General features: G+C 38.6%; 1 protein-coding gene across 1 annotated transcript; it reads left to right on the top strand.

The window, feature by feature from the left end:
* The first annotated feature begins 27199 nt into the window (after window positions 1-27199).
* Window positions 27200-76552, top strand: Slco4c1 (solute carrier organic anion transporter family member 4C1). The gene is made up of 13 exons (XM_051190859.1): window positions 27200-27567; window positions 30504-30767; window positions 50153-50335; window positions 51497-51593; window positions 53128-53249; window positions 54648-54766; window positions 55985-56129; window positions 56503-56698; window positions 61745-61898; window positions 64501-64691; window positions 69868-69932; window positions 71164-71301; window positions 73505-76552. The coding sequence occupies exons 1-13, from the start codon at window positions 27225-27227 to the stop codon at window positions 73663-73665; spliced, it is 2178 nt and encodes a 725-aa protein (XP_051046816.1). The 5' UTR covers window positions 27200-27224; the 3' UTR covers window positions 73666-76552.
* Window positions 76553-101405: the final 24853 nt, after the last annotated feature.

The following is a 101405-nucleotide window of genomic DNA, read 5'->3' as shown; positions in this document are numbered from 1 at the left end:
CTCTCTGCTTTTTGGTGAATTTGGATAAGAATTTGTCTATGTTGTTGACTTTCTCAAAAAACCAACTCTTCATTGCATTGATTTTTTATATTGTTTTCCTGATTTCTATTTTGTTGATTTCAGCCCTCAAGTTGATTATTTCCTGGCGTCTACTCCTACGGGGTGAGTTCGCTTCTCTCTTTTCTAAGGTTTTCAGTTGTGCTGTTAATTCTCTTATGTGACTATCCTCTGTTTTCTTCATATGGGCACTTAGTGCAATGAACTTCCCTCATAGCACTGCTTTCAAGGTGTCCCATAAGTTCGGGTATGTTGTGTCCTCATTCTCGTTGAATATTAGAAAGTCCTTAATTTCTTTATTTCTTCTTTGACCCATGTGTGGTGCAATTGCACATTGTTCAGTTTCCATGAGTTTGCAGGTTTTTTGCTATTTGTGTTGTTGTTGAATTACAATTTTAAAGCATGGTGGTCTGATAAGGTACAGGGGACTATTCCTATTCTCTTGTATCTGTTGAGGTTTGTTATGCCACCTAGTATGTGTTCAATTTTAGAGAAGGTTCCATGTGGAGCAGAGAAGAAGGTATATTCTTTTGTGTTTGCATGGAATGTTCTATAGATGTCTGTTAACCCCAGTTGAGACATAACTTCTGTTAGTTCTTTGCCCTACTATTTTCAGACGACAAAGAGACAGAGAAAGAAATCAGAGAAACATCACCCTTCACAATAGCCACAAGCAACATAAAGTATCTTGGTGTACTGCTTACCAAACAAGTAAAAGACCTATATAATAAGAACTTTGTGGCTCTAAAGAAAAAAATTAAAGAAGATACCAGAAAATTGAAAGATCTCCCATGCTCTTGGATAGGTAGGATAAACATAGTAAAAATGGCAGTCTTGCCAAAAGCAATCTACTGATTCAGTGCAATCCCCATTAAAATCCCACCACAATTCTTCACTGACCTTGAAAGGATAATAATCAATTTTACATGGAAAAACAAAAGACCCAGGATAGCCAAAACAACCCTATACAAAATAAAAGAACTTCAGGAGGCATCACCATTCCTGACTTTAAGCTCTAGTTCAGAGTTATAGTTCTGAAAACAGCTTGGTATTGGCACAAAAATAGACAGGTAGATCAATGGAATTGAATTGAAAATGCTGATATTAACCCACACACCTATGAACACCTGATCTTCGACAAAACAGCTAAAATTATACAATGGGGCGAGGACAGCATCTTCAACAAATGGTGCTGGCACAATTGGATGAGGGTGTGTAGAAGACTGCATATAGACCCATGTCTGTCGCCATGCACAAAACTCAAATTCAAATGGATCAAAGACCTCAACATCAATCCAATCACATTGAACCTCTTAGAAGAGAAAGTAGGAGGTACTCTTGAACAAATTGGTATAGGAGACCGCTTCCTGAACATAACTCCAGGGGCACAGACATTGAGAGCAACAATTAATAAATGGGACCTCTTCAAACTTAGGCAAAGGACACAGTGGACAAGACCAAACGGCAGCCCACAGACTGGGAAAAGATTTTCACCAATCCGACAAAGGGCTGATCTCCAAAATATACAAAGAACTCAAGAAACTAGTCAACAAAACACCAAATAACCCTATTAAAAAATGGGGCACAGAACTGAAGAAAGAATTCTCAATAGAGGAAATCAAAAAGGCTGAAAGACACTTAAGAAAGTGCTCAACATCCTTAGCTATCAGGGAAATGCAAATCAAAACAACTTTGAGATACCATCTTACTCCTGCCAGAATGGCTAAAATTAGAAACACCAATGAGGACTCATGCTGGAGAGGATGTGGAGAAAGGGGAACACTCCTCCACTGCTGGTGGGAGTGCAAACTCGTACAGCCATTTTGGAGACCAGTATGGAGGTTCCTCAGGGAAATGGGAATTAGTTTACCACAGGACCTGGCAATCCCCCTCTTAGGCATATACCCAAATGATCCACTTCCATGAAACAAAGGCATCTGTTCAACTATGTTCATAGCAGCACTATTTGTAATAGCAAGAACCTGGAAGCAACCTAGATGCCCCTCAATTGAAGAATGGATAATGAAGATGTGGCACATTTACACAATGGAATACTACTCTGCAGAAAAAAATAATGGTATCTTGAAATTCGCAGGCAAGTGGATGGCACTTGAAGAAACCATCCTGAATGAGGTAACCCAGTCACAAAAAGAGGAACATAGTATGTACTCACTCATATATGGATTTTAGACCTAGATCAAAGGATCACCAGCCTATAATTCACACCACCAGAGGAACTAGGATACAAGGTGTATTCTAAGAGATTCATATAAAGTCCCTCACAGAACCGGGAAGGGACAAGTACCCCAGATCACAGGGGCAGTGGGGGGGGGCAGCGAATGGAGAGAGAAGTAGGAGAAAATGAGGGGGAGGAAAGGAAAACACATGCGAGTAGGAAGATTGAGCCTGTTTAGGAATAGAAGACAGGAGAGAGAGAGAACATAAAATAGGGAGCCAATATTGGTTTGAAGATAAAATAGAACACAAAGAAAGGTCTAGAGAACTACAAGACTGCTGCCAACTAACAATTTGAGCATCCGTGGAAAGGCTACCATAAATGCCCTTCCCGGATAGTGAAATCGACAACTAACTTATCCATGGAGCCCTCATCTAATATCTGTTGGAAACAGGAGCAAACACCCATACCTAAACACTGAGTCGAACTAGAACCCAGATGCAGATGGAGAGGACAAGTCCAGGCTGCAGAAACAAATGGAGACAGCTGACCTGAGCAAGGAGCAGCTAACGGGCCACCAGACTGATAGCTGCGAAGCCAGCATGGGACTGACTCAGGCCCCCCTGAATATGGGTCTCAGCCAGAAGGACCGAGCAGCCTAAGGGACCTCAGACAGTGGAGCCAGGATGTATCCCTGGTGCACAAAAGGACCTTGCAAACACATCCCCCATGGAGGGATAACTGCCTTAACCTAGAGACAGGAGAGAAGCCCTAGTCCCTATTTCACATGACCTGTCAGATCTACATGACCCCAACTGGATGGCATTCCCCTACATATGGAATTGGGGTGGGGGGATGGGAGGGGAGGGTGGTTAGAGTGCATGTGAGAGGGCAGAGAGGGTAAAAGGGAGGAAGGGAGGGAGGGAGAGGGAACTGGGATCGACATGTAAAACAATAAAGTAAATAATAAAAAAAAACACTTGAAAGAAGAGAATGAGATACAAATGTGAAAATATACACAGTTTAACCCTGCAAGGTCCTGAGTTATTTGACATAAACCATATGGGATTAACTAAGTTTCTTAGGGTCTCTTTAGAGAGTCCTACTTTATTCTTGAGTATTTTATGCATGTACACAATAAACTACCCTTCATTCTCCCCATTCCTCTCCTAATGTACCATCCTCAACTTTATGTCATGTCATATATGTGTGTGTATGTAAGTATGCATGGGGCCACATACGTGAGCATTTAAAAATATTTAAATTTTACTTAGTTACCCATGTGTATGTGTATGTGTGGGTACAAGCCTGAATGTACATTCATGTGCCATGATGAGTGTGTAGTACAGATGACAATTTTAAGACTTTTTTCTCTCCTTCTACCATGTAGGAACCAGGGCTTAAACCCAGAGTATCAGTTTTGGTGGCTATAACCTTTACCTGCTGAGTCATCTCTCCATCCCCTAATATACTTTTTGTTACTTTTTTATTTGGCATATTGGTAATTGTTTCAGTAATTCTATAAATTAAATTAGATATTTCACTAATGATCATTTCACCATAATTTAAATGAAAATCACATTGAACTTTCAAAGCAGATCATCTTAACATTTAAGAATAAAAATTATAGTAATTGATAGTTTGGCATAAAGCAATTACTCCAGAAATATGCAGTATACATTTTCTGCACCTTTTTATTTTAGAAGACCTGAAATTTAATATCATCACATACCTCTGTTTTACCATCACCTGAATTTTATTAACAGTGCCTGGTAACTTGAATCAATTGCCAGTTTTCTCAAGTTAAAATAATGTTAATTACATTAAAAACATTAATTAATTACTTTTTCCAAATAGTAGATTAAAATGACTTTTTTATAGCAAGGACACAAGCCAGTTTTCTCTGCTGTTTCTCTAGTAGAAGTTATAAACTTAATGTGACTCCACATGGAAGGGTGGCTCCATCCATGACCATGGCAGGCAGAGGAGAGTGTGGAACAGGAAAGAAGCATTGTACTCACACTCCTTAAATTGAACATGCAGTATGAAAAAAATCTATAACCTAGTTTTGGGTGAAAATTGACTGACTTTTTTTGGTTTAAACCCACAGGAATGGACAACCTGTGAGTGTCTGAGTTCTAAGAACAGCGGTCTATCCTTTGAAGATTTCTTAAGATTTGTAGCCAGGCTACAATTCAGAAAAGAAAATATAGCTGAAAAGTATCGATGTGGATCTTCACTTTCACAATAAATAATATTCCTATGAAACATTTCTGATTGTATTTTATGCATTAAGAATCTTTTTCTTAGTTTTATTGTGGGGACAGCATGTGCTCCTGCCATAGTTCACGAGTAGTTAGTTCTAAGGAGTAAGGAAAGCAAACCATTTCAGGTCCTTTGCATATATATCATGGCTTCCAGTTTTTTAGTTTCAATGGGTTGTTTGATTCCATGTTTTATGGTTTTAGTCCATATCAAAGGGAAAGAAAGTGTGGGGAGATGGCTCAGTCTGTAAAGAGCTTGCCTCTCAATTGTAGGGACTTGAGTTTCATCCCCAGATTTAAAAATATCAACAGGGAAGACGTATTTGTATGGAAATGTAGAGTTTGTCTTTCTCAGTAGGCAATATCGGTTGAAATTTATTCTCCCCTCATACAATACATCCCAATGGCAGTCCCCCACTTCCTCCACTCCTCCCAGTTCTCCCCTAAACACCTCCTCCTCTAAACCAGATCCTTCTCTGTTTCTCTGCAGAAAAGAGCAGGCTCCCCAGTGATATCAGCTGAGCACAGCATAGCAAGACACAGTAAGAGGGGGCCCTAACCCTCATGTCAAGGCTAAAGGAGATAATCTAGTAGGAGGAAATGGGTCCCAAGAACAGGCAAGAGAGTCAGAGATGCCCCTCTCCCTGTTAGGAGTCCCACAAACTACAGCATGTACATAGAGGACCTAGCATAGATCCATGCAGGTTCCCCAACTGCTGTGTCAATCTCTTAGCCCTGCCTGTGAGTCCTGCTTAGTTGATTCTGTGTTCCATGTTCTGGTGTCATTGAACCCTCTGGTTCCTAAAACCTTTCCTCCCCATCTTCAGCAAGTGCACATGAGATATGCCTAATTTTGGGCATTGGTCTCTGTATCTGCTCTATCAGCTGCAGGGTGAAGCCTCTCTAATGATTAGGCAAGTCAGTGATCTATGAGTATAGAAGAAAGAAGAATATTGTTAGGAATCATTTCGTTGAGGGTTTTTTTTCTTTTTCTTTTTCTTTTTTTCTTTTCTTTTTTTTTTTTTTTTTTTTGTAGTCATGTTTGGTTCTACCCCAGGTCTTTGAGCTTCTGATTCTTGGACATCAAGGCAATGTCAGGCATGGGCTTCTCTTTGTAGCCTGGGCCTCAAGATAGACTTGGGCCTTACTTTAAGATAGACCAATCGTTTAGCCACTTTCACAAGCCACCACTTCCTAGTACATCTTGCAGACAGAACAGGTGTGGGTTGAATGGTAAATGTGTTCCTTCAGACAACCCCTTCACCAGGTCAAAGGTTCTGGTGTATGGAGACTGACTTGCTAAAATTTCCTTTTGTGTAACAAGAACATCTAAAAATATTTATTAGCCACCTGTATTTCTTTTGAAATTTCCACGTTCAGTTTTACAGTCCACTTTTATTAGATTTTTTTTTCTCATTGCTTAGGCCATTTTGTATACTGTGGGCACACCAGGCTTCCTGACCAAAGCTCTATATTACAACCACTGCCTTCCAGCAAATATTTGTCCCTTGGCCACAGGAGCTTAGAGGTGCACCCATGGTTGCTTATGTGGTTTTCTTCCGTTGATGGACTCAGATAAGAGGAAACAGCCACTGTGGGTTAAGGAAACAGGATCTCAAGTGTTCTGGAGTTGTTGGCACACTCCTTTATTTCACAGATTCCTTGGTCATTGGAGTGGAGATAAGTTGAACCACAGTTGGGGGAGGGGAGCTTGTAAAGCACAAACTGAAGAGAGGGGTACTCTCTGCCTGAGTGTGAAGCAGTATTGAATGTATTAATTAAAATTTCAGAGCTGCCAAATTTTACTAAGCAAAAGTCAAAGCCTAAAACAAAGGGGAAAAATACAAACAAATACCCTATAAAAATATGAAAAGTTGTCCACTTAATTAAAAATAGTGAAGTCATACAAATTCAACAATACTGTTCAATTAGACTTGTGTTTTAGTTTGGGTCATTATTTCTGTGATGAAACACCATGGCCAAAAGCAAGTTGGGAGAAAAATGATTTATTTTATTTTCTTGTTCTTCCACTCATTGAAGGAAGTTAGGACAGGGACTGAACAGGGCAGGAAACCAGTGTCAGGAGCTGATGCAGAGGCCATGGAAGGGAGATTCTTACCAGCCTGTTCTTTGTGGTTTACTCAGCTTTCTTTCCTAAAGAACATTTTTTTTTCTGAACAACCAGAAGAATTGTAAAATTTGAGCAAATCACCTGTGGAGGATTGGTAGGACTGGAAGTTTTAGGTTGCTGGCCAGTGTTTCATGTGGTAGCAGTATTTGGGAAATCAATTATTTGTGATCTCTAAGTTGAAAGTGTGTATTCTGTTACCACTACCATCTTAGTCTCAGGAAGACATATCATAGAAAACTCTGATTCATTTCCAAAAATGGGCATGTTCAAAATTTAAGTATATGTTTCACCTCAGATTATAAGACAAGCAGTGAAGATAGAATACATATGCTCTACTTTTACAATGGAAGCTATATTACAAAGGTGAATGAAATTGAGGCATGATTTCAAGTATACAGATAAAATTTTGCTAAGAATGCTAAACTGGTCAGGCATTGGTGGCACATGCCTTGAATCCCAGCACTCAGGAGGCAGAGGCAGAGGCAAAGAAATCTCTGTGAGTTTGAGCCCAGCCTGGTTTACAGAGCTAGTTCCAGGACAGACTCCAAATCAATAGAGAGAAACCCTGTCTTGAAAAACAAACAAATAAAAATGCCAAAGTGTAGAATATATAAAAATATAAACATGTGTATAATAATTTTGTTCTGGTCAATAAAAGATATATTACTATTGTAAATATCAGACCTGAAATTCTATAATAGCTATGTATAAATATTATGTAGATGACAGGATTATAAAGAAGTTTAAGGAAATGAAACATTTGTAGCAGCAGAAGTCTTAGTATCATTGATTTTAATGTAGTTGAAGAAAAATAGCATTTTAATCCAGAAAAGAGTGAAAAATGACAGATTTCTCTCAGCCATCTTGATTTATTGGAGCTCTTAAGTAAATCAATGGTAAGTAATTTACCATTGCTATACACAGATAATCTGAAGTTGGAGTCTGATTGCTTTAAGCACCATAGGCAAATGATGAGTGACACAGATTTAGGATAAAGTTGACTTATTTCAGGGTTAGGGTGCAGTGATGTAGTAGGCAAGAATACAGCAGTAATAGCAGTGTGAACAGAAGATTGTGAGAGCATGGGATATAGCTTAATGGTGGAGCACTTGCATTAAAAAGGCTGTGGATTTGATCCTGAACCCCAGCATGGCAAAAGCAAACAAAAGTGATAGAATACACGTACGAGAGATGACAAGACAGAGATTGGAAGTATTAGGCTAGGCATTTATGGGGCTGGCTTAGATGCTTTGATACATAGAGTGCTATGAGAAATTGTGGTATAAAATACAGGAAGAAGAGAGGTGTAAAATAGTTTTCAGTTTTGTGCATGTTAAATTTACTGTACCAATAAGCCATCCATTTGAAAATACAGACCTGAAACGAAAAGGAAATTTCAATTAGAGTCATAGTTGGGCATTATTAATATAGAAATGAGTGCTTTTTCCTTGGAAGAAAAAAATATTTGATCAATAAGAGAAATTAGATTGTTAGTGGGTTTAGGGGAACATATAAAGCAGAATAAAAATCAGGGAAATAAGAAAGCAAAGACTGGAGATAATATAATAAACCACGGTAAAGTAATATAAAAACTTCATGGGAATAGACACAATTGTCACATCATTGATACATAAGGGGAAGTAACTAATCTAAGAGCAGGATGGACTTCAGATAATTTCAGAACAGAGCAGAAGCCAGATGGTACTAGATTAACTATGTACTGGAGATATCAAACCTAAACATTTGTAACTGGCTGCACAGAAACAGACGAAGGACAGAGGTTGTCTAGAGAACTGAAACCCAGGGAAAGAGGGTGAAAGATGTGGTAATTGATGGCATTATTGTGAGCATGAGCATGGTCACCGACTAGTAGGCTGTCTAGGAGAGATAACGCCATTAATACAATCACATTGCACGGAAAGCAGAGGAAATCCATGACACTGGAAGAAAACGAGCTGTAGTGAAGAAAAATACTTCTTCCGTGTGATAGAAAGGATGATTCATTCTGTCTCCATCTTATAACATGAAATATCTAACTGCTTCCTGGGCTTTTCTCATCCCAACTCACAGTTCTATCCCCGTGGGAGAAAACACCATGAAACATCTAAGGAGAACTTGGTGCTCTTTCAAAGGAGATGCAGTGGGGATCCTGGGGCAAGCTGGAGTGGATAAGTGAGTGGTAGATATTGGTGTAGAATGTTAGCTTAAAATGCATCACATTTGTTTATGTGTGGAATGTTTGCTCAATGATACAAAGATTTGTAGTATTCTTTTCTTTGGTGTTCGTTTAACTCTGTGTCAGAAACACCTGATTGGTCTAATAAAGACCTGAGCAGCCAATAGCAAGGCAGGAGAGATAAATAGGTGGGGATGGTGGGGCGAGAAGAAAAGGAAGAGGGGGAGTGAGAAAAGGAGGAGATAGGACACGAGAAGTCAGCCACCCAGCCGCAGGGCAAGCCATGGAATTGAAGTAAAGAAAGGTGCATAGAATACAAAAACACCAAAGCCCAGAGGCAAAAGGAAGATGGGATAATTTAAGAAAAATTGGCTAGAAACAAGCCAAACTAAGGCCTGGCATTTACAAGTAAGAATAAAGCTCCATGTATTTTATTTGGGAGCTAGGTGGCAAGCCCCCAAAGAGAAAAGAGGGAAAAAAAAACTAACAATAACAAATAATCAAGAATCTCCATGGGTGCAATTTTAGAATTGTGCTACTATTGTTTTCTTTTCTTTTTTTTTAAGTAATGCTCAAATGAATGAGTGAATATCTAGTGACTTTGTCCTAAATGCCAAATGCCACCGAAACCAAATATTTTGATTTCTATTGAGTCTCAGGTGTTAACTTGTTGGGTAATTGTGCAAGACATCTTGTTTTAGAAGACATTCAATGGAGATTTATTTTTTGGACGAGCTTTTGCTATGCAGCTCATGTCAGCTTCACGTTCCTCAGCTTCCTGCGTACTAGGATTACAAGTGTGAACCAACAAGCCAGGCCACAATTGGAGATCTTAACATTTTTTTTTTTTTTTTTTGCTTATGCTCTTTTAACTGCAATGCATCTGGCTGTAAAGAGTTCTACAATGTTTGCCCAACTGTAGGGCATCTCCTTGCAAGCTGTGTTTAATTCCTAACTGCTAGTAGCTGTGGAAATCACCTCACTTACAATCCTTGAAGATGCAACCAAGTGATGTTGCTGCTGCATTAGGATAAATCCGAATTGGCATGCTTTCAAGGAAAGAGCAGGAAGGTTGGAATAGGAGAGACAATGTTTCACCTAAAGGGAATCTGGAAACCTAACCTAGGGATCATCACATGAAGAAGGAGGCAGACACCAGTGTTTCAAACCAAGCAACAAACACCTAGACCTATCTACAACCTCCAGAAGGTAGGGAGATGAAAGAAAGTATTCTCTTTGGAAGACATCAGTAGAACATTGTCAATACCTTGAATTTTACTTTCAGGCACCAAAAACTCTCCAGCGAGTAAATGTATACTATTTGGTGGTATTTTGTTCCTGTAACCCAAGGAAATTGAAGCACAATGTTTGTGCGCTTTGTTGGCTTAGACTAATTTCAAGAATGTTATGAAGCTTACAAGCAGATACAGCTCAATTCTTTAAAGCTTTTCATTTCTCCTTGAACGGGAATGTACGTTCTTATACAACACTGCCCTAACCTTAGTTGTCCTCTTCAGAACCAAATTACATGTTTGATATTTATTCTCAACTTCCTTTATTTTTAAAACTTCTCTTCCTTATGTCAATATTGTTGTTAAATGAAGAAGAAATATTCTAAATGACATTAATCTGATTAAATATGAACAACACTAGGAGATAATACCTACAGAGGTATTAGGACAGGATTGGCACTAGTTCAGGATTTTACATGAGAAATTTCACAGGGTGAAATCTCCTGACTAGAACACACACGCACACTTAGGGAAAGTTTTATGAAATTTATGTAAAATGGTTTATTCATAGAAGAAATATGTAATGTTTTTCACCTTGTAATGAAAATCTTTTTTAGGTGCATCTGCAAATGTCCATTATAGCCTTTAATATATATACTGACAGACTATGGTTATACTTTTTTATATGATCAAAGTTTGTTTTTCTTTTCTTTTTTTTTTTATAAATTATTTAACAGTTTTTTTTTAATTTTACATACCAGCCAGTTTCCCCTCCCATCCCTTCTCCCACCCACTGCCAGACTCCCATCTACTCCCCTCTCCATCCACTCCTCCATCACCATTCAGAAAGGGGCAGCCCCCCCCATGGGCCTGAACAAAGCATGAGATATCAAATTGAGATAGGATCAAACTCCTTCCCCTGCACCAAGGTAAGGCAAGGTAATCCAGCATGGGAAATGGGTTGCCTAAAGCCAGCTAAGTGTCAAGTACAGTTCTTGATCTTACTGCTAGGATCCCTTAGAGCAGACCCGGCTACAAAACTGTCATACATACGCAGAGGGTCTAGGTTAGTCCCATGCAGGCTGCCTAACTGTTGGTCCTGAGTCCATGTGCTCCCATGAGCTCAGGTCAGCTGTCTCTGTGGGTTCCTCAATCATGACCTGGTTCCCCACCCTGGCTCATACAATCCCTCCTCCCTTTCTTCAGGATAGCTTCTGTGGATCTCCATCTGATGATAATTAAGGTAGGCACCAATCCGATGCAAAGGAAGGCCAGTTCAGGCCCCCTCTCCACTATTTCTAGAAGTCTTAGCTGGGGTCATTATGGATTCCTGGGAGTTTCCCTACAACCAGATTTCTCCCTAATTCTGAAATGGGTCCCTCTGTCAAGATGTCTCTTTTGCTACTCTTCCCTGCCCTCTGCAAATGCTACCTAGCATTGTGTACTAATTGATTATGATTCTTCCGATTTCACTAGCAAGGTCATTTAAATTTTTTCTCTTCCTCTCCTCATTCTGATAGATATTTTTTGTTCCTAACATAGGCTGCATTATTAAAGAAAATACCATGCTGCTGTGTTTGGAATAAATATGGTGTGCTATCACTCTGCAGATGACTTTAGTAGCTCCACTTCTACTACCGAAGATCCTACACGGAGACTTATAGGCATAAACCAATACTTTTCTCTCCACTGTGTAACCATATTGTCTCACACACATAAGAAGGACCTGTTCAACTAACAAGAAACTGACACTAGAGCAGGGACTATGGAAAAAGTTTCTTTGGAATTCACGGCAGTGAGTAAGCTGGGAGACATGTTTTCTGGAATATTAATTTATAGATATTAATTTTCTCTCAGAAACAATGTTTACTTAGTAACTAGATGTGATTTGAATCCTATTGCCCTACACTTGAAGATATTAGGAGTTAGGTTGAAGACCACTAAGATAAAGAGAATATTTCCATAAAATACACATTTTTTTGATATTCTAGTTCATCTAAAATTACATTTACATCAGAATGTAGCCTGTGAGTGTGAAATAACACTATGCTGTCAAATAACTATTCTCCTAGATAAAACTCCACGTTAATTTGTCAGTTTGAAATGGACATATTTTTCTAATACTCAGCTTTTCCAGTGCTTAATAACTCTTGATGGCTTGGCTACTTTCGATAAGTCACAAACCCATACTCCTCATGTGTTTGTGTTCTCAGTATCATGATTCCAATTTCGCTAGCTATAGTTATTCTTAACTTCACAAAGGATATCTATTGTATCTTGGGGTACATAATTTGGGATCAAGAGCCATCGTTTGAATGATATTAACATGTCCTGTCCATTGACAGAAATAATATTTTAATTTTATATATTCTTACATCACATTATTTCCTTATAAATCTAGACATAAATTAGGTAATTTTAAATGATTTCTTAATAAATTGAGAAAAATTTTTGCAGATAGGAAGAAAGTATTGTGGACCATTAAGATGTCTCAGTGAGTAAGGGCATTTACCACCAAGCCTGATGACCTGAGTTTGGTGCTTAGAACCCACATGGTAGATGGTGGTAATAAACTCTATTCTCTACCTGAATTCCATGACAAATACACATCCACACACTTACATGAACACACATTCAAAAATAGGTGTAAGAATCTATTTAAAAAGAACAAAATGAAATACTGCTTGATATATTACAGTTTAGAATGGAAGTGTACTTTTGTATTTTGTATTTTGATTCATTATAAATAACAGAATTTTCTCCTTTAGAATTATCTTCTCTGCAGAAATAAAGTGAGCCCTCAAATATATCTGGAGTTCCATAGAAACCAGATAGACTAGATCAATAGCAGGAAATATATTAAGTACATTCTCATAAGATTAAAGATTTAGAAGTCTCATGATATATCATCTCTGGTTCCAAGATGGTTCTGAAAGCCTAGATCTGCATAACATAGCAAAATAAATAAATAGCACACTACCTAGAAAGCAAAATAGATAGCATGCATTCTACTTAGTATAACATGAAAGTATTTCCAGGATACTTAAACTAGAGATCACTGACAATACTCACTTCTGCTATAGACAACAATAGCACCTAGATAACTCATAGTGATATATTTACACAAGTAGGACATGTAAAGCTTACAGGCAAATGATAAGAAGCAGATATTTACAAAACTTAAGAATAAAATATTATCCCATTTGAGTTTGAAATTAAAAGAACAGAAGAAATCTTAATAATTTTAGGCATTTGAGTATAGAAAAAAAAAAAAGAACTAGCTTGGCCCTTAATATGCTTTAATTCATTTACCCAGATGTTTGTGAGTGACTAATAAGCTTGTCTTTTAGGTAAGGCACTGTTCTAGGCATCTGGGAAACAGTAACAATGAAAACGGACATTGTCTTTCGCTTCTTATATAATTCTGCCATGCGTAGCACATGTCTACAGGCATGTGAGTAAATGTTAACATGCCAAATAGTTCTCTGGTACCTCGACTCAAAACAACAGAAAGTGAAACTGATATGCAGTCTTAGTTCCTAAGCAAGTGTAGTGTAGTTCTCAGTAAGAGGAGCCAATGCAAACACCCAGTGTCAGGAGAGCCCTGAGCAACAGCAAGGGCTCTTGAGCATCAGCACTGAGCTTCTCTGACCTTTCCACTCATTGGTGTTATGAGAAGAAACAAAGAGATGGTGACCAACAAAATCACTTAAGCATGGTAAGTGCTCCTCAGGGTTTTGATCTGTTACCCCAATGGATGCAAAACCAGGTAGGCCATGCTTACACTTGTGTCTACGTTTCTTCTGTTGATTTATTTCTGATGTTGAGACTGGGGCTCACTGTGTGTATCCCTGGCTTGCACAAAGCCTGTTCTGAAGGTCAGGCTAGCCTCAAGCTCATCTTCTATCCTCTTTATCTTCTGATCTCCTGGTTTTTCAATCAAGACCCTGCCGCTGAAGAATGACCAGCTGATCCAGGTTTAAAAAATAAAAAAAAAAAAAGTAGCCCATTAGACAAATTAAAATCAAAGTAAGTACTGAGGAGGTGGAAATGGGACCTTTCTGGGTATCTGCAAGACTCACTAGAGCTCTAGTAAGCCACTATTCTTGTCTTAACAAAGGCCTCATGAATACCCAAGGTGAAATATAGCACAGGCATGAATTGTCTGAACTTCAAACATACCCTGAATTCATGCACAGATCTGTCTGCGAAATGCTCCTTCTGAGGACAGTACCTTCAGAGACTTACTTCACAGTCAGGACATTTAAAGATTCAGTGTCAGTTTCCTACCTGACACAGTGGTGACAGTTGCTTTCAACACAACTTTCCTTTGGTGGAAGATTGCAAACTAAATCCAAATCAGAGCAGAAATGTACTAGAAAATGAGATTAATACAAAAGCTGCCCCCTACAAACTTTATAGGGGAACTTTGATATGTGATTTAGTCAATCAAAACATGAAAATCATAGATAAGGGCATGGTAAAATAATCAACATTAGCTAACAGTAGAGGTCAGAAATGGTATAAAACACACACACACACACACACACACACACAAGAACCACGTAAGTTTTTGAAGTTTGAAAGCAGTATAACTGATTGGGAGAATTGACTTAAAGGTTGAACAGTCTGTGTATTTAGACTAACAGAGATGTTAACATATTATTAAATCTGAAGAACACACGGCAAAAGAACAAATAGAAACCAAGACAAGCACTAAGTAAGTGATGCTAGGAAGATGAGTAGTTAGTTCCACATCATCCCTACCACATCGTCAGTTTCTGGTCAGCCTGTGCTACGAGACTGTTACAAAAATAAACCTTAACCACCACTCTCGCAACCGTGTGTGTGTGTGTGTGTGTGTGTGTGTGTGTGTGTGTGTGTGTTTGTGTGTGTGTGTGTGCGCGCGCGCACGCGTGCGCGCGGTATTGTTTTGGGTTTTGTTTTTATATTTTATTTAATTTTTTTTTGGGGGGGTGGTGTTGTGTGTGTCAGGATTTCTCTATGTATCCCTGTTTGTCCTGGAATGTGCTCCATAGACCAGGCTGGCCTCTTACATACTCACCTGTCTCTGCCTCCCAAGGGCTGGGATTAAAGATTTGCCGCACCGTCCTTTTGTCCCTTCTCTTAAACAACAAGTTTTGCTTTACTTAATTCATTTGAAATTCCTTGCTGCACCCTGACCTCTTCTGAGTGGAGGCTGCAGCTCTGAGGGGGAGTTCTCAGTAAACACAGCTGCCGAAGTTGAACCATGCTCCCTCTTCCAAACACAGTTTGAGTATGCTGCCACCAGAGGGTCCTGTTTAAAAAGCCTGGCCCGAGTATGGTGAAACACGAAGGGATTTTTGAGTCTAGGAGTGGTGCTCTACTGGGAGGTCTTTAGGTAACTGAAAGCGGTTCTCTCACAAGGTATTGTTTTTCAAGAGTGGGTCCCCCTTGAGGATATACTGTCACCAAAGCTATACTTATTTCCCCCTAATAGTTTTTCCATTAATAGCAATAGTACTTACAAGGAAAAAATGTCCCAAAGAAAACAATTACAGGAAAACTTTCTAAAACCCAGTGTATATTGTCTAGAAACTGACAGTAAAATTGCCTGCAGCGATATATTGCTGAAATCATTTTTCTCCTTCCTTGTCTCTAAAAAAAAAAATGAGAAATCCATTGAGTTGTAATTATCATTCCCACGAACTAACAACAAGGCTGTAATTCTTACAGTGTTTAAAATATGAAATTTGTATCGAAGTCATTGTACAACTTTATTAGCAAGTATGCAGATTCTTACAAATGTTTCCATATTTTACTGTGTCAGGCAGGAAAGTGAGTGGGATTCCTGTCTGGATTTCTGGAATCTATGAGTATGGTATGTGACAAGGCAAAGGAGAATTAAGATGAGAGGTGGATTTCCTTGACCCTGAACATAGAGAGGTTATCCATGTCGAATGCAGTCTTGGGAGTGACATACAGTGAGGGAGGTGGATGAACCAAAGACTGAATGAGGAAGTCAGAGACTGTATTAGACATTCTGGTACTGAAGACAGAGGGAGCCACGGTCAAGAGTACCAGAGGACTGACAAGAGTTTTGGGATCCCCATCATGGATTTTAGACTTCCAGTACTATGTGAACATTCATGCATGATTTTAAGTCACTATTCTGCGGTCATATATAAAATGACCAATAAGAAACAAAGATATATTAGTTCTCAGAAACTTGCTGCTCATCGTGTTACCTGTCTTTAATTTGAGTACTCCATAGAGGCTGAAGCAGGCAGTCCCTCTAATTCAATGCCAGCCTTATCTATGTAATGAGTACTAGATTAATGAAGGCTAGTGAGGCATGCTCTTAAAATAAAACCAACCAAACTGAATACACACACATGCCCCTAAAAATAACTTGAGCCAGAAAGATGGCCAGGCAGGTAAAGGTGCTTACTGTCAAGTCTCAGGACCTGAGTTCAGTATGTGAGACCCACATGGCAGAAGGCAAGAATTAAGCACCCCATGGTTGTTCTCTGACTTCCATGAGTATGTGTCTCCCACATATCCCAGGGCAAATAATAGAATTTTAACCCTCCCCTAATGAAGAGGAAGAATTGCCATTCTGTTCTTCCCCACTAAAATTTGGTGATTCCTTTCATGGTTACTAACTCTGACTAATGAGGAGATGTGTCACCCTTCAGGTTTACCTTCCTTGCCCCCACAGCACAACTGCAGAGTGCCAAGTGTTCTGATGATCCAGGCTTCAAATGACTGTGTGTTGTAGTAAACATACATTGTGCCATCCGTAGACGAGCAGCACAGCTGGGATTTTTTTTTTTTCTAAATTACACTAACATGTCAGAGTTTAAAAGGAGGAAGTTGTTATTGCTCTGTGACAACCAAAGATGCCAAAGCATAGCTTAGCACAGATATTTATAGCAAGACCAAACTTCCTCTAACCCCTTTTCAAAGCCTTCTTGGTTGCAATTCTCCTTTGAATGCCTTTGGAATACAGGTTTGCCATTCTAGCTTGTGTTTCCTCCTTGATGCCTGAAGGGAAACTGTGTATTTCATTTGGGAGTCATGTTTTTCGGCAGACCAGCCACGTTTTCAGCCTGCAGTAGATTAATATGCAAATATATAAACAAAAACCCTGCTTACTTTTACCAAGAGAAAAACTCACTTCCTCCTGGAAGTCTGAGGGTAGCAAACACCTCAATCCCTGGCAGCTGGTCAATCTTCTCAAAGAGTTTTGATATTCTCAATAGCTTAAACAAATACTTCTTTGACGTTTTGTTATTTGCCTGCCAAAGAACATACAGTTGTGATTTTATCTGGGCCTAGAGGTTCTAAAGGTAAATCGTTGCTCTTTGACCACTGATTTATTTTGTAATTCTCATTTAGCATTAATGTGCAGGATCTGGGCAGGCATATGTGAAGTCAGGGGACAACTTTGAGGCGTGGGTACTCCTGTTCTACCTTTGTGTGGGTTCCAGGATTGAAGGCATGTGGTCAGTCTTGCCTATCAATGACTTCCTTGATGAGATGCTCTGCTGGTCCCTGGCCAGTGAACTGTATTACTGTCATGTGACTCGTTATACAAACGAACCAAAGATGACCCCCATCCCAAGTTATTTCTTTCCTTTTCTCCTGTATTTTCTTTCCCTCTGTTTTCTCTTTATCTGACCCCTCTTTTTTGTTTGCTTATTTGTTTTGTTTTCCAAAGACAGGCTGTCATATACTCTTGCTGTCCTGGTCATACAACAGTGGTTCTCAACCTTTCACAGGGGTCGCATATCAGATATTTACATTACAATTCATAACAGTAGCAAAATTGTAGTTATGAAGTAGTAATGAAAATAACTTTATGGATGGGGCTCACTACCACATGAGGAACTGTATTAAAGGGCCACAGCTTTAGGAAGGTTCAGAACCACTTTCCTACGATGTACTGTGAAACCAGGAGGGAGTCAACATACCAGGTTTCATGTGGTATTGGGGGTCAGATCTTGGGCTTTTTTCAGGCTAAACAAATCATTTTTTTTTTCATTTTGTCTACATCTTCATCTCTAAGTTGTTCCTCTCCAGTTGTTTCTCTGCAGTTTATGAGCTCAAAAGTCTACTGGCGTTGCTGTAGAAAGTTTACATACCAGTTGTTTGGAACATTGCTTCAGTAAGCATATTTTTGGCCATTTACAGCCTTTGTAATTTGCATATCAGGGAAACTGTATCCATAAGATGCTAGCCATAGATGAAGTGAATGCTACATTTATAAAGACCCCCAAATTGCTACCAGCTTTTGTAGCTATCCCATTTAGATTCTGGCTGTGCAGCTAAGGGCCATCAAATCATAGGAAGCATCCTTCTATGACCCTTTGCACTTTGTATGTGGTGCAGGTGCCTTTCTTCCTTCTTGGATGGCGCCACTACCCCTTACTCATCTCATTAAGAACTGTAGCCATTGACAATGCCCTGTGTGGAGGGTTTCTATTACAATAAATCCATTAAGATGTTTTCCAGACAAAACATCCTTTATATCTTTTTTATTGATCATTTCTGAAATCTCTCAAACTCACCGCAGAATCTAAAGAAAATAACATTTTCTATATCACTAGTCAAGCTGAATATCCATTCAAAAAAGCACCCCCACATAACAGAAAATTTCCTAATTAAACAAAATGACTTCATGCTATCCACTGGGACTTGGGTAACAAGTATACCCCTTAACAACATTATTTTAGGAGCTTGAAAGATGGCTTAGTGTTAAGAGAGTTTTTTGCCCTTGGAGAGGGCAATTCCCAGCACCCACATTAGTCGGCCTGTGGCCAATGCACCTGTGGCTGCAGCTTCAGCAGATCCAGTCGACTCTTCCGGTCTTTGCAGGAACCCAAATGCATGTGAACATATGTATATGCAGACATAACCCAAAAGAAAATAAAACAAATTTTAAAAAATTATTGTGATAGGGTTAGATTTAACAAGCATGTTTTTATTCAATTTGTCAGTTTCAATGCTCTATAAAAAGTGATCTTGGTTTAGAACAGTTCCATGAGCAGACATGCAATTACCACTAAGAACACACTATCATGCAATGACCAAGGCTTTGTCAGATTTAAATTTCAGTTTTTTTTTATTTAATCATGTGATATTGGACAACTGGTTTTAACATGTTGAAGTAAATTTTTTTTTAAAAAAAGGAAAGCAGAAATAATTGTATAGAACATTGTAGCATTACTTTGAAGGCTTTGAGATTATTTGGGAAAGGAGAAGTCTGTGTAGGATAGGGGAAGAAGGCCAAAGGGTCACACCCAGCCTGGTTGCAGACTGACTGTGTATTGTCCATCCAGATTGGTGTTCTAGTAGGACATGCAGCTGCTGACAGTGAAGAACCTGCCCTGCCCTGTCTTTCTAGCTCTGATGGCCTGAAATCCTGCAGCAAAAAGGAACTGACACATATTTATTGATTCCTTAGATGATGAGTTAGACTATATACATATATATGAATGACAAGAGTCCTATATATATATTACACTGAACACTTCTCAGTGTATTGGATCATAAGTGTCACTTAGATGACTTCATGACTTCTACAATGTTTCTCCAGTATCGTTACTGTTTTTATTTTGTAATGAATACATACTTTGCTGGAGAATAGTCTGAATGTATGTAATATCCTTTCCTCGACTTTTTACCAATCAATTATTTCTGTATTAGTGGTTGTTATTTTACCATAAGACCTTTGTCTTTCCTTTCTTTTATTGTTTGTTTAAGTGGGTATAAATCAAGGGCTATTATTTTATTAAATAAATTATAATTCATAATGTTTGTATTGCTACTTAAACGTTTTCATGTTTTAAAAGAATAATTTTTGGTACAGCAAAATGGCTTGCTTAGTGGGTAAAAGCACTTACCAGACAAGCCAAGTGATTTCAGCTCAATACTGCCATCCATGGTGGAAAGAGAAACTTAATTCCTCATTTCTGTCCTGGACTTCCATATGCATGCTGTGGCATATTACATATACATACACATGAACACACATACACATGTATGCATGCACACACAACTTCAAATATATACATTTTAAAATAGTAATTTTGGTTTCTATGTCAAAAAATAAATTGTAGATATCTATTGGAAGAATGGAACATCATAGACAGCTGTGTTAGTTCTTTATCTGTCAGTGCAGCAGAATAATAGAGACAGTTTACTATAGGAAATATTTGTTTCACAGTTTTAGAGATTTCTGTCCATAGTTGGATGGCTTCATTGATTATGAACTTGTGTTGAGACAGGTACTCACAGGGGAGAATGCAAAATAAGCTGGATGTGAGAAAGAGAAACAGAGATAGTATCCCGATTACTTACGATCTCCATTAGCCCCCAACTCTTACAGCTTTTATCATACCTCTCTAGTAACAATTTGAGGATCAAGATCTTTTTTGTTGTGGTTTAATATTTTTTGTTTGATTTCAATATATCCCAACTGCCATTTCTCCTTTCCCATCCCTCTCATTCACCCCTCCCCCCAACCCATCTCCCCTCTCCTCCAGATGTACCTCTCCTCAATTTCCTTTCAGAAAAGAACAGACTTACTAGGCATATTCACCAAGCATGAATAACAAGATACAGTAAGACCAGGCACAACCCCTCATATCAAGGCTGGATGAGGCAACCTTAGGAGAAAATGGAGATGACCTAGGTTTTAGCACCTATACCGCTGTCAGACTTTATAGACCTAAGCTGTACCAGGAGCTATTACAGTCATTTAGAGAGTGACTGGTGACTTTTTGTTCTGCCTTGTAAACAGAACAAAATAGGTGGAAATATTTTGGAACCAGAATACAACATTCTTGTTGATGAATAAATATGACATATTAGTCTGCTGAGAGAAGCAACCAAATGGTCGTGGGGAGGCAGAGTATGTAAGTCAAATATGATCTAACAAATGACCTCCCTCATGAGCAAGGCTGGCAAGTCCCAAACTGTCATTGTGGGGCTGGCAGAGAGTCAGAAAAACTGGTGGCCCATTTAAATAGGAAGGCAGTCTCCCAGAGAACCCCTTTGCTCAGAGGAGGTCATGTTTTAATTGCACTCAAGCCTCCGACTGACTGATTAATGTGCACCTACATTGGAAAGAACAACCTGCTTCACTGATTTAAATGTTAACATTGTGCAGAAATATCCAGGCACAGCAGAACCCTACTCATCTGGAGCTATCCCCGTGGTGCAGTCAAAGTGACTCATAAAATCAACTATCACCTCTGAGATAGAAGAGATGAAGAGATGGCTTACGGACTTGAGTGCCATTCACAAGGGCAGAAGCTCCTTTTCCTTGAGCAGTTAATGAGAAAGAAATATCATTTTAGAGAAAACAAAATCCTAGTGAATACTAACAATGTCTTCTCAGTTCTTTAGACCTTCGTTAACGTGACTAAATAACATACCCTAACTGTTTCACTTTAAGAGCTTTAGTGCATGAGCCAATGTCATTTGCATATTCTCTCTCTCCGCCTCCCTCTTTGTATGTGTGTCTTTCTCTCTCTAATTTTTCTGAGGCAATACCTTGTGCAACCCAAGACACCTCAAAGTTGCCTTCTATCAGAGGATGATCTTGAGTTCCTGGAGCCCTCTGTCTCCACCTCTCAGTGCTGGGTTGCCACCACCACCATTGTTGGCATGTTTGGGTGTGCCCTACTTAGTACTTCATACTGTGGAAGTTTAAGGAACAAGTAGGAAGGGACAATATTCCAAGTAGCTCATCGCCCTTGAGGAAGTCTTTGTTCTTATTCCCTCTGTAATAATGATATTTTCAATGATAAAAAGCTTCAGAGAGACTTTGTACTTTGCTATGAGTAATTTCATAAACAGTTTGAGTTAAGATCTACTGGCTTAGGATCAGTAACATGAAAAATAAAGAAGACCCAGAGACAGATATAGGTGTTCAACCTGAAGATCAGAAAAGCAAAGCAGCCAGGCACTAGCTCTCACCTCATGCTCATGCTGAAAGGGCCGATCCATGCACTAACTCTTCACCAAGCCACAAAGTGCTGCCTCTCATTGTGGCTGGAGAGTCCTGAGACCTCAATGTCTTTCTATCCTCCTCGATATCGAACCTTCCTCTCTTCAGTGTGGCTGCAGAATCAATGTCTCCTACTGAATGCCTTGTTTGTTGGTGTTTGTATTTATGTTTTGTGTTTATGAAGATATATATTTGATACATTTTTATGAGAATCACGTAATAGGAAACACAAGTTTTATATGTTCAATATGTTGTCTTCAAAGGTATCTAAAAGGGCCAGGTCATGGTGGTGCACGCCTTTAATCCTAACGCTTGGGAGGCAGATATAGGCAGAGGTCTGTGAGTTTGAGTCCAGCCTGATCTACAGAGTAAGTTCCAGGACAGCCTCTAAAACTGCAGAGAAACTCTGTCTGGAAATAAATAAATAAAAACAAAAACAAAAAACAAAAACACCCAGTATCCAAAAGGATATTATGTTCTTGATTTTACTGAAATGAGGGGGGGGGAGAGATGATTCTGAAGCTATTGTAAAAGAAAAAAAGAATTATAACAAATAGAAGTTCCCTTGGAACCTCCAGCTTGCCCCTGCATGATGGAAAAGCCCATTACTCTCCTCAAACCCCACCCACTCGGAGAATCTCAAACAAAAGAAAGGCTCCAAAAACCCCCAGTTTTATATTCTTGGCAGCTACTGCAGTGTCTTCCCTTGGAATTGCCAATTGCCAACTGTCCAAGTCCCCTCCTAAAGTGCTGAGCACACACCCAGCTTGTGGAGGACATGCCATCACCCCTCACCTGCAACTAATAAAGTCTCCCTGCCTTTGTGGGCCCACATTCTCTAACCTCATCTCTGGGATGAGAGAAGCCACCTAGAAGTTGTTTTGCTCAAAAAAAGCCAGTTGTTGTATTTTGCCAACTCAGCTTGGTCTGAGTTAATTTTACCACCATATTTCCTTCATAAAGTATAATAGTTTGTTTAGTCAGATTCATGTAGTAAGTTGCAACAATTCTTTTTGTTTTAATATTGTCTCTCTAGTCAATGGAGTCATTCTTAATATTTTTGTTGCTCAGAATGGTATAGAGTAGGGAAGACGCTTAATGTAACCCTGGTCACAAGCCCATGGCTTGGTAGAGCTTGCAATTGTTAAAGCTTGTTGCTCTGTTAAACAGACATGATGTCCAATTACCTCTTAAACCCTTATGTTCATACCCACAGATCTCACCTGTTCTCACCCTTCCAAAGAGCTTCGGCAGTGGGCAACAGTCAATGGAGTGATGCATGACTGGTCAATGTGCTGAGAACAAGACTCTGGACACATAGCCTTAAACAGGACACCAACTTTAATTCCTCCCCACAAGCGTGCATCACAGATCAGGAAATATCACAGCCCAAGAGGCAGAAAAAATAGGGACGTGTGCTGTGAAATTTTCTCATGGGCATGATGTGGCTTTCACCCTCATGAACCTACAAGAGCTCCACAAAATCAAGCCAGCCTCGTGTAATTTCTGAGTAGCAATTGGCAGTTGATGACTGTTTTTGGAGTGAGTAAACATTCTCATTTGAGGATAAGGTCAAAGGTTCTATGGTGGGTAGCATTAAAGGACTTAGTGAGTTAGAGAGAAAAATAAAGACAGGCTTGGGACAAAAGTTATTATGGAGGGCATATGGTGATTTGGAGGGGGGAAGAGTAGATATGATCATATTTCATTCTCCTATGTGTATGAAATCTTCAAAGATAAAGAAAAATTTATAATTATTTATTTTTGAGATCAATATAATTACATCATTTCTCCTTTCCCTCTCTTCCCTCCAAACACTCCCATGAAACCCTCTTTCCTTCTTTCAAATTCATGACCTCTTTTTCTTCAATCGCTTACACACGCACACACACACACACACACACACACTTCAACAAGAAAACTTTTTAAAATTACAGTTTTTTTTTAAATATAACTATGTCTCTGTGCTATTGCAGTATTAAGTCTACAAAAGAACCCTTGTACCTGAGGCTCAGGGAACAATGGAAAAGGAGTTGGAGAGATTGTAAGAGAGGATCGGGGAGTTTGCGGCAAGACTGCTAGTAATGTCAGAAGCTAGGCCTATAAAGTCTCACCAACAATACTGTCTAAACATGAGCTGAACAAGGACAACAATAGACATGCCAAAGTGGACGGAGGCACACCCACAAGGCCTCAATTCTGCACAAAGAACTACAGGCAACTAAGGAATGCTGAGAGCAGAAGAAACAGTCTTTCTTTCACAGAAGAGAATACACCAAATGCAGAAGAAACAGTCTTTCACAGAAGAGAATACATCAAATGTTTAGCCCTGAAGACAAGCAAACATTTAAAAAATATATAACTGAATTCTTCTTAATATAAACATATCTCTGCAATTATAGTATTAAAATTATGTAGATAAACACCAATATCTTTGTTTCACTGTCTTCAATTATACATTGTATGAAATACTTAAATGGAAGAGATAAATGAAGGATACTGTGAGCACTTAGGCTACTTCCTTGTCTTTGTTTAGTTAGTATAAGACTCCATGGTGCTGGGAGAGTACACATGACTCTGTAATCCCAGAAACTCTGGAGGCCAAGGCAGAATGATTCCAAATTCAAAGCTAACCTGGAAAATGTGGGGAGATACTGTATGATATGAAAATTTTAGGACGTTGTACTAGAATTCACAAAATATTAAGTTTAGTGCCTGATGCTAGACACATAGAGATGAACACATACACACAGAGAAACACATACAGACCCAGACACACATGCACACAATTCTGTTGTAATAATTTGGGTGGAGAGGCTGGAGAGTTGGCCCAGACTGAGATCACTTGCTGTTCTTGCAAAGGACCTGGTTTTGCTTTCAAGTGTCCACATATTAGCTTAAAACTGTGCTTAACTCCAGTTCTCCAGTTACAGAGACTCTCATACTCACTGGGAGTGTCAGTAACACATGTAATACACATACATACATACATACATACATACATACATACATACATACATACAGGCAAAATACTCCTATATTGTCTTAGTTACTCTTCTTTTGCTGTGAGGGCACCCCATAACCAAGATGCTTGCTTATAATAGAAAGCATTTTTCATCTTTACAGCACACTTCAATCTCCTTCCCCCCAACCTTGCAACACAAAGAATATAATGTAACAGGAAAATGATGTTGGTAACACTTTTAGAAACACCAATGTGTATTCAAGATGAAGAAACAACACTTTTGCTAGTCTTTGAGCAAACTTCCCCTGATAAACACTGTGAGAATGAGGAGTCCTTAGTTTAAGTCTAAACCTGTACTGTTGCTACTACTCTGACTGGAGTAGGATACTTTGAATCTTTTCATTCAAATTTAACCATTGCTGTAGTTAACCAAACCTCCTCAATCCAGCTTTTCTGGGTAGGTGAATTACTTCACATTCTGATTTCTATTTATACTGAGATCCATTTTAAATTCAATTCATTTAGGCTCAGGGGATTACATAGCATAGGTAACTCCCCCAGAATCTGAACATCCACAGCTTCTTATGTTTGAAATCTCTTATCAGAGAAGCATGTGGTTTTTGTTTGTTTTTGAGACAGGCTCTCTCTCTATGTAGCTCCAGCAGTCCCAAAACTGACTATGTAGATCACGATACCCTTGAACTCAAGACATCTGCCTGCCTCTGTACCCCAAGTATTAGGACTAAGAGTGTATGGCACTACACTGGGCTAAGTGTTGCTTTTGATCTTTGGGAATGGCTAATGCAATAATCTAACCATCACAAGTAGGCTGAGGTAGCTAAAGGACAGATAATGTGAAGTCCAAAGTGGGAGAACTGAGTTCAGGTCCCCTCCGATATTAGGCCTGTTGTCAGCATGCTGCCTTGGGAGGGCTTTTGAGTCTCCCTAGGGCACAGATTCTTCAATGTGTGACCGTAGTAATTACACTTATTTAAGGACCAGTAACGGGACACAACAGTTCTTATCTCTGCTCTCCTCCAGGGCTAATGACAATGTGGACTTTTTTTTTTTTTTTTTTTGAATGTTCAAAGTAATATATCAAGCTTACATCTCAGTGTCTCAGCCCACTCAGTACAGCATGTACAATCAAAACTAAGACTTCACAAGAGCTCATTTATCGTAGTATTGTGTAGGGCTCGGTGTACGTATTACTAGGGATTGCTTCCTATTGGAATATGAGCACCACAACTTTTGTGGTATTTGCCATTTTGTCTTGGCTGGTGTGCTCCTACTGAATGCAACAGTCTTTAGTACACAGGAAATAAATTTTTCTGATGATCAATGAAATAATGAATAAATAGTTTGGAATTACTGTCAATCATGCAACAATATTCATGTCTTCCAACCGGTTTTTTGTTTGTTTGTTTGCTTGCTTCACATACATGCATTATTTGCATGATGATCATTTTTCCATTTTAGATTTGCAATACGCTGTCCAGAGAATGCCAGTGTGACTTAATTTTAAGTTTTATTATTCCTTCAGTTTGGAGAAACTAAAATCAAAAAGGCGGCCATAGCTTTGCCTATGTGGGCAGTAATACAGAAGGATTTGTTTGCAGGAAGGCTGGCAGATGAAAGTCCCATTACAGTGTTGATGGAATTCAAACTATTATACCTGAGGGCGGCCCTGATTCTTGGAGGACAGGATTCTTGTTTCGATAAGCAACAAAAGAGAAAGTAGAAGCAGGTTTTCCTGAAAGGTCTCCTGACGCAACTGTGTTTGCAGCTTTCATATACACGCCCAGGGGGAGCGATGGTCCGCAAACTCCTTCAGTCTCTATTTAAATAGTCACTGGCCCCTGGGCTCCGGGAAAAGAGCACTGCATCGAGATCCACGATAGTGCCACCCTCGCAGCCACGATACTGCCGCCTTCTCTCCTCACCTGGCGGAGGCTGTGGCGCACGCCCACGCAGATCCTTAAGGTTGTCACTTGCTGCGACGGGTGTGGCGGAGAGCAGCGCCGGCACCTCCAGATGAGGAGGACCAGGAGCACCAGGAGTGTACGGGCGGCCGCGGTGGCCACGATGTGCCAGAGGGGGAGGGCCGGGAGGCGGAGACTGATCTGGCCCTAGGGCGCTGTCACCTGCCCAGAGGCGGAGCCAGGAAAGGAACCAGCCTTTTGCTTTTTTTGACACCGGAGTCCAGAGAACCCCTCTTGACCATGCACGGCGCAAAAGGAATCGAGAACCCCGCTTTTGTCCCTTCCAGTCCGGACACCCCACGCCGCGCGTCTGCTTCGCCGTCCCAGGTGGAGGTCTCTGCTGCGACCTCCAGGAACCAGAATGAGGATTCTCAGCCTCGGGAATCTGAGGAGCCCCAGAAGTCAATGGAGCCACCTCTGCCTTTTTCAACTCCTCCAGCTCCTGATGAACCGCCAGGATCACAGCTGTGCGAGCTAGAGGAGGGACCATGCGGGTGGAGGGACTTCCACCCCGGGTGTCTCCAGCTTTGCAACACACCACAAGGCTTTCTGCTTCATTACTGCCTCTTGGCCCTCACTCAAGGTAAAGTCCGGCGCCAGCTTCTGTGGGCTTTGGCTGAGCTGGTGGTTGGGTGGGGTCGAACTGGAGAAGAGGAGGAGGCAGGTGCAGGGGAACCCTCCAGATTGACCCTGTAGTTAAGGTGACACTAGGTAACCCCCCAACCCCCACCCCTGGGGCTTGGAACTTAAAGAAGTCCTTTCTGGCTCGTGTCCACTACTTCCAGCTTCCCTTTTAGATAGCATCATTTAAGACCCGGCATGCTAGGTTGCTATTTTGTCTTCTGCCTCAATTTATCAGAGTAGATTCCCCTAGGGAAGATTATGAGAACCGTCCTTTGGGAAGACTGGTCTGCATTTTAAAACTCTTCTGCCCACTGGGAGCTAGGAGGGGGTTTGTTTATTTGGTTTTTTTATGGAGGAAGGATTAAGAGTTTTGCAAATGTGAGTGCACTGATTTTATGTAACATAGATTACATGTAGATACTTTTATTTTCTGTATAATTGAGAATGTGGGCACAAGTGCAGCCCAGTGACTAAATGAGAAAAAGCCTCCAGCCCAGAAAGGTGAACCTTTATTAGCTCTTCGGCCACAGGAGTTACCGAGTGTCTGTTTGTTCTAGGATCTCTTTGCAGTCCTCTTGGGACTAAGAGATTAAACCTAGATTTATTCCCCCAGGAGTTTGCAATTTGAACCGAGTCTCGCTGAGTGAGAGGCGTGGTAGAAGGGGGAAGCAGAAAGGAAGAAGTTGAATGAAGCTGGTTTGCCTCCAAGGGAAGGAATGGAATGAATGGGAAGTTAGTCTAAAGAGATAAACTGAGGAGGGGTGGGCAGAAGGTGGGGTAGTTTGAAAGTTAAGCTGAATTTCCTATGTAGACATTTTGGCACTAATTGAGTCATAACTATTTTGTAACAGTCAAGGACTGGTTGGAAGGAATGCAACCTGAGAGATAGTGAAGAGTTACTGGAAATTGTTCTTTGCTTAATTAATAAAAAACTAGGCTGAAGTCTCCTGTCTTCTGTTCTTATTTTCTTTCTATTTCAAGGAACTTAGTGATCCTTTCTTTTCACCCTCTGGGTGCTGAGTAAATATTTGCTGATCCTGAGTAGATTTCAGCTCCTTTCCGGGGATTTGTGCTGTGGTTATTTTCCTTCCCACCTTTCTTATCCCTCCAGTTCTCTTTCTAATTATGTCTTGGGTGTAGTTATCTGAAGCTAGTGCATCATTGCTATAGCAGCGTAGAACTAAACAGTAAAATCTATCTTGTGTTTTACCTTAAATTCTGCTCTGCGATTTCTCTGTTACCCTGACAACTTTATATCCAATATACAATACTGTTAAAGTTATTATCAGATAGAATTGGTGCTCTCAGAGAAAAATGTCTCTGGTTTAAGAAAAATAGAAGAAAATAGCCCAGTATATTGATTTATAGCAAGGTTTTTATTTCAGTGGCCAAAAGCGTACTGCTGTGCACCTCACTACCCTTGGGAAGTCCATATATATATTAATAGACATTTGATTAGGAAGGAAAAACAGATTGAGGAAGGAGTTTAACAGACATTTCTCAAAGGCAGTGGGTATCTTGCCTAGCCTCCTCTCCTTGCACATTACAAAGGTGAGGCATAGTCCACATTCTTTCTGAGCTGATAAAAATTCAGTGCTCTTGGAATGTGTAGGGCCTAGAATTTGGGATTCATAGGGTTAAAGACTATCTTCCACATATTTGAAAAATGAAGGCTTACTGTAAAAGCAATGATTGCTAGTGACTAATTTTTATTTTGTTTTGGAGACCAGGCAGGGTCTCCAGGAACTCACAGAGATCCACCTGCCTCCGTCTCCTAAATTCTGGGATTAAAGGTGTGCACCACCACACCCTAGCCCAACCATGTTTGCATGGGAAGAATTTCATGTTATCAGGTAACTACTTCCTTGTAAATGTCATTTCTAGGTGCTTTACACATGTCATTTTACAATCTCCAAATTACCAATTAGTTTATAGTGTTAAAGAGAAGCAAAAGTCACAAACAACCACAATTTTAGGACATTGAAAGCTGTTGTTATACCAATTATGTTAAAATATACTTTCATTTTCTGTGTTGATAAAACAACAAGACTGACTATAGTTATTATAAAATGTTTATATTCAACTTAATAATGAAAATAATAATACACTTAACTAAAACTGTCATCATGTTTAGGTTTTAGCTTATTGCCACATTTCTGTCCTGTGGATCTGACCTATACATGGACAGGCATCTGTGCATCTAACCTATATCTAGACAGGCATCTTAAAATTGGTCAACACTGGACATGCATCCTTCTTTCCCTACTAATCCTTTATTAAGTTTTTTACAAACTGGCAGGTAGACTGTATGCAGCCTTGCCTTCTATATTTTACATGTTTTAGAATGTTAGTGATCAAAATGATACTTAGTTTTTGTTTATTTTTAATGTTTGTGAAAGTGTTGGGGGGGAAAAACAGATTTGAGAGTTCTACTTCCTCTTCTTGAAACTAGCTCCGAGTGAGCTGTAGTTACAGACAGGTGGTATGTCAGAAACTAAGGAGGTCCTCAGTGACCACTTGTTCTTGTTGTCCTCTTCCCAGAGAGTTTTGTAGAGCGTGCTGAACTTAAGAGTTCTCTAGCAAACCGGTTGTATAGGACGTTACCAGTCTGGCTTTCATTTGTAAATTAAACAATTCAGTGAGTTCAGATAAATTATGGTCATTCAACATTGCTTTTGTAGAACACATGAAAGCATGCAATTTTACATTAGAAAAATCGAGATGAGTTTGGAGGAAACATGCTTGGACTGCCTGACTTTGAGATTTGAGACTTTTTTTTTTTTTTAAATTGGCACATTTAAAAATAGCAAAAGAACAATAGAACACCCCCCCTGTGCTTTCCATCGCTAATTGTATGAATGCTGAAGCTAAAACAATGCATTTGCTCTTTTCTAGGTATTGTAGTAAATGGCCTAGTAAATATTAGCATTTCCACCATTGAGAAGCGCTATGAAATGAAGAGCTCACTGACTGGCTTGATATCATCCAGCTATGACATCTCCTTTTGCGTGCTATCTTTATTTGTATCGTTCTTTGGCGAGAGGGGCCACAAACCCCGCTGGCTTGCCTTTGCATCCTTTATGATAGGATTGGGGGCACTGGTGTTTGCCTTGCCACACTTTTTTAGTGGAAGATATGAATTGGGATCCCTCTTTGAAGGTAAGCCTTTGTTGTGTTTTGTTTGCCTTAGTCTCCACAATCACATGAAAACAGGTTCATTGACATGGGTACAGTAAAGTAAGGTCTAGAGTCTCCTCTGCTGCTTTGGCTGAATTGCATCGTGTAGGAGACTGCAGAGACCCACCGGCTGCATGCCATTTGTCACACCAGCGGCCCTCCGGGTTTGTGACTCACTGAGTCTTACCTCCCCAAATACAGACTCTTGCAGGTGTTGAGCTCGCTAGATTCCGGCCTTGCCGATTTTCTTTTGTACCCGTGTTATTTGCAGTGAGTGATTCCAGCTCTGTGTGCAGGGCATTCCTGGTTTGAGACAGGACAGGTGAATTAGTCTCTGAACTGAAGCCTAGTTTTTTTTCTTTGGCTCTAGTTTGGTCACACAACGTCACAGTGACCTGTAGACCATGTTGCCCCGAGGAAACAAAGTCCATTATTCAAAACCTTAGAAGGAAGTTTAACGAGGCCTTTTTCCCCCAATCATTTTTAATGATAAAACAATTGCACTAGAGCCAGAGGAATGTGCTTGTGACCTGTGGAAGTTCACCTTAACAGTTTTATGTCCTTTCTGGGACTGGCAGTAACTAACACTGAGAGGCCTCTAGGGATTAGGAAAATGTGGGAAAGACCTGGAGAGAGAATAGAGAAAGCGAGATGTGGTACTATACACATTTTTTTTTCGTTTTAAGTTTTAAAAATTGATTTGTTTTTATTTTATGGGCATTGGTGTTTTGCCTGCTTGCGTGTCCCATTGAATTTCCCTGGAGCTAGAGTTATAAACTAGAGTTGTAAACTGCCTTTGTGGGTGTTTGCAGTTGAATCTGGTTCGTCTGGAAGACTGGCCATTGCTTTGAACCACGGAGCCATCTCTCTATTGCTTAGGCATTCTTCCTTTAAAGTTGCGATTTCAATATTTTTGTGTTAACATTAAAAATACTATTAAAGCAGGCTGGAGTTGTCACAGTGTTTAAGAACATTTGTTACTCTTGCAGAGGACCTGGGTTTGGTTCCAAGCACACCTACGTGGTATCTCATCACCATCTGTAACTTAAATTTCAGTGGATTTGATGACCAGTCCTAGAGTGGTGTGTGTGTGTGTGTGTGTGTGTGTTAAAAATATAAAAATTTTAATGTTTCCCAAGACTGATTTCCTAATTTTAAGATAATAATAAGATGGCATTCTCAATGAAAAGTTTGTGTTATGCTCTTGGTTTTAGGAGTACACTTATTATATAAGAATACTTCACTTAGACATAAAAATGGGAAATGTACACATATGGATGAAGAGAAGATGCATTTAAAATATGAAAACTTTAAGACAAATAAGATAGGAGAAGATACCGTCAGTGCAATGAGTACTTACTATGGATCCTAGGAGAGTATCTGACATTGGGCAACATTGCATAAGGCCAGCTGCATAATTTCACTAGGGGTAGATTCAGGAACAAGACGCACATTGCAGCATAGGTTGTCCTGTCACACCTTGAAATCTAAATAGCACAGAACATTCAAGCTAATCTGCCTCAGAAGAACATAGACTCCTGATTCCATGTTAGGATAAATGTACTTATGTTTGTAGTGTTTGGACCTTACTGCTGCAGGTAGTTTAACTGCATGCATTTCTTGTTTTTTTTTTGGGGGGGGTCTGTATGCATATATACTTTTGTTTGATTTTAATATTTTTTTGATATTATAATAATTAAAGCATTTCTCCTTTCCTTTTCCTCCATCCAAAACTTTCTATATACTCTTTTTATTCTCTCCTAAATTTATGGCCTCTTTTTTAATTAACTATTATACACACACACACACACACACAAATATATAGTTACCTTTAGGAATTGTCTCAATCAGTATACTGTTACTTGTATGCATGTTTTCAAAGCAGACCATTTAGTTTTGGATAAGCAATTGAGAGGACTATTTTCCTACTCTTAACTTTGTTTAGTTTCCTGTGATTCTTTGTGTAGGAATGTTCTTGTTCATTTATTTGTTGGTTGGTTTGTGTTTTTAGACAGGGTTTCTCTGTGTAGCCCTGGATGTCCTAGAACTCCATCTATGTACCAGGCTGTCCTCAAACTTAGAGAGTCACCTGCTTCTGCCTCTCGAGAGCTGAGACTAAGAGCGTGTGACCGGCTAACTTTCTTGTTCTTAAAGGAGCTTCATTGCCAAGCCTCAAGTGTTACAAAGTAAAAAGTAAATACCTCTTCTACGAAGCCTGAGCTCTGTCTTGGTGCTTTTCATGGAGTATCTCAGGTGGAGCACACCTTGAAAGCTACAGCCAAACTGAACTCTTGATATACCAAAGGGGAGCATCTTCAAATAAAGGCATTTGTGGGGTATGGAAAGAAATGGCTCAGAGCTGAGGCTGAGATGATTACTGACACAGAGAAGTTCGGTGATAATCGTGTAGAATGCAAGCTTCTTGTTGCTCTTGTGGATATTTTCCAGCAGTTTAGTAGACCAGACTCAGTAGACCATGGGAAGAGGAAACGTTAGCTTGCTTTTTTGTTTTGCTGCCATGTCTGTAATAAATATTGTTTACATGGAGTACACATAGTACTAAGTAACAGCAGTGGAGAATCTGGACCAGGTGCCACATGTCTATAATCACAGAAGTTGGAAAAACAACAGGGAAACGTTTTATTTCATTTGTTATTTGGGGAAGGATACATAACTAGCAACTAAACAAAGACAGCTGAAGGGTAAACAGAAGAGGCTATAGTGATGGTAGATGGAAAATGTTGCAACAACCATCAAAGATGTTTTTCAGGCTAGAGGGAAAAGATGAGGGTTTCAGAAATGGTCAGTTGTGGCCAACACAGTCACCACCAGGGTGAAATGTGCTGAGAGGTGAACATGCAGAGTGGAGGCCAGGTAGGCTGACCCCTTTGTGTTTGACTTGACCACCTGGGACTGTGTCCTAGAGTGAATAAGACTAATTAAAACTGAGTCGGCAGTGGAAATTAAGAATTTTTAACTGCAGGAGGAAATACTTACATTCAGTGTTCAGTGTATATACTTAAGCATGCTAGCCTAAAAAAGCACAAGCCGGTCCTTGGAGTACAAACACTACCAGAAAGGTTTCCTTATGCTAAATTTTGTAGTACCACTTTGGCTTTTGGCAGGGATTGTGTTGGTTACCCTTCACACTGTTAATATAGATAAACATGCTTACCTGCTACGTAGCTACTGTTTTGAATTTTGTGAAACTTTTTTGTTTTGCTCGGCAAGCATATCATTATGGCATGTGCACAGCAGAGGCAGAGAGCTAGAGAGAGAAAAAGCTTTCAATTAACATAGGATACAGGAGTAAAATTGGATTTAGTGTCTGAGAAAAGCTATGCATTTGAACCCAGAATGGATGTTGGACTCATAAATACCTTTTCTGTTACTGTCATGAATTTTATAGCAAATGATGCCATAACTTCATGATGATTTTATTAATGGTGAACAGCTACTAAAATTAACCTACCTGTAATGATCTATTTTCTTTAAAGATTTTTATGTTTGTTGTTTCTAGTGTATTAGATATTGGATTATTTAAATTTTCCTTTCCTGGATTTAAACAATTTCTTTCTTCAAGACAGATTATCATGTAGCTCTGATTGGCCTTAAACTGTGTAGAGCCAAGGATGACCTGGAAATTCTGATTCACTTGCACTCACCTGGAGTTTTGGAATTACAGACATGTGCTACCACTTGGGACTCTGGTATGGAGAATTAGGGCCTTGTGTGTGATTAGCTAGCACTCTGCCAACCTAACTGTGTCTCCATCCTGTCTTCCATAATTCAAAGAGCCAAGTATCATATTAAAAAAAAAATCACAATCTCTGTGTTCAAATAAGTCAACTCACTTCCACAAACATGGACACCTGGAAAAATCTGGATCATTTGCCTAACTCTGAGAAATGTAGAAAGAAAACTGGAGATTTAAGTGGCAAAAGGAAAACAGATTATGTTGGAAGTTAGAAGCCCAAAGACAGTTTGTTCATAAGTGATGTAATGTGTAAGAAACGGAGCTGGATGGAACTCTTTTCTACCACTGTAGCGGCCCAAAGTCAGTTCCCAGCAGAGAATAAACTGGGCATGGTGCCACACACTGCACTCTGAGCTCTGGGAGGAAGAGGCCAGAGGATCAGAAGTTCAAGTTTGTCTTCAGGCTCCATAGCAATTCATGCAGCAGCCTGGAATACATGAGAGACCCTGTTTTAAAACAAAAATAAACACTAAAATCCCATAATGTAGCTGGGCAGTGGTGGCACAAGCCTTTATTTCCAGCACTCAGAGAAACCCAGTCTCCAAAAAAAAAGAACAAAAATTCTAAAATATATCCGCAACAACAAAAAGACCTTAGTATAAAGTAACATGAAAAGCATGAGAACTTATTTTATTAACCAAAATCACCCTGTAGTTTCATTTGAAGTGAATACTGAGGAAATAGTTGTGATTTTTAACTTGAGGGAAATCACTTCAGATGAGTTAATCTCTCTGAGGAGATGAAAGTAATGCAATATAGTCAGTAAGTAGATGAAAACAAAATATGAAAGATAGAGTAGCATGTAAAATTTCTACAGGTGTGAGAATAACAGGAGTGTGAGAGTCAGCAAAGGTAGAAGGCAGGGATCAGATCAGCATGGCTTCCTACTGTCCTGTACTGCAAAGGAGGTCCGGGAGGAAGATAATCTTTCTCACCTGGAGATTTTTATAGGGCCATAAAGGTTGGAGGTGATTAACTTTGAATGGAGATGAGTTTTGGCTATTGTTATTGGATTAAAAAAATAAAGTTTTAAAGAGAAATAAATACTCCTGGGGATTACATTTTGAACTTATTGATCTGAAGATGGCCAAGTGTCATAAACAATTTCCAAATAACTAATATATGACCCTGTTTACAACTTATCTTTTCACTTCAAGTATAGGCATTCACTTTTGATGTTGGATTTTGTGGCAAAGTCAAACCTGGCTTTGAACTCTATGTAACTGAGGATGACCTTGAACTCGAGTCTTTCTACCTTTCTAATTATAGACGTGGACCACCACACAGCTAGACACTTATTTCTGATGAAGCCCGGACTTTCCTGGAACTCTTTTGTAGATCAGGCTGGCCCAAGACTCAGAGATCCATCTGCTTTTGCCTCTGGAATGCTGGGATTAAAGATATGCACCATGCCTTTTGTTCATTTGTGGGTTTTGTTTGTTTGTTTTGACACAAGGTTTCTCTGGGTAGCCCTGGCTGTCCTGGAACTCATTCTGTAGACCAGGTTGGCCTCTAACTCACAGAGATCTGTCTACCTCTGCCTCCCGAGTGCTGTGATTAAAGCTTGAGCCATGCCTGGCTTTTTGAGTTATGTTGGGTAAACTGTTATCTTAGCTAATGAGTAACAAAGCTATTATTTAAAAAGCAACCAACATTTTGTAAAATGAAAAACTAAAAGACCCAGAGTCAGATATTGGGGTTCAAGCTGAATATCAGAAAAGCAAAGCAGTCAGTCACTACTTCTCACCCCCTCTCACTCAGGCTGAAAGGGCTGATCCACACACGTACTCCTCACCAACCTGCTGCCTCTGCTCACTGTGGCTGGAGAATGAATTCCTCTCTGAGATCTTGCTTCTGTCTTACATACTTCCCTAATGTTGGGATTAAAGGTGTGAGCTATAATTCTCTGTTAGACTGATTCACTCTTGTGTAGATCTGGGTGGCCTTGCACTCACAGAGATCTGTCCACTCTTAATCCTGAGTCCTAGGATTAAGGTGTGTACCACCACCTCCTAGCTCCTGGTTGCTGGGATTAAAGGTGTGCGCCTGGCTTCTCTGGCCTGTGGCTGACTATGCTTCCTGAATCCTCAGGCAAGCTTTAGTAAGTCATAAACACTATCTCACCATAAAGCGCTATGATTTTGTTTGATCGTGAAGGTTCCTTCTTTGATGATGGGACTCATTATGATTTTTCTTATATCTAGTAGGAGTGAGACTGCATGTAATGAAATGCATTACATGATGTAATGAAACAAATGCTTTCAGTTTAAATGTAATAACGTAATAAAAGGGCTAACTCTAACTTTTCAGGGTTAGTAAATGCTTCAGGTGAAACAAAAACTTGGGGTATCTAGTAATAACTACTCTAGGTAATTATTTTCATTTAATGCTTCCTTTTATATTGCCAAGTTCTTATCCACCATGGAGGAACAGGCCTTCTTAGAGGTATCTATAGGAAGCATCTATTCACTGTGTATTTGATAACTCAGTGGTCATTTTGTTCAGCAAATATTCTACCTCCCATGCTGTTGATTATTTAGACCTTTGACAGCATCGAACAAATTTCCTCTTACTAAAATAGTAACCTGGGAGAGGAAAATACAAAGAAGTGAAATCAATAAAAAAAAGAGAGAGAGAGAGAGAGAGAGAGAGAGAGAGAGAGAGAGAGAGACAAGCATGAAAATGGAGTTCCCTGGTCTGTAAGTTCAGACTGATGCTGGGATTCTCAGATCATACTAGCCAAAGCTTGTGTGTGTGTGTGGAACTAAAATTTTCTCTCGTAATTTGAGCAAAACTTTTTGTTCATGAATGACTTTATTAGTAATGTTTTAGATCTCAAACTTTACAGTGTGAAAAAGGATGCTACAAAGAGAAGCAAATTCAGAATACTATGAAAATGCTTTAAACCGGTTTTGGCATTTGCCATAAATATGGGATAAAATACTGACTTCACTGAGGGGTGCTATAATGAAGCATTATTATTATTTTTTTTATTTAGGTGATGTCTGATGTGACCTTCAAGTGATGTGTAGCCTAATAGCTGTGTCTGAGCATAAAGAATGCTTGAGAGTTAAAGATAGGTCTTTTGTTTTTTTTAGCTTCCTCAGAAAGATTGGTAAAAGTGTGGTTTGTGGCAAGGAAAAAAAAAAAAAAAAAAAAAAAAAAGAGGAAACTCTACTTTCATAGTCTGGCCCCTTAAAAGTGCACAAACTGGTCAACATTACTGTTAATGTGCTTTTCTGTTTTATTTTTAATACTATTACACTTTAAATGAATCACACTGATCATGTTCAAGCAGAAGTTCTGTTTGTGCACTGTGTGACAGGTCTGTGACCCCACCTTGATCCGTTCAACCAAAAGTTTTTGTGATAATAACCTCATGGTTAAGACTGTGCCTGATGGGGAGTAGAGATGCAAAGCCGCATACAGACTTGTACAGTATACGTTCACAGATTCATTTTCTTAGGATAATCAAATGGGGAAGATTACAATCCTCTATTCATCATATTTGCATACAAACAATGTGCATGGCAGTTTAGATAAGAGTGTGGCATTTGGAGCTAGACTTTTTAAAATTCAAATTCCAGCACAATACTTATATGTTATTCAGATTTTAATAAATGACACAACTTGCACTTCAATTATTGCATCTGAAATGTTGAGATCATACACATACATTTTACACTACATCATTTTACATATAAGTATCAATATACATCTTAGAAGATTTTGGAAAACCTATATAGAGTCTAAAAGTATTGAAATTGATGCTGGGGAATAGGACAGATTCACTGAATCTTAGTAATTCCATTAAGTTACTGCAGTAAATCATAAGTACATGTAATTAAGACTCATTATTTGAAGTTTTTAGCTTTCATTTCAAACCAAATCTCAAAGATAAATATGTTTTCTTTGTGATGTTCTCCTCAAAAAAAGTAGGATCAAAGAATTATGAGGCATGATAATTAAAATAGCTGCCAGGTGTTTGTTTGTTATTAGCAATGGTAGTTATAATACAACATAAAAACTTTCCCATAGATTGTATTTGCTTTTCATAGAAGCAACTTGGTCTTCACACCTCCCCAAAGTATGGCCAAACATTTTGAAACCACCACATTAGTAAAGATTAGATAGGTCTCTTAGGTTTCCTGTTAAGACATAAGAGAAGAATTACCTAGTGTAGCTCAGATAATTGGGTCTACCTACAACACAATCGAATACTGAGTTTTTGGTAGACAATCTTCATGCTCTGCTTTTAGACATTGTAATGGGGTTTTCTAAGATTTTCAGAAAAATGATAAACTAATAAAAATAGAATCAAAAGGAAGTATATCTTAAGATAGCATTATGTAGGTTATCCACTATTAACTTAAAATTATTTAGTCTTTTTAAAGGTTCATGTGTTTGAAAATAATTACAGCACAGTGTATAGTCATTACTGATGCCCTTGAACCCTCAGACACTCTTCACTAACTTATTCATTATTACACCACATTCATATACATACTGCCCATATGTACTTAAAATCCACTTTGAATAAAAACAAGTGGCTAGTCCTATGAATACAAACATGTTTTACTTTTAATATATGTTGGTTATCTTTGCTAATAATAGAGACAGGCCTATGGAATATTTATTTTTATGTTACTTAACTTTATAGTCAATTTATTTAATCAAACTTTGTTTACTATGTTCTTACTACACTTTGTGATTCTGGTTATAAATGTTCTAGTTAATGCTTGTTTGTGACTGAATAAAACTCTACTATGGGCTGGTGAAATAGTTCAGCAGATAAAGGTGATGACCCGAGTTCCACCCCTAAAATCCACATGGCCAGTAGAAAGAATTGACTCCACAACTTACATCATGCCATGCCTGTACCCATACACACACACACACACACACACACACACACACACACACACACACACACATACACACACAAGTAATTGTAACAAAAATTAGAACGTATGTCTCCACTGTGCATGCATACCATATTTTATCCATCTTCTGTTGACAAATGCTTGGGCTGACTCTGTAACTTGTTCTTAAAAACAATACTGTAATATCTGTGGCTGGGTATATATTACTGTGGTGAATTGTTCCAGAATATTTAGAGTATATGTCCAGGAGTGGCATAGCTGGGTCATGTTGTAGTACTACTTTTATTTTTGTGAGGAACTTCCAATGACTTATCTACATTCTCCCAAGCAGTATGTAAGAGTTCCCTTTCTTCACCCTTACCACCATTTGTTATTTCTTATCTTAATGGCTAGACATTGTGTCCAGGGAAAGATGGATTCTCAGTGAAACTTTAATTTGCATTTCCTTGGCAAACAAGGTTGTTGAACAGGTTTTAAAGTGTGTTCTGTCTTGTGAGCCACAGCTGTTTCATTAGCTCATATATTGACTGGATTGTTTGGAGTCTTGAATTTACTTTTTTGCGTTTGTTATCTAGTCTAGAAGGTCACCACCTGTCAGATGTGAAGTTGACAGGAATTTTCACCCATTCTGTAGGCTGTTCCATGATTCATTGATTGTGTCCTTTGCTGTGCAGAATTTCCTGAATTCCCATGTGTCAACTCTGAGTTCTTTACAGAGAACCCACATTTATACCTATACCTTAAAGTGTTTCCTCTAGTTTCTTCTGACAATTTCAAATTTTGAATGCATCCTTTGTGCACACCAAGAAATTAGGGTCTAGTTTCATTCATTTGCACATGGTTATTCAATTTTCCCAGCACATTTTATTGAAAAGTATTGTCCATTGTATGTTTTTGGCAATGTGGCTAAAACCCAAGTGGCTGTGACTGTATGGATTTATTTCTGGGTCCTTTGTTCCATTTATGTGTCTATTTTTTTTTTTTGCACCAGTATAGTGCTGTTTTCATTTTCATAATTCCTGTCTCATAATTTAATCAACTATATCTCTGACTTTGTTATTTTTCTCAGTTTTACTTTGACAATGCAGAGTCTTTTGTGTTTCTATAATAAATCTTGGAATTGATTTCTCTGTTTTGATGAAAATTGTGATAGGAATTTGAGGAGAAATGGATTGAATCTGTAGATTGGTTTTTGGAAATATAGCCATTTTTGCAATATCATTTCTGCTGATTTGTGACCATGGGAGGATTTTCTATCTTCTAGTGTATTCTTAAGTTTCTTTATTTGATATTTCATGTTTTCATTGTTGAGGTCTTGTACCTTCTTGGTTAAGTTCATACTAATTATTACACACATGTTTTGCTCTATCGTGAATGGGGGAGGGGGCTCTTCAATTGAGAAGATGCCTCAGTCAGACTTGTAGGCAAGTCTGTGGAGCCATTTTCTTGGTTAATGACTGAAGTGGGAAGCATGCTAGTATTCAGGCATCTGTACTTGCCTGTACTGGGGTTCTGACAGGATATGGCCTCAGCTGCAGCCACTAAGAGCACCACCTGTGTATATTCACTATGTTCTCTTTTAAAAGGGCCCTGCCCACCTGCCATCATTCTCTCTCTCCTCTTCCTCTCTCTCTCCTCCCACCTCTCCTTTCTTATCTCTCTCTCTTCTCTCTCTTCTCTCTCTCACTCTCACTCTGCTTCTCTCTTCTGCTGCTCCTGTCCCCATAGGCTGCTCTTCCCTCTCTCCTCCCCACTTTATCGTTTTCTTTTCCCCAATTTAAAAAAAAAAAAAGAAAAGAAACCCTCCACCCAAGCTCTGTGGCACGGCATCTTTCCTTTGCCTGCTGCTTTTTCAAATTATATCACAGCCCACTGTATGTAGTTAGCAACTTGTCATGGGGATGGGGACATGAGAAAGTAACAGAGCAAGCCATAAAAAGCAACATGGTAAGCATTACTCCTTCCTGGCCTCTGCTTCAGTTCCTGCCTCTACGGTCTTGTCTTGAGTTCCTTCCCAGATTTCCCTTCATGGTGAATTACAAACTGTAAAGTGAAGTAAACCCATTTTCTCCCTCACTTTGTTTTGGGGTGTGGCTTCTTTATCACTGCAATAAAGAACAAACTAATGAAATCTTTTAAATAGTTTTCTGTCAGTGTCTTAGCTGCAGCATGAACGCAATGAGCATGCTTTGTTAGACTCATACAAAACTATTTCTTTTGTCTTTTGAAGGGATTACTTAGGTAGTATTGTACTTTAAATTTTAGTGGCTATGTTGGTTTTAATGGCTAGAATCATAATACATTTTATATTTGATTTTGTACCTTGTGAACTTATTGACCTTATTTTTTTACTTATTGAACTTATTGTTTCAGACCTTTGGGTGGTTGCCAGGTAGATGATTGTGTCTTTGGTAAATACTGAGAGTTTTGTGTCTTTTTAAAGTATTCTTTTGTCGTTAACTTTCATTTTTGGCTTGACTTAACTGCTTAGAATGTCTTGATTAATTTGAATAAGGGTAGTGATTAATTTGAATAAGTTGTAGCTAGGTTAGTGATTTATGGCTATATTGTCATCATCCCAAAGAGGTAGGCAGGAGGATTGCCTCAAATTTGATGCAATGAGTATTAGGCTACCTAAGGCTATGTAGCAAGATCCTGTTTAAAATAAATGGTGAAAATTAATTTTCTTACTTTATTTTCAAATATTGAGCCAACCTTGCATCCCAGGGCAAATTTTACTTTTTAATTATATATAATTTCTACAATATGTATGTATGTATGTATGTATATATGTATGCATGTATAATCAGTTTTTAGACACAGGTTTCCTCTGGCTGTCTTGAAGCTAGCTTTGTAGACCAGGTTGGTCTTGAACTCATGGAGATCTGCCTACCTCTGCCCCCTGAGTCTCCTGAGTACTGGGATTAAAGGTGTGTGCCCATCAGCACCAACCTTCTCTACTAATACTTTATCACTAACTTTTCTATTTCTATCCATAAGAGATGTAATAGATGTTTATTTACTTATTTATTGGTATTGCTTTTACTTTTTAAAGTTTTGGTCTTTGGGAGGGCTCACCACCCAAATCCCAAATAAATTTCTAGATTTGAATTTTTAAATATGTGTGTTATAGTTCACTAAGTAAAACCATATTATCACTCAGATTTTCTATTGAAAAATTTTTAATATTTTTGTCCTGTCCTCCCAAATGTTAATATCTTTAGCAGTTACAGGGATATTCAAATGCCCCTTTCATTTTGTTCCATTTGTGGGACCAATTGATTTTACCTATAATTTCAGATTTATGTATAATACCAAATTCTTTTTTAATTTTCCATTCTTTTGTTGTCTATAGGCTCTTATAACCTAACCCATTTACAGCAATCCACACTGCCACATTGCATTTCCTCTCTTCCATCTTGTAGCTCCTGTTTTCTTTCCATGTCCCATTGGCTACTTTGACTTCCTTCTTCCCACCATTCTCTCTATGCCTGGAAGTCCCGCCTATACCTCTTGCCTAGCTATTGGCCATTGAGCTCTTTATTAAACCAATCACAACAAAACATCTTCACATGGTGTACAATTATCCCACAACAATTATTATTTTTGTTTTTTGAGACAGGGTTTCTCTGTGTAGCCTTGGCTGTCTAAGTGCCTTTTTTTTATATACAACAATGTTTATTGTATTTGAGGGGAAATAGGTGAAGGCATGTATATAGCATCTTCACAGGAGAAATCCTCTATATCTTTGTATCCCTAGCTTTTTTTCTAACATATTGGTAAAATTTAACTCTTAAAATGTATTTATGGAGTCACTGCATTACACCATAACCTACATTCTACACACATTGACTTATATATTAGCAATAACCCCAAGATAGCTGTGGTTTCTCTAATCATGCCTATTTCAAATTTATTCTGTGTGCTTTTCATTAGTGAACAACAGCTGAAGCCTAGCTTCCTTTATCTGATGGTTGATACTGGTGAGGAATGTTTTATACATTGTGTAAACTGTAGAAAAAGGAAATGACCAGCCAGTCTTAGCCTCTCAATCCAGTTGTCCTGAAGTGACTTAGTTCATCTCCACATTTTACTGTGCAAACCACTGATATGCTAAATATGCTAGTCCTAATGTCAATGGGGGGGCGATGGGAGGTGAAATTTATATCCCTAGGGTTACAGGAAATAATTTTTGGATAACAAACAACACAGCCAAGTCAACCACATAGAGAAATACTAAGTTTGAGTAATGTAATACTTTAGATCCCTTTTCAAAATCAGCACACAACAAGATGGGGCTTGGACTGGTAATTGCTGAGGTTGATTTTTTGCTCCATGGGGATTAATCTTACTCCTGTCCATTGTGTTTGTTTTAATCTTTCTATAATCAAGAGCAAAACATAGTTATTTTCATAATACATGCCCTGCAGAATAAGACAAAGAGACACAGTGCTTGCACAACCATGTTGGAGCGTAAGAGGTCAGCAAATGTTTTCTATAAACTGAAAGGTAGTAAATATTTCCAGCCTTGGGTCTATTCAATCTGTTACAGTTGCTTAACACTGCTGTTGTCTCAAGAAAGTGAACCTAGCAACACATTAAAAAAGTGGGCATGTTGGGTTTCAATTAGCTGCTACTTATAAAAACAATCCAGGGGCTGGAATAAGTTATAGTTTACATTCTGTGGCCTTTGTGGCTGCTGGTGTTTGGACTTCAGCAGTACTGAATTGCTTTTGGAACAAAGCTCTGTAGTATTCCATTTGCTAAAGGCTAACCTGGAATTTGGTAGATGAGTTCTCTGGATCCGAGAATAAACTTTTTTTTTTTTTTAAATTGTTATATTTGCCATTATTGGGATAGTTTATAATTGCATTTTTATCTCTCTGATCATATTATGACATTTTAACTTTTTTGTCTTTCTATAGTATTGTTACAATATTTAGTTAATACAAATTTATTGGTTATTAGGTTTTAATTTGTATCATTTCCATTATTTCTGGATTAGTCTTGCAGCAGTGCAAGAGTCATAATGGCTTATCTTGCTCAGGGATTGAAGTTTATATGGCTCTATAAATGTTTAATAAGTAGAACTAACACAGAAGGCCTTTGGTATAAAGTCTCATTTAAAATGTATTCTTAGAGTAAAACTTACTTTTCAAAAATACATTCACAAAAGGTCTACTGAATGTTCCTTGTCCTAAATGCTGATCTTCAGTATTGATAGCATTATGCTAACTGGATTTGAAGTACTGAAAACAAATAGTAACATGTATGCATGTCAGAAGATAAAGAACAAACCAAAAATCACTTAAATTGTACTATAGCAGTTAAATTTCTAGGACTTAGTATCTGGACCCCATCATAATATCCATTATTTGCATTACACACTATGTTAGAAGCACACCACTTAGTATTTCTTAGAGTCCGATAACACTTTCTGAATACATAGACATCATTTAGACTTTGTATATGGCTATCAGGTTTTAGTGGGATGGAAAATGCCTAAAAGTTCTGTACTAGAAGATGGCTGTATTTGTTGAGTAGCACAGGTGGATGTAGGCTGCTTCTGACAGGTTTTCAGGGGGAAATAAGTGAAAGTAGTTTTGTCTGTCTTAGTGACACATAAACCATCCATTTCTTTTTGCAATACAGGCTGCACTTGCCTGGACCTCAGGGTCTTGTAATTAAAATAGAACGTATGTAAGTGTGCCGGTCACTTCAAAAAATTTGGGATGGAAATTCAAGCCATTACTATCAGAGATTCTTTCAAGATAAAATTACCAAACATTTTTTTTTCAATGCTGAAAACTGAACCAAGGACCTTGGGGGTGCTAGGCAACATTCCAAGTCCTGACGATGAGTTTTGGATAATAACATCTCTTGGACTAGCCATTGAAGAAAATTGATTAGCAAAGATTAATCAAGGTATCTGGACAGTTGGCTCAGGAAGCAAGAACACTTCCTCCACAAGCATAGGGACCCAAGTTTATATACCATCACTCTTGTTAAAAGCAAGATGTGGTCATCCATTTGTCTTTAACCCTAGTGCCATGGAAGTTGGAGACAGAACAGTTTTTCGGACTTTCTGACTGCCAATCTAGTTCCAAGTTCAGTGAGAGAGCCTGTTTCAAGGAAATTAGGTGGAGAGTGATAAGTCAGGTCACCTGATGTCCTCTTTCATCCTTCATATGCACCCCCATTTTCCATGATACCCATGTGTACATATATTACACATACACACACACATTCACATGCTACTATAATAATAAAAAGAAAAACAGTCTGGTGTTGTGAATTTAATGGGTTTAAATCAATACATGCAGACAATAATTTAAAGTATTGTATAGTTCTGTATACAATCATATGCCGAGAATTAAATGCACCTATAGACAAGCTCAATTGAAAGAATTATCTTGGACTGTGTCATATACATATAGGGTCATACTTTTTCCTAGTATTTTTTTCAAAAGTGGTATCCAATGAGCTATTGAGTATTAGTGGAGACAAAAAAGAGATAATGTAGCATAAAGCTTCACCAGGTTCCATTCTTATCTCATTGTTTACTATCTAAGAATGGAGGCACAAAATTCTCCGCAAACTTTATCCACCACTGTCTTTCAAAATTGCATGGTTCTTAGGACTCATGACATGCAGAGTGCAGGACACTGCAAAATTGCAGTAGTCCAAAGATGTGTGCATATCAGAGTTAATCATGGCTGTGGTTTAGTGATACATCTGTCCTAAACACCTGCTCTAAAAAGAAATGAAAACTATTTATTGAAATTCCTATTTGTCCACTTGAGTGTCATTTTGTTAAACCGTGTCTTTGTGTGTTTTGTCTCTCTGTTGCAGGTCACCATCTACTTTGGTTACATAAAGTTCTCTTCCTGTGTTGTTGTTGCTGTTGCCTTCTTCTTCTTTTCCTCCTCCTCCTTCTTCCCTTCCTCCTCCTCCTCCTTCTCCTGACTCTGTGATCTATTTCCACGTGATTCTCATTTCAGTCACACGTCCCTTCCTGTTTGCCATGCTCCCCTGCTTTCCAGACTTGCCTCTGTGCCACTTTCCATTGAGTCTTCATTTACCGGTTGGGCCAGCACGTGTAGCTCTCCTTTCCCATCCCTTCTGATGCCTTGTTTCTTCCTCACTGTCCTTCACATTCGATGTTTGCTCTAATCGAGTCACTTCATGGTAAAATGCCTCCCATTTTTTTCATCTGCTCCATGAATCGTGACGAAGACCCCAGAGTTAATCTTATGAAACTGTTCTTTGGTGTTTTCTCTCTTAAAATAATAATAACCTTCTGCACATGCAGTGGCATCTCTTTTGGCATTTCCCTTGGTGGACCAGGCTAGGGTCAAGTTCTTTGAGGAAATGCTGGCCAGGCTGCCATCTCAGGCAGGTGGGCTGTACAGGCAGAGGCTCTCAGATTTTAGTTCCTGCCAAGGCAGATGGCTGAGGCATCTGTGGGATTCTCTGTGTAACCTCTTCCCACACCTCCTTCCATATTTTAGAAGTGATGCAGTGTAGGAATGTTCTGTGGGCACCGTGCATGTCTTCTATTACAGACAGAGCCTGTCCACGGGGACTTTAGAAAGAGAGCATTGTTCCTGCATCTTTTGTAGTACATCTGCCACCAGCTATCCCTGAGCCTCTGTCTTTATCCAGGTGCTTAAAGGGACCCACATGCCCAAGATCAGAGATTATTTATGTTTAGCACATTTTATAAAAGGTGTTTGAAACACTGGTAACAGGATAAGGGATTGCAGGAGAGGGATATAGACCTGAGCTCAGTTCCCCAGGCCAGAAGATCCCATGGCAGTGACTCGGGGATGGTCAGATGTAAGTAAATACAGCAGTATTTCTCCTTACAGCTCTGGTTAGGAAGTGGGAAGCTGAGCCAGAGGAAGAAAACACATTCACACAAACCTGCACACTGATAAGAAGTCCAAGCAAGCAAATGAACAAAATCAAAGACTGAGAAGAGGAGCTGCTTTGGTTTAGTCACCTTGATATACTGTAATTAAGGAGTCTGATTTCTTTAGAAAACTGTCCTCTTCAGTGTTCTCCAGAGCTCCCCGCCCTGCCCCTCACCCCCTGCTTTGGAAACTAAGACTGGGAGAGTTCAGTCTGAGTTCCTGCCCAGTGGCCATCCCTTCCACTCCTCCTATAGGGTGAGCACAGGGAAAGCAGTCCCCAGCCTCCAAGTTGTTAGGGCCTGGAACCAGGGGTCTGTGCAGTGGTAGGGCTGTGGAGAGTTTTTTGGGGGGGGGTTAGTGGTAACGGTCGGCCTGAGCGCACGTGTGGATCCTCTTTTGTGTTTACACTGAGGGCTTCGGCACTATTAACAGGTAGAACTGGCCAGCGGGAGTTGGCCCACTACAGGAAAGATTCATCTTTAGTTTGCCTCTACTGGGTTTTTTGTGAATTTATAAATGATATAGGTGCTCCCTCTTGTGGTTATTGTTAAGTTGCATGTTGTTTTCTCTTTCAAATGTACTTTTTTTTTTTTCCTGTTTAGTGTAATGTTACAAATTACTTGTTAAAATACAATATGTAGTATACATAATCAGCATTTTCATCTTTTTAAGCATCTATCATTTATCTTTGATATCTTTTATCATTATGGGATATCCTGTTTGCTGGTTCTTAGTCTTGCTGATAAAAAAAAAAAATTGAAAATGGACTAAGGAACTCAAGGAAAATTTAGGAGAATATGTATGAGAAGAGCAACCTTGGAGGTAAGCTGCCAGGAGGAAGGAGATAGAAAAGGCAAAGAGCAAGCCTTGGCTCTGGTAGAGGCCAGGAAAGCAGGCAGGTTCAGCTACGGAAGTTTGTGCAGGGTAGTCTTCAAGGAGAAGGAGGACTTTCAGTGTCAAGTCCAGCAGGCTTCAGATTTTGGCCAGTATCTGATGAAGGGAATGTGAAACATTATGCTCCCTTTGAGAACTCACAGAAAGAAATGGGCAGGTTAGCAGTGAGGTCTCTAAGTAACTACGCAGACCTAGGGCTTTGGGGTCTATACCTACAGCACTTACTAAGGGAATGGTTGCTCCTTCAATCTTCTTATCATTGATTTACGAGTATCACCTTTCCCCAAGGATGCTCTGGCCAGGTGATGCATGGGCTCATATGGATTAACCCTTACAGAAGGGGATGATGGTCTTGTGATATTTGAAGCAGCTTGGAATGTTATGTCTGTATCCAGACAGAGTCAGAGATACAAATTAGGTCTTCCCCCTCCCTCTCCCTGTCCTTCTCTACTCAGCCATCTCCAAATCATGTAACAGAGTAGACTAAAGACAATTGAAGGAAAATAAAACTATATGCTGAGTGTGGTGCATACCTTTAATCCCTGTACTCACAAGGCAGAGCCAGGCAGATCCCTGAATTCAGTCAAGCCTGGTCAAAGATGAAGTTCCAAAACAGACAGGACTATACAGAGAAACCTTGTGGCAAAATAAATAAAGAAAGAAACCAAACACAAAATGAATAAAACTGTATAAAATAACCTTGGCTTTCCATTAATGATCCTCAACAATTTCACCCCCTCATATGGTGTTTTAAATGTTGTGGGTTTTTTTTTTTTTCAAGATAATGCTCATTCTATTTTGAAATACTAAAATACGTTTATACCTGAATATTATTAGAGGAAGAAAATGTGTAAATCACGCCATCTCTCATTGATTACATTTTGTTATTTCGTACTGCACCTATGTATCTGGGTAACACAATTACTCACCTCCTCCCCTTTCTGCATAAGTGATGTTTTCTGTCTGTTCATTTGTAAACTCATTAACTTTCTACAAGGGTCTTTCATGGTGGAAAGTCCTGCATCTGACTCTCTGTGATGCTTGCTGTATACTCTTGAATGTATGGACCTCTCTTCAATTAGTTTAATATAAATATATATGTGTATATATGTATATATGTGTGTCTGTGTGTATAGATGTATATATAATTCTGATTCTAGTTGATTATGCATCTGTTTGATTGCTTTTGGTTGACTTTCCTATTTTTAACTTGCATTCTTTTGAAAAATTTAAAGTTTGTTTTGTTGTTTTCTGTGCATGAGTGTTTTGCTTGACTATTTGTGCGTGTACCACACACATGCCTGGAGCCTATGGAGGTTAAAAGAGGCCCCTGTGAGCTGCCACATTCTTGTTGCAAGTTGGACTTGGATCCTTTGCATGAGTAACAAGTGCCAGTTCACTACCAACCCTCCAGCCCTCACCCAAGTCTTCGGGTTAAGTTTTTCTCATTTATCCTTATATATCAACTGTATTTTTTTCCTTGCAAGCCTTCCAGTCTTTACTCCCCTTTACCTGTTCCCTTTCCAGTAGTTTGTTCTTTTATTTCTACTTTGTGCTTTTTCCCCCCACAACATCTTCATGAGCTCATTAGCATACATCATGAGTTCTTGACTGAAGAGGTAACTGCATTTTTTACTTTTATTTTTAATTTTTGGCCCCTTATCATCACTGGTATACTTAAATTGGTTACCTTCAAACGTCTTAGATTCAAAACTTAAGTAATATTTCTTTATCTGATGTGAGAGTAATTTCTAAATTTGCTCAAATAACTTATAAACCTCTTTATGTGTACCTTCATCTGTTTTAAATGCAATGAACATGAAGTGATTGGAAGAGATCTCTCATGTAAATGTGATTTGTGAGTACATATTTAAGTTGATGGCTGAATGGGAAATTCACCTTTCCCCTCCTTTAAAGATACTTGCCTGACAACAAGGAATAGCACCAGCTGCGTGTCTTCATCCTCTTTGCTTTCTAACTACTTGTATGTCTTTGTCCTGGGACAACTGTTACTTGGGACTGGAGGAACTCCACTCTACACCCTGGGAACGGCCTTTATTGATGACTCTGTGCCCACACACAAGTCTTCTCTATATATAGGTGAGTGAACTCTTTGTATAATTTCGATTTGTTGTTTGTTCGCTGTGTAGGGAGAGTTGGAAGAGCCTTTGCCTTGTATGCTTTCCATTCCTATCACTAAGGGAGAAAAAACAACAAAAACAAACAAAACCAATTGCGAAGCCATGGGCATTTTATTTAGGTAATTGTGATTGTACTTTGTTTAAATGTTTACTCTAATACCCAGTTTGTTGTTAGGATGGACAGTGGTTATATTGTGGTCCATCCTGAGCATGCTGACATTCATGAATAGGTAGAACCAGGGGATTTTACTCAGAGTATAGTGTATGTGTGTGGGGGGAGGGGGCCTGCACTCGAGAGCATGCAGGAGCACACCCTCAAGTAAGAAAATAAAAATGTTTACAAGGTGTAAATACAGTATATTTCCTTTGCAAATGCTTTGTTATATATGGCAACAATATAAATATCTAATAGCCAGCAGTAAGCTGTTCATCTCTACTGCTACTAAAAGTGAGAGAACTCACCAGGAATCATGACTAAGGATGAATGGCTTGCTTTTAAGAAATAGACTTATCTCTAGTCAGTGGTGGTACATGCCTTTAATCCCAGCATTCAGGAGGCAGAGGTAGGTGGATCTCTGTGATTTTTGAGGCCAGCCTGGACTACTGAGGGAGTTCCAGGATAGCCACAGGTTATACAGGGAAACCTTGTCTCTAAAAACAACAAACAAAGAAAAAGAAATCAACCCATCAGCATATGTAGGTGTTAGATTCTGCTGCACAGTAAAATAAAGATTTCTAAGTGGATGCCTGGTAGGGAGACTTCTTGCTTTGCCTTATTTTCTCCTACAAGATTGTAAACTATAATTACTGCAGAAGGAAAACAGTGTATGTACAATCCCCACCACCAGTTACATAAGATAGACAGATTTGTAATTACTGGGTTTAACTGTTATTATTTTAATCAAGTGGGCTTTTATAGTGAGTCATTAATTTTTGATTCCTCTACATAACTCTTAACCAAATGATACCTTTCATGTAATAATTTTTTAAATCTCTGCAATTTTGATGTAGGTCTAATCATTAGGAATTTTCTTTAGTAACATATATTCCTTCACTGCTGTTAGAATATTGAGCAAAGCTGTTTATATGACTATTCCAAATGTCTTTAATCTTTTCCTAGGAATCGGCTACTCCATGTCAATCCTAGGCCCTGCCATTGGCTATGTGTTGGGTGGACAACTGTTGAGAATGTACATTGATGTTGCAATGGGACAAAGGCAAGACAATATCTGCTTTTCTTTTAGTTTTTTCCTTCTATTTCGGTAAAGGGGACCTCGTTTCTCATTCAGAATGTCATGGGGGATCAGGAAATAAAACAATGGACACTATTTTTACGTGATACCCACTGTGTCTGCAGCACTTTCTGGATCTCTTAGCATAATGTTCGTAAATAAGGACGTCTCATAGAATCACTAGTGATTTTTTAAAATATACTTCATATTTCCTTTGTGTCACTCAAGAATAATAATTCAATTAAAATGAGGTTCTCTATAGATTTAGTTGCAGGTAGATAAGATAGTCTATAAGTATCCAAATGAGAATAGGCTCTCTGTTAGCTCCAATAATGTATAAAAAACAGAACAAAAACCATGTTGCTTTCATAACCAAGGCATGACAAGATACTGATAATTAACAATATTTATCCATTACTTAATATCTACACAGCACAATAAACCAACAGAAAATGTGCTGTGTAGATTATAAGTAATGGATTACATGTTATCCTATTCAATTCCCCCAATATTTTTATTCAACAGTAGCACACAGTTAGTAAGTGGGAAACACGTGAATTGCAATAGATCTTTTGGGTTTTACCTCTCTCTTTGCCTTGGATCATCTTTTCTTTGTATTAGAGAAGTTTCTGCTCTGTGGTGAGGAACCATCTTCCCCCTTTCGCACTCACTGAAGGTTTAACGGTGCAATTCTCCACATGACAGCAAGCAGTGAATAAATGACCTGGGGCTCTGACTGGTTCTCTGTGATGTGAATTCTGGGTTTTCCTTACAGACACAGTATAAAATGTGCTCAGTACAGTCACTGGGATAGGACCGTTAGCTTGTAAAATCAGGTATTGACATCAGAAAGAGACTGACAAGAGTAATGTGTCTGGGGGGAAGGTCTTATTGATATTAAAATAGGAGAACCGCTGTACAAATTTTCAGTAAATCATTCCAGAATGATTTCATGAAAGTGTTAAATGGAGCATACTTTATGAGACATTTTAACATGGGTCAGTGATCTACTGTGAGATAGATGTATTTAGTTTACTACAATGAATGAAAACAAAAACTTAAATAATGCATAGAAATTCTGTGTATGTTTTTAAATATTTGTCATGTTTATATGTACTATTGAACATTTTAAACCTTTATTCCATATTTGTATTTTCTGTGCATGAATCTTTTGTCAGCACATGTGCCTGTGCTGACACGACCATATGCATGTGCCTGTCCACCATATGCATGTGCCGTGCTAGAAGAGGCCATCAGACCCTGGGGACTTGAGTTACGGTGGTTATGGGCCTTCATGTTGCTGCTGAGAATTGAACCTTGGTCCTTTGCTCTTAAGCCCTAAGTCATCTCTTTAGCCCCCACGTTTGCCATTCTATGATGCTTTCCAAAGAATTATACTCCATGTCACTTATCTGTTATCTGACGCATTGTGACAGTTTCATCTTACAGACGTTTAATTGTTATGACCGAGTTCTAATAAGACTGAATGAATTTTGCCTTTTCTTTTTTGTACTTATAGTTCTGATGTCACTGAGGATGATCCCCGGTGGTTGGGTGCTTGGTGGATTGGATTTCTTTTAGCTTGGCTCTTCGCTTGGTCTTTGATAATACCTTTCTCCTGTTTTCCAAAGTATTTACCAGGTAAATGCATCTCTTCTAGTTCAAAAAGTTGTACTGTAATTTTAGTTGTTTTTAAGGTGATTAATAACAGCAGAATTATCCTTTTTATTTATAGACCTTCATGGTCTGCTAATGCATATGTTTGAAATCTAACGTCTTAGAAAATATTCATAGAGACCCTAATATTTATGGATTATTTCATTCCCATTTATGCTTATTGAGTTATAAATTCTTTTCAATAAAATTGCCTTTGTGATTTAATTTTTGCCTATGTACATGCAAGATACAATTGTAAACTATTATCTCATGTTTCTTTAGTTATTAATTTTAAGGACCAATTTGTGTTAAATCCTTCAAGCTGACTATTGATAGTTGTACAAGTACTTACTTTTTTTTCAATTGTCCTCAAGCACATTCTGTCATGTATTAATTTGTAAGCCATCATTTCAATACTAGTCCTTGAAAAACTTCTTAGTAGAAATGAATGTCAGTTCTTTTATGAGTTCTTGTTTCTGAAGCATTTTTTTTTTCTCAAACTTGAAGGCATATATTTATTTCCATTGTCATTTGCAATAGAGCTTTTGGAGGTGTGTGGAGGTGTGTAAGCATATGTGTAGAAGTATGTGGAAGTGTTTTTGGGGTGGGTGGATTTGAGCTTGGAGGTCTGTGGAGGTGTGTGGAAGTGTGTGTGGAAGTATGTTGGGGAGGTGTGAATGTGGGTGGAGGTGTGGGGGGATGGGTAAAGGAAAACTCATACACTGGAAGCAGGTGAACACATGGGTGTCTCTACTGTCCTGGCCCATTCCATTATAGCAGCACTTGATGATACTTTCTCAAACTTATCCACAGAACTATGGTTTCAAACAAAGGGCAAACATTACTTCACCTTCCAGCATGTGTCTATCACCTCCTTTAGGTGAACAAAGGAAAACAGCCACACATGTATTTTAATCTATAAAAACTGCCCCCTCCCAACATTTCAAATGAACAAAGACAGTTATCAGACTTCAACTGAAGAATAATATTTATTGGGAGCAAAACTGTGTCATTAAATTAAAATTCATTGACTAAACATTAATGTTTACACAGATTGGAATTCCATTTATTAGTTGATATTTTCAGGGTTTTTGTTTTTAATTTTTAAACAAGGTCTCACACTACAGCCCACAGATTCATGCTAATCCTTTTGGTATAACTTGAGTTGTGAGTGCTGAGCCATCACACCTGGCTTCATGAGTTTAATGAATTATCAGCCCGTAGCTCAGCCCAGTGACAGACATAGATATTTAAACAACATTAGTAACAGGAGAAAACTGAACCTAGTGGAGTTTACATACTCATAGAGTAAGCACACTTAAAAATGATTAGTGAAATGATAAATAGTAAAACTAGCACATTTGTTCTACAACCCCCCTCCAGGAACAGCAAAAATTCAAGCTGGCAAAACTTCCCAGACTCATCAGAATAGTAGTAATTCCTTCCAACATACAGATGAAAATTTTGGGAAAAGTATTAAAGATTTTCCAAGTGCTATAAAGGTAAAATAGAAGTTTGCTTTCTCTCCCACCCACCTCTCTTTCTCTCTCTGTGTTTGTGCGTGCGTATTTTCCCCACAATCTCAAAGTAACTCAGTGCTTACACATGTGAACATGCAACACACATGCACTCTCCCATCATTTTTTTTTTTAAATTGAGACAGGGTTTCTCTGTGTAGCTTTGGAGCCTGACCAGGAAGGTCACCTGTCTCTGCCTCCTGAGTGCTGGGATTAAAGATGTTCGCCGCCACCACCCGGCACCTTCACATCATTCTATAAGCTAGTCTCTGATCTATTACTAGTTAAGCTTTTATATGTAACATTTTAGATTGAATTTCATTGCCCTTTGAGCTCCACAATAGAATAATTGAGAGAGAGTGGTTCCTCTTTATATGCAGTCCATCACTCCAAGCCATTTCCCTTAGGCTGTGCATTGATCAATTGTCTTTGGACTCTGCTGTCCTTTAGCCTCCTTCCCTTTGGATCATGCCTCCTTATTCTCAATTGTGTCTGGTTTTTACTTCCTCCTTTCTATTGAAAGGTGAGAAGCCCTGTTTCAGTTCTCCTCCCCTGCCTAGCTTTGGGAATGTTTTCGTCTATTCTTAGCAGGCAGCTTACCAAGCACGACACCAACAATGTTCTCATGTGTCCTTCGTGTCTTGCAATTTGGTGTGTTGGGCTGATGAACTAATATTATGAAAGAATTGGCAGTAGAGGTACCTATGCAGTTTAACTTCATGTCTATCTAAGTCTCTTAGTTACTGAGTCCTATAATTACAATATTCATTCATGCTCAATTTCAAGTTCTCCATTTAGTGGATACAGGAATTTAAATCTATTTGAAGTAACATAACAAGGGGTGGATTTATAGCATAGATATTTACTCTAATCTCAGAAAAGGGAACCTTCCCAAATGGCCTTGTGCCATCTCCCCTGGTCTCTTGAGGGCAATCAAGGCATAATAACCCAAATAGTGAGTCACGAGTCACTTATCAATTCCCTAGGTGCTCTACATATAAATGTCCTCTCTCTCTCTCTCTCTCTCTCTCTCTCTCTCTCTCTCTCTCTCTCTCTCTCTCTCTATCTCTCTCTGTGTGTGTTATTATACTTTCCTGCTGGAAGAAAGTCCAAGTTGAAATGTTTGCATTTATCATGCTTCTCTGTCAATGTCATAGTTTGCAATATAATCAGCTATTCACTGAAACTGTATTTTTTCCTTAGAATTTGATGAGGAATACTGTCTTTATATGTTTAGTTCTATCAACTACTTCTGAAGCATTAGTTACTACGGGATTTGCCACGTTTTTACCTAAATTTATAGAAAATCAATTTGGAATGACATCCAGCTTTGCAGCTACCCTTGGAGGTAAAAACCTTTCTTTGTTATCACTTGGTGGACTGGTCTACCTAAGCACGTTGCTTTTATTGAGAGAGTAGGTCATTTCTGAATAGTGCATACTACCCAAAGTTTTGGGTAGAAGTTTCTGATTCTCTGAAGTCAATGTTCTATGTCAAGCTAACACCGACAAAAGTGGGCTAAGAAGAATGTATTAATTCTGTTAATATTTAATTTTATTTACCTTCTACCTCCTGTATCTATGACATGTTTTTGTGCATGTGTTTTTGTGTCAGGCTTCTGACTGTGGAAGCCATGGTGGTGCTGGTTGTGATATTTTCCAGGTGTCCATATGAGTAACTGAGCATAATTGTGTGTTTTTCATTATCTTACTTCTCATTAGGGGCTGCTTTAATCCCTGGAGCTGCTCTTGGTCAAATCTTAGGTGGTGTTCTTGTTTCAAAATTCAAAATGAAGTGTAAAAATACAATGAAGTTTGCATTGTTTACGTCTGGAATAGCACTTATGCTGAGTTTTGTATTTATTTATGCAAAATGTGAAAATGAGCCATTTGCTGGTGTTTCTGAATCATATAATGGGTAAATATATTTCAATGCTTTTTACATTAATTATGTATTCATTTGCAAGTATTTCCTTTCTCAAAACAGATGATTAGGAATTGCCTTTTGAAAACAATGTAGATGCCTTTTGTTTGTTTCAGTGCAAGATTTTATGGAAATTTGTCTTTTTTGTTTTATTTTGTTTTAATTTGAATATTTAGTGTTCTCTCTAAAGCTGTAGGTGTTAATTAAGTCGGCAGTTTAAGGGCAAGGTGTTTGGCTGGAGGATTCAAAAAGGAAAAAAAAAATATGCAGAGAGTTTTTGTCTTGTAGAGATTCATATATAATAGGGAAGAAGTCCCAAAACTAGCAGGTCTTCTCCAAACTGTCCTGTGATAGCCCCTTCCAGCTGGTTTTCTGCAAACTGTCCTGTGATAGCCCCTTCCAGCTGGTTTTCTGCAAACTGTCCTGTGATAGCCCCTTCCAGCTGGTCCTCTGCAAACTGTCCTGTGATAGCCTCTTCCAGCTGGTCCTCTGCAAACTGTCCTGTGATAGCCTCTTCCAGCTGGTCCTCTGCAAACTGTCCTGTGATAGCCCCTTCCAGCTGGTCTTCTGCAAACTGTCCTGTGATAGCCTCTTCCAGCTGGTCTTCTGCAAACTGTCCTGTGATAGCCTCTTCCAGCTGGTCCTCTGCAAACTGTGATAGCCTCTTCTACCATCAGAGGCCAGGGAGATCCTGCTTTCTTTTGCTTGACCTCCCCTCCTCTAGCACTTTTCTCCATCCTCTAGCAAACCCATAGTCTTTGTAAGTTATTTACTTTGATTATTTTGTTATAGCTACAAAAAAAAAAAAAAAAAAAAAAAAAAAAAAAAGGACTATGGCAACATCCTAAAGAGAATTTAACATTTTAATTTCCTACCAACTTCAATATTTTAAAATTGAAGCTATTCTTTTGATTTTCCAAGACAGGATTTCTCCGTGTAGCCCTGGGTTTCTTTGTGTAGCCCTGGCTGTCCTGGAACTGGCTGTGTAGAACAGGCTGTCTTCAAACTCACAGATCCACCTATCTTTGCCTCCTGAATGCTGTGATCAAAGCTGTCTCCCCATCGCTGGCAGACGTTATTCTTTATGTTAAAATTATCTTATTTGGGTTGAAGATACACTAAAAACATACTAAAATAAAACTAAACCTGCATAATACTTACTGTCCTATTTACTGTGAAATTCACATTAATTTTAGAGAAATAAGTGTCTTCTTGTACTATCCTCCAGACAAGTTCCTCCCTTTAGTGAGTTTTCTGGGCCAGGTTTGTTTTGCTACCAAATACTAAGCCACTAGCATAGATCAGGCAGGTGAGAGGTCATAGCAGTACATCTGAGAGCCTCATTGTGTTGTTTTAATTATTTCATGACCTTTGTATATGACTCTTGAGGGAGGTGTCACTCCAGGTATGGGATTTCATAACTTTGTGTAATACCATATTCACATGGCGTTAAATCCATTTAGGATAGTTTGCCAATAACAATAATCTTGATTTGTAATTATTCACGTGTTTGTAATTCTTTCAAGTTAATATGATGCTCAGTGTTCTATATAAATGTTTGGTTAAGCTCCATTACATTTAGTCAACACTTCTTCATGCTTCCTCTTATAGACAGTAAATTCTTACTCTCAAACAGAGAGAGGAAAACAAAATGGTGAATGAACAATGGGTTGGGTGACTGGAACTCTAGAAAGTTCTGTAGCATTCTCAAAGAGAGGTCTTATAATTTTATTTAACTATACTTAAGAAAGGCTTCATGACTTAAAGGAAAATGGGGCTTACAAGTTTCAAGGAGCTGAGAAAAAGGAAAGGGAGAAAGTACATATGGCCAAGTATATAAATGTTATTAAAAGTAAAGGCTACTTTTCAGCCACCAGTTTGAGTGGAATTGGGGTTACATGTCTGAAAATAAAAAAAAAAAAGGAAAGAAAGAAAGAAAGAAAGAAAAAATAAAACTATGGAAATGTTGGAAATATACTTTGGAAGCCAGATGTGGCAGTATATGCTTTTAATCCCAGCATTTGGGGGTCCGAGGAGGTGGATTTCTGTAAGTCTGAGGCCAGCCTGATCTACAAAGCAAGTCTCAGGATAGTCAGGACTACAGAAAGAAACTCTATTTGGGGGGGGGCAGGGAATAAAGAAGAAAGTAAATATACCTCAAAAGCATTTACTAGTCTACTAACACTTTTCTATTTTTTCATCACTTGTAAATTTTTATAAAATACAGAGACATTGACTGGAGCTTGATAATGAGGAATATGTGTTTCTTTCTTCATTTCTGCTGTGCTTTGCATAAAGTCTTCCTACACTATTAAAACTATCGTGAAACTGTATTACTAACTTAAGTTGCAAGGGCGATTTTTGTCTAGTCTCCTTTCTGTTGGCCATGGTAAGCTTTTTGTGGGCAGAGACTATCATCCTTTTGTAATAAAAGTGCGTTTGACAAAGATGCAGATGGCAGCGTTTTACAGGGCACAGCTGCATAAGAAGGTACTCCAGTCAGAAAGAGAGAGTGCTTCCAACATTGTATGTATTAATTCATTTGGGTGTGTGTGTGTATGTGGAGGTCAGAGGATGACTTGTGGGATTTGCTTCTCTCTAACATGTGGGTTCCAGACTCTGAGTTCAGTTCATCAGGTTTGGTGGCATAGGCCCCTACCACCTCAGCCATCTTTCCAGCCCCTTACAAACTAGCTTTTGATTTTCATTTCCACCCAATTTGTTTCCCCCCTTTCTATCTACATTGATCCTCTTTCTTCACAAACTTCTCCTCCTACTACTCACATACCAACATTTCCAGTTTGTTAGATTATTTTTTTAGAGACTATGATGTTTCATTGGTTTACATATTTCTTTTACAATTGCAGAATGATGCCTTTTCTATCTCATCTCTGGCTCTGGTTCTCTCTTTTAAGTTATGTTTCTACCATTCTGCATAAAGTAGCACATCTGAGATTTGCTATGTGAACATGAAGTGAACAGACTTCCCCAAACCTCGGCTTAGCTTTCTAGAATTGGTGAATTTTTAAGAGTGTAACATTGTACATTACAATGTGTATCACAGTATCATAAAGTTAGATATGTCTACACTCTGTATGGAAGATCTTATCACTATCATGATTTCTGTTAAATACACATGTAAGTGGACATGAAGATTTCTAACTTTGGGTCAGTTCTCCAACAACTTGAGAGTCTTAATATATGTAAAACCATAGTGATTATCTCTTCCTCAGAACTGTGATCTCCTCTGCTGAATAGTAGGTATGCCTTCAAATTCCTTGAATCAGCCCTTCATCATCTACCAATTGTCAAATCTTACTGATTATATGGTAAAAAGTTTTCTCCAATTTTTCTTATAGTCAAGTTGTATTTCAGTTTCCCTTTATATTTTGATCACTTGTTTTGTGTGTTATGACTGTTTTCCTTCCCTCAAGTTCATACTCTGTGCAACCTTATAGGAAAAATGCTTACTAAGAAAGTGTGAGAACTGAGGTCAGAATCCATGTAAATGTTGGATGAACACGCCCACCTACCTCTAATTCCATCACTCCAAAGACAGACTATGGGTCCCCAGAGTTGTTAGGCCAGCCTGTATCAGAGATCTCTGGGATTAGTGAGAGACACTGTCTCAATTAATAAAGTAATCAAGGAAGCTGTTCAATGTTAACCTCAGGCACATGGACATGTATTCACCTACACAGATGCAAACATGCACACACATCCATATATAGCATGCACATATCAAAACATTTTTTGGTGAACTTTTGACAATATCACTGGGTATATATTTATAATAATTAACAGTCATTGCTCTTGAACAAGGCCCTTGAAGCAGCCATTAATCTTGACCCTGACATCTTACAGGAACATTCCTCTATTTCATTCTCTGTTCCAGACACTATTTCTACTTCTTCTCTGCCCCATTTCTCCCCTTACAATCACCCACTGTGTGGCTATATTTTGTTCGCCTTTAGGCTTACCTAGGAGGTAGCTCCTCAGGTGTCCTTTCTCCAAATGTTTTCTCTTGTTAGTTGTCCTGCCTTGGAATTTCTAAAATGCATCTTTATGTATCAGGAAACTACAGTCATCAGATTAGCATACAATTAACCCACCTCTATGCCTCCACTGAAATCTTTCAGGAATGATGCTATCTTATTCAGCATACTCCCATTACTCAACATAAGGCCTACTTATCACCTGATTCAGACACATTGCTGAATGTATGAATAGGTAAGACACTAGGGACGCATTTTTGATCAGAGTACATTTATATTGGGACTTCTGTGCCCTCTATATCAGGACATCTGTGACTTCTCCCATACAGGAAGAGAGAGTATAACCAAAACATCATGAAGTCTGAAGTCAGGAGGTTTACTTTTTGCAAAGACAGATTCTGTGGTGATATGAAAGTGTTATACCATATCACTCTTTTTGGTTTAGAAATGTTGCTCACACTTTCTGGACAAAGCTACTTGTAACTTGTGCGTAGCAGTGGGGAATGCTACTAGTCAATCCACAGATCATCCACAGAACCAATAACTGTCACTGGGAAACTCTGACATTTACTGAGACACTCCCTCCATTTTATTTCTCTCTCTCTCTCTCTCTCTCTCTCTCTCTCTCTCTCTCTCTCTCTCTCTCTGTGTGTGTGTGTGTGTGTGCACGTGCTCATGTGACAGTTATTAATAGCATTTACTTGACTGCTTTCCTCCTTAGGGTTTACTCTAATCAAAATGCTTCCCCACCTACTCATTCATTCTGCAGTGTGTCTGAGGAGGTGATAAGTAGGCCTTGCATTGAGTAATGAGAACTCAAAGTTGAATAAGACAGCATCATTCCTCAAAGATTTCAGTCTAGGCATAGAGGTAGGTTAATTGTATGCTAAGCCTCACTGAAAAGCAGAAACTTTGCTTTATTCATTTAGTGCTTACGTGGTGAGTGACTGACTGAATGGGAGTATAGTAAGATACACTGTGTCTGAATTGTCCCTTAGGAGTAGCATCACAATTCTCACCTTCTCCATTTTTTTCTTGTTTACAGGACAGGAGAACTGGGGAATTTGACTGCTCCCTGTAATGCCAATTGCAACTGTCTGCGGTCCTATTATTACCCCCTCTGTGGGAGTGATGGGATCCAGTACTTTTCCCCCTGCTTTGCAGGTTGTATAAACTCGGTTTCAAGCAGGAACCCAAAGGTAGTTGTTTTTCTACTTTGCCTCTGTGAATCAGTGTGTGTTGTGTATTGTGATGGCATCTTGACACTCACAGTGGGCTACTCAACCTTCCTTCTGTTTGTTCCACCTCCCCAGTTAAGCAACCCTGGCCTCTTCCTCCACACAAGACTCCTTCCTTCATGTGTCAGGCAACCATTGCTGAACTCAGCAAGGCAATTACATTACCATTTTGTATTGCTTTTTTTTTTCTCAATTATAAGATTCTTGAGCATGGCTACTAATCAGTAATATAACAAAACTTGTTTTCAAATTTCCCATACCGCAGATACATTGTAAATCATCCAAATCATTAATTCAGCCTCAAATATAAATTTAATCTTTCAGTGATTTACCCAGACATTATTTCTTCTTAATATAATTGAATAATTTCAGACCATCCAAACATCTATTTTAGTAGGCAGAGTGCATGTCTTTCATGTGTAAGACACTGGACTTCCCCCCCCCATGGTGTACATTGCATGTGCTGGCATCAGTTTACCCACTTCCCAGCACTCAGGAAGCAAGTACAGGTAAATAGATCTCTGTGAGTTGGAAGCCAGCATGATCGACATAGTAAGACCCTGTCTAAAACAGGAAAGAAAAAAAAAATCAAAGCAAGAGAGCTTTAGATGTTAGCCTACAAATGGAGGGCCACCCACATTAAGTTGGAAGGGAGCACTGCTTTATCTTCAAGCACTCTAACACAATTTAGAAGTGTTGTCAATTGTCAGGAATCAAAATCCCACAGATGAGGTTGGCAGCAATGAAGAGCCAAAACTGCTGGTGAGGTGGGTGAGTCACTAGTATCTTCCTGTAGTTAGAAAGTGCACCATGAGTTGTAATTTAGGAAAAGTGGTGTGTGAGAGAAAGACACCATGCACAGGGTTCAAGCAGAGGGGTTTTTGTTTGTGTTTGTTTGTTTGTTTTTTAATTAGGGAAAGAGATTATAAAAAGGGGAAAGGGGAGGGGAGAGACTGGTCTCTGGGGACATGAGCAGCAGGAGAGAGGAAAGGGGGGAGGGAAGAAAGGAGGGAAGGGGATGGAGGAACAGACATGGAGAGAAAGAGAGGGAGAGAGGATGGGAGGTGGGCATCCCTTTTAAAAGGGAAAGTAGTGAATGTGCATAGGTGGCTGCAGCTGAGGGCGCATCCTGTCAGAACCCCAAGGGCAGGCCAGTACAGATGCCTGAATACTATCATCATGTGTGTGCCCAAGGAAGTCAGAGGAGGGTATTAGATGCTCTGGTAATGGGGTTACAGAAGGTTGGGAACCCTTGCGTGGTTATAGAAATTGAACTCAGCTGCTCTGCAAGAGCATCAGGTGGTCTTAATTACTGAGATAGCTCTCTGGCCCCAGAAACACTTTTCTTAGGAGCTATTTCATGTTGACAAAATTGCACATCTAATAAAATAATAAACACGCGTGTTGTTTTCGATCAATATTAATAAGTATTTCTCTGCCAATGACCCAACAGTTCTGCCCCATCCTTTGATGAGTTACACAATCAGTGGGACAGAGAAACCTGCGGTCAGCGTGCTCAGGCAGGGCCCCCAAAGTGGCTCAGTGAGTACAGCTGCTCGCTGTTCAGCATGAAAAGTTGAGCTTGAATACTAGAACCTACACGGCAGAGGTACAGGCTCCCACCACTTGTTATCTAACCTCCAAACATACTCTGTGACACACACTCACCTGCACACAATGAAGAAGTAAATGCCAGAGGAGTTTTAAAGTGTTAAGGCTGAGTGAGCTTGTTTTTATATGTACATCTGATTGATGCCTATGTAATAACAAATGCTGGAGGGTCATCTGTATAATTGCTCTTTCCAAATCGACACCACTGGTCCTATCTACCCCTGGGAAACATGAAAACACCACTTTCCTTGGTTTCCCCATTTCACTATGGTTCTGTTGTAAATGTTTATATTAAGGATAGCATTAGGATATACAATGCCTTTACAGTTTTTAAGTAGCTGATCTTTTTATTCTACAAAGGTAAAATGCTATTTTTTTTTGTTGTTGTTAGCTTCCACAATGTCCAGTTGTCATAGGTATCCATCCATGCCTACATGTAAGTTTATGAGAAATAACTAATAAGGTAGTTATATGTAAGCAGCCTTCAGTAAATATGGAGTAATTCCTATTTTTTGTTATCACGAATGCTATTAAGGGGAATGAAGTTGTATAGTATACTATGGCACTTATCAAGATTTTGGTGTTTTTTCTGTATATTAGTTCACATAAAAGATTGTAAGCATGGATGCCTCTGATGCTAGAAGAGTTAGTAGGAAGATATTATCTAGGCAGTTATGTTTTACTGAAAGTACTGTATGCAGAACATAAGAAAGTGTGCAACTGTTATAGTCGTGTCAAATTGTTTTATGTCATGGGCCAATAACAGGCTACAAGTTGGAGTAACAGCCATAACATCAAATATAGATGATTGGATCTCATACATGTGGCTAGTTTTTATGTGCTTAATTTCTCAAGGTTAATAACTCTCAGCACTACAGATGACAAAATGACATGAATATATTTTCAAAGTAAATAACAACTTGGGCATTTTTTCTTTTTAAATAAATTTCAGGTATATTACAATTGTTCCTGTATTGAAAAGAAAGCAGAAATCACATCGACTGTAGAAAGTACTGACTTTGAAGCTAAAGCTGGAAAATGTGAAACTCGGTGTGCAAACTTGCCCGTATTTCTTGGCATTTTCTTCATTATTGTTGTCTTTACCTTTATGGCAGGTACTCCAATAACTGTGTCTATATTAAGGTAAGTGTTGCACTCTGAAACTTGCATATCCTATAGAAGCATGTTGTGGACTCAGAGGTTCAATTGAGCGTTTTATTGAGTCAAGCAGTTTTGCCCTAATGCAGCATGAATTCTGGGACTGCATAGAAGCTCAGAGGTGTGAGATTTAAAGAAACTAATGTGTGAAAATGTCTTACTGTTGCCCATGTTACATTCATTGGGCATTTGTCTTTCTGTGGTTCACACATGGCCAGTGTCAGCTGGAGACTTGCTCAGTTGTGCGCAAGTATGGTGGCACCATCACAACAATCCTCATTCTAAATTACACAATAGGTGCTGATAAATCAACTCCCTATAAACTGCTAAGAAGGTAGCTTTCATGTGGGCATTGTTTATGCTTTTCATTTTGGGATTTTTTTCTTCCTTTAATGCTTTTAATGCTGTTTTTACAAGTGGCCTCTTGCCTAACAAACACCTGGCTTTTTTTTTTTTTTTCTTAGCAACTTGACTCTCAACATTTACTATCATTTATATGTTTTAATAAGTGGAAAGCATATGGATTCTAAATTATATTAAATACCTAATATTACCTGTGAGTTTGAGGTATTTAGTAAAAGGAATGATAGTTTGGAAAAATCATTTAAATTATATAAGACACGTTTTAACTACTTGCATATTTGTGTGTGTAGTCTTGTTTTGTATTTTTAGACAGTAATTCATTATGAACTCAGACTGGACTCAGACATGCATGGATTTTTCTTCTGGTTTAGGCTTCTAATTTCTGAGATTACAGGCTTGGGCTGTAATCTGCCTGGTTTACTTACTTGTTTAGAAAGAAAAATCTTTTTCGTCTCTCACATGACTCCCTTGTATGATATCACACATTATTGTAATTAAACAGTCATTAAAGAAAGAACTAATATTATTGAATTCAGAAATTGTTTTTCATTGCTTCAGTTTATATACTTATCCTATATGTGTGAGATTCCAGTCTTAACTTTAGAATAAGTTAGTATATTTGAAGCTTAGTTAATAGTGATACTTGAAGTACTAACTATAATAAGATAATGATAAAAATAATAGTAATAATAATAATAGGTCTGTGAAGAATTGGGCTGGGACGTTGATGGGGATCGCCTTTAATCTGTAGATTGTTTTTGGTAAGATTGCCATTTTTACTGTGTTGATCTTTCCTATCCAAGAGCTTGGGAGATCTTTCCATTTTCTTGTAGCTTCTTTGATTTCTTTCTTTAAAGATTCAAAGTTCTTGTCATACAGGTCTTTCACAAGTTTGGTTTGAGTCACCCCAAGGTATTTTATGTTGTTTGTGGATATTGTAAAGGGTGTTGTTCCTCTGATTTCTTTCTCAGCCCATTTATCATCTACATATAGTAGGGCTACTGATTTTTTTTTTAATCTTGTATCCAGAACAATTCTTCACAGATTTCAAAGGACAATACTCAACTTTATATGGAAAAACAAAAAACCCAGGATAGACAAAAACAACCCTGCACAGAGGCCCAGAGGCATGACCACCCCTGACTTCAAGCTCTACTATAGAACAATAGTAATGAAAACAGCTTGACACTGGCACAAAAACAGACAGGTAGACCAATAGAATCAAAACCCTGATATTAATCCACACACCTATGAACCTGATTTTTGACAAAGAAGCTAAACTGATACAATGGAAAAAAGAAAGCATCTCCAACAAATGGTGTTGGCACAACTGGATTCTGACATGTAGAAAATTGCAGATAGATCCATATCTATTGCCATGCACAAAACTTAAGTTCAAATGGATCAAAGACCTCAACATAAATCCAGCCACACTGAACATCTTAGAAGACAAAGTGGGAGGCATGGGTTGAATTGGTACAGTAGATCTCTTCCTGAACATAACTCCAGTAGCACAGACACTAAGATTGACAATCAATAAATGGGACCTTCTGAAGCTGAGAAACTTTTGTAAGGTAAAGGACATAGTCAACAAGACAAAACGGCAGCTCACAGAATGGGAAAAGATATTCACCAACCCCACATCTGACAAGAGAACTAATTTCCAAAATATACAAAGAACTCAATAAGCTAGCCACCAAAACACCAAATAATCCAATTCAAAGGTGTAAATGCAATTCAAAACAGCTCTGAGATACTATCTTACACCAGCCAGAATGGCTAAAATAAAAAACACCAATGACAGTTTATTCTGAAGAGGATATGGAGAAAGGGGTACACTTTCCAGTTCTGGTGGGAGTGCAAACTTGTGCAGACATTTTGGAAAGCAGTCCAAATGGTAATTTCTCAGAAAAAATGGGAATCAATTTACCTCAAGATCTTGCAATTCCACTCTTGGACATAAGCCTAAAGGATGCACATTCACATAACAAGGACACCTGTTCAACTGTGTTCATTGTAGTGTTTGTAATAGCTAGAACTTTGAAGCAACCTAGATGCCCCTCAACCCAAGAATGGATGGAGAAAATATGGTACATTTACACAATGGAATCTTGATATTCTCAGGCAAATGGATGGAACTGGAAGAAACCATCCTGAGTGAGGTAACCCAGTCACAGAAAGGCAAGCATGTTATATACTCACTCATATATGGATATTAGACATAGAAGAACAGATTACTAACCTACCATCCACAACTCTAGAGAAGCTAGGAAAAAAGAAGGACCCTAAGAGGGACATACATGGTTCCATGGAGAATAGGTAAAGGGACAAGAGCTCCTGAGAAAATTGGGAGCATGGGGGAAGAGAGTTAGGAAAAAGAGAAAGGGAGAAGATGAGGGGAGAGGACAACATGAGGGATCAGGAAGACTGAGTCAGGGAAGAAAGAGGAGAACAAGAAAAGAGATATCACAATAGAGGAAGCCATTATAGGTGTAAAGAGGAATCTGGTACTAGGGAAATGCCCAGAGATCCACAAGGAAGACCCCAACTAACAATCTAAGCAATAGTGGAGAGGCTGCCTTAAATGCCCTTCTCCTATAATGAGATCGATGACTACCCTATATGCCATCTTAGACCCTTCATTCAGTAGCTGATGGAAGCAGAAGCAGCTAAGCTAAGCACTGAGTTATACTCCTGAAATCCAGTTGTAGGGAGGAGTGATAAGCAAAGGGGTCGAGACCATACTGGAGAAATCCACAGAAACAGCAGATCTAACCAAGTGAGAGCACGCAGGCCCCAGTCATAAACCTGGGGGAGGGAACCAGCATAGGACTGGACCTAGCTCTCTGAATGTGGGTACCAGTTAGGAGGCCTGGACAGTCTATGGGACCTCTGACAGCAAAACCAGTGCTTATCCTTGGTGCACAAATGGGCTTTGGGAGCCCATTCCACAAGGAGGGGAGTCCTCCCTGAAATGATGTGAGAGATTTTGATGATCCCCCAAGGAAGGCCTCACCCTTTTAGGGGTTGGATCGGGGTGGGATGGGGAGGTCAAAATGTGGAGGATAGGAGGGAGAGGGAACTGGGATTGATATGTAAAATAATATTGTTTCTAAACTAAATAAAAAAGGAAATAATAATAATAATAATGATGATCTTAACCCAGGTGTGGTGGTATCTGCCTATAATCCTTGCCAAGAAAGAATTTCTTTGTTTTGGTTTGTTGTTGTTGTTGGTGGTGGTATAGACGCTAACTTAAATTGCTTTCCAGACTCATTGCAATGAGTAGTCAATCAAATTTGTATGTACTACTATTAAAAAATATATTGTAATGCACATCTGATATGAAATTATTACCATATGTTAATATCCACAGCCATTATCTTACAGTCACCATTTTTATACATATGCAGATAAATAAATAAATATATATATATACACACACACATAATACATGCATATATATACACATATATGTGTTTTATATATACTTTGATATAAGTGTTGAATTTATTTTTTTTGCATATGAATAGAGAATGTATAATTTTCTGAACGTGCCAAATATATGTTCTTGATGTCCTTGTCAAACAGAAGTTGCATATACATATGTGTGAGCGTGTATGTGTTTTGTTCCATTGATCTCTGTGTACATTTTTATGACAGAGCCATATTTTTTTATTATTATAGCTTTGTTATTGTAGCTTGAAATCTGGTAATAATATGCCTCCAATTTTGTTCTTATTGACCAAAATTGGGATAGCTATGCTGGGTCTTTTCCATGCGAATTTAAGATTGTGTTTTCTATTTTTTTGTGAACAATTTCATTAGCATTTTGATGGGGATTTTATTCTAATTGCTTTGGAGAGTATGGGATGTAAACAACATTATTTTGATTTGTGAACATTACAATGCCTCTCAACATCTTCTTATATTGTTTTGATGTCCAAGACTTTTTTTTTTCCATTTGTTTAATCCCAGGTATTTAGTTACTTTTTTATTTTATTGTAAGTGGGTTTTTTTTCCTTAGTTTTCTTTATGGATATTTTATAGTATGTAGAAATGTAACTGATTGGTAATGTTGGTTTGGTATCCTCGAATTTATTCATACAAATATTTCTTTTTATGGAGACTTTATTCCATCTAAAAATGGAGACAGTTTCTTCCTTCCCAATTTGTAGGTATTTTCTTTGATTTTGTTACCTACTTCATCTGTACAGAATTTGAACACTGTGAGAGTGGCCATGCTTTCCTACTTCTACTCTCAGAGCATTGACTATATTACCCATGATCTTTTTCATTTGTAACTTCTATCTTGCTGAAGAACACCCCCACCCTGTGCCTAATCTGTTCAGAGGTTTTATGAAAGATAGATTTTGTAATTGAATGCTTTTTCTGTCTTTTGATTTTTGAGACAGGGTTTGTGTATCTCTGGCTGTCCTAGAACTCACTCCATAGGCCAGGCTGGACTTGAACTCAGAGATATGCCTACTTCTGCTCCCCAAGTACTGTGATTAAAGGCATGCACCATCTCAACTGGCAAATTGGATTTCTTTTTCTTTTAACTTTGTTGAAACTCTGAGAGGCTAATGACTTTTGGTGTTAGTTTTAATTCTTTACTACTGATAAAATTGTTCTTGTGTAATCCTGGGATACTTTCTTTGTATAAGATTTTACAAGTATTTTAATATGAACAGCATTCACTTGAGTAGAAATGCTAAGCTGATTTCCGTGTGAAAGTGTGATTATGATTAATATATGCCCTGAGTTTTCTTCTTATTTGTTTGGAATATGTTTGCAGGTGTGTCAATCACAGTCAGCGGTCTCTAGCATTGGGAGTACAGTTCATGTTACTGCGGTTGATAGGTATGTTATGTAAAAACATTAGTATGTGCTGGTTTGGTTCATTAATGTTACTTAGACATTCAGATATGTTACACATAATGAAAGATAAAGGAAGTATAGTTGTCATTGATGGAAGCTGTTTTCCAACATTCATGACATAGCACTGTTTACATGACACGGGAATACAGCATCTCACCTGTCTGAATTGTTATCTGTTATTTCTAACACCATGGAAATATAACCCCATGGGAATATCCAATTCATTTGAAATATGAGTTATGGATCTCAGAATTTAATTTATTTCTCACCACCTTTTATTTAATAGCTGAGCATATTCTTTGGCATGAATTATTATATTAATATTTTCAGTCTCCATTTGTTTGAATTCACTACTATGGAATATATAGAGATGAAGATTGCTTGTATGTAGACACGCATTGCTTCTTGACATGTGTGTGTGTGTAAGAGATACTCCACTACATGCCTGTGTGCGAACATGTTTGCTCATACACACATTCATGTTACATTATACACACATACCCACATTTGTGTGTATATGAATAGGCATGAAATATACAAACAATGCATATAATAGTTTATCAGCTATTCTGCGCACTGAAAATATTTATCTTTATTTTCTAAATCTGACATAGCCAGTTGCAAAGACAGATTCCTTTGTTACCTTATGAAAGGAGTAAACTAAAATATTCACTAAAGTAATATTATAAAAAGCTAGGGAAATGGGCTTTTGTAAGCTGTTGCTACATATAATGTATTTGTGGATATAACTGTATTTGCATCAATTTAAAGATTTTGCAGATTCTCAAACATTACTTGGTTCCTTACTACTACTCATAGTTTTGTATCAGATAAAAAATCAAAATAAGATATTTTTCTGTGTTAACCCAATATAAGATTAAAATTGTCTTCAATGGTTTTAACATTTATTTAGTGTATTGTATGTGTGTGCATTGTGTGGGAGGACACATGAATCACGTGTAGAGGACAGGACAGCTTTCAGGAGTAAAGTGCCCTTATTTGATGACCCTCTCACTGGTCCCAGTGATAATGATTTCTATTAAAGCACTGTTATGAATTGTTTAGAAATATATTATTGCATATAATTATTTAAAATATTTGTCAATTTTTATATCCCTTTTATATATGAATGAATTGGCTAATGGATAGAGTAGGCCTATTGGTTATGAGTTATAATCTTCACCCATTTTCATTTTGCCTTTCATTCCTCTAGGCACAATACCTGGACCAATTATATTTGGCGTCACAATAGACAGCACATGTGTTCTGTGGGATGTCAATGAATGTGGAGTTAAAGGAGCTTGCTGGGTTTATGATAACATCAGGATGGCCCACATGCTGGTAGCCATAAGTAAGTTGACATCTTGGTAACTTTAGAGTGGACTAATGTGAATCATGTTGTTAGCTATTTTCAGTTCAGGCCATTCTGTGGGGGAAATCCTACATTTCTGACGCTGAAACATGATATCAGAGGTAAAAAAATACAATTTTCACTTTCTGTGTATTTTCATTTGCTATTTTAGAGCAACTTCTCTTAAATGTTTGGGAAAGTATACACAAAAGGTGAAAGAAACTAGGTAAAACGGTAGCAGAGGAACGTCCTGCAGCTGCAAGAAGTATTTTACCATTCGTAGCTTTTCACCATGATCTTTAATTCATTTGGTTGATGGTAGTCTATACCTTCTTGGTTAAGTGATAAATTCAAGATAAGATTAATAAAGTATGGTATACATCTAGAATGTAACAATTTGACAGTGAAACATTTCCTATCAATGTAAGACATTGCAATGTTTAAATATAGAAAACTCTTAGTTGGGCATAATGGCACACAGCTGTGATCCTGAAATATGGGGAAGCTGAACCCAGATGATATGTATGAATTTGAGTCCAACCTAGGCTGTATAGTGAGTTTCAGGCCAGTTTGAGCTAAGAATGAGACATTGTCTCTTACACACACACACACACACACACACACACACACACTCAGAGAGAGAGAGAAGGAAATGTCAAATATACACATGTCATTTGGTTTTCATTGCTATGATTTTTAACACATGTCAAGATATACTTTTTACTCTATATATAGACCAGAGTATACTAGCAATATACTAGCACAATATCTACTGAAAAATAAATAATAAATATGCAAACTCACAATGAGAGAAAATATTAAGTAGTCTGGATACAATTAATCTCATCAGTTTTTACCTACTATGCAAATTCTTTTTATTCTACTTGTTCATAAAATTTCCTTGATGAGGGATGAAGACTGCACTTAACAGTCAGTGGGTATAAGGACAGATGTTTAGCTTCTTGTTAGGCTTCTGGCCTACATGAAGAACTACAAGTACCCAGGGAGTGTTACGAGCAGGGTAATCTTCCCCAGGGAAGAGCCACCAATTGGTTATCCAATACCAAGTGATCAGCCTTGAAATCATGCATACAGGTAAGTAACATACAGACCAGGCAGGTTGCATTTAGGAATATTTATAGATATGCATACATGCATATAATAATAATTCATGAAAAAAGCCATGAATTTAAACAAGAACAAGAAGGGGTATTTGGGAAGGTCTAGAGGGGAAAAATTAACAAATAGGAATTTGATTATAGGAAGAACTACACTGTAAGATCATTTTCAATTCTTAAACTTCGGAATGCTGAATCTTATGGTGGAAAGTAAAGTATCTTTATGTACTTGGGTCACAAAGGAAGTATCTGACAACAAATTAAAATTTGTGCAATAAATCTGAATTAATCAGGGTTTTAGCTGCTATATCAGAGCAAATTTGGGTATTAAATGTGACGTATTCATATCCAGGAACTTCTCTTAGGAACACGGCAGCCTTTTTACTTTTAATATTATTTTCCATTTATGACATGGAATTACTTTATTCAAGTCTAGGGATAGTGAGGTGTTTTATTTCATTATTGACTCTTGATTGCTTTTTGTCCCCTTGAATATGGTGTGTGTTCACAAACTCAGAAACAGAGCACAGAGACTGGGTGTGATGGTGGTACACATGAGTAGTTCCAGCTCCCATGAAGCTGAGATCACATGATTATTAGTTAGATGTTAGTCTGGGCCACATAGCCAAATAGCATCTCAGGCAGAAAAACAAAAGTGGGCAAAGAATTTACTGACTTCAACATAACACACAGCATCAATTTTGTAATTATACTCAAGAATAGAATAATTCTTATCATATATTTTACTTACATCTTTACTTATTTTAATAAAAACCACTAACTTATTAACATCATTACTTTGAGAGGGGGTCTTGCTCTGTTTTAAACTGCCTAGAAATTCCTTGTGAAACTCTGGCTGGCCTCATATGTGAGTCCTTGTTTCTGCTCTCTGAATGTTGTGATTTCGTGTGTGTGCTACCACACTCAGTTCCTCTTGTGGCCTAAAATTTGAAAATATAGACTTTCTATTCCCTATGACTATTTACTTTAAAGTAGAACATTTCTGTGTGTGAACAGTCACTCAGTGGAAACTCGTTTTCATTGTCAGCAATGGTCCAAAGGCATGCCTTTTGTCTTGTATGTAGGTGTTACTTGTAAAGTCATCACCATGTTCTTCAATGGACTTGCAATTGTCCTCTATAAACCACCACCACCAGGCACAGAGGTGTCATTTCAAAGTCAGAATGTTGTTGTGTCTACTATTTCCATAGAAGAGGATCTCAACAAAGTTGAAAATGAAGGATGAGAAAGGAAAAGAGAATGCTTTGGAAAACTGGCTCCTGTCTGTAAGAACACACTGTCCCAGGACACCATTTTCTAGTTCATGTTAGACTTTTCCCTTATGAACCCATGTTCCACAATTGAGGTTGTGTGTTGTCTATGTACAGATACCTATGTTTGTTATAATGCAAAAAAAAAAAAAAAAAAAGAAAAAAAAAGAAAGAAAGAAAAGAAAAACAAAGAAAAAAACCAACCAAACAAAAAAATCCTGTGCCTTTAAAGTTCACCAGAAGCCACAAACCATACAGATTCTTATTGGCTTCCATTGTCTAGCCATGAGATCATCAAGGCATAACAACAGTGGCTAACAACAAGTAATTAAAAATTTACAGTGAAAAACCACAGGTGCATAAATACAAATTAAAACATCAGTTTTTGTTTTCCTTTTTGTAAGACCTCACAGATCCCCAGCTTCCCAGGAACTCCGGTAGCAAAGGATGACCTTTGATTCCTGATCCAACTGGCACTACACCTCAAGTATTGGTGTCAGAAGTGTATGTCACCACCAGGGCTCACATTGACATTTTTAAACTCTTTATGTAACTAGTTACACTTCAATTTTCATCATCAATATTTTCAATTTATTTGAGAAGTTTACAGCATAAACATTTAAGCTAATCAAATTTATGTGACAGTTTTTGGGAGTAGTTATTTAAAAATCATGAAATTCAAGGCAGCCTTACAATGTAATTTGTTTTTATATTATATTTCCTGTTCTGCCATTTATTTTCATAGTAAGTTGCTGAACTGGTAGAATGTAGCATAGTTATCTTCTTTGTGTTCTAGTGCGTTTCCAGCCTTAGGCACATCAGCATTGACTATAAATGTTTTCAACTTAAAATAAGACTTCTAGGAAGTAATTTGTTAATATTATTGACTTTTAACACTAAAACATGATTCTGTGAGAGTATTATTGAATTATATATTTTTAGAGGAAAGAACCAGCTCCGCCAATGGAAAGTGCCATGTAGACCTGAGAAGCTGTCACAGTGCACTATTGACAAATGCCTATGCATTGAATACTTCAAATTTTATTTTCCAACCTAACCACTTAGCACATTACTTAGAGGAACCCAAGCAGAGTTTCGTTTAATAAGCATCAGATATTAGTTAAAAGTTTTAAATTCTATAATGCATTTACCAGAAGTGCAAGTAGTTCATTTGTCTGACATCAGAAGACCTAAGGCCCATCTGTGTGGGTCCCTGACAAATTTCCTTAAAATACTGAAGAGACTGGTTTTTTAGCATCAGCAAAACTAACTCACTATTGTGAAAACTACTTCTAAATAAGGAATGTAGGCCTGCCTCTGGAGGCAGAGGCAGGAGGATCTCTGTGAGTTCAAGACCAGCCTCGTCTACAAGACCAGCCTCGTCTACAAGAGCTAGTTCCAGCACAACCTTCAAAACCACAGAAAGACCCTGTCTGGGAAAAAGAAAGAAAGAAAAGTATTCCAAGCCTAAGGATGTGGCTGAATGCAATTTCTAAATCTAAATCTGATACTCGGTATTGAGAAGGTCTACTCAAAACTGAGGGTCATTATAATTGAGTTGTTTTTGCAAATTAAAGCTTCTACTTAATAAGGTTTGAAATCCTGTTGCCCTGCCAGCCAGCACCAGACAGCGCCACCCTCGGTATTTCTTAATAAGCCTCATGTACCAGATTCCCCATCAGGACAACACGGACCTGGGGGAAAGACCTAGAAGAAAGTAGGAGTCAACAGCATTATAATTCTAAGAATTTATATTTCTGTGTCTGGTGGCAATCTGTGTGGGATCAAGGACCTCAGACCCTGATAGCACTTAGAGGCTTAAATCCAAGAAGTAGTAATGAGCTAGGAGTTTAACTTGCAAGCACCTTGAATAGTAAATGCAGTCTCAGGAAACAGAGGGCTAGACCTACTTAACTCAGGAATATTTATGTACCAAAAAATTAAAATAAATGGTACAGCCAAAATCCAGGTGTTTGGGGGAGGAGATCACTAAAGGGACAATACAAGAAAGACAGGAAACACACATGATACCTCAGGTGAGAATATGCATCCCCATCTTCCAGGCATATTATAAATACTCCTCCATTATGGCCAAGGGTAATAGAAGTTAGACTTTCTACATCCTATGTGGAAGCATGGAATCTGGTAGAAAAACAGTAACATAATGGCATTCTTGAGAAGTTCAGGGATAGAAATATGAAATGAGAATAAGAAATAAAACAGATGATCCATACAAATAGGTTAGTATATGGCCTTAACTTAGGGAGAAGGAAAAAAATATCTTAAACTTCTAGCAAACAGGTCAATAAACAGTTGGCATCCATAATGATTAGTGTTCATCACACTGACATTGTCTTCAGTATACTCAGTTTTGAAGTATTTTTTTTGTATTTTTTTAAACAAGCTTGCAAATGAAAATGGTTAAAGGGAACCAATAACTTTCGAATTGCATGTACACATTAAGAAAGGATACGTTCATTTGAGATAAGGTAAATACACTACTGTAATCTTCATTGTTTATACTTGTAAATTCATGTATGTTGGTATGATACTTTGAGAGTCCATGTTCATAATATGTGTTGGTCACAGCTTGTAATTATTTTAAAACAACTTTCAGGTGGACCTGCTGTAATTTTGTACATATTTGACTATATTTTAAATTTTGTCATATTTTAATTTTCTTAACTGCAGAAAACAGAAATATAAAACTCATACATGTGAGGAAATTGTATACATTTGACCTTGATATGTACATTGGGAAAAGATATACATACATGAAATATAGACCTATTTTCTTTGTTGAAAACAGCTCTGTAAACAATTACTACATGTAACTTTGATTAAATCAGAATATTTGTATTACATTGTTTTAAGTGTTTGATTATGTCTCTTTCTCATCGCTGTGGCAAAACACCAGACTAAACCCTACCAGAGCCACTTAAGGGAGAAACAAGGCACCTTGGTCACAATGTGAGATTAAAGGCTACAGTGGTGGAGAAGGCACAGCAGCAGGGCTGTGACTTCATGTCAGGACTCAGAGAGGAGTGGAGGCTTCTGCTCAGCAAGCTTTCTCCTGATTCAGTATAAGACCCCAGCCAGGAAGTGGTACCACCCTCATTTAAGGTGGAGCCTCCCACCTCCATGACTGGATATTTGTTCCCATGGGGATTCCCAATCCAAAGTGAGTAACAATCAAGGATGACAATCATGAGCAATCTTGTAAAAAAAAAAATTAACTTCAAAGAAAAGACATATTTGATATATAGTTTCGAAGATTTAGTCCATGGTCTTTTGGCTGCATTGTTGCTGAGCTTATGGTGAGCCAGAGCATAAAGGATGGGGGCCAAACTGCTTTTCTCATAACAGCCAGAAAGCAGAAAAAGACCCTTCAAGGACATGCCCACAATGACTGGCTTTCTCCAATTTCTTAGTTTCATCCACCCCTCCTCCCCCCCCCCCGCCCCCAGTAATTTCCCCAGCTGCCAAACAAACCTTTGAGGACATTCCAAATTCAAACTGTGACATTAAGCCTGATAATCTCTGGAAGATGATGTACCTTTATGAATCTAAGCATGTCTTGTGGATGGGAAAGGGAAAACAATGTGCTTTTAAATATGGTGAATACAATCCAGTGACTTTACCTCCTACTAGATGTATATAATTAAATAACAACAGGATTTATTACCATACTAGGAGAATTATCTTACATTATAGTTTAAATGTTTGAAACATGCAAGAATAACACATAAGGTTTTGTACATATTTTTGTAGATGTTAATTATCTGCTACTTACAAAAGTAACATTTCATCTTGGCTTACCAAAATGCCCCATACAATACTTGTGAAGAAATCATGTCAGACAGTAATAGTCTTTACATGCTCTAGATCCTATCTGTGTTTCAGTGTTCATTTGTCCTGGATTGTTATCCTTTCCAATTAAGAACAGTTTTTAATTCTTCCCTTTAATTCCTCATCTTTTTGTCTATTGGTGAGTCTTTAATTTCAAATATTACCTTGATACGAATATGAATTGTTCTAAGTTTCTGTGCATCAGGAACCTGGGATCACATTTGATGGCTGGTTCCAGTAGTTAGAAGTCTATTAAAAGGTTCTGCTAAAGATGTTGACTTGGAATTTAATCATCTGCAGACTTGCTTGAGATTGGGTGATCTGCTTCTAAGAAGGTATAGTCATTTGGTTGTTGTGAAAACACCCCATTCCTTAGCATGTGGGACTGTGGCAGGATGATTGCTACAGTGGAATGTGAAAGAGGGACCAACTTCAAGCTGTAATGTTTTTGTGAAATGATTTTGAAAGTGTTCATACAAACCTCGTCATCTCCCAACTGGATGGCATTCCCCTACATATGGAATTGGGGTAGAGGGATGGGAGGGGAGGGTGGTTAGGGTGCATGTGAGAGGGCAGAGAGGGTAAAAGGGAGGGAGGGAGGACGAAGGAACTGGGATCAACATGTAAAATAATAAATTAAAAAAAAAGAAAAAAAAAAAAAAAAAAAAAAACCTCGCCATCTTATGTAGACCTTCAAAAGACTGTTACCATGGGCCAAGGTTCATATCCACTTTACTAAAGCAGGTGAGGGAAGAGATCTTTAGAACTCCCCCAGAAGTGCCTGACACCATGTAGGAGGGAAACCTCAAAAGCATGTCTGCACAGCCTGAGGCAGACTTACCAGAGTAAGTACTCTTGAAGACGGCCTGTGGCATAGGACTTTGCTGTTCATGAAGGGTAGGCCAACTATTTTATAAAATATCCTTCAATATTGATTTCTCTGATATATCCAATGACTCATAAGGATACTATACATCTTTGGAATAACTAACCTGGAAACGGTGCTATGTTCTACCAGTAGTTCCATAAAAACAAGTACATACCTGTATGTAATGGATGAGTTGGTTAACATGTATTTCTGACAGCAATGAACACTTTAGGGTTATTTGTCCCTTTGTTGTTGAGGAACATCTCTTAGAAAGATACTTGTACATGATAACAACTACCTGATCTCCTAACAAACTTTCACCCACATATTTTGGCATCGTTTTTTTAATCCTTGCCCACATCACCAATATTGACCTCTTATTTCTACCGCTTCTTTAAAGGTTATTAAAAAGTATATTACTATATAGAAGACATACCATGTTGTCCTGTTTATAAAGTTACCTAATACATTGGGAAATATCAATGTTTACACTGTTTCATAGATGTGGACATTATCAGGTTGGTGCCTGCATTTTTTTGATTTTTTTTTATATCCATATAATTTGAGCATTTCCTGAGAGCTACAGAGCTTTCGTGATTCCTTTGGTACTTCCCCTTCTATATTGTCTCCTGCTTCCTGTTTTTGAAGGATGACATTTACGAACTAAGAGTTTTCACAACAACTCATTCCCCAATTCTCTTTCCACTGATATGTGAGTGTGTGTATGGATACTTCGGATGGCAGCCTAGTGCCATGGAGTTCACTGTGGCCCTCCTTTCACTTACTGGTAGAGCCTTTCTCTATAAGAAACCTGGCTCTCACTACTTATATCACATTACTTTTTCTATATTTGAGTATTAGTTTTTTCTTTTGCTGGTGTAACAAACTTAGTGTCATGTCACATTAGCACCCCTTTACATCTTATAGTTGTGTGGATGAGAAATCCAGACAGGAATAAGATCCATGATTATTGTTTATTGGTTACTGTCATAACAAAGAGAAAAGAGATTGGTAGATAGAAAAAAATAAACTAAGACTTTTGCTTGAATGTTTTGTTTTCTGATTGTGTGTGTGTGTGTTTCGGTTTCTTTTTTTAATTATTTGTTTTTTCTAGTGAAAGAAAGATGGAGTGTGAAGGTTCGTAGGTAGGGATGTGAGGAAGATCTGGGGAGAAGCTGAGGAAGGAGGTAAAAGCATGATCAGGCCATATTGTATGAAAAATTTTAATTAAAACAAATGGCAGATATAACAAAGCAATTTAATCCCAAGCATTCAGGAAGACAAACAAACAAAAACAAAAAACAGGAAAAAGGAAAAGAAAGAAAGCTAAGACCCAATTCCCAGAAGAATGGTCTTTATAATGAAAGAGAAAATCTTGACCATAGGAGCTTGTATAGTAGAGCCTTGAGATCGAAGAACATTAGCAGTGATCCATCACACCAGGGGCATCATGATGGAGCACCAAAGGGAGAGAAACGTCATCACGAAAAGTGATTAAAGTCAAGGAGAAAGAAGGAAAGCCAGGTGAACAACTCTGGGAGAACTTAAAGGAGAGAGCCGTCAGAAAAGTCACCTGATCATAGATGATGTCTGATTTTAATAATGCATAGTAATAATAATAGTAACCCTGTCTCAGCTAGGGTTACTATTGCTGTGATGAAACACTACTACCAGACCAAGCAACATGAGGAGTGTGGTGGTTTGAAAAAAAAAATAGTCCCCAGAGAAAGAGGCACTATTAGGAGGTGTGGTCTTGTCGGAGAAAGTGTGTCACTGTGGAGCCAGGCTTTGAGGTCTTCTATATATTCAAGCCACATTCAGTGAGACAGACCACATCCTGTTGCCTACAAGTCATGATGTTGGACTCACAGCTCTGTCTCCAGCATCAAGCCTGCCTACATGCCACCACATTTGACAACATAATGATACTGGACTAAACCTATGAAACTGTAAACCACTCAATGAAATGTTTGCCTTTATTAGAGTTCTGGTGGTCATGGTAACTTTTCATGCCAATAGAAACACTTAGCTGCTTGCCCTTGCTCAGCTTCCTTTCCTATAAAAGCCAGTATAACCAGCCCAGGGATGGAAACACCCATAATGAGCTGGGCTCTCTCCCACCAATCACTAACTAACAAAATGCCCTACTCCCAGATTCATGGAGAGGAACTAGGTAGTTCCTTTTCTCTTGCAGCGATGTAGGGGGAGTTTGCCTTACTCCCTCCCAACTTCCACAGATATTTATGTGGTTCTAACCTTCATAGCAGGGGTAGCTGCTATGGACTACAGGTGGCAAGGACAGATTTCTAAGAGGAAAAGGGCTCTTCAAGGGTTTGCATTCTAAGGGCTATTGTTGGAATCTAATATTGTTGTGTCCTAGAGACTATGCACATTTCTTGATTCATGCACCTCTCTCTTGCTCATTTTCAAAGCCAAAACCAGAATGATTGCTCTTAGTCCTACCTCAGCTTCCAGAGTGCTGAGATGACAGGTCTAGGCATCCATACCCAATGATCCTTGCCAGTGCTTAAGACTATGCCCCTGTCACTGTTCTGGAAGTAATGGAGGTATTCCAAAGGAACACCAATGCTCCTCTCCTTGGTAATTAGACTAAACAATGGACTTCAAGAAACTGTTATTTCTCTAGGCTTGTACTTCTGGGAAAAGGAAAAGGCTGAGGCCTCTGGGGCAACCCGACACCTGCTTATCTTGGGGAAAGACTTAGAATACAGACCTTGCTTACTGGAGCTCAGGCAATGGTGACAGGCTGGGCAGTAAGCACAACTTCATTGGGACAGTTCAGTTATTCACAACTCTTAAGTTCTCTAAACAGAAAGCTACCCGGAGGTCACTGAGCCTGTTTGCTCTTCTTTTCAATGCAGCCACCTAATATAAACCTCCTTTTTCTACTTTGCAAAATTACTCATTTATTTAATAGACTTACTGAAAAAATTGTGGTTATGCCACAAAGCTGAGCAAAGTGTTAAGAGGAAATATATCAGTACCCCGTGTTGTAATTTAAAATAAGTGGCTTAAGAGAGATACCATGCAACAGGGTTCCAGTGGAGTCTTATTATTATTATTATTATCATCATCATCATCATCATTATTTGAAAGGGATTATAAAAAAGGAAAGGGGGAGACTGGCCTCTGGACACAGGAGCAGCAAAAAGAAAGAGGGGATGAATATAGGGAGAGAGGAAGAGAGGGAGAAAGAGAGGAGAGAGAGAGAGAAAGAGAGAGAGAGACAGACAGACAGAAGGAGAAACAGGGAACATAGTGAATGTGCACAGGTGGTACACTTTATGGCTGCAGCTGAGGGCGAATCCTGTCAGAACTCCAAAGGCAGGCCAGTACAAATGCCTAAATACTAAGTCCCTGGAAGCTGAACAAAGCCATATAATAGGGTTAGAAGTATATCCCCGCCCCCATCTCTCAAGTTTGGATAGGGAAAATGTGAATCTCTGTGTGTTGAGAATTTGTGCCCTGCCCTTCTTTTTAAGTCCTATGAGTGTGGATAGAGAGTGGACATCAGCAATTTTTGCAGAAGTAAATCTGATTGATTTGGAGTAGATGTGTTAGAGTCATGGGCATTCCAGCCTGAGGTTGCAGTAGTGGTAGAAACATAATACCAACAGCCTAGCAAAAATCTTAACAGAGAAATCTGGACTCCATTAGGGGAAAAAAAATCAATCCAAGCTCCTCTACAATATATTTATGTTAACAAAATATCTACATCAACAAGAGCTGCACAAAATCATTACCCACTTACACTCAGGAAGGAATCAATAGAAAGTGTTGTAGAGGAGCATTAGTGTTCAACATAGCTCATATAAATGCACTCCAGTAACTGAAAAATACCATTTTTAAGAATTACAGGAAGGTATATGTGTGAAATATTTTATGAAAATTCATGAATGAGGAAACACCAATGAAATACAAAATTTCTCAATGAAGGAAAGGGAATTTTGGTATTGAAATAAGTACTGTGAATGGGAAGGAAATTTATATAAAGAAACAAGCATCTCAATGACTCAAGGGCTGCAGTCTGAGGATAAAGCCTGTGGAGGGGAAGTGTCTAGTGGACAGAACCACAGCCTGCAGCCTGAGTTTAAGCCATGGCAGTTATAGGACAGAATGAGGGAAAGGGGACAATTGCTTTTCCATTTCGCTTCCTGTTTGGATGTTGCCAGCAATAGCCAAGGAAATTAATGGACTGGTGATTGAGGAGAGAGTATCAGTGACCCATAAGCACCAGTCACTGCCATCCATCACAGGATGGATGATGGCAAGAATCGTGACCACAAGTTACATTCTGGAATTGTTGTTTAATCAAAATGAATCAGTATCAAAAAATGGCATGGCCATGGCTAACAAAAAGACATTCTTATAGCTTAAGTGAGGCATTCGCTTGGGAGACTTAGCACCAGCTTGAAAGCAGTAGAAGGCGCAAGCCATTAGTGAGGTTGAAGCACTCTGAAAGTGTAATGAAAGTAAAAGCCTTCTGCTTGGCTTTGCATCTGTGTGTCAGGTTCCATCAAATACCGGATGAAGGCTCTATGATGATAGTTGGAGTATTCACCAATCTAATGACAGGGGTAGGGCAGTTTGGGTATCTTCTCCACTACTGTTAGGAGTCTTAGCTGGGGTCATTCTTGTAGATTCTTGGGAATTTACCTAGCACCAGGTTTTGCCCTAACTCCACAGTGCTTCTCTCTAATTAACATATCCCTTTCATCGCTCTTCAACTGTATCCCCTCAACCCTCCCATTCTCCTATGTTATCATCCCCCCCTCCCTCTACAACCCTCCTGCCCCTAATTTACCCAATAGAACTGATCCAGGAATGCAGTTGAAGGGAGGGAGAACTGTGGTTAGAATGTGAAATGTAATTTAAAAGAAGAAATAAACTATTTTTAAAAAGTAAAAGCCTCAGGAAATGTGTGATACTTTCAAGCATACCAATATGTAAGATGACAGCTGTCACAGAGAGAAGGGGCAGCAAAAATATCTAAGGAATCATTAGGGGCTTGGAGAATTGACCAAGGAGGGCTTGCTTTGCATGCTTGAGGGCCTGAGTTCAGTTTCCAGCACATAAACTGGGCATTGCTATGTGTACATGAAATTCCAGTGCTGTGGAGGTGGAGAGAGGATCAGTAGGAGCTTAAAGACATACAACATTCTTGTTTTAGGCTAGCCTGTAACGAGTGGAGCCATGGTTCAAATCAAAACATAAACAGACAGTAAAATAAAACAAAATAAAATAAATCAAATGACAACAGCAGCAAACCAAGAAAACTGGCTGCAAAACTTCCCCAATGTGTTGGGAAACTTAGACACAAGCAAGAAGATCATCAAACTCTTGATGAACAAAAAGAAATTCTTAACCAGACACACCCATATTAAAGTTATTGAAAGACAATAATTTAAAATCAGTAAGTGGAAATTCACTCATTACACACAGAAGGAAAACAATACAACTAATTGAATTCTCTTATATTTTTGGTTGTGGGCTTAGTCTTTAATGGCTGTGCCATCTCTCCAGCTCACAACTAATTGAATTCTCATTAAAAAATGGCTTAGGATAGAATACATGGAGGAAACAATATACTGAGAGAAATATGCTTTGCAAATATATGAAGCAAAGATAAAGACCGAAAGAATTTGTTTATTCTTATTTTAAGAAAAAGGAAAGAAAGACAGAATGAAAATGGACACAATTCAAACTAATGTGTATGAGCGCACGCGTGCGCGCAGAAAGGCTGGCTTCCTTCCTTATTTTATCTGACAAAACCACTTAAGAAAGAAATAGTGAGAATAAAATAGAAGCAGGTCAGACAGAAAGGAAAAAAAAAAAATCGTCCTAGCTGGTCTGAGATTTTGCCTTTGGCCAGGAATGCCAGAAAGTTTCTGACCAGAGATAATGACTCATACCTTGGTTTCTCTTCTGCCTTTGACCGAGGCCAGACATGCCAAAAATGTTCCCCTAGAGACACGGGCGTGTACTACAGTCCCAATGTAGCCACTAGTATGGACAGATTCATGAGGATTCACGAATGCCTTTTTGGTGGACCAGCTGGACCGGACAGTTCTTTCTGTACCTCGACCCAGTTTCTTAAAGTCTTATCAGCCTGTTGGTGTCCTTCCCTGACAAGCGCGCCTGCTGCATGAGCCAAGCGCGCCTTCCTCTGCGTGTCTTTGTCTCACCTACAAACCTGCACTGCATTCCTTTCTAAAAGCTCACCCTTCCCGCGGGCTGTGAAATTCATTCTTTGAATTCATGAGGCAAGAACTCGGAGCTGCACGGGGCCAGTTCTGTGTGGCCGTGAACTGCTGACACCCTCTCTCCTGGGTTGAGTCTCTGATTGAGGAAGCCTTCATTGCACTTAGGGGCCCTTCTCTACCACTGGTTTTTGATGGGTCTGTTTTGTGTTATGGTTGGAGGATACGGCAGTGGCATCTCAATGATGGATTCGTGAAGTGGTTGGGCACAGTGCCAGCATATGCGGGTACCAAGCTCAGTTTCTTCTTAATATTCAGCCTGGGCCTGACTGAATGGAATGCTGTTGTCCACATTCAGTATGGCTCTTGAGTGAACCCTCTTAGGGAACAACCCCGGGAGTCACTCAAAGGTGTGTCTCCTGGTGATACCTCATCTAGTTCACTTGACAATGTAAATTTGCCACCACACAAACAAGAATCTAAGACTATATTTTCTCAACTTATTTTCACATGTACAAATGGCAATTATCCATACATAAAGGAGTTGGAGCAATACTTCCTACCACATAAATTGTATTTTATGTGTACTTTAGGTCAGAGCTAAAGTGCTTTTAAAACATTTAGAGTAAAATATTTTTGGGATTAGATAATGGTTTCTTAACCAAAACAAAAGGCCCATGACTGTGAATATATGTATATGTACATACATATATGTGTGCGTGTTACTTTGCATATATTTAAGTCACTTTAATGTGACTATTATAATCTAGAACATTAAGAAACATCCCAGAAGATATGACAGAGTATTTGCTAGACTTGTATCTGTTAAGGGCACTATATCCAGGATACATAAGGGTCTCTTAAGATTCAGAAGGGAAAAGACAAATACACAAATGAAAAGTGAGCAAAGGTTACAACTAGTCCTTTCTCCAGAGAAAGTGGGTGAAACTGGCCATGATTGCTCACACCCCTTTTACATCATGTGTTCAGGAGTTGGGGGCAGGAGGACCAGATGTTCAGTGTGTCTCAGTGCCACAACAAGTATTAGGCTACACAAGACCCTTTCTCAAACTTTTAAATTTGAGAGAACAGAAACACGATTCAGAAAGCAAAATTGAAGAAGACGTATTGGAGCAATTTCTGAGGTCTGTGGCTTTAAAGAGGTTAAAATATAGATGCTCATTGGGGGTGAGATGAGTAAGAGTGGAGGACGGGAGTCAGGAAGCTGGAAAATAAATGGAGGGCAACGGGTCATTGTGAAATGCCCCCCAATCTTCTTTCAGAATTCCGAAAATCATTAGAAGATGCCACTTGGTAAATTACTTTTATTTTCTGTATTTAGTACGCCACTTCAGCCATGATACGGCTGTAAAACTACAGGATACTTCATGGAGAACTATGAGAAATGTGGAGTGGAGCATATGGAATCGAATGTTGATGATAATGTGAGAAATTCTAAAGCAAATGGGAGAGATTTGGCATGATCATGCCGTGGTTGCTAAAGACACTGGCCATCCTAAAGTGTTCTGCCACATGTTCTGTGGAAACAGCACGGTCCATATGACTGTGGAAAGGGACCCAGAGTCACTGCATCACATTGTCTGAATATGCTTTCCTTTCCCTCTTTTTCTCCACTCATATTTACCTTGTTTCTATCCTGATTGTATTAATTCTTGGTTTTCCTCTTATATAAGTAAGTAACATGCTGACAATCATTCTGTCTTGTTCGGGGAGGAGGAGTTTGTGACAGGGTTTGTCTGTGAACCCCTGGCCATTGAGGAACTCTCTCTGCAGACCACACTGGCCTTGATCTCATGACAATCATCTTGCCTTTGCCTCTGACTGCTGGGATTAAAAGTGTGTGCCACCATTGCTGGGCAACTACTCTTTTTGATAAGTGATTTATGGATCAGAAAAGTACAAGCGTTTTGGATAATACTGCCCCAAAAGACACTTTCAACAACATTTAGTTGAGAACAGCTCATTCTGGTGAAATGAGGTAGTTATTGTCAGTGGCTGTGGAGACAGAGGTCCATCTCCATGTAAAACAGTTTCACACTGTCGCACATGGCAGCATGAAGTATTCTGTTCAGGCTGATGCTGCTTTCATGGGCTATGAATCAGAGAAGAATTAAAGGCCGGGCCAGTATGAAGTCACTTGAGGAGGTTTATTGCTAGAGAATTTTAATATAGGTTCTAGTGAGGGTTAAGATGGCAAGACATTAGAGGGCAAACTAAGAAACCCCAAAGTGAGGGTGTGCCTGAGGAACCAAGAGCCAAGTAGGGCAGTGGTGGCACATGCATTGAATTCAGGTGAGTCTCTGATTTCAAGCCAGCTTGGTCTACAGAGTGAGTTCCAGAATAGCCATGGTTACACAGAGAAACAAACAAACAAAATACCCCAAATCTAAACAACACAAGAACAAAAAAACAACAGCAATAACGAAAGAGTGATACCTAGGGTTTTCATAGTTTCTGAAATTTTCTTTAATAAGATAGTTATAATTTTATTCAAATATTTAATTCAAATAGTTCTTAATGGGAACACAGGGTGGTTCCTGGGTGTGCCTGGTGTGATGACAGTTGGTATAAGATAACATTCTAGATCACAGAGATGTGCAGAGATCACCACAGTACAATACCTGGGAAGAGTCAAACACTTATAGGCTTAAAGCCTGGCTCATTGCTACTTTAGTACAAAATGCCTGTGTTTGAAAGGCACTTACCTCTGTGTTGGCAACAGCAACCTCTGTGTTTGTCACAGCAAATTATAATGGTGTTGGACCCTTGCTTCTCCGCTGAGGGGACCCATCAACCAGATTCAAGGTAAAAACTCTGCTCCTGTTTTAAAACAGTGTCCGCATGACATTCCTTTCTCTCTATTCTGCCTCGATTATCAGTTATTGCTTATCTACCAAACGTTATGTGCATTATGCAGTATGATACATGTATTACATATTTGGTAAGATGACAAAAACCCAGGGAAAATTATATTATCAGGGATCCAAAGCTGGAACTTGAATCCAGGCCCCAAATCCAGGGTTTTTCACTAGTAAATAGTAAAGTAGTAAAATGCAGGAGCCTTCATCAGGAGATATTGTGGACCATGATGCAATTACAGCTCATAGCGATTGACAATTCAGATGTCAACCCAGCAGAGAAATTATTCTTAGGTGTAAGAACCACGCTAGGCAGGGCCTGCAGGGCCGCTGACTCTGAAAGCTGTTGCTTTCATCTGTAACTTCTCTTGTGCAATAACAGCTATGAAACCTTCCCCTTACCATATATCTTCATGTAATGTGTACTTGTAATCTCATGATTACATCTCAATCTTATGGGCACATATATTTGGTCATGGTCAGGAAGATGCTTTCTCTCTACACTATATAAAACTAGCTCTCATAGTCCAGGCTTTGTCCTGTATTCGCTGAGAGGCTTTGAAGCCTGTTCTCTGTTATTAGCCTTACAGACAGAGCAGTTCAGCCAGACAAATGTCCTTCTGGACAAATCACAAACAAAACCTTTACAGGTTTTACTTATGAAGCTGCAGGTGTCTGCCTTGGAGGATCTAAGCCCTTGAGAAGATGTACAGGGATCCAGGGTGGTGTTGCAGGTGTGTGGCCTTGTATCACAGTCCTTTGAGAGATCAGTAGCCCCTATGATGCTCTAAGTGTCTTCACCAGCACCTCTTTCTCTGACTCAAAGTAGCAGTTAACATTCGGTACCAGTTTTTGATGTAAGATTGTAGATTGAATGAACTAAATTTTTGTTTAGGTCCTGAGATTCAGGTGCTAAAAGAAACTGTAAACCAACTAACCATGACCTGATATTAATATTAACCATTAAAATGTAAAATAGTTCATGTACTTATTCTTCACCCCTTTCTTAAATCTCTCCTTGGCTTAGATTCTTCCCTTTGTGACCTTTGTAGCTGTCCCTTTAAGAGATAAGCTAGACTTTTACAACCCACAGCTGTCATGAGTCACCAATTAAGCAGAGCAAGTGTTTGCCTTGTAGTTTCTTTTTTTTCTAACCAGCTGTTAATGAATGGAGATGTGGGGTGTGTGTGTGTGTGTGTGTGTGTGTGTGCGTGTTTGGTAATTTGTATCAGCAGAATAATAAAGAATGAGAAGAATGAAGAATGCCGGAAAAATAAGAATGCAGAAGTGTAAAGAAGGTAGGTAATTCAGGAGGAGGAGGAGGAGAAGGAGGAGGAGGAGAAGGAGGAGGAGGAGAAAAGTTGATGACATAATTGGAATGAGAACGAGGTGGAACAGAATTGGAACTGGAGTTAGAACTGAGACAGAACTGGACCTAAGAAATTACAGACATTTAGGATAAGGAAATTATAATTAAAGCAGAACAATAAAGGCCATGTGAGTTCATTCCCCTAATGACAATTTCTAAGTTCCGTTCACTGCTCCGTGGTCTCTGGGAGGTAGCTTTGTGAGCTGGATTCACACGCTATTGATGCTAAGCCAATATCACTTTAGTCATGAGTATTACTCAGTGTATTTCTACAACCAATATATTATATTTTATTAGGTAAATTTGAGGCAATAATCATGAAAAATATGATCATTTCAAGAGCAGAAAATGTTTCATCTGTTGTCAAGTTTGCAATTCCTATTTAGCCAGCAGGTGGCAGGATGGTTCTTAATACTGTGTTAAAAGTACTTGGTTTTCTAAATCTGGTTCTGTTGGTTTTGCTTGGTTCTTTGGGGGCAGAATCTTCCTGTGTAGCTCAGGACTGACCTTGAACTCATGATCCCGTTGCTTCATTTTTAGTGGTAAGAATGGAGCTGTGCATGATCAAATCTTGCCTCTATTTTGGTTCATAAAGGAACAGTTCTGTCCCTCTTATAAAAAATTGTACTTTCATTTTCTCACAGCCATTATTGCCATTCTTTATCTGATCTTAGTAGAATTATTTTCTCCTTGCAAATAATTGGAAAGATTACAGTTGAAAGAGAAGACAGTAACTTAAATTTTTTATTTTGTGAATTCAGCTTTCATTGTTTGATTTCTTTTTTAACTTGAAGTTAGAATGCACATTTTTTTTACAAGTTTTTCTCTGTAGAAATCCTCAACTGTATATGTTAGAAACTATTCTATAACTTATTTTTAAATGATAAATCCAGTCCTCAGAAACACAGAAAAGTCAGTAAATAATCTTGACAGTTTGCATGTATTTTTGCATATTAATATATAGTATTTTTCCCCCTGTTTCTTTTCTTTCTGAGACAGGGTCTTATGCTTTAGCTCAGGCTGGCTCCAACTTCATATCAATATTCCTGCTTTAATATCCTGAGGGCTGGAATGAGAGCCAGTGCTCAGGAAGACATGCAATACAAAGTTCAAATTGTAGAGCACACACAGGGGAAGACCATGGGGATGACAGTAATGGGTTACTGGGTAATGGGTTAACATGATGCTGCAAAGCAATGCTTAATCACGGGTGAACTGCACAGCCCCAGCTGCTTTAGACGGATCTATGTCCACTTCCATAAAACATTAATCTCTCTTCTTCTCCACCTACGCCCTATAAAGAGTTCAAGGTTCTGACTTCAATAGAAAGCTCTTCCTCTGGCTCTCATGCTTCCCACAGGATTACGAGCAGACTCCTGTTTCTCTTTAGTCATCATCTCCCTTGGATTACATTGCAGGAACCATTAACTCAGCTGGCCAGAGCAGAACTCATCATCAAACCCTGTACCTACCATGGCAGCCTACGTTGCTTTCTCCATTTTGATCAGTGGCAGGACCTATCTGACCCCAGTATCCTACCTTTGCATGCTAAGCTTTTAACACCCCATTATTTTGTTTATTTAGCTCTCTCTCTCTCTCTCTCTCTCTCTCTCTCTCTCTCTGTGTGTGTGTGTGTGTGTACAGAACACTTAGGAGTTGCTTCTTTCCCTTCATCTGGCTTGGTGGAAAGTGCCTTTACCTGCTGGATCTATCTTCACAATCTATTCTGAATCCATCCACAGTCACTACATAAACAAAAGACTCTATAAGTCACCATCAAATATAATAGCTAACAGCTGTAATTAGAAGAAAAGAATAATAGATAAGTTGGGCTTTTAAGTTATTCAACTGATATGCATTGGACTGTACTGTGTCACAGTAGAACAAACTGAGTGATGTATGTCTCCATGTAAAGTAAATTTTCTCTATCATTTTACATGTATTGTTAAGAAACAATTTAGGAAAAACATTTAGGAATGACAGGGCATTCAACTTACTCTCTTGCTAAGACAAATATAACACATCCCAACGACTTAACAGTTTAATAAGGTTTTTATAGTTATAGAACTAAAGGAAGTCACAAATCAAGGCAAATCGGTGGTTTAGAGGAAAGTGGCGGAAACTCTGCTGTAAACTGCAAGTGATACCTGGCAATGTTAGCCTTTGGGTTGGAGGAAGCCAGTGGTCTATGAGGTTGGTGCATTCCAAAGAGGCTTATCTGATGGTCACAAGGATGTCAGGTCAGAAGACAGCACAAGATAAGTTGGCTCCGGATGGGTACATTCTAATTTCCACGGCCATCCTAATAGGATTTGTCTTAGTCTTTCAGGTGGCTGTGATAAAACACCATAATCAGGGCAGCTTACAGAAGGAAGGCTCTATCTGGGCTTAAGTTTCCAGAGGCCCCAGGCAGGCATGGTGGCTGGAGCAGCAAGGTGAGGGCTCACAATTTAAGCTGCAATCAAGAAGCAGAGAGTGTAATGCAGACAAGGCTTTTGAAACCCCAAAGCTCACTTTCAGTGATACCCTTCAAATAGCTCCACTAACTGGGGACAAAGTATTCAGACATCAGAGCCAGTGGCGACCATTCTCATTCAGACCATTGTAGAATCTTCCACAATGTGTGGCAGGCTTCTTTCCTGCGGTCAGTTCTTACCTGCCATAGTGTTTATTTTCAAACACTACTTACTTCTTGAGTATATGATAATTGAATAATATAAAAACGAATCACTTGGTGATGCAAACTGGAAATCGTAGTGTTTATTTTCTTGAATTCTTGGTTTCCACCTGCCCCACACCCTGCTGATACCCAGAGCCAGTCTTGAGAAAAGCTATGAAGCAAAACTGCTGGTTTTCAATGGGTTTTTCAGTTTTATCCGTCATTGGAGTGCCAGAGCAGAAACTAAGTTAAATGGGAAATGAAAACTGTCTGCAAAACCATTGCAGTAGGAAAGGGCTGCCCGAAGGGAACCTGAACTCATAAACAAAGGTGCGACTGTTTTAAAGTAGATTTAGATCTTAGAACATTTGTATTTGCCTGCGTTTAACAAGAAGAAAACTAAATTCTCACATTTTTCAGGACAGAAAGTAACATTGCATGTTGGAGCGAGAGGTACTGAAGATTCGCCTTTGATTTCTGGTGGGGACCACAGACAGGGATGAGCCCTCCCTTCGTAGTTAGATAACACTGGGGGCTTTGAAAAGGCTATCCCTTCTCAATCTACACTGAATCTAAAGTTCACAAGAGCAAAGTCAATGTGTAACGGAGAGCTTTCTCAAATGAATGCCACATGAGAGGAACAAATGACTACGATCAGAAAGAAGCCATCTACCCTACTGCCACTCTGAGGGAAATATCAAAGCTCTTACAGTTCAGAGGCACACGAATTCTTTGACTTGGTTTGATTGGTCCAGAAACTTTTCTCAGTATGCTTTATTCAGTATAACCTGTGATCATTTGGTATTTGAGCCCGGATTCAGGGACTCGGTGATGCAAGGGCCCTTTTTAAAATTTTAGCCTGACTTAATGTATTATATTTTTAATTAAACAGCCCATCTGCCAATGGATTTGTGGCTTTAATCAGACACACACAGGCGAGCAATTAGTTACTAGTGGCTGAAAAAATAAGCCACAGTGTTCTCAACAGACATTGATCCTGTCTTTACGCTTTTAAATTCTGATACACGGAATAGGAGTCATAAAAGACCTGCTGTGAGTGGAGAAGACTGCTGTAACAAGGCTCAGAAACACTGAAGCTAATTACCTGCAGTAAATGGTTTGAATGTGGGCCAATAAGAGACGGGGAAGTAAGCATTTAAAGCCACTATAATAGAAGACATGAAATGAGACAAAAGAAATGAGGGATGGAAATGTAGTGTGTAGAAGAAAATCATATGGGAGATTAAGAAAATTACATTGCCATTGTGTTTTATTCCAATGCAGTGAATGCCCTTCGATGACAATGGTTTGTGAATTAAGTCAGAATGGCACACAGGTTCACTCCTCCCCTCCCCCTCCCGTTTCTTTCCTTATCCTCCTCCTTTTATGACTTGAATAATTTGCTACATTGACGATACACAATCCATATACATGACACCTCAAACAATGGGGATGTGATAGACTGTGATTATGTAACTGACGACGGATTTTCCGGTGACATACCGTCTTTGTCAGCCACATCATAGATAAGATGTATATATTGGTAACTATTTAGTTGATGAATGTATGAGTTTTTAGATTGTCCTCTGTTGGGTGGATGTTTCTATGTTGACAGGTCTTTTTTTTGTAATTAATCCATTCTCATGTCCATAGAAATATGAATAATAAGCTTCTCTGTGTTTATGGGGATACAGCACTGGACGTAGCAGTTCATATGGGAAAATGAAAGTAAATTGGTACTTCTTTGAATCTGCAATCCTGTTTCCTAGGAAAAAGTGATTGTCTTAGACTCGTACACTTTTCAATGAATAGTCATTTAACTCTGAGAAGCAGAGAGGGAGAAAATGTCTTTTTATTCATGAAGTTATGAAGAAAAGATGCACAAATTGGATGACCTGGCTGCAATCCTGGACAGCAGAGCAAGTTCACAGGGATCAGATTCTGGCCCTAGAGTTGCCAAATCCAGTGTTCAGCTCACCTAGGTGCACAAAAGTCCAAAATAAAGATATATTCCCAAGAGTTGAATAGTTATTTTTAAAAGCAGTATACAGAGATTCCACTGATGGTCAATGTTTCCATACAGCTTTATCTGTCTTAATGTATACTAATGAGACATTTGTGCTTAATTATGTGTAATTTGTTTATACCTGTATAAAAGGCAGTATGCATAAACTGAAACCAAAACAAATTTCTTTTATTCTTAAATGATCACAACTAATAATATTTGTTCATGATTCATCCCCTGCAGCATCCCAAGCATTGGCATCATCCTTTACCAGAGTGGTTTTCAGAGCTGATTGCTATTATTTATTAATTAATTTAATATATTTATGAGACAAGTTTGCCAGAATTTTTATAGCCCTGACTAGTTAAGTTCAGCCATCCACCCTTGATGGGACAATTAAACAAGATAATCACAGTGAAAACCAGAAACATTTTGAAGAGGAACAAGGAGGATTTGTGTTCCCCCACCCCTAACTCTACATTTCCTGTCCTGACAGGAAGTTTAGGTTGAAGTAGAAGACCATAGCTACCTATATTTCTTTCTCACTTTTCTTTAATAGCTTCATCTTTACTCTGCTCACTTGTTATTCGTATTTTATTATTATTATTATTATTGTTGTTGTTGTTGTTGTTGTTGTTGGCAATAGACAACCAACTTGGAAGCAACTGGCTTAAGGTGGTGGCTTTGGTGCCTGTTGCTTTTCTGGTGCCATAACTCCATGAGTTAAGCTCACCAAGAGCCAAGAAAGGTTCTGTTAGTCTCAAAAAAATCAATGTCAATAGAATGAGATTCATGGGGGTAGGGACTGTCTAGTTCTCTGTGGTTCATTACTTCAATAGTCCATAGCCAAAATGAGGGACAGAGATATTTCCTTGGACTACCTTCCTTTCTTCTGATGGGTTACAGTGCTTTACCAAGTAGCACACACTGGCATTTGGTTTCTCATGAAGCTCAGACTGGTTGCAACCTCTTCACCTCAGCCTCTTGAGTGTTGGAATTACAGGTGTGTAGTACCAAACTTAACTCAAAGAACTGCTTTTTGTCTGTTTGGTTGTTTGTTTTTTAATAAAAGACATTTCCAAGTACCCAACCTTGTAAACTCCTATCACCTAAATGAAGATAACAATGAAGTGGGAAGAAAGAATTCCTTAACCTATCAGTTTATACAACTTGGTAGATGTCAGTGTTCTGTTTTCCTAAAAGATTTCTAAATTCTGGAGGCCCTTGTGGATTTGTAACTATGCACTAGGATGTAATAGGACAAACAAAAATCTAGTACAGCAAGTTTTCCTGTTGAAAACAATGGAAACATTTTTGTCTTCTCTCTCCTTTTAGAAAAATGTGATTATCTTTCCCACAGCTATATATCTTTCTTTGAATGAGCTACAAAAGGCAATCCAGGGATCTTCTTTCTCCTCAAAGGCATGGGAACACGTCTTTTTGAAGTAAGATTATTAGGATAGAGAGCCATTGCCTTGGTCATTGTTCTATTGCTGTGAAGCAACTCTTAAAAAGGAAAATATTTAATTGAGTCTGGCTTACAATTTCAGTGTTTTAGTTCATTAAAACCATGGACTAATGGATAAATCATGGCGGGAAGTATGGCAGCATGCAGGCAGACATGGTGCTATAAAGGTAGCTGAGAGTTGTGCGTCTAGATCCACGGGCAGCAGGAAGAGAGAGACACTGGGCCTGGCTTGAGCATTCGAAACCCCAAAGTCCACCCCCCCCCCCCAGATACACACTTTCTCCAACAAGGCCACACCTTCTTATCACTGCCAAATAGCACCACTCCCTAATGGCCAAGTATTTTCACATATGACCCAAATTTCTATTCAAACCTTCACAGCCATTATGCTAGTTCTTATGAGAAGTCTAAATTGGGCAGTATTCTGACTCCCATGGGATGTCCCGTTGTAAACATAAGGATGTATATGTTCCTATGGATTTTTCTATCTAGCTAACAGAGATGATCATTCTAGTCTAGGAGTAAAAATTGTAATCATCCACATGATACTGCTCCCTTGAGAAGTTATTGTTGTTATTCTGAGCCCACAAAAGCAGAGGGTCCTATCTGATTGGCTACATGGAAGACTGGGGATTCTTCATGTTACTATATTGTTTTTAGGGGGTTCACTTTAGAAGCACATCACATTCTAGTTTTAGTGTGTATTTAATATATTTTTTTCTCTTTTCCGTTTGTAGAATGATTTTCTTGGATGGGAAGAGATTCTGGTTTTAAGAGAATTTCCCCTAAAAGGTGCTTTTATGTTAACATTATGGAAAAACTTCAGAAAAACATGTAAAATAAAGCAGGCCACAAAAACACATTACCACAAATGTTATCAGATAAAGAATTATAACTGTATTCATTGGCTTTGTAACACCTAAAAACCTAAATCATAAGTGAATGGACATTGAGAAAAAAATATATATTGCATGGATGAATATAGAACAAATATTATAAGAGAATTAATATTTCCACTCATCCAAATGAAGAGAAATTGAACAGATAATAGCTAGAACTCATAAACAAAGATGTCATAAAGATGTATTAATTAGTGTTAGAAAATAAATTAGGAAACAGACAATGGTCATGAGCATGTGTCTTCTGTAGGACAAATGGTTGCTGAGTATTAATGCAAGAGAGGTAGGTGTTGGTGGATACTCTTGTCTTTGTAAGTAAAGATATTTGTTTCAAATTCCTTGCATATTTTATTTACATAAATAAAAGGTTTAAAACCTCTTTATTCATAGAGGAAAAACTGTTCTTTACAATAAAAGCATTGACTTACGATATTTTTTCAGAGAAATAGCTCAAACGTCCTTTCAAATTTCATGAACTTGATGGGTCCTCTTTTGTGTTTCTTTCATTCTGCTTCTCCTGGGAACTCATGAAAAAGATGTCCAGAAATTTATGGATCGCATACTGAAGCATGCAGTTTAAAGATGTAGACCAAGGTGTCAATTTGTGAGATTTGTGACATTCAGGATTTGGAACTAATATTAACACTATCTCTGCACTCTCTCTGCATGGCACTAAAATAATCAGCTCTGAAGGGACACATTCAGCCAGGAAGTTTCTTGAGTTATGGCCAAGCTGTCTTTTATTTTTTCTGTCTTGTATACTCACGTTCAGGGCCTCCTAGCATTATTACAAATGGTTTTGAAATTAAGTTGACTATGGATTAGACACATGCCACAATTCAATTTTGGCACACATATATATAAACACCATATATATATGTATATATATATGTGTGTGTATATATATATACACACACACACACATACACACACACACACACACACACACACACACACACACATATATATATATATATATATATTCTCACCAACTTCTGAGATTGAGATCCTTTTCTTAACCACAGTAATGGAAATAGATAATATCACTATGATTCACTTTTATTCTCAGAAGCACAACTCTACATTTTAATGAACAGTAAATAGTGGCAATCCATGTCATGAGCAGAATTAGGAGGTATCAACAACAACAAAAACACAGGCTCTCTTGTTTAATTAGTAGTGTGGGCTGAAGTTTGGCTCAGTGCAAGACATAAGAGTTATTTGCTTTGTTTGACTATGCTAATCAAAAACTAGTAGATAAATTGCAGAAAAACACTCTGGAGAAATGATATGATCATTCTTCATAGCTAAATAGCTTTATGCTAAAATGTTTAAAAATAAAATAAAATTAATCTACTCAAATCCTCAGTTGACTTGTCATCTGGATATCAGAAACTTTGGCATTAAACCCACTTTCTTTCTTTTGAAGTTTTTCCACTTGTAAAATTTAAGTGATCAAATGAAAGTAAAATTTAAGTGATCAAATGGGTTTCAGTGTGTATAAATTAAAAACTTCTGGGAGTGAAAAGTTCCTTATGTAAAATCATGTGGATATTTATTTTTATAGTGTGTATCTGCAAAATCCAAGTTTTCCTATCATCCTATAATTTATCTTATCTTTCCTTTAATGCCTTAAATATGCAGGATAGAAGAGAGTCTTTATTCTCCCACATCTACTTTAGTATGTTTTTAAAACATTTTTATATACATATATATTTTAATTTTACATATAAATCCTAGTTCCCTTTTGCTTCCATCCTCATTATCCCCCTCAGACCTCCCCCATTGTCCCATCTTCCATCCACTCCTCAGGGAGGGTGAGGCCTTCCAGGAGGGATCATAAAAGTCTATCAAGTCATTTGGGGTAGGCCTATGCCCTCCCTGTATCTCTAGGCTAAGGGAGTATCCCTCCGTGGGGAATGGGCTCCCAAAGTCCTTTTGTGCACCAGGGATATATCCTGGTTCCACTGTTAGAGGTTCTTTAGATTGCCCAGGCCTCGAAATTGAGACCCACATTCACGGGTCTGGGTCAGTCCTATGCTGGTTTCCCAGCTATCAGTCTGGGGGGCATGAGCTCCCCCTTGTTCAGGTCAGCAGTTTCTGTGGGTTTGTCCAGCCTGGTCTTGACCCCTTTGCTCACTCCTCCCTCTCTGCAACTGGATTCCAGGAGTTCAGCTCAGTATTTAGGTGCTTCTGCTTCCATCAGCTACTGGATAAAGGCTCTAAGATGGCATATAAGGTAGTCATCAATCTCATTACTGTGGAAGGGCATTTAAAGTAGCCTCTCCACTACTACGTAGATTCTTAGTTGGGGTTATTCTTGTGAATCTCTGGACATCTCCTTAGTGCCAGATTTCTCTTTAAACATATAATGGCTCCAACTATTATGGTATCTCTTTACTCCTCTATTCTTCTCCCAGCTCAATCTTCCTGCTCCCTCATGTTCTCCTCTCCCTTCCTCGTCTCCCCTTCTCTTTTTCATAATTCCCTTTCCACTCATTGCCACCCCCACCCTGCTCAGCTCCCAATATGCTCAGGAGATCCTGTCCCTTTCCCTTTCTGTGAGGGACCTTGTATGTCTCTCTTAGGGTTTTTGTTGTATCCTAGCTTCTCTGCTGGTGTGAATTGTAGGCTGGTGATTCTTTGCTGTATGTCTAAAATCCATATGAGTGAATACATACCATGATCCTCTTTTTGTGACTGGGTTACCTCACTCAGGATGGTTTCTTCAAGTTCCATCCATTTGCCTGAGAATTTCAAGATTGTATTGTTTTTTTTTTTTTCCCCTCTGAGTAGTATTCCAATGGGTAAATGTGCCACATCTTCTTTATCCATTTTTCAGTTGAAGGGAAGCTAGATTGTTTCCAGGTTCTAGCTATTACAAATAATGCTGCTAAGAAAATAGTTGAACAGATGTCTTTGTTGCATGGATGTACATCTTCTGTGTATATGCCTAAGAGTGGAATTGCTGGATCTTATGGTAGACTGGTTCCCTGTAGGATGTTAATTAAAAAATCACTGATCTTATTCAAATCCAAACGTTTAAGACATTAGAATGGGGACCTAATAGCTATTCTCTTGGCAAGAGTCAGTGTGACAGGAGTGGTTTGCTTTGACATTAGTTCTTTGGCAAGATGGATGAGGCTCCTCTGACATCATGGTGACACGAGGACAAAGCTGATGCAATCAATGATTGTGGTGTGTAGTGACTAGTTCTGCCCGTTCACCTAGTACTGATCTGTCAGGATGATCAGCAGACGTTATAGAGACTAGGCTGACACCCACGAGTCTCTACCTGGTTCCAGCCTTTGTCACCTATTGAGTAGTTGTACACACAGCCTTCTTTACAATATGAAGTTTATATCCAAGTCATTTTTGCTTCTTGTAGTCTATAGGTACCTACAATAGTGTAAGAATGCTGTTGACTCCCTCCCATAGTCTCTACTACCAGAGAAGAGAAAGAAAAGGTCACCAGGGAGATCAGACATGGAAGGAATTCTAGACTAGGCTCAAAAAAAAAAAAAAAAAAAAGAAAAAGAAAAGAAAACAGAAAAGAAAAGAAAATAATGGAAGACAGAAAATAGTTTTCAAGGTAATAGAATTTTTAAGAATTTAAATTATTTCTAATGAAGAAGTATGTTTGGAATTGGAAAAAAGCAGTGTAAGATCTTGGAGGAGATAGCACCAGTTATTAAATTTTTTAACTTTTGATGTTATAACATGAAAATTCAAGATGGAAACTGTATGAGTGGAATAGAATGGATTTTGATATTTTTATTATAGTAGAGTACAACAGCTAAGATTTAAGATACAAACTTCCACTCACTGAAGAGTTTCAGGGTTTTAAGTGATTTTCTTTACAGCATGGTTTTGAGAGGAAGTCAGAATAGTACATTTTACATAACACGTAGGAAGGCAGTCCTGGGCTTAACCAGGGCAAAGAAGATATGATGGAAAAAGACTGTAAAATTCATGGAATCCACACACAATCCACATGTTTAATAAATGCATTTTGTTAGAGTTGTATTTTTATTTCATATATTTAAATGGTAAGTGATGATGACTTTAATTTATTAACGTAATAAAATTAACATATTCATACCTTTTCAGTATACCTGTCAGGATAAGCACTGATCACCACACTATACACAGTATGAAAATAAATCTGATATACCATGGCCTTTTTCACTGACAACAGTAGTTCAAATTCCTTCTCTTCACGTGCTTACATCATCACCCAGTCCAATTGACCCCTACCCTCTCTCCGCAGATGCAATTCAAGGTGCTAAGAGGCACAGAACTCCATTCCTCTGACCTTGATGAGATTTTCTATTGCTGAGGTGAATTGTTCTGAAGCTGGGCCTCCAGCAGTGCTAGAGAAATCAATGTAGGAGGGATTTTGACATGCAAGGTCTGCTCTCTGCTCCTCCTAGACAAATGCCTGGCAGAAGAATGCTGTCTAGAAATCTGGCTTTCCTTCAAACTTTATTACCTCCTATAATCTTCAATGATGTGTCCCAGTTCAAACTACTCTGCTTCTTATATGCTTGTCCATGACCCTCTAAAACCAGAGCAGCTCTAAACGAAGCAAAATGGAGAGGCTAACTATTTGATACAAAGGACAATTGAAGAAGCCAGGGAGACAGCTCGTTTTATAAAGAGCTTGCCACAGAAGGGTGAGGACAGGACTTCAGAAGCCCAGAACTCACATAAGAAGCTGGTGGCTTGTCTGTGGATATCAATGAAAGGTTATCAGTCTTTATAGCATGGAGACAATGAAGGAACATAAGGATTTTTTTTTTTTCTGCAGTGGCTTTTCTCTTTGCTTATGTAAATAGCTATCTTCACAGTCTTTGGGTTAGTTAATATTATGTGCCAAAGCTCAACACATAGTTGAGTGGTCAAACAGGATTCTACCCATCACTTTTAAGGTATTTTTCAGTATGATTATGATATTCACTCAGCAGAGTGTGAATAAATCTGAGCGTCTTTACCCTTTAATTCATTCAGTCTTCTCAAGGCCTTGATAGCAATGGCTGCTCTCAAAAAAAAAAGAAGAAATTTGGTCTCAAGTCTGATACATAGAAGCTCCTAGATTCCTTACCTGCCATCCCTACAGAATTCGGAGTCCCAGGCCATTGCAGCTCAAGGCTCTGATTCCCTATGCGAATCTTTCTTTGCTTATGTCTTACTGGTCTATTTCTCTGAAGGAACCCGAAAAACGGTGAAAAAAAAAAAAAAAAAAAAACCTCAAGAGAAGAGATTTATAAATTTGAAATGGTTTTTAAGTTGGCATTTAAAAATGACATTTGAAATGGAAAAGGCAATATTTGCTCAGACTGGAAGGCAGGCAACATGAGAGGAATACAGGCGGGTATTCCTTGCACTACGGGTAGGAAGTACAGAGTATGCACAGGAAGTGGGGGTGGGCTATAAACCCCAAGCCCCACCCACTGACACTGCACCAAAGGCCCCTTATGTCCAAGGTTTCACAACCT

Source organism: Phodopus roborovskii, unplaced genomic scaffold (genome assembly GCF_943737965.1).
Source record: "Phodopus roborovskii unplaced genomic scaffold, PHOROB, whole genome shotgun sequence".
Classification (NCBI taxonomy): domain Eukaryota; kingdom Metazoa; phylum Chordata; class Mammalia; order Rodentia; family Cricetidae; genus Phodopus; species Phodopus roborovskii.
The sequence above is the reverse complement of the archived record's forward strand: the minus strand, read 5'-3'. Positions and strand labels throughout refer to the sequence as shown.

Coding starts and splice junctions, on each gene's coding strand:
- Slco4c1 (XM_051190859.1), top strand. CDS start 27,225: ATGCACGGCGCAAAAGGAATCGAGAACCCCGCTTTTGTCCCTTCCAGT. Junction 51,594..53,127: donor GATGTTGCAATGGGACAAAG/GCAAGACAATAT, acceptor TTGTACTTATAG/TTCTGATGTCACTGAGGATG. Junction 64,692..69,867: donor ATAACTGTGTCTATATTAAG/GTAAGTGTTGCA, acceptor ATATGTTTGCAG/GTGTGTCAATCACAGTCAGC.